At 36.6% G+C, this 144,179-nt stretch overlaps 1 long non-coding RNA gene across 1 annotated transcript; it reads right to left on the bottom strand.

The window, feature by feature from the left end:
• Window positions 1-7,178: 7,178 nt before the first annotated feature.
• LOC128861077 (uncharacterized) lies at window positions 7,179-89,206 on the bottom strand. Its single transcript, XR_008454333.1, has 2 exons — window positions 88,062-89,206; window positions 7,179-7,691 (listed from the first exon to the last, which is right to left on the bottom strand). It is a non-coding gene; the product is annotated as an uncharacterized LOC128861077 (long non-coding RNA).
• Between the last annotated feature and the right edge of the window lie 54,973 nt (window positions 89,207-144,179).

Genomic DNA, 144,179 nt, shown 5'->3' on the forward strand with positions numbered 1-144,179 from the left:
ACGTATATCTAACTACGCAAAGAATGTATCGGAAAGCTGCAAACGCGACAGACAGCCACTCGACTCGCACTGTTGCTCTCAGAGGGATCACTTAAACAAGTTAGCTAGTAAATTGGTTTTTATTGTATCACTGGACGACTTTTATTGGAGCACTGCGACCTGTGATTCGGTCTATAATTAGAGACTTGTAATGAGTTTGAGCATCGTCTTAGTTTTTTTTGCCTTATCCTCATAGCCGCATTTTATTCCATAGCCTCATGTAACTCTAAAGGCTGAGTGTATCCTCGTCTTCGAGAACTGCTCATTCGCACAGATTTGCGCTGGCTTTGCAATGCTTAGTTCGCAAAAACGATTGACGCTTGGTTCTATAAGTTTTATGAAATGTTAATGCTCGGGAATTTCCAAGCAGTCTCGCATTAATTACACTGAGATGAAGGCGTCCATAGAAAACCGTTTTGATGAAACAATTTAAAAAATATATTCTTTCAGTGGCACAAAGGCATTATAAGTGAGATTATATTCACCATTTCAGATTCCATTAACTTGAAAAGATTTCACTGAAAAATACAAAATGTAATAAATTCGTGCTTTCGATTGAGTATTTACTTTTGTTCTACCACCTATCAGCCACCTCTCGTAGCTTTCTCTAGTATCAGCAAGAGTTTCAGCAAATCACACTTTTTTATTTGAGGTATTTGAGGCAGCTCAACCAATGCAATTATTTTATTATGTAATATAAAATTTGAAATTCTATTTGTTTTTCATTTCCCGCTGTCATTGACCGTTAAAATTTGTACTAAATTTTGTCATGGCGCCAATTATTATTTGGCTCAACTCTGAATCATACATCCATCGCCATAGAAACACAAATACAAAGCAAACAAAAATGCAAATGCACAACTAATACAAATACAAAAATGACAAATAATTTTATAACGCCGCTCGTTGAGTTTTGTAATACATTTTGCTTTAAGCGCAGTACACCACTGTATGTGTGTGTATATGCACATATCCCACCACACACACCCAAATTAAAATCAATGTATTTATAGCCGCCATACACAAATCTGCACCCACTTTATGTTATTCGCACGCGCTTGCAAATTTGCCGATTTTTGTTTTGTGCTTTTCACTGCAGCAGCCGATTGAGGGCAGCAAAATACGCAGCAACTCAAACAAGGTGGCCTATGTGCATAGGCTGGCAGTACGCGTGTATTTGCTAGTTGCTTGTGCTTAGCCGGCTTCTATTTTCTTTGCAGTTTCTTGCTACTTGTTATTTATTTTATTGGCATTTCAGCCGGGTATAAAACCATTAACCAAATGCAAATTGGCTGCATTGCCAGTTGGCAGTAAATTCCCTGACTTATTACCGGTTGCTCTTCTGGCCGTAAATGAATGCACGAAACATGTGCTCGGATTGACATAAGCACATAAAAGTAAATATTGACTTAGACAAAATACGAATAGTAGAAAAAAAAAACAACAGATTATTAATAAAAGGGCAAATATTATTAAATACCCATACACATACACGCATGTATATGTGACAGTGAATGCCTGAATTGCCTGTTTCTGCTGCCCTTTGCAAACACTTTCTCGCATGCTGGCTGATTGTCTAGTATTTATTTTTAGTTACGTGTGTGCAGTTTTATTCATAAGGCGAAATAAATCGTTAAGTCATTTTAAATTCTGCGAAATTTTATGACCCAATAATTTTCCGAGATATTTACATAAACGATTACACTCGTGCATAAAAATATTCTCTTGCTCTAATGTCCGAATGGCGGAGAGTGTAGAAGCTGGCAATGACCGCATTGCATATTTTGTGTAAATCGAAATCATTTTTTTATTTATTACTGAGGTCATCAACAATTTTGAGTAGATTTATTGTACGATTCTCGAGAAAAGAAAAGCAAAGAGTCTTAATTGGATAATTTCTATTTTCAGCAATTATAAATAAGAGATAAGATAAATTGCTGCTTGTTATAAAAATTAATTGTTCGAAAAGAAACAGCTGTGCGAAATTTTTGGAACAGTGTGTCACAAAATTTTGTAACTTGTGTGAAGCGCTGAATTCAAGTGCGGTATTCACGTAAAACTTTGAAAAGAAAATTCAACATAAAGTCTCATTAATTTTCTTTCTTTCAATCATTTTTCATCAACATATTTTTAATAAGATTTTTTTAGAAAAATTTCGAGTATGCAGTTGTATAGCTCAAGGAGGTTAAAAGATAAGCTTTGAACAATAGTTGAAAAAATGAAAAACAAAGTTTCATCTCATAGTTTCATCGCCCATTGAGTTTAACGTATAAGCTTTGAACATCATTTCAAAAAAAAATAAAAACCATTTTTAACAAAATATTAAAATTTTACTCAGATATATTGAAATTAACTTCGAAGTTCCTGATTTATTGCTCTATTTTGGTATAATATTGTGCAAAATTAAAGTATCTCCAAGTTTGCCTTGATTTTTGATTATTTTTTTTCTCTTGTTTGATAGCGATTACCCGAAATTTTTTTATTTGGAGAAAATGCACTAGACCGGCAACAAAAAATATGGTCAAAAACCAACGAAATTTTTGAGCCACTTCCAACTTGCACAATATTGTTTCGAAATTAATTGAGTAGTATATAGCTTCTTTCGAAATTCTGATACAAATTTTTGGTATATTGACAAAATTTTTTAATATTTTAAAATGTTGCACAAAGCTTTAGACTTTAAGTTTTATGAGATTGGTTGTAGTATCGGTCAGTCCATAAGCTCGTGCGTATTTTACCCATAATTTCACTTTCGTACGACTTTTGCGGAATATAACGGAACCATTTATATTTTCTTTGATAATATTGTGCATTCAACAAGTCATTTTACTCGCGGATAGAAGCACGTGTTGTTAAAAAATAAAATGGAATATTCGAAATGGAATTGTATTTTTTTATAAAAGTGGTAAAAATGCAACAACTGCTGCTGCAGAAATAAACTGTTTACGGAGAGGATACCGTGAGTGTAAGAACTGCGCAAAAGTGGTTTTCAAAATTCCGAAGTGGTAACTGCGACATGGAGGATGCCCCGCGCGCTGGTCTTCCTGAAGTCTATAACTTCGGCGTATTGCTCGAACTCGTGGAAGGTGAGCCAAATTTCAAAGTCGATATGATAGCTTAGAGGTTAAATTCATCACATGGAATAGTTCACAGGCACCTGGTTCAGTTGGGAAAGGTTTCAAAGCTGGGAAAATGGGTTCCACATAGACTTTCCGTCGCAAACCTTCAGCTTGACCTGAATGTGTGTTCTCAGCTGCTGCAACGGCTTGAACATAAAAGCTTTTTGAACCGTATAGTTACTGGTGATAAAAAATGGGTTCTTTACAATAATCCTGTTCGCAAACGCTAATGGTTAGATAAATATAAATCACCAGAACCGACCCCTAAAGATAGCCCTCACCCCAAGAAGATTATCCTGTCTATTTGGTGGGATATGGATGGTTTTTTTATTATTATGAACTTCTGGAACCAAACCGGACGATAACTGTTGATTATTATTCCCATCAATTATCAAACCTGAATGAGGCACTTAACAAAAATCGACCGTCTTTAGTGAATAGACGCAAAGTTTTGTTTCACCACGACAACGCAAGACCTCATACCACAAGGCAAACATTAGGTAAGCTGAACGAGCTCGGATGGGAGCTAATGCTGCATCCACCATACTCTCCAGATATTACATTCTATGATTATCACCTTTTCCGTGGACTTCAATCCCATATGAGTAACAAGAACTACTCCTCAAAAGAAGCTGTAAAAAGAGATATCGAAGCGTATTTTGGCTCAAAGGACAGAACATTTTTTGAGCAGGGAATTAAAAATTTGTCTAAACATTGAGAAGACATTGTAAATAATGAAGGAAAATATATTATTGATTAATAAATACTTTAAACATCTTTTTTTATTAATTTTAAAACCACCTTTAAAAAACGCACGAACTTATGGACTGTCCTGATATTATGCATATTTTTACAAAACATCAAGTCAGGAATAAATAAATAGCCAAAATTTCCAAATTAGTGGATATATTTTGAATATTTGTAAAAGAAATTTGAGTAAAAGTATGGAAAATAATTTTTTTATAATATTATGTAAGTTATATAAGTATACACTCCGCGGCAAAACGATGGTACATCAACATTTTTACCATTTCTGACTATTTTTCTTTTTTTTAATGTGCATTATTTTTGTATTAAACTATAGCCCAATGTTTAAGGGAAAATTTTTTTGAAAAATAACAAAATGGCGGACTTTTGAAAAAATGGTATGTTTTTCGGGTGGAAATCAGACTGTAGTATGGAAAGTTAGGGCTGAAAAGAAACGAAAGTAGCACCTGCCTGAATGGCAAGCCTACAAAATAATAATTAGTTTAACTCTTTCGTTTCAGATGTCCTGAAGAGCCACGATACAAGAGGCAAGCCGCCTATCTTTTTTTTAAGACGCTTACTTTGGTGCCACACTATTACAAAAAAAATATGTCAAAAACAAAATTTTTGTTTTGTCCTATTTGATGTCAATAATAACATAGTATCGCATTTTATTTTCTTAAAAAAAAATCCTAAAAAATATCTGTAAAAAATGAGGATTTTACCTGACTACTACCTTAATTCAGACCATATAAATCCACTTTTTAAAACTTTATAGAAAAACTATATTAGAAAAGTTGCATAAATTTTCTAGACCAATTCCTCGTGTTTTAATCAGCGTTTCTAGAAAATATTTGGTATGCAGTTTTATAGCGTGTTAAATTTGTTATTAAAATTTTTGGGAAGATTTTATAAATGCAATTGTATAGCTTATTAAATTTTACTCTACCAAAGTGCAAGTTTGAAGCCGCTAAAAAATATTGTGGATTTTTTACAATTTTTCTGATGAAGATTTTATTTTATGTGGAGATTTTATGTTGTTTTATGCGCAACACTGTGCTTTGAGGGTTGTGCTAGGGCTATCTTTCTGAGCAGGGAAGATTGGAAAGAAGGGAAGAGACGGTACGGATATAGATACATCTGTTTTCGCTGACGGATCCAAAATGGAGTCTGGAGTGGGAGCGGGTGTTTACTCTAAATCAGTCAGCATTTCGGTCTAATTTAAACTGCCGGAAACAAGCCGAGTTTTTCAAGCAGAGGTCTTCGCGATCCTACAGGCATGCAGAATGCTTCGGGATCGCTGTTGGGTGGGAGACATTAATATATTTTCCGATAGTCAAGCTGAGATCAAGGCCCTGTCGTCGCCGTATTGCAACTCTCTTCTGGTGAACTCCTGTAAGGAGGAACTTAAACGTTTCGAACGTGCAGGAAGCATTTCCCTTATCTGGGTTCCTGGGCACAGGAATATAGAGGGAAATGAAATTTCCGATGAGCTTGCCAGAAAGAGGTCGGCAGAACCGGTTCCAGCTGTCCCCTTTTTAGATATCGGTGTCCCCTTGGTCGTCGTTAAGGGGAAACTACACAATTTCTTTCTAGAAAAAGTCTCAATACGATATAAACAGAACGCTTAAGGTGATGGGAATCCCCCGCCATTCAATTTCCAAACTTATTGGGGTGCACTGGTCACTGGGTGATCGGTACTCATGCGGAGAAGCTTGAAATTCCGTACAACCCCTATTGCAGAAGCTGTGGGGATCCTGCAGAGAAAGAGACTGTTGGATACTTTGTTCCGCAAATGTCCGACTCTGGCAGCTAGGCGCTTGAGATTCCTTAGCTTGCCCTTTGGGGATGACTTGAAGAAATTCTCCAGCCTAGATCCGTTTTCTCTCCTCCACTACATCAACAGCACTGGATAACTGTAGACGGTTTTTTCTCTTAGTCTTTTCACAAATGGTGGTCCACATTATGGTATCAAAACGGCGCGTAAGTGCTACTGGAAGTGTACCTGGGGTACTCTTGCCATCTTACCTACCTACCTACCATGCGCAACACCATCGGGGAAAAAATGATGAAAAGTTAATCTTAGCAACTTTAGATTTGCTTTTATTATACCAAAATATAAGATACTTTAAAACTGTATAACGAAAATCTGTCTAGAAATTTCATATAAAAAATTTATTGTAATAAAATTTAGAACTGCATGCCAAAAGTGTTCTACAAATTTTGACTAAATATCATGGAATTGGTATGAAAAATTTATGCAACTTTTCTAGCTTCTGCATTAAAATTAAAATACTATAAAACTGCATGCCAAAAATTTTCTCCCAATTCTGACTAAATCTCTTTGAATTGGTATGAAAAATGCATGGAGTTTTTCTGGCTTTTGTATTGAAATTAAAAGACTATAAAACTGCATATCAAAAATCTTACTAGAAATTCTAATTAAAAACCCTGAAGTTCCGACAAGATAATGAAGGATTTTTTATAGTTTTTCTATAGATTTTGATATGCGGCTTCTTATAATTTATTTAAAAAAGAATGAACTACAAAAATCACTAAAAATATTCAAAACTGATCAAAAGTTGAAATGCTATCATTTGGCGCTTATCACCCGCGTATTAAATTATTTAAAAATCAAAAGTAAATTTTTCACTCACCTATCGCTGCGTGAACAGACGACACGCTCACCAATGTCATCAACACTGTCAACAGCATGCCGACAATTGTGGTGGGTGTGGCATTTATGGCCATTCTCGCTGGTAGTCTTCGTCTTGCTAGCAACATGTTGCAGGCAAATGTTGCGTCAACTTATCGCTAAATTATGAATATAAATTCTGTTGAATTAAGCGATTGGTATAGTTTGATTGAAATATGTTAAAATTTGAAAGCTTTGAAAAGTTTCCGCTTTTGTAATTAGTATTGTTGTTGCTTTTAAAATGCTTTAAGCTATCATAGGTTTTTTTTGTTTTTTTATATATAAAATTTTGTTCACAATTCTGAAATATTTTTCAAATTGCCTGTATGGACGCTAACTTCCAATTTTTGTGGTTTTAGTATTTGTTCTTGTTTCGATGGCACGCGCTAGCATTGCTCGTTTCACGAAAGCATTTGCTTATTTATTTATGGTGCGGCTGCTACGCCCTCGTCGCCTTCGCTTTCGGCTTCGTCTTCGTCATTGACTTTGTCTCGTCGTTGTCGCTTATCTTGTAGGATCTCTTGCTCTTCCTTTTGCTCTTTCAGGATCGTATCCGCTACTCCGGTGCCAATTCCGTACGGCGTTTTGTAAGTGTGTATGTGTTTTTTTTTTGTGTATGTTATTTTTTGTTTATGAAATATTTGTGTTTTTGTCTGTCAATTCGTTTGTGGATGTGACCTTTTTTGATTGTGCTCCGTGAATCAAGCGATGATGTTTTATTTATTTTCGATTAGCTGCAAGTTTACATATACTAAAATGTATCTGCCTGCTTGTGTGTGTATGTATGTGTATGTGTGTTAAACGTGTGCCAGTTTCGATGAAGTTATTGAAATTTTATTCAACTTTTTATTTATTCTTTGGTATTGAAAATTGCCGTCGCATTGATAACAACTTTTTCTATGTATATTTTTTAACCTTCTTTTTACGCACTTTACATATCTACTTCTTATTTTTTTTTGTATTATTTTTAGTTTTTTATATATTTTTATTTAATATTTTTTTACTTTGCAAGAATGAGAAAAATATGTTGTAGTTTTTTATTATATTCTTTGGTAGGTGCACATTTTCATATCTCCAAGTGATGGATTATGCTGCAATGATAAAAAAATAAATAATAAATATATTTTAGTAAAATAAAGTAAATTCAATAGGTAAATATGTAAGTATGTGACGGTAAAAACAATACAAACTGACTAAGAATTTTTTTTGCAATCGACCAAAATTTGCAAACTTTGGAGGCATACATGATGCAAAGAATAATGAGATGGCGCCCATCGTGGTCCCGTTACTTTGCGCTCAGCGAATTTGACAACCAGTTACGTGATTTTAGCTCCAGTATGGCCAGATTACCATTTTCGTAACTTGATTTAGCATTTTTTTTTTTATTTTTATTATTTTTTGTCTCGGAGTTTTAGTTCATTCCACATGACATTTTTCTAGCCTATTCTAATATAATTAAAAGTAATGTTTATAATTTTGTAAAATATACATTTTTTAATAATTATTTAAATAATTCACTCAGTTTTATTTAGCTTTACTTTTTTTTAACATCTGGTGGCATTGCCCGTGATTGCCGGTATTGTTGGTGTTCTTCTGCTTTCAGCAGTATAATCTCTCTCTCGCTACTGCAGAGTTGCCTAGCTTTGGATATAAAAACGCACTAAATGCCCATTTAAAGAAAATAAAACACGAAATTTTTATTGTGTTACTTAAAGAACTTTGTATGCGTGACAAATTGTCTTTAGAATGTGCGTTTTTTTTAAATAAATGTGTTATGCTTATGTACAATTTAATTTATGAGTTTTTTTTGTTAAGCGAGACTCTTTTATTAAGGGAACGACTTTTTTGCTATATTCGAAGTTATGTAACTAGATAAGGTACTCTTTTTGTAAAAATGTCAGTATGGTTGCTTTAGTATTTTCTGGTATTTTGTTGCTTATTTTTACTATGAATACACCTCTTGAAGCTCTATGTCTCACTAAGGATTGATGACCGGAAGAAACGATTACACCTCTATGGTTTTAATTCGCATTCAATAAATTCAAAGGCTTTTTAAAATGTGTAAAAAGGTTTTCAATCTTAAGAAGAGTTGAGAGCGGGGCATTTAATATTTTTGCATAGCCTTAAATGGAGCCAAACATTAAATTTGCACTTTCAAATTATCAAATTTTATAGGAGTAAAAAAATTTTCATTAGCGCTAAAATCTTCTCAGAGTGGCCTTTTTTAAACTTCTTTTGTATAATAATACAGTTTTTTTTTAACCTAAAGTTTCGCTAGCCTTAAATTAAAAACAAAAAGAAACAAACACCAAACTTGAAAATTTTCGCATTTTCGGTGTAAAAAAGCACTAAATTTATTGCGAAGAGCAAATGGTTGGCAATACTGCACAACTCAGCAAACGTGACGTCACGTACGCTCTGATGGGCGCAATCTTGTTTCTATCATTCTTGGGAGGCATAAATCTTCATGTGTCTTGTGAAAATTGCTCTTGGCTTCCGGCAGAAATATTATTATTTGACAATTTTTCAAGAAGAGTACAAAAAGATACTATTTCGAAGGACTTTTTGTACTCTTCTTGAAAAATTGTGAAATAAAAATATTTCTGATGGAAGCCAAGAGCAATTTTCATAAGACATATGAAGATTTTTGTCACCAAAGTTTGGCAACATCGAACGATTTTACGAACCAAACTCCACTATCAAAATATTTTTTAGAAAATTTCAGTGAGAGCTGCCGAAGACACAAAAATCGCTATTGATATATAAAATTTGTGAAAGCTTGGAAAACTAATTGGACTTCCTCACAAAAGGTGGATTCCAGATCACTATTTGTGAATGTGATTTCATATTGGAAATTCGAAATAATGGCTCCGAAACGGTGGGTCAGAATTATTTACAGACTGTACATAAACATAGAAAATTTTCTTTGAAAATTACAAAAAAATCGCCACATTTCCATGTTTCCAAATATTTGCAAAATTCAAATATTATAATAACGCCGACTTTTATTATTTTTTTGGGTTTCTAAAACCTAATTTTTTCTATATTTTTATATTTCTTTATACAAGGTGAAGTCCAAAATAAACCAGACTGAGCTAAAATAGAAACGACAGGAGCTTCGTTCTGACAATTGCAAGTTTATTTATTCAAAGTAGTCTCCGTTGGCCGCGATACACTGTTTTGCGTGATCTAAACGCTTTTCAAAAGAGTGTTTCAAGTCATTGACTGAAATGTCCTTCAGGATGTGCGTATAAGCCTTTGAATGGCCTCTAGGCACGCAAAACGTTTTTCTTTCATGGCCAAATGCAATTTCGCGAAAGTCGCAGGGATGGCGAATACTGTGAGTGATTGGTGGTTAAAATGCGATCTCTGGTCAAAAAATCAGTTACAAGAGTAGATCGATGAAACGGCACATTATCATGCAATAAGCGCCAACTTGCAGCGGTATTCAGGGCGAATTCGACGAATGCGTTGCAACAATCGCTTCAAAATGCTCAGACGAAAATTGCATTGACGATTTGGCCCATTGGCACGAACTCTTTGTGGACAATTCCCCTGGAATCGTAAAAACAAATGAGCATCGACTTGATTTTTGACTTCTCCAAACGCGATTTTTTGAGTGATGGCTCGTCTGGGGCCTTCCATTCGGCACTTTGACGCTTAGTTTCAGGTTCATGTCGGAAACACCACGTTTAGTCACCAGTTACAATGTTGTAAACGAAGTTCTCGTCTTTTCTCGCCTCTTTAATGAGGTCTCTCGAATGTTGAATTCTGAGTAATTTTTAGTCCTTAGTTTACTTGTGCGAAATGAAACTTGCACAGATCTTTCGTGAGCCCAAGTGATCAGTTCAAATGCGATACATCGATGTTTTTGAGATATTCAACTCCGATTCCAGAAATTTGAACCTTGATTTCGGTTCAGTTTTGATAAATTTACGAGCAATTTCGATGGAGTTTTCGGTGATTACTGATTTTGGGCGGCCCGTACGTTCACTATTATTTATGTCCTCACAACCATCTCTGAAATGTGTATAACACTCATGAACTCTGCTCCGATATAGACAATCATCGCCATAAACTTATAAACTATTTTTATCAATTCAAATGTTTCGGTGAACCTTTTACAAACAAAATTATCTGGAGAGCAAAGTAACACGAACAGGCAGAATGTCCGCAGCCATTGTAAATCGAATAAATAAAGCCCTTGGCGCTTTTGCGCATTTATACAAAATTCAAAATCCTTATCAGTCAAGACCGGTCAGTCATCGAATCTTCAGTTTTACTGTAAATTTCGTGCTGCTATAGGGTTGCTAGTTCTGGGCTCTTACACCTGTGCTGTTTCGGAGGTTGCAAAATTTTGTCAACTTCTGCCTGCGGAAGAATGTGGTGGCCGCATATCATTTCTAATGCACAAATATTGGAACCGACCAATGAACTTCCCATTGAGCTAACCATCCAACGTAGACGGTTTGGTTGGATGGGCCATACACTGCGAAAAGATGCCGACAAAGACTGCACGACTGTTCTTTCTTGGAAGCCGCTAGGCGCAATAAGCAGTGATAGTCCAAAGGCCTCTTGGCGACATATGATAGATACTGGCCTAAAGAAATCCAATACTAACTGGAATAATCTCAAACAACTTGTTCAGAGCCGTGATAACTTCGTTAACTTTGTGTTTGCCCTACGCTCCACTCGGAGTCAAGGGATATTAAATAAGGTTCTTAGGTTGGGGGAAATATCCATTATTTTTGTGTTAATGAAAATCTTTGAAGAACTAGCATTTGTAAAAGAGACATATTTAGTTTAGCTGCCAGAGAGTCGATAGTTGATACGGAGACTAGGTAGGTTCTAACCTATCCAAGTTGGATTCAATAAATTTTTCGTTAATTATGGTAGGTAGAAAATTGCGCTCGTGGAAGAACAAGAAGTTGAAAATTTTAATAATTTTTGTGAATTTCGTAAAAGCTTCGATTTTTGTTTGAGGTATTCGTTATTAAAAATTACGCAAAATTAATCATCCAATGTTGTTTTTGAATAACCCTTTTACTCCATTGCTTGTCTGCTGCAGCCGTCTAGTTCGCAAGTATCAAATATGATTGACGCCATAAACAAAAATTATAAACCTTCCGCGAGGGTGATTATTTTTGCTCCACCTTATATACATGCAATATGCACATGCTCTTTATGAATCTACAATTTGACAACTTTCCAACGATTTCTGCAAGTATTATTATTGATAATCATATAGATTTTTTATTAATCGCGTAAAATATCAAATATATTGATTTCCATTTTTTGATTAAAAATTTAAAAAAAAATTCAGTGCTAGTGATTTGCTCTGAAATAATGAATATTATCATATTATATATAAGCTTTAATGTTCCACTTAGATGTCTTGACAATTTCTACGCTTCTTATGGGGAAGTCTTAAAGACTAAATTTGCGACTAATGATTCACTGCTCGCGCACTTCGGGACTATAATTCATTGTCCAATTCCAGCCTGCTTAATTCCGCTTTATCCTAGGCCTCGTTGAGTAAAAAATTTAAATTTAGTTGCTTAGGATGGTATTTATATTGGCCGCTAATATTTAAGTTGCCAAAATTGGCGTATTTTCTTTACATTTTTATCTAGTCTATGAGGTAATTTGTACTGTATGTAATTAAAATAAAATAATTAATATTATCAAATACAATAATTTTTATTTTATGAGATATTATTTTTTCATCAAAAATAATCTTTTTTCTTTAGTTTTATATTTACATCAGTTTATCAATATTTTTTGAGTTATGGTTTTTTGATTTAAAGTGTAACTTGTTTCTTGTGCGTTAAATTTTCTTTCAGAAACAAAAAATAAGTTAATGAATTTTATATTTTCATCACAAATATTGATGAGTCTCGAACGCTTGCGACTTTTTTCCAGTTTGTTATCCTAAGTTTCTTGATGTTGTCCTCTAGTTCGTCGGTCCATCTTGTTCTCGGCCTTCCTCTTGCTCTAGTGTTGAACGCCCTGGCTTCTAAGATTTTCTTCTGCGCCCTCGTACCGTCCATTCCTGTAATGAGACCCAGCCATCTTAAACGCTGCGCTTTGATTAAACGTATAACATTTTCGCTCTTTATCAGTTGATCTAGCTCGTCTTTCCATCTTATCCGCCACTCGCCGTGATCTTTGATTGCTCCGAAAATTCTTCTGAGTACTTTTCGTTCGAAGGCTTGCGGTTTTGTTTTATCTGCTTCAATTAATGTCTATCGGGAAAACGACTATAACGAGAGTGCCCCGAATAACGACTTTCTGCACTCGGATCTTTAAGTTTGTTCACAGCTCTGCTCCAACATAAGCCCATTTATAACTTTTTCTGTAACTATCACAGCTCCAATATAAACGCACTGTAATACAGTTAGCCGTTTCTTGACTGAAATGTTCGAGTATAGCTTTAGCCCGTAGAGTAGCCGTAGCCCATAGCCCTGGCAGCCGGTTGTGTAAATATTTTGATTTATAGTTTTAATTATAATTTATTAAATAAATAATAGGACTATGAATAAGTTCGTGCGGTTTTTTTTCGAAATTTGAAACTTTATTGACGTAAAATGGTTACAAATTTAATATTCAAAATATTGTCCATCGCTTACTACTACTTTTTCCCATCTTTCTGGCAATTCACGGATTCCCTTTGTGAAAAATTCGGTCGGTTTTGCCGCAATCCACGAATCGATCCATTTTTTGACTTCATCGTAATTACGGAAGTGCTGGTCAGCCAGGCCATGTTGCATCGATCGGAAGAGATAGTAATCGGATGGCGCAAGGTCTGGACTATACGGCGGGTGGGGTAGGACATCCCATTTGAGCGTTTCTAAGTATGTTTTGACCACTTGTGCAACATGTGGCCGAGCATTGTCATGTTGCAAAATAACTTTGTCGTGTCTATCGGCGTATTGCGGCCGTTTTTCTCGCAGTGTTCGGCTCAAACGCATCAATTGTCGTCGGTAGACATCCCCCGTAATCGTTTCATTCGGTTTCAGTAGCTCATAATACACAACACCCAGCTGGTCCCACCAGATACACAGCATAACCTTCAGGCCATGAATATTCTGCGCCGACGTCGATGTTGAAGCATGGCCAGGGTATCCATACGTTGCCCGACGTTTTGGATTGTCGTAATGGACCCACTTTTCATCGCCAGTCACAATTCGATGCAAAAAACCCTTTCTTTTGTGCCGTTGAAGCAGTTGTTCGCATGCCATAAAACGGCGTTCAACGTCTCTTGGCTTCAATTCATACGGCACCCAATGGCCTACCTTTCGGATCATTCCCATGGCTTTTAAACGTTTGGAAATGGTTGATTGATCAACTCCCAAAGTTTTTGCAACCTCTTCTTGCGTTTGAGCCGGATCTTGATCGAGCAATTCCTCCAATTCGGTATCCATGAACTTTGGCGGCGCACCCTCGCGTTCTTCGTCTTCCAAGCCAAAATCACCACTTTTAAAGCGTGCAAACCACTTCTGGCACGTTCGCTCAGATAGAGCATGCTCACCATAAACTTCCACCAAGATACGATGACTTTCGGCTGCTTTTTTCTTCATATTAAAATAATGAAGAAGAATTCCCCGCAAAAACACATTATTTGGCACGAAATTCGACATTTTCAAGTGTGGTAAAAATATTGTTGTTTACGCTTCAAATAAAAAACTTATACTGACGTTTGTGCCTTACGACAGTAGCTCTCCAATGAATGTTTGGAAATGTGGATCGATGGAATAATAATCAAGTTACGCCATCTGTTGTAAAACCGAAACGAACTTATTCATAGTCCTATTAATTATATAAATATTTCACTTTCTAAAGGCTCTCTCTCTCTTTAAAGAAGTAAAGCCATTCTCTGTTTTTAAATAATTGCGAAATATGTAGAACGTGAATGCTTGTGAAGTTGCTAGCAAATATCTGCTTTTTACTTCAGCTCTAACTCCAGTCATTAAACTGCCGGCCTTTCAGAAAACAAAAATTTGTATAAGCAACTACTACTCCTGTAAATAATACTTTCACTAAATACATACAAACATCATTCTTTACAATTTCCATCTACAATACAAATTAAGGCAGCTCTAATCAAGCACACAGTTCGTGCAGTTCCTGCAGATCCTCTTTCAGGCATTTTTGTATTTTTCAAATTTATCAGTTCGTTTCATTTGAATATTCCTCTTCCTTTTCCAAGTTCTACCAGCACTGCACTCTCAATAGTATGCAATACCTCTCACTTTGATTTTCATTTTCGCACAAATCGAATTTGGCCACTCGTAAACTCATCGAATCAATACAATTTTAAAAAAGCATTACCCACTACACAAAATTGCTGAAAAGAACTGAAAGATTTTGAACTGAAATATTTTATGTAATTGGTCACGAATTGGTGACGAAATGAACGGTAACTAAAAAACGCTAAAGTTGTAGGCTAGATTTCAAAGTAAGATTAAAAAATCGTCGATGGACGGGCGAGAATGGAGAGTAAAATTTCAAGGCCACGCAATGATTTGGGCACATTCGTTCCGCGAGAGAGAAAAAAGATACAACGTAGAGGAATAGATGAGAGAGAACTATACCTTAAATATATCTTAAATACATTTTAGGATTTTTTTCTGAGTTTTTCCTTGTGGTTGCTAATTTGTAGTGAGAAATAACACTGCCTACTTTTTGGCGCTTGTTTCCTGGTGCAAACTTGTAGGAAATATATTTTTGGTGCCTACTTTTTGGAGTTATATTTCCTTGGTGGCAACTCTTTGGAGCGTTTTTTATCCCACTTTTTTTTTGGTGCCTACTTTTTGGCCCTTATTTCCGTTTCCTGGCAAGTGCTTGTGCGTGCTATAAAGTGCTATCCATTCCGGCGTCAGATTTGTTGGTATTGCCTTGCGGTAATTTTTGCCGTTGCTGCGGTCCTAGAATCGCTGCGTTTGTGCGGGTGATAATCGCTCGGAGTAGTGCGCGTTGTTGCCACGTTTTTGTCCGGCGTTTACCTACACCGGCCGCCCTTCTCCGTTTTTTGTAAATTTTGTCTATTTGTATTCTCTGCAAAGGTTGTGCATTTATTTAGATATACATATATTATTTCTCTCTCTCTCTCATCTCTCTCTCTCTTTCTCTTTTACTCTCCCTCTTTCTTTGTCTGCCTTGAAAGTTATGTGTACTACGCTACACGCACTTTTTTCTAATAGCGGTCGCCCCTCAACAGGCAATGGTAAACCTCCGAGTGCCATGGAAAAGGTCCTCATAAAACACCAACTGCCGTTTGTAGGTGGCATAAAACTATGGGTCTCACGATTTTGTGGAATGTATCAAAACGAAATTTGCAAATCAAGCGAGGTGCTCAGCTAAACACCCAAAACGAGTGCAAGCACTAATAGAATAGAAGACAAGCAACTACTTAAACTTAACCTCACGTTTTTAGAGCCAAATAGAGTTTGAAAAATAAACATGGTTTTAGTTATGTTCTGTTTTCATTTTGAACAACTTTTTTTCACTTAAAACCAGAGCCATTTATAAAAAACCAAAACGCAATGGCGAAAATGTTAATACAATCCTTGCTGTGACACCCAACAGCTCACGCATTCGGATCTGAGCATCACAACATGAGCATATACTTGAACCACATTTTTTCTGGAATTTTCTGCAAACTGACTTTTGACACCATCAACCTTTCCGTTTTCCTACTGGTTATGTTTAGCAAAGTATATCTGAAAAAGATGCATGTATTTGTGTTTGTACCCAAGCAATCGCTGAAGCTGAAACTCTCAATTCAATCAAACAACGAACTGTTGTAAATTTATGCTGTCGTTGCCGCCTGCCGTTGCCACATCAATTTCAGTTTGATAGATTTGATTTGCGCACAAAAATATGCTACCAATTTTTGCGTATTTTTTGAAGAGCTGCCGATTGGCTGACTGATAACTTTTCTACACATACACTAGCACATAAATACATGTACGTATGTATGCGTGCATTGTTATGTTCACAAATAAATAAATCAACAGTCAAAGGAGCAGCAGCAGCAAAGAATTGATGTTCAACTCAGGCGAGCATAATCAAATATTTTCATATAAATAAGAATATTCATGTATATGTAGGCATTTGTGTAATCACGCATGGTTGAGTTGTAGGCACAAAAACCTACACGTACACAAACATACACATTTGTGTATGTGTATATGTGAATTTGAATGCGATGTGTAGCAATATCAAAATTCATATCTAACGTAAATAATGTATTAGCATACCGGCGTGAGTTGTATTTGTCCTTTTTTTAAATTATTCAGAAGCTATGCATTTTATTATTTGTCTACTGCTCATTCAATATTTTCAGGCACAATTGACTTGTGTGTTCACAAATTTGATAGACCTTCACATGAGCGCGCACATATTCGTTTAAACCAGGAGTAGCAAATAATACCTTTCCGGTGCAATCATAAATACCGTTGCCGTAACGGGGCAAAAAAACTGTGATATCGGCTCTGTAATCAACTTCAAATTGATTGAACGCATTTTCTGCTTCAGGTACAGAGAAATAATTTCATTTCGAACATAAATATAATGATTTGTGACGTCACATATACGTATAGTCACATATTAGTGACATAATCGTATAATTGAGTAATAAAGGGTGGACCAAGGAATGCCTCCTGCCCATTGCTTCAAAGAAACATTGTATTCAAAGAAACATTGTATTAAAATTACTTTGACTCGAATTGCTATTTCGCATTCTAAAAGGCACTTATCATCGTAACTATGAAATATGAAATCGATTACAAATTCTAAAGAGGTGTGGTGCGCATGATTTTGAATCGTATGACGCAAGTAAGTTGGTGCTACGCTTCACATACTGAGTTGTTCCATAAGTTTTGTGATTCGATAAGAAAAACAAAATGTTATGATTTGAAATACACCTTATTATTCAGTATAGTTTCCCTGAGCATCAAATCACTTGTTCCAAGGAGATGAGAATTTATAAATTCAATCCCTGAAGTGAGAATCCGGAAGGGCTGCAAAATACGCCTCCACAGCTGTTTTCAACTCATCATTTGATGAGCAACTCTTTCCACGCATGCATTTTTTTAGGGCTGTAGGCAGATGGAAGTCACTAGAGGCCAAATTTGGTGAACGGGATGAACGCTCCAACAATTCGAGCTTTAATTCATGCATTTTAGCCGTTGTCAAAATGCTCTTGTGAGACGGTGCATTGTACTGATGAAAAAGATTTTTTCCTTTGCAAACTGGGTAATTTTTCACGACTTTTATCCTTCAACTGGTCTAAAAGGTTACACTAATATTCCGAATTTATTGTTTTACCAGTTTGCAAGTAACCCACAAACAAAATTCCTTTCCCAAGAAACTGATGCTAACACCTTCTTGGCCCACTTCTGGACACGAACGCGTTTCAGATTCCAAGAACCAGGTTCACACCACTCTTTAGTTCCTTATTTTGATTTAGAATCATGGGGATAGACCCAAGTTTCATAGTTTATTTTCGAAAATGCTCCTTTATCTTTTTTTCTATTTTTGTCTTCCCTTTAAAATGACTTATACTTCGCTTTGTGAGTCGGTCAAGGCCATGGAAAATGTTAGAATATTACAAAAAAAGTTCCTAAAATTTGTTTTTGTTGCTTAGTAGTAAAATATATAACCATGTAGAAAAACATACCGGCCTTTGCAAATTGACTTTACTGCTAGAACAACTGCACCAACTGTGACCGGCAGATTATCCCTGCCGAGTGGAGTCAAATGTGGAAAGGATCAGCATTAAGCGCATGCTGAGTCGACCACCACAGAAGAAATACACACGCAATAAAATTTGCCTAGCAAACGCTCGGATAGCACCTTAAGCTACGTAATCCAACAACAACAAGAAACAACATGCAAAAGAATACACAGCAAAGTTAAGCAACTACTAAACTAAATGAAAACAATTGTCCTTCGAATGGCAAGCAAAAATACATTAAACAATTACAGCTCAATTTGTGACGAGGCAAAAATAAAATACAAAAAACAAGAGCCAAACAAGAAGACCATAAAGCCAAAAACCGAATTATTAACAAATCCAAAGAGTAAAAGAGGACCGCAGATCGCCTGCAGAAAGTCAGCATATAAAACAAGAAAAACAAAAAAATGCCAGAAGCAGAAAAGCAACAATGCAACAAAAAAATAAATAAAAGTTGGATGCGAATTCGACAACACGCACACATTTCGTATGATGCTCATACACATACATACATACACACTTCCATAGCACAAAAAAAGCAAACTTCCACAGCACATCTAGCATCCCGAGGGCATGAAAATGCCAGCGAGCGTTGGTTGATTGGAAATTCTTTTACGAGTATTTACTTATAAGGATTATGTTGCCAATAGCACAACTTGGGTCAGAAGGCTATATTAATATGGATTTTGTGGACAAAGTCGCTTAAAAGTGTGCGAAGTCGCATACTCACATGTAGGTGGCTGTGTGCGTGTAATACTGCAGCTAAGCTTCATATATTTGTGCAAAATACATGGCATGAGACATGATGTGATAATACCATAGGCAAGTATGTGCTAAGTAGGCAGAAAGGAAAATCGATAAGCAGAATTAGTGCATATTCGCATCTGCTCAAAGTCCTGCAAGCGTAAATTTGACCCGAAAACGAAAAAAGTCAATCTATAAATCACTGAAAGGTACTGCTTTCTCCTCTTAATGTGCCTACAATTCTCATATCTATGCTCCCAATATATTTAAGTGTAAAAGGGGTCATAAAATTGTACTTTCCCTGCAAAAAATGTGAATAGAGTTGAGTCTGGGATGAGTCTGCGATTAATTGCAAAAACATACGCGTCGCATACCATTTTTGGTCTCTTTACGTCAAATAAACTATTCGCCTTTTCACCATATTTCGAACGAACGAAAGTAATTCTATACTTTTATTCCCGAATGGCTGCAAAAAAGGACTAGTCGGTTTTCTTCCAAAATTTGCTGGTTGTCAGTAGGTTCACTATGTTCCACACTCCATAAAGGGGAATTACACACTCCAAATGGAATAAGCAGGAAAAGCTGAATTGTTATTGTATTGCTCGCTACTCGCTCGCGGGTATTTGCTGATGTATGCTGATGATACTGACATCATCGTCCTTAACAACCACGCTGTTAGTTCTGCCTTTCCCAAACTGGATAAAGAGGCATAGCAAATGGGTCAGGTGACGAACGAGGACAAAACGGAGTACCTCCCGTCATGGGTCGGACGGTTCCTGTAGCTACCGTCCTTTGACGGTGACACAGATTAACTTGCAGCATTCCAAAGCCACCACCGCACCACTAAGTAGAAGGCTTGCCCGGCTATATACAGTACCCCACATAACAACAGTGCAAGAGCTGGGTCTTTAGGAGCCGCCTATGTGGCTTTGGAACATTGAAAGAGGCAGGAATTCGAGTAGACCTAGGACCGGTCTTATAATATCATCCGATCTCACTGCAACGGGTCTTGAGCAATTCTGTTGCCAAGACCTGGTAGCGGCTGAGGTGTGTTATAGGGGTAGACACTGATGGTTTAGGTTTGTGATTGCATCTGCCTATTTTCCTTACGATTCTCGTGAGGTTCTGTGAGTGGCGCAATCTGGACCTTGTTCTCTGTTGCGATGCTAATGCCCAGCATACAATCTGGAGCAGCAACAAATGAAATGAACAGGGCTCTCGGCTGTTCGAGTTTATAGCTTGCTCCTTCCTAAATATACACAACAAGGGCACACAGTCTACGTTTGTTACTGCTAGAAGGCGGTAGGGGATTGATCTCACCATATCAAACTCAAAACTTGGGTGGTCAACGAAGAAATGGAGAGTCCTTGCGAAGATTAGTGCTCAGACCACAGGTATATTGAGTTTTAGTGCGGCGAGGAGGCACAAATGCCATTTCCTTCTAGAAACCCCAGAATAACAGAACCTTCAGGTGACACCACAAGGACTCCGGAAAGAACAGAGCATTGAGGTGGCTGTTGAGAAATTCAACACCTTAACCGAATGTTTTGAGTCAGACTATCCGAATCGACCACTCCTTGACCGGATTCCCGTTCATTGGGGTAATCGAGAGCTCCAATTGTTGAGACGTGATTCAAGTAAACTTCTACACCGAGCCGTCAAGACAAATTTTCTGAGGACTGGGAGCGATACCGCAATGTTCAGAAAAAAAAAGAACCTCCTGTCATCAAACAAACACTCAGCGCACTCGCGTCTCGGCATGATTTGATGTTGTAAGAGACTTCCTTTATTTAGAAACTGACATTAACACAGGTACTTTGGACTTGGCCAATATCTTATAAGGCGTCCTTTACAGTGTTTGACACAAAGATTTTTGCATCGCAACGGCGATTATCGCATAGGCGATTGTGCAATGAACTGGGAATAAAGATTCAGCGGCTATGCTGGATGGGTCAAGTCGTCCGAATAGATACAACCGCTCCGTCGTCTAGATTGCATGGTACCCACTTTTAAGCATGATAAGTTGTCTGCTCTCTCATCGGGTTAGTCCCATGGTGTATAGGGAAGCCTTTGCATCACACGAGTGACATTCCCAGTAGGGTTAGGTTCTAACACTCGTGTGCTGAAAGTTGGCATAGAATCAGTGTGCCACCCACGAACCGAACTATCTAGGGATTGGCCCCGAATGAAAACCTTCTGAAGGTAATGGACAACAATAGGATTTTTACTTTAGGTGGAACCCACACAAGTGACAATCCACCCACTTCGGCGGCAGGGGCAGGGAGTCTGGGGGCCCCAACCTGTACCAAAGTCTCTCACTTATGTACGTGGGAGAGAGCGCATCCTGGAGGAGATGGCTATCTCTATCGCATCCTGGCTATCTCAATTTACGTTGTAAATTTACTGCGGCGGTGGCACGACCTCCCAAGGAAGACGGAAAATCTAAGAATGGGACAAGGAGAGAAAAGAGAAAGCATTTGGTGAGTTTCATGCGGGATACATTTTCATGAGACTCTGCTGGACCTCCGGCGTCTGTGTCTTCCAACAGACCTCGCTCGGTGGAAGTGACACTTATGAAAGCCACCGAATCCTCGGTGGACAGAGGCGCTCCCAAACTCGAGCAAAGCGGAAAAATGCCTTAATTCTTGACTGGAGCGCCATAAGTGCAGCCGAACGTGCAGAGCTTGTACGCAGGATGTCCCAGCGGATTACTGCTGTTATCAAAGCAAAGCGTGGACTTACTAAATATTCATGTTTATATCACTAATTCCTTTCGTTTATACTGATTTGTTAATTAAAGATCACTACTTCACTTTTTAAAACGAAAAATTAAGTAATTAATGGGGTGATTTTCGATTATTTGAGTCAAACTCTTAAGCACAGCAGTTTGCAAATGATCGATGTGTTGTGGGGTTAAATATTAAATTCTCAACTGAAAATACTCGATTATGACCTTTAGAGCGATTATTCCTAGATGCCTTTCAACCTTTTTTGATCAACTAGTTAACAGAAAGACTAAATAACTTTACTTGTAAAATGTGTTAATCACACAGCGCTTGCAGAGCTGGCGCTAATCCTATCATCGACACTAATGCAGCGACATAATACATAAATCCCATACATTTTGTTGTCATGACAGACGATCCCACGAACGACCCGAACTTATATTTAGCGAACTTTAGCCGCTCCAGTAGCATTTCCCAAATATTCGTGATGAATCTTTATGCTGCCACAAGAACAACAACACACATTTTTTGACAATTTTTGGAAATTCTAAATTTCCCAGCTCCTTGTACCTCAATGAGGTGATTTCTCAAGCAACTGCCAGCTTAGATTAAGTTGGCCCAAGAGAAAAATCAGCAAAAGAGTAATCAGCGAAGCAAAAGTTTGATGATACTTTGCAAATTTATTGTTGCAAATTTTGATTAATTAAATTACGTAAGAAAAAAATTAAACAAATCTTAAATGCACAGCCTTTTTCAGCATTTTTTTAGTTATCTTGCATAAACATAAGCCGTTTATTCTTCCTAAAGCTGCTCATAAAAATACAAACATAAAAGCTTCATATTTAAGCATAAGAATATCAAATCACTTTAACGTAACAGTTTTTACCAAAAGAACAGAAAAATACATGGAAGAAATAAAGCTACTCAAAAAGATTTACGTGGGATTTACTTAGTTGGGTCTTCTTCGCTCGCAGTAAGCCAACAAAATACGTATAATTCTCAATCAATTTTCTCCTTTGATATGTTTTCAGTTAGTCATTCCCTTTTTTATTAAAAAAAAAATTACAAAAACTGGCAGTAATCCTTCATCATGTGCAGTGTTTTATTACAATTCTTGTCTGTCATCTTCTGCATTTACTACTCAATTTTTTTTTTGTCTTCTGACTACCTAAATGAATTCCCTTCATATTAACCAACATAACTACCCTTCAATTTTGCAGACATAAAATACTTTAAAATGCGCTTAAGCAACTACTTCAAATATAAAAAATGTATATTCATCCTAAAATGGAATAAGGACAACGCGGCGAGCCAAGTTGACTCGTTTGATTGAATGATATGTGAGGGAAAAAAGGCAAAGGCAAAGTAGTAAAACACATTCAACTCGGTAGGAAGCTGAATTGTGTGTGTGTGTGTGCGTGTGTAAGAAAATTCTTTTGTGTGACGGAACTCCTGCTAGCAGCTCTGAAGAATGTATAAAATAAAACTCCCAGCCAACCATAGCAGGAGGCCAAGGCAGCACATGTCCATGAGCAAATAAACACACGTCAATGTCGCTCATACGCCCCGGGGCCCGTACGAGGGTACTCACATACGTATAAGTATGCATAGACACATAAGTGTGAATGTATGCGCGCATGTAGATGAGGTGAGCGGGCGCATTTCTTCGTTAGTGCGAGTTGAATGTCGCCGCCTAGGAACACATGAAGAACCCATGAAAGTTACGCTACACACGTATGAGAAATATTATATTAGCGCAGTTGTGTGTGTGTGTATGTGTACTTTGAAGCACAGCTCAATCAAGCCAGTTGCAGAAAAAATTAAATGGAGGGCAACACAAATATACCATACAAAAGTTTAGCAGTCAGCCCTTATGTGTGTGTGTGTGTGCGTGTGTGTGTCTGGACAGACATCAAAAGGAATATGCTGCGAAAAAATCAAACTTTGTTGCCTGTGCGCATTTCCGTAAAAGAAACAGCAGTTCGAGGAGCAAAAAAACGTCAGCTGACCAGTCATTTGGTATAGTTAAGAACTTTACATGGTTCCATTTGCCCAATGTCCTAAGCACTATTTTTTTATTTTTTTTTGTCTTCCTTTTTTGTTTTTTTTTTTTGGTTTTGTTTTTCTTTTATTTGGTTTGACTACTTGCCATGTTAACTGCTGCTGCTGGTCAACGTGTTGCTGCCCTGGTCGCATGTGCGCCACAATAAAGCACATAAATTATTTACTTGTTTCATAGCAGTTTGCGCCTAATGAAGTCGACTTTTGAGCGCTTTAATTCTTACTATTCTACATGCACAATTTTTGCCCCATTTTACAAATGCCCAATCTTCCATAACTCACCACCCAATGCGGCTCTATTCCTACTCCTCGGTACATAAAAACTTACATATTTTCTGGGAGTGCTTAGTGTATGCCGGTGAACAGATTATTTATAATTCCTCTATTTGCTTTGGGTGGTGTAGGATATTTAGAGGGAATAAAGTATTTCAATGAAAGGTAGTTTAGTGAGTAAGAAAAATTTGTTGTTATGGGGGTGACTTTAATGCTGCTTAATCGGACATTAAGTGAGTTGAGGATTTGTTGAGCGGGCACACCTGTTTGTTGTGGGTGCAAGTAAAAAGGTATAGCAGCTTAGGAAGTGAAGTGCTCGTATAATATGAAGTGAAGTGCGAATACTACTTTGAGAGATCAAAGATTGTTGAACTTTTTCAAATGAACTCGCAAAATGTTTGATTAACACGTTGAGTGCCACCATACAACAAAAAAAATGGGGTTCGTCCGGCCACGATTTTTGTTTTACATAATACAATAGAATATTGTTCAACAAAATGTAGGCCATATGATGCCACATTGGTCTCATACCCATAGGCCAAGCAGCATAAACAATGGAATGGCTCTAGTATGGCGTGAATACACTACTACTAATAGCCTCTATGAAGCAGCTGCATCAGCACAAATCGAAATCTCACACATTATACCGTGAGACCAAGTGTCACCACGAGGCCTGAAAGTCTCTTCGCACTGTGAGACCAACCTGGACTCACATGGCACTCAACGTGTTAAATTCGAAATTTGAAAGTTGACGGTGAGTCTACATTTTCTTTTTAATTTGAGAATGAGCCGTAGCAGGAAGTGAAAAATGCTTTTTAAGGGGTTATATACCTTGTGGTCCGGTGAAATAAGCGAAAGTTGGGTTTTTTTTAAAGATATGTAGCAATAATTTTATTGTATAAAAGTTTTTATTATTGGATATTACAATGTTTAAAGAAAAAAAAAGGCTTTGTTTGTGTAAAAATATTTAAAAATGGCGGAGTTATGGCGTTTTCCCCCAAGACCCGTTTTTTGGAAGAGGCTTGCGGTGGACGCGATTCAAGTCCACCAAGTCAACTGAAATCAAAAAATCGAAAAGATTTCATTAGTATAGGGTTATATCTTCTTAGTGAACGATCAATATATTAAATATTTTGATTTTTGTGAAAATAGGAACATGTTTTTAAAAAACTCCACTTCTACAGTCCTAAAATTGGCATTAAAAAATTCATATCTGCAAAATAAAAATTTATACATAAAAAGTTGATCGTTCACTAAGAGGCGACATCAATTACGAACAATTTAAAAAAAAAATTATAAAAATCGGTTGAATACTTTTTTTGCAATCGCGTCCACCGCAAAAGCATTTTTGGAAAAACACGTTTTTGAGATAATCGCGTTTAAAGTTTCAAGCGCCGCATGAGGCCGTACGCTCAGGACGTGACGACGCACAATTTAAAACGCTGTAACTTTCGATCTATTGCTCAGATCTCTATGAAATTTTTGGAAAATGTTCTCAAGGGATTGTACTTTACGATGAAGAAATAAAATTTATTTTGATTTTTTTGAAAAACACAAGGTATATAACCCCTTAAGTTGACTTAATTCTGCTCAGGCAAATTTAATTTATTTACAATTCGGCTTATTGGAGCGAGAGGTTCTTGAGGTGCCTACTATATAACCTACTTCACGTTAAAAGGGATAAATGAGCTTAGCTATTACCAGAATATGAAAACTCAACGAATTGGAGCAAGGCGAGATTCTTGGAAAATATTTCCGTGTGCCTTTCTAACGAATATCATCGCATCATTTTTTAAGTTAAATGTAACGAAGAAAACTACTTGAATTTCTTTGAATCAGCTTAAAAATTATAAGCGCAGCAGAAATAGGTGATTTTAATACTCTTTAAGTTCTTCCAAGAATGAAGCACCCACCGGCAAGCATGAATTTGTGCTATATTTCCCCAAAACTCTTGTGCCAATACATTTCGCTGAGCAAGAAATGCAATTGGATGATTAAATTTTGGTGCTAAAAAATGTGTAGGTATTCAATTTTATTCTTAAGAAGCCGCTGCAAATTACACTTCCATGCAGTTGCTGCAACCATCCCAGAAATTCTGGGACTCAAATGGCAATGAAAATTAATAAACTTATTTTCACAAGAAGGTGTAACAATGAAAAAATAGTAGGCGTATTGATTTTGGTGCAACCTGCGGCACGTGTTTCAAAGATAAAAGAATAATATTTTTTCTAAAAGAAAACATTTAAAGTACTAAAATGTGTTAAAATCAAAGGAACTTAGAATTCCATAAAACAAATTTTATCAGCGACTAGGCTTTGCCACATTTTTTTTTGAAGGTTGAGGCAAAATTTTCTTTTTAGTGGTTAACCAACTTTTCCCAGACGCGGTTATGTATTTGCTTCAGGAAGTTGATTGTATTTACTTTTTAATTTCTGTGGAAATAATTTTTGTTAATGCTTGCAAAAATGCAGAGTCTAATAAAGGAATATAATACATTCAACCAACAGCTATTTTTTGTTCAAAAATAAATGTTATAATATTTTGAGTTCTCTAAAAGCATTTTTGTTTTATATTTCCACCGTTCATATTCATCTGACTTTTATTGCACTTTTCCTCTTCTTTTTGGGAATTTTTCAATTTCTCTTTACTTCTGTGTACTGTTCATATATTTGTCGTATCATTATTTGCACTTTCTTTTGATTGATTTATTTTTTATTTATTATTTTTTTTATTTATTTTTTTATTGAACAAAACGTTGGTGTCTGAGCATTGAAGAAATTGTCTGAAGGTCAGTACATATACTACATACGTACAGTTGCTGCTTTAATTTAATTTGAAGGAATTTCTTTTGTTTATTCAGTTGCCTTCGCATAGGTGCTTTGTTTATATCCACAACAGTTGGTCATTGCATGGAAGAGTTTGCTGCTTTTGCCTCCATGAGTCTTTGATAAATTTGTCTTGGGTTTTCCTATATTTTTCCCACTTGTTTAAATTTTTTTTCTTTTCTTACTCTTCGCTGCTGGTCATGACCATTCAGTTGAGAATTCAGTCATCTGTAAAGTGAAATAAGAAGAAATGCAGCGAATTAGATATTGATCAAGCAGAAAATAGTTAGAGTATAAATGCAGAGAGAATATACACTAGCGCTCATACAATTGAGTCACCTTATCAAGATAAGATTTGTAATATTTTTCGTGCTAATTTTTTTTCGTTACTTTTTAATAAAAAAATAATGCATTGCATAACAAAAACTTGTAAACCAAAGTCTCGGACTTTGTACGAATATTACAAAAATTCAACATTTCCAACTTTTAAGGACGGAGCCTGCTTTAGAGGCTTCAAAAAATCGATTTTTTTTTTGTTTTGCATAAATGTCTTCCAAAACTATCCAAGAATGTGTCCTCAAAATTTCAGAAGCAAATTCAAAATAGTTTCGGAGTTACAGAAGAAATTGTGAGCAAGCGTCGAGCAGGTATACGAGCGGGTTTTTTATACGGGAAAGATAGGGAAAAAGTTAAACGTCCTATCGAAACGAGATAACATTGATTGTATTCGGAATTAAATTCTCTTCTAGTTGAACCAAAAAGACCTTAAGAAAGTTATGATTAACTCACTTTTTAAACAATCTAAAGTGAATTTGTTTTTCCAAAAAAATTATTTTTTTTTAATTAGCGGAAAATTTTTTGTTTAATTTTCTTGGTTTAACTAGAAGCTATACTATACTAAAATAAACAAATTTTTTGATTTTTGGTTTCAGATGTAAATTGCGACCTGCATCTTTTCCGCCGCACGACACATGAACACTCGAGGCGCCTCGGCAAAATGCTTGTACCAGGCATAACAAGACATATATTTTAATGAAAAAATTTGAGAAGACTACTGAAATGTTTAGCAATAAAACCTGAAAGTTTCGTTTCAATCGAATATTTCTTTCCTTCCCAAAAAAATCCACGAAGAAATCGATTTTTGAAGCCTCTAAAGCAGGCGACCCCTTAAATCAGAATCTTTAGCAAACTTTTGGGTATGTATTTGTCAAGACTATTTAATTTTTGTAGCAGCATACAAAAGTTTGAGGTCGCTCAAAAATTGCGTTGATATTTTAGATTTTTTCTGCACCGGATGCGGTGAATTATCTTCCATATAAAACACTTATTTGGTAGACTTTTAGCAACCAATATATTCATTTTTTCTTTTTTCTTTAATATTTATTTATCCATGCATTCGATATCAAAATTAAAAACAAATAAATATTTTTATGTTCTTATGAAAAATTAAATAAATTAAAAAAAACTCAGTAATACATTTTTTTTTATTTTATGTATATTTTTTTAATATACAGAATATAAGAAACAAAATATATTTTTTTTAATAAAGCAGAGGGTGCGCTTTTTGGACAGTTGTGAAGAGAAATTATAAGAGAAAATAATAATCATCACCATCATTCATAGCATCACAGCTCGTATTGAGCCTCAGCTTCCTCCACAATTCTTCTGCATGCATCTCAGTCCGTAGTCAGTACGATAGTTGGTCACTCCTATGCTTCTGAGGTCGGTAAAAATAATAATATCGACCCCTAAACATTTTATACCCCATTTATCAAAAACAGGGTATTTTTTCCTACGCAGTTCCAATGGAAATGTTTAAGACGTAGGCTGAACGTAAGGAAAACTAAAGCTATAGGTAGCTACAAGGTGACGCATGGTGGGATGAGAGTATGCCAAGCATGCAAGGTCCTGTCGAGCGTATGCCAATATGCCAGTTTTGACACCCAACAATTCGAAGTTGTGAAGGACTTTGACTACCTTGGGACCGCATCAACAACAAAAGTGACATCAGCCAGAGGATGAATTGGAGAAGAACGCTTGCCAACAGGTGTTACTTTGACCTCAGTAAGCAATTGAGAAATAGAACTCTCTCTCTCGAAGAAACAAAGTGGCACGCTACAAAACGCTCATCATACCCGTCCTGCTTTACGGCGCAGAGGCATAGGTGCTGTCAACAGCAGATGATAAAGCTTTAGGAGCCTTCAAGAGAAGAATTAGCCATAAAATCTTTGGTCCCCTCTACGTTGGTGCGGAGTATCGTGTATGGCGGTGCAGCGAGCTGCATGACCTATAAAGACATGAACATAGATAAGAGTATAAAAATATAGCGGCTGCGCTGGCTTGGGCAAGGCATCCGCATAAAAAAGTCGAAGTCAACCATATGAATGAAGATACTCCAGTAAGGCGAATTTACGGCATGGTTCTCCAAAAAGGAAGACGAGGACGACCACATCAGCGTTGGAGATACTACGTCCAGCAGGATTTGTCTTTGTGTCGAGATTTCTAACTGGCACCAGCGAGGGCAGGACAGAAACCGCTGGTGCGCTATTTCCGAATCGGCCAAAACCGACTCACAATTGTAGCGCCAAATAAGTAAGTGAGTAAAAGGTGGCGCAAAATTAATCATCCAATGCTGTTTTCGAATAATTTTTTACTAAAATAAAAAAATGTTTTGCGTGATGGGAGTATTTATTTTGATTGAAAATTAGACTAGGTTTAGTTCAACTTATCAAATTTGGGAGGCGCGAAATATACGCTTACTAAAATCATTGAGCCTTACGAGGTCCATTGCTTGTGTGTTTGTATAAAGCAGCTACCTAATTCACAAGAATCCTAAAACAGTCAGTTCTACTTTATTGGAACGAGCCGAATTTATATTCGGCCAAGGAGAGTCACTCCAGTAGCCTTACCCCTACATGCATCGGGAAAGTTTATACTGCTAGAACAACAAAAACAACAACAAGTGTTAAATATCCTTGCTGTACGACGCCCTTTGCAAAAGTTATAAAACTTCCGATAGGATGATTAATTTTGCGCCACCTTCTAATTTTTTTTGTTATTTTTTATTTTTTTTGTTTCATTTTAACATGTACCTATATCCACATACTTATATCCACGGAGAAATATAGTAAAGTATAAATATTTAATATATATAAAAGAGTATGACTCAGCTCAATTAAAATGATTTTCATTTCTATATTAATAAAGAGCCTTTCAAAATTTCATTTTACTCCAAAATGCACTTCAAGCCAAATCCAGTATCTTCCAAGCTAATAATACTTACTTATATAGAATCAGTGATTGCCCGGGCATTTCAAGGTAACGTAGTTTAATAAATTCTAAATGAAATTTGCTTTCCTTGTTTTATTATGTTTTATCACTATGCTTTGCCTTCTATTCCTGCCTGCTTTTATTGGCCAAAATATGCGCCAATTTCTCGTTCACTTAATCCTCCTTCTTCATCTTTTGCCAATTTTCGACAATGTATTTATTCTCACACGCTTTTCAAGCAGAAAATTGCTTTTATATTCATGTGTGGCTGGCCAAGTCATTCGACCGTCACCTTCCTTTTGATATTCCCAGTTGTAGCAAAATGAATGTAAGCAGTGGAGGATACCCGGCAGGGAAAACTTGAGCTAGAGAATAGAGGCGCATTTTGCGATTACGTTAATTTTGGAGAATTTTCTTAGTTTGAAGACGGAAGAATTTAAGCATGTGAAAGCAGAGTAGCACCTATACATGAACAGTTAGGCGCCTTATCACAGACGATGACCGAGTTATAGAAAGGGGAATTGAAAGCACCCTCCCATACAAGAGATGCAGAGAGTACTAACGGGTAAGAGGACTAGATCTTATTTATTGAGTTTAGTACTTATTCGGAAGAGAGTGCTCGATGTGCTGACTTTTTCACTACTTTCCAACTAACAAAAAACAGAGTGCGAAGCATAAACTAGGTCTCACCTGTCGAATCTAGTGCTCCACCCAACCTATAAAAAACAGAATATAGCGAGGAACATTTGACACTCACAGTTGCATCACCAACGAAATTGAAAACCTTATTGGTGGTGAAAATGTAATAGGTTTTATTAAACCGCAGTGGATTAGATAGATTGGCCGCATTATAAGAATGCCCAACGAAAGAATCCAAAAAAGGGGGCTCACTTTGCGTCGAATTGGAGGAAGAAAGAGATTCCGAGCAAGAAAGAGATATGATGTCTAAGCAGATTTTAAATGCGATGAACATTCGGAATTGGAGAAATGAGGCAAGAGAGAGATTGAATTGGAGGAGCATTATAGATGAAACTATGGGTCACCACAAGCTAAGAGAGAGAGAGAGAGAGAGAGAGTGGCATCACCAAGGAAAATTCACGAAAAAAAGAAAAGATTGACATTGAAAGATTTCCCGGCAGGGTCGGTGTACATATGCACGAGTGTGTATATATGTGTGAATGCGCAAGCATATGAAAATCTTGCATGTGTGACTGTGCATATTATTTGCTTGGGAAATTAGGCAGATACATATTTAAGACGATTTGTTTCATAAGATCTTTATATATGGGATTTTATTTTTTTATTACTTGCCAATTTCTCGTTTAGGCATAATAAAAATGCGGCTAACTAAATTGGCTGCAGGGCGAATGTGGGGGATTATAAGGTTATAAAAATACAGATGGATGTATTGTAGTAAAAGGCCGAGAATATTTACTACAGCAAAAACTCCTTGAACTATACTGGAACTTTGCCGGAGTAGCTATTTTGGGTGTTTTGTTTGAAATATATCGGTGTGCCAAAAATATGTATACTGAGTTAACTAGCAAACCATTTCACAAATAAAAAGCAATTTTGCGATTGAAATGCATGTAGTATTGCTAGAACTCAATATGAAAAGATAAGTTTTATTATAGCATTCATTATTTTTCGTTTTTTACTCAAAAAATTAGATAGTGAGTAAAATTTTTGATGTATAGTGAGTGATTTAATTACAGGAAAAATTAAAAAAATATGACATTTTAGTAAATCAAAAATGCACATTAGCAATTAACAAAGAAACAAAATTTAATTAATTTAAAATATTTTTAATAAATTACTTTTAATTTTTTGTACTTCGTACTACTGAAAAAGAGAAGCAGAACTATTATTTTTAATTTTTTTACTATTTAATAAATTACTATTTGCTGAAATCGACAATAGTCATTGTTTCTCCATGTCACTGAGAACAAATGCATTTTCCTATAATTTTTTTTGACTATGGAGAGTCAAAAGTTAAAGACCAGATAAATTTCACAGTTCTACAAAATTTATTCTTTTAGTTTTTGATGCAAGGCTGGTGCACTAAAATACCCACTATGAAATGATTTGTCTAAGGTGGGGTTAATAACCTCATACTCTTCCCTTTTGCGCTTACCGTCTTTGATTTGAGTTTTGGAAAACTGGCATCGGATTTGTAATCAGCGATCCCTTAAATCCCTGGAGTAGTAATTTTTATTAGCTTAGCTCAATTTAATCTAATAATTTGCAGTGCGGTCATAAGCGCTAGGCGTTAAAGGGTTAGTCCCATTTTATTCAATATTGCTTCTTTTTTTGTAGATGACGCATGTGATTATTATAGTGGCAATTTAAATGCATGAATCTGAGATTGTAGTTTCTAGAACATCGGCTGTAGATTTTACTGGTGGGCTAACGAAATAATTTGGGTACTTAAACCGCTGTGCACAATTCAAAAAGAACCAGAGGAGCACATGTTGAGAAAGGCAGATGGCTTAGCCAATTGCGAAGTTGCTAGAATCATGTGTAAACGGCCACATGATGGCAGGTATACCGAATCGGTTATATCATTCGATAAAAAGAACTATAGAACTTTAGTGGGTATACTAATAGGGCACTGCCTTCTTGCTACATCTAACTCTTAATGATACTTGCAAGAAATGTAATGAGGGGGTACAAAGAAACCTTGGAGCATCTCCTATGCGACTGTCCGGCACTCTCGAATACTAGACTATGCTACCTGAATGTTCTCAGTTTTGAAAGATTAGAATATTTCCCTGAACTGTTGATTGAGCCAATCTTAAATTTCGCGCACATTACGCGAATCTTGAATGATGCGTATTTTCACTAAAGTAGGACTCTGATCTGGTATCGCTATGAACCAAAATGGTTTTTGCATGGCTTTGGCCAAGATAACCTAACTAACGGGAAGAAAAAAACGTCGAGGGTTAATGTAAAGGTCACTTTTTTCCGCCACTTTGGGTAAATATTAATACTCATAATGAGGTATGCGTTTTTCAAGAGTTCAAAAATCAAAGAAACAAAACAAATTAGCAAGAGTTCCATTAAAAATACTATTAAGCAATTTTGTTTTTCTTTTGATTTTCCTTATTTGTACATGGAACTAATATAGAAAAAATAATATCAGAATGAAAATAATATTACCTATATTTGAAGTTTACGAAGTGTTATTCAGTACTTGTTTTCACACCAAGTGTCAGAGATATATTTACACAGGAAGAGTTACAAGGAACGAATGCAAATCATTTCTTTTCTTATACAGAGAAAATGTCAAATATGTCATGGGAAAAAATCATCAAAAATCAACGAAAATTGTGAACGACTTCAAACTTCCGTTTTCTTATACTAAAATTTAATGAGCTATAAAACTGCGTAATTTTTAATTCCGATAAAAATTTTAGAAATTTTTAAAATTTGTCGAATTTTTATAAATGTAGCACAAAGTTTGAAACAGGTTGAGCTATATTTTTTATAAAAATAATTTAAAAAAAAAAGTGATCAAAACTTCTCAAAAGATAGAGCATTTTACGAAATTAATTAATCACCCTATCGGAAGACTTCTACTTCTTGCAAATGGCGTCATACGCCAATCATATTTGACGCTTGGGAACAGCTGCAGTATGCAAATATACTAGTAATGGAGTGCTTAAATATCAAATCAAAGATTTCCATCCTTTAATGTATTTTTGTATTTTTTAATTTAGTAAAAGAATTTGACAAAACCAAAATTGGATGATTAATTTTGCGCCACCTTGTGAGGTGTAGTATAACCCTTATATGTAGTTTAGCTAGAAAGTAAACGAATTGAGTGAGATCATTTAAAACAATGGCACATTGGCGACCAATTTACAACAAATTTAGCAACAAAGTTAGCGGCACCGTTATCTGCAATAACAGCAACAAGGCATGGGTAGCAATGCCTGTAATAGATATGAACGAATGTACGCAAATTTGTGAACAACCAACAGGCTATTGTTGAAATGCCACAAAGCTAGCGCTTGAGTGCTTGACTTTCTGGAAAGAATGGCTTAAGAGGGGTAAGTCGTGGGGTAGGCGACGTGATGTGAATCGCATTTTATTAAGCGGTAAAAAGTTGAGTTAACGAAATGCCTCAAAAAAAAAAAAACAATACTGGCTTGGTTTTACGCTAAAGCCTGTTTTGCATACCCATACACACACTCTACGTACAACATTGGAGTGAAAGCTGATAAACATATAAATATAAAATATAGGAAAATGGCTATGATAGCAGGGGAAATGTTTTGTTGTACGCCTGATTGAGCTGGGAATTGGCAGTCGCGTAGATTCTGTCAAAAAAGTAAAGGGAATTGATCAATTGCAAAGTTCATTGGAAAATTTGGACAAAGAATATGGAATAGCAAAGATCAGATATTAAATAAAAAATTTTAAAATTGTCGAAAAAGAGCATATTAGTTGAAAAAAGGCGCACGGAAATTTTTTAGCACGCACTATCATACAAGGCTATCATAGGGAATGAATTTGTGGAAAAGAAATCAGCAAATGTCAACGAAAAACTGCCGTATTCACCTGGTAGGAGGTCGGGCTGATTTTTTCACTGTTCACTTCTCAAAGCTCCAACTGTTTAGCTCATCGAATCATCCAATTTTCAGTTCAGGCAAGAAAGAGAATTCGCATTAAAACTGAATACGATACCGGCGAATGTATTTCAAAAATTATTTGATGCTCGTATTTTTTCTTGGCATACTCAATTTTGTTACTCCAAATCTAGCCTACTTTGAAGGCAATGCAAAAAATTTGCATGAGTAATAAATATTTCGTATTTTATTCACAATTTCCTAGCATTTTTTAAACAGAATGTATTTCGGTGGTCGCTAAATATCTGGATATAAAAACCATAACGAAAATCTGACTACCACAAATGCTTGCCGCCCATAAACAATCACACTCACGCGTAGAAAAATCTACTAACCAAAAACCGAAATTAAAAAAAAGGTACAAACGTGTAAGCGCATATTACAATACAGACACACCTTCTCGCATGCAAAAATAAAAGCTTGGGAGAGAAAACAAACTCGCATACGCACATAGATGCTACACTGCTGATAATATATTTGTATGTGTGTGTGTGCGTGTTAAGCGAATGAAGTGTTTATCGCTGTTATTTGATTTAATTTATTGGCTTAGCGCCATTGTGGCTGATGCGCACATTTACACTTCGGTCTCAACCCTCAGCATGGAAGAGAAAATCCGATTATATTTTGGCGTTCGCGAAAGAGGAAAGGGTGCGTGGTTGCAACGAACTCGTTGAGAGTGAAATTTTTAAACATGAAACGCAAAGAGCCAAATAATGCTTTGCATACTTTACAAGTATTTTTAATGCAGATATTTACGAAAGATGTAGAGATATGCATAGGGGCATTTCCATCATGTCGCACGTGACCTTAGTGCATTTTCACACTGAGAACAAGTATCAACTGAAATGTTCTTTTTTTTAATTTTGGCAATAGGCTGGACTTAAAGCACTTAATTAGTCTTTTAAAGGGCGCTCGATTTTTGACTATTTTTGGTTTTCAAGTTAATTGCAAAACAAAGAAAGGCATTCGCACGGGACAAAAACTCCAATATCAGTGAATCTGAGGCTTTATATCAGTGTGACTAATTTTAGAATGCTGCGCATTGATGTGTCTTAAACATGGTTTCGATTTAATACTGAAATTATTTATGCCTTTTTAAACTAAGTTTTAATCGCTGTCGCGCGAGACATGTTGCACGAGACTCCTTTTTCTATCATGAAACATTATATATTTTGTTTCTGTTGTCCTTTTTTAGGAATTATGTATAAACAAGCTTAGTAAACATTTTTTTGAATCATCAAAAGCATTCAATGTGTTTATTTGCACACAACAACAACAAGCTTGAAAAAATATTATGGATTAGTAAGGCATTGCGTTGTTCCATATATAATAAAAATAAATAAATTTAAATCAAATAGTATTAGGATTTGTATTATTATTTTCTTTCTACGGACTGTTCGTTATTTTACAAAACTACAAATGCCTTTAATTTTTTTCCCAGTCTTTTGGCAAAACCTTCACAGCGTTGCCAACGTTTGCTTCCATTTGTAAGTCTGGTTTCTTTTTTACCTTAAATTTGATTGCATAAGCCAATTTTATTAATTTTTATTTTTTGTCTGTGGTGGACCTTCTAGTGGAAATGCCGGCTAAATAATCTAGTAGGCCGGATTTGAGCTGTATAATCGAGTGTTGAAAGTAAATCGAAAATTTTTATAATAATTTAAGTACGGAAAATACACCATTAAAAACTAATTTTTTATATAAAAACTTATTAAAAACTATTTTTTTTTTTATAAAAAAAATGTTTTTTTAAATCAATCAATCAGTCAAAATAATTTTGTTTTATAAAAAATAATTTTTTTTAAAACATAAAGGAATTATTTTTTTTTTTATAAAAATTTTTTTATAAAAAATTATTTTTTTTTTTGGTTTTCTAAAAATAATATAATTATATATAAAAATAGATCTTTAGTGGTGTATTTTTTATAGTTAAATTTCTGTGAAATTTTTCGATTTGGTTTTAATACCGGCCTGCGAGATTATTCAGCATTCATACCCAAATTTCCAAAGGTGAAAATAAGAAAAAAATATTTTTCGATAGCAATAATTAACTTCTTTCGTCTTCTTAATTGGCGCGATAACCGCTTACGCGATTTTGGCTGAGGTTAACAAAATGCGCCAGTCGTTTCTTTCTCGTACTAACCGGCGCCAGTTGGACACACCAAGTTAAGCCAAGTCCTTCTCCACCTGATCTTTCCAACGCAGAGGAGGCCTTCCACCAGCTGGTACCGCATCGAATACTTTGTATTCATTCGGACAACATGACCCAGCCAACGAAGCAGCTGGATCTTTATTCGCTGCGCTATGTCTATGTCGTCGTAAAGCTCATACAGCTCATCGTTCCATCGTCTGCGATATTCGCTGTTGCCAACGTGCAAAGGTCCAAAAATCTTACGCAGAATCTTTCTCTCAAACACTCCAAGCGTCGCTTCATCGGATGTTGTCATCGTCCAAGCTTCTGAGCCATGCGTTAGGACGGGCATGATGAGAGTCTTGTAGAGTGTTAGTTTTGTTCGTCGGGAGAGGACGTTACTGTTCAGTTGCCTACTTAGTCCAAAGTAGCACTTGTTGGCAAGAGAGATTCTACGTTGGATTTCAGGGCTGACACGGTTATCGGTGTTAGTGCTGGTTCCTAAATACACGAAGTCTTGTACAACCTTAAAATTATAACTGTCAACAGTTAACTTAAATTACATTTATATGTTCCTATTACCTATTATAATATTCTGAATATAATATAATATATCTGAATCATCTGACCTAAAAGCGCTTTGTACCCATTCCAAAGAAGCTTTACGATTATTCGGACTTAAGCTACACGAGTCAGCGGTTGTCAGTAACGATTTAGAGTGCGAGTTTTACGGCATTGGATCAGGGAACTCGTTGTTTAGCGAGTATTTTGGTGAAGCTACAGCTCTAAAATTTGGCGGGAGTGCTTATTTGACCCTTATTACAGAGTTCACAATTTGTCGTTTAATCCATGAACTTGAGCCAGCCGAATAGACAGCCGATAAAGCAGTGTGTACTCGTATATGTCAGAAAACGCAAGCTCGTTAGAGAGTATTGTTGCCGTTCGGTGCAATATACGAGGAAAACTAAGTTTCTCCATCTGACGCTATGCACAAAAGCTTAGTCTTTCTTGAACTTTAAATTGGCGGTTTATATGTACATCGACAGCTAAGCTTGCATCAAAACAAAATTCAATGAACCCACAGATAGCTCCGAGTAGTCTCTAATAGGACGCTAGAGCAATAGGTGGCTGGCTGTGACTTCGGGACGAAAATCATCTTCACCAAGCAAAATTATTAGTTTCAGACCAACGAAGATCCACTAGAGAGTCATCAGATGTCTCTATATTGAAAAAAAATCATTGTGTGGGATAAATTTTGGCCCGTCGGTGATCTCAGTTCTTTCACAATAAACAAAGAGCTGAGCTCATTGTCAGTGGTTACCGATATATTGGACCATTGAACAAACCTCCGAGTGTAGGTCTCTGCATTTGTGAAAAACGCAAACGACAAATTAGAGGAGGAGCTTGGCCAAGCACTTAACATATGTAAGTGTAGGAGCCACTTATTTTTTTGTTTTTTATTTTAACAAATTCTTTATGGCCATGATGAAATCTGCGCTATGCATATAAATTAAACACGCTTGCCTATATGAAGGCCAACAATTCAGTTTTTACTTTGCCATGGTGCACTACCACCTAAGATGTGGTCTATTGCGCTTGTCCGCGATCCTATTACTGAAAACTTCTACTGAATTTTACTACTTCCCAAGCAGTGTGCTCCGCATCACCAATAAACTTAGAGTCACGTCATCTATATGTGTGACTCTTCATCTTGAGAAAGCTGCACATTCGCAAATAATCCCTGGCTCGAAAAAACGGCATACGGCTTGTTTCTTCTAGCTGTAGTTTTCTGAAATGATAGCAAAGACTATAATATCTACTATAGTAGCACGTGAGAGTCCTCTTTACCTAAGTTTAGGAGTATATTTGATAAACTGTTTAGTTCGCTTCTGTCCTGGATTTTCTATCCAGTGGGTTTGAATTCCGTGTCTTTCCTGACATTGACAACTGGATTTGGATGCGTTTTGGTAAGCGCACGGAATTTGATGCAGTGCCTGAATTCGCAGGCAGCATTCCTCTGATCCGAGCTCCAGGCCATAGCAGCATAGAAGCAAATGAAATTGCTGATGAGCTTACCAGGAAGGCGTTGAATGAATTGATCTCAGAGACGTCTTACCCAGTCATCGGTACCCTTACTGTTGTTAAAGGGCAATTGCACAACTTGTTTCTTAGGAAAATGCAGAAGTTATAGAGTTCCATTTCTTCGTGTGCAATTTCAAAAACCCTTTGGCCTCAGTACAATAGGCGGAGGAGGACTCAGAAAGTCCTGTATACTCCACGCCACTCGATTTTCAAACTCGTAGCTGTGTTTACCGGTCATTGGACGATTAGAAAAGCCAGACTGCCCATTTAGCTCCCATTGCAGAGACTGTGGGGACCTTTCAGAGAAGGAGACTATTGAGCACTTTCTCTGTAAATGTCTCAGCTTGGCAGCTAGACGATTAAGGTCGCTGGGTGCTCCTTTCTTCGGCAGCCCGGGGCAGTGCGCTAATCCAAATTGTGTCAATATTCCCATTACATCAACAGCTCTTGCTGGCTGTAGATATCTGCCTGTTGGAAGGCGCATAATGGTTTTAAAATAGCACTTTAGTGCTACTTAGGGAGTGTCTGACTGGTACTTCACCCATTTCTCCTACCTACCCACCAGCCGTAAGTAAATTTTTTTTAAATCAGACAAGAGCTCGCAGCGCATTTTTGATATTAGTTTCGTTTGCATTTCTATATCAGTTTCATTTCCCCAGCAGTTTTCGATTAATGATTTTAAGATGCATACGCAAATTCACGAATTTTAATTAAAAACTGTTTAAAAAACATAACCATTTCAAGCAATCTTCTCTTTAAAATCATTCTTATCTGCACACGAGAGAAAACTATTAACGTGAATAATAAATCTACGCCCATAGAAAAGTTCGCCATGAAAATATAAACAGCAGCGAGTTATTAAAGTAATTCGTACTAAAACATATACGAAATGCAAAAAACAACAAGAAAAAACGAAACTAAGTCGGCGGTGACAATGCAAACCCAACAGATCTGATGATTAATGTGACACTTTTATGGTTTTGCCTCGACATCCAACACATTTCGGAGCTGCACACTCACAACTTTCTAGCGTTTATGATGCTTGTAATAAATTTAGTTGCTGTCTTACTAGAACAATTATACGAGTACATACGAGTGTCTACCCATAATAGCCATCCCTTGCAGATATAGAAGCGTGTGACTGAAATGACGTGGTGAAGGACCAGATGTTGCTGGATTAGGCTATGAGATCACTGTATTCATAACCACGCCGAATGAGCGAAATAAAAGTGTCGGATATATGCACGAAAATTGTCCAAAAATGTCACATCGCGCAAAGTGAGATACTCGACCACGAACGAAGTATAATTTAAACTCTTCATTTGTGTGCAACAACAACTCTCAACTTCACTGAAGTGCTAAGCGCAGGTGATTAACACAAGTTGTGGCATCATAAACTGTATTAATGCCGAGAAAAATGTGTTATAATTAGTAGTGCAGAGAGACAAAAGTACTGGAAGTACTGGCATGCGAATACAAAATACACACACACACATATATACATACATATGTGCTTGTATATGTTTCCATGTACGCGTACACCCGTAAACCGCCATTAGCGCTTGTTTTATAGTTGTTGTGTTTCCTACGCTTTTCCTTTTTATTGTGACTAAAATATGTTTGCCATTTTCTGTTGTATATACAATGAAAACATAAATTAAAGCATATTTATAGGCACTTATGCTGCATACTCGAGATTTGTGACTAATTTTTCATGGCAATGGAATGCAAACAAGCGTGGCTAATTACTTTTGATGGGCTTGTGCATGTGTGTTAATATATTTAAAAAGAGTGTAGGTGAGTTTGTGACTATCCTCACTTTGTCTGCTCTTCGTCATCGTTTTAACTCTACCTTAATTGAACAGTTGTCAGCACGTATACTTGCCTTTGTTTGTTGTTTTTTTTTAAACTTCGTTATATTCATTAAAAATTATCTATAGCCACAATGTATTAATAAATAACCATTTTGTACACATTTCTCTGCGGTCACCAGCGCAAGTGCGACTGCCAGTTGGACAGCCTTGTCCGGTTGTTGGTTCCACATAAACAATTTGAGCGCTGCTATTGCTGGTGATTTTTTCCGCTTCTTTTTTTGTTATTGCCGTCATTGCAAGAGCATTGTTGCGGTGTTAAAATGTTGCGGTTGACTCTTAAATTGTTGCAGCAATTAAAATCCCACTATTTCCCATGTCAGTTGCAACAACTCCCTGCGACGACGACAACAACCACAGCGGCAATAACATTAAAGTAACAGCTGTTGCAACTGCATTTATTGTGCGACGTGTTTATGCATTTATTAGGGATGTCAATGCCGGAATGTCGTTTTCGGTATCCCGAAAAATTTGTGACATTCAATTGAGAGAAGTAAAAACTTGTGTATTGGAAAATTTTTTTGCAATAAGTTTCGGGTGAAGACTAGAAGCGTCAACTTCAAAAGCTTTGTAGTTTTTATGTAGACATTTTAAGGGAAATAGTAATAAAAAAAAATTCAGTATGGCATTGTGTTGCTCAGAGCACGCTTTATTTAAGAAGAAAAAAATATAAAAAAACGGAAGTGCGGATATTGTATGTTGAAGTATGCAAGAAAAAATTAAATGTTGAATTAATCTAAATGAAGGATGGTGCAAGGACTCGCATACGAAATTCCTGCATACTGTTGAATTTTCCAACACATTGTTGTTTCATGTTTGTTTCATTGAAGAGGATAAAACTGCATATTGCTATGGTTTTGGAATATTTTATTAATTTTTTTTAATTAAACTTTTTTTTTTTTTAATTTTCCTTCTTATATTAAATCTTTTTTTAAATTGTTTTCCCTTTTTTAATTTTATTTAAGTTTTCTTTTCTTAATTTATTATTTTTTAAATTAATTAATTACTCTCAACATTTTTTATGTACGAAGCTATTAATTTTGCATATGTATTTTTATTACTTTTTAAAAATGCTTTTTATTTTTTTTTAATTTTCCTTCCCTGTATTACTTAATGTGTTAAACGTTTTAATCAATTTAAAATTTCCTTTTCTATATTAATTCATTTTTTTAATTTTTCTCTGTCTCTTTTTTTAAACAACATTTGTTTATATTAATTCATTTTTTTAATTTTTTAATTTTTTTTAGATTTTACATTAATTATTACCTTAATTAATCTATTCATTTTTCATACTTTTTTGAATTTAAAATTTTTTTTTTAATTTCCTTTTCTATATTAATTACTTTTTTATATTTTTGTTTTTCTCTTTTTTTAATTTTATTTTTATATATTAATTCAATTGTTAAATGTTTTAATTTTTCTTAATTTTTGACATTAATTATTCCTTTAAAAAGTACATATCTATATACCTATTAATTTTGCTTTTGAGAGCTTTTCAAATTTCTGTTTAATTTTTCCTTTTCTATATTAATTAATTTTTAAATTTTTTTCCGTTTTTAAGTTTGTTTAATTTTTCTTTTCTTAAATTATTATTGTTTTTAATTAACTCATTACTTTAAAATTTTTAAATGTCTGGAGCTATTAATTTTGCAGTTTTTGTTAATTTTTTTAAATTTTTTTATAATTTCCTTTTTGGTAATAATGAATTTTTTAAATTTGATTATGAGTTTTTTTTGTTCTAATTTTTTTTTTACTTTTTTAAATTGTCCTTTTCTTTATTAATTAATTTCTAACTTTTTTTTTAATTTTTATAATTTTTTATATTTTTCTTTTTTGTGAATTTTTAAGTTTTTTTTAATTTCCCTTTTATATTAATTATTTAATTTTTTTTTACTTTTTTAACTTAAAAAAAATTGCTTTTTTAATTTTTCTTTTCTAATTAATTAGTACTATAAAATGTATATATGAATAGGGCAATTGATTTTGCATATGTTTGATAAATTTTTAAACTTTTTAAATTTTTTTAGTTTTTTCTTTTATATGTTAATTATTATTAGAAATAAAATTCGATTTTATTATTTATTATATTATTTTATTTTTTAATTTTGTTTCTTTACTAGTTGTCAGTTTAAAATGTTTATATGTGGGGAGGCATTAATTTTGCGTATTTTTTAAAATAAAAAACAAAGAAATGTAATTAAAATTTTTTTTAATTTTGTTAAATCTTGTTTTTTCGGAGATATTATTTGGAAATATATGTATATGTGTATAGAAGTATTAATTTTTTTCATTTTTTTCGATTTTTTTAATTTTCCTTTTTTATATTAATTAAAAAATTAAGAAGTTCCTTGCATTTGCATTCTGATTTGTGATGTGTGCCTTCCCAAATCAAATGTTTTTTATCTACAATTTAAGGACGTAGTCTGGTCAAATAATAATAAACTAAAATCATACTATAAAATCAAAACTATCGCATTTTATTTTCTTGGAAAAAAAATCCCAAAAAATAGCTTAAATATATTTTTATTAAATACTCCAAGATTTTTCGGTTTTATTAAATATTGATGTGCTTTTGAAAATTCGTTGATCTTAAATTTTAAATACGATCGTTTACTGAATTTGATTTTTACTCATATTTAAAATAAATATGCATTTCAAGGGATTTGTTTCGGGATCCCGTAATTTCGGAATATTTCTAAAATATGTATATGGTATTTATTTATTTATTCATTTTAGTAAGTCAAGAAATACAAAGTTTCTTACAGACTACATAGAACTAAGAGTACTTATATAGAAGTAATTAACAAAATTAAAGCTTAGGAAACTAAATTAACAAAATATACTAGGTAATTATTTAGATTTCTTACAAAGGAAGACATTTTTTAATTAGGTATTAAATACATGTTTTGCCCTGGAGAAGTCTAGATCCAAAAGGGAGGCGAGATAGTTAATGTCAGACAGCGTTCTAACAAGAGGCGCATTGGCACTATATAATGTCCTCCTAACGCCAACATGAAAAATTTTGACACGGCGAAAATTCCTGCAAGGAACATTAAAATGTATTCTTTGTAGAAGAAACGGGCAGTCAATTAGTCCATTAACGAGATCGAAAATAATAGAAACTGCCTGAAACGTACCTCTGTCACTTAATGGACAGACTCGATTTATATGGACTGCATGATAAGGTCTCCAAATAAAAGAGGCATAATCTAATTTGGACCGCACAAACGCAGAGTATAAAATCTTAAAAGTATAAGGATCAGTGAAGTGCGATGAGTGACGTCTAACAAAAGCGAGCATAGCAAGTGAATTGGAAATGGCATAATTTAGGTGCGCGATAAAATTAAGTTTAAGTTTGTATATGTAAATGGTATATTAAAGGGATGTAAATAAAAGTGCCAAGTTTTAATCCCGAAATTTCGGGATCCCGAGAACAAAATATTCCGCTAATATTACCATCCATAGTATAGCGCATTCACATATAGTACATATATATGTATATTCCTTTATATGAATATATAAATATGTACATACGCATATTCAGGGGTGAAAGCATTTAAACGAAAGTGTGTCCAATAGCCTACACCAGCTTTACTGTGCGGTGAACGAGTGCTTTCAATAGAGCAGTGCAGGATGTGGAAGAGTTGCCGCCATGTGAGCGGTAATGGCACGCCCATTGATGGTTAATATCATTGTCATTTTCTTGTCAACATTTTAACAGCAACCACTGCTGTTGTTAATGTTATTATTACGACTTTCCTTGTTGCAGCTTCTGTTTATGAGTGCAGGTCCGTATGTAAAAGTGTGTGGCAATTTGTTATTGTTAATTTAACAGGTGACACAAAAACTATGATGGAGGTATTAAAAAAGCGATCACAATTTAAAACGTTGTAAAGGCGAAAGTTTGTGTCTTATTAGCGTTTATGGAAAGCTCTTACTATATTAAATTATTCCTAGTTTGTAGCTGGCAGGGAATATCTGCGATAGCAACGTATTGATATGTATCTGAATTGAAATATTTTTAAAATCTTCAAAGTTTAGTAAAAAAAATTCCAAGCTTTATGTTAGGCATTTTTTCGATTTGAAATGCTTCAATAATATTTCAGAATACGTGGTAATTATTAACCCTCATATGAGAAAAGAAGAAAACTACGTTGCTGCCTGTGCTAAAATAGTTCTACCCCTTTTTTCTTTTTTTTCGCTTTTGGACATTTTTGGTGCTTCGGTCTTTGTAAAAGTAGTTCCAGCTTAAAAATTGTATTTTTATCTTTGAAGCATTTTGAATGGTGCTTAATATTTTTTTGTACAAATGATCGTCCATTTTACTATATTCATCATTTCTCTCTGTTACTTTGATAGATAAAGTATTAAGCGGACACCTAAGCGACTGAAAAATTTGTCCACTTATAAGAAAAGTGTAAAAAAAATCAATGATATGTTATGGGAAGGTTGTGCGCTCAAGAAAAAGTGTCCGCTTATGGGGAGTGTCCGGTTAAGAGAGGTGTCCATTAGGAGTGAGAGTACACTGTATATGGAGACATATACGTCAAGTGTACCCGCTTAAATTTTGGTGCAAACACTCTAGTATACTTTACAATGTCGTGCCTTAAAGTCGTAGAAATATTAAGTGGTTGCTTGACAGCTGAGAATGGCAAACTGGGTTAACATTTCTGTTAAGTCAGTAATGCCAGCGCAATGCATCTATATTGTGAACATTTTCCTACCAAAAAAAAACATATCAGTTCGCAAAGTTCATAGAGCACTGGCGGCATCAATGCTCCTTATTTCTTGCGAAGTTGGGAAGGAGCTGCCGTTAAGTTGAATCGCGAGCGTTATTGATCCATGATGGCTGAATTTTTGTTTCCAAAAGTTAATTCGCGACATCGACGACATTTGGTCTCAACAAGATGGTGCCACTTGCGACACAGCGCACTTAGCAATCAATTTATTGAAAGATTCAAGCCACTATTGATGCCATACGGTCAGATTTATTAGAAAATGTAGTCAAAAAATTGACTGATGGAATCTAATCAGAAAATAAATGCCATGCAATCATCCACCAGACTTTTGGTCCTTATCCTCAAATTCAAAGCTTCTTTTTCCTTATCCCCTTTGTTTGGTTACTTTCCCTGTTTTTCCTCTGGATGTCATCAGCATGGACGAATTTAGATTCCTTGTCCAAGTGAGCCCCTCACATGGGCAGCCATTTATTCTAACTTGTCTAGAAGATTATAATAAAAAAAAATTCATGCCAACAGTATTTCTGGTTTTTATTAATATATATTACCATTTTAAGTTCTTAAAAAAACACCCGATATAACTTTGAGTTGAGCTTAGGTTTTTTTGGCTAAGTGTTTTGTTTTTGTCTTTGAATTGCAAATCAAATAATAGTGAGCCCAAGAGAAATGGAAAAAAATATTTTCTTCAGGGTTCTTTCATACTTTTCCATAAAAATTAAAAGCAAAAAATTTTTATAAAAAATATTTGTACATAAAAAATTCATAACAAATTAAAAATTTTAATTAAAAAAAAATTTTAATTTTAAATTTACAAATTTTAATTTCATTAATATCATTTTAATTTTTTAAAATTTTAACTTAACATAATTTTTTTTTTTTTTAATTTTTTTCTGGAATATTTTATTTTTATCATACATTTGTTATTGAGTGCTAGACTAACTGAATTATAGTCACACAAAAACTCATCCATCTACGATTGCTGTCATTCAAGAACTTTGTTTGCGAGAGTCAGAATCACCAAAATTTAAGTTTCTCGTCACGTCCCTACTTTCAAAATTTTAGAAACAAGCAATAAAAAATTCCGGTCACTGTCGTGACAAAAGAATCCAAAATTATATCGCCTAATATTTATTTATTTATTTGAAGTCGGTGACAATATCTACAATGATTTAATTCACGACTTAACCAGAGGTGGCAGCATTTTGCCTGTATTTACCCCGGGAATTCGGTCCAATGACATCGAGACTGCTTTTACTACATATTTATGTAGTAGTTCCTCAGAGAGATTATGTTCCATGAATGGCCAATGTAGCTCAAATTTCATTAGGAATTCCGCCTGTTCGCTCCCGTCATATCCTCCATAACTTGACATCGGGTCAAGTGAAAACCACATCGTAACTTCCATCAGAATGTGCAGACATTTTTCAGAGCCCTACTATGTGCAACTTAGTATGTGAGACTGAGAAGCTAGCAGTCTAGTTTTCTAACCTAATGGACTTATAAATAAACGTCTGCTAAAGTATTCGCTGACACAGATTTCGTTGATAGGAATTTCGGCAAGGAAAATGTATATATTGATAGGTTTCGAATATTTATTAATTATTTTTTAATTTCTTTTATTTTAGAAAAATATATTCATACTGCAACAAAAATCATATGAAGCAAACTTTCGAACTTTTTACAAAAATTTGTGATAATTCGGCAAATTTCCGTGAACGTTCCAATCTGATTACGCACAATTAAAAAAAAATCGGGTATGCAGTTTTATAGATCATTGGATTTGGTAAAATAAAGTGCAAGTTTGAAGTAGTTTAAAAATGACGCTGATTTTTGAGAATTTTTTTTGATCGTGGTCTTGTGCATTTTCTCTATTTAAAACGCAATCCGTTTTTTATGTGGAAGAAAACAACCAACACCGTCAGTTGAGAAATCTATGTTCTTAAAAGTTTAAGTTCTTCCTCGTTATATACTTATATATATAATTACTATACAGTTTTCGGCTCTAGTTTCATATGGGAAGAGTTACTTACTTTTGTACATATTTCCCAGCAAAAAAAAAATAATTTTTTTATAATTTTTTCTTAACTTTAAGATGTTGATATGAAAGAAACTGCAGAGTAATCCAAATTAAATGCTTTGGAGTGGTTTTTTTTCAGTTTTATTAAAAATTAAAAAAAAATTAAATTTTAGAATTTTAATGCACAATTTGGGGATTTGGTAATTTTATGAGCCCCTAATTTTTGTTTGTTTGTTCTTTTTTTCTTGTTCACTCCACTCGGGAGCATAGGGCCTCAACAAGACTCAGTCTTGCTTTGGTTTTGTTAATATATTTTTGCTTTCTGGCAGGGTAGGTGATTAGCCTGCCGCTGCCAGTCCTAAGTACTGGGAGTGCCGTCTGTCGTTGCTTAGAAACAACTCCTTCTCATTCCTTGGAGCGCCATCTGCGTTTCACATTTTTCTGGCAGAAAGATCGCAGAGATGGTTGAGGACTACGCTAAATTTGGTGTGCCTGCGCTATTACCGCGGTTGACCGCTTCCTACTGCTGCCGCCACTAATGCAATGTGTAACTGTGTCTTTTTTTTTGTATTTTGCTTGTTTTCGCAGCCGCGATGCGCTGACTTTTATGCGGGAGTAAGGATTGGAAGGATATGGTTTTTGGCTAAGTTAAGTAAGTTTGGAAAAGTGCGAGATTCTTGCTTTACGTGGGATTTGAACCCACAACCTCTGGGATGGCAGGCTAGTGCACTGGCGCTAGACCACCGAGGCCGCTCTTTTGATTATTTTGTTAGAACTATACCCCTTTGGGTCAAATAAGCACCGCCTTATCCGATAACTCTTGTTCATTTGCAAAGCAGTTTTTTTATGCCACTTCTAGAAGTTTTTACGAATCTGGCCGAGCACCTCTTCTTATTTGTGGTGCGTGAGTTGACATTTTTCTTACAATGAGAGGGCGTACAATTTTATGCCACCTCAAAGAATTTTTATGAGAAGCTTTTTGATGGCAGAAATACCCTCGGAAATTTGCCATTGCCTGTCAAAGGGCGACCGCAATTAGAAAAAAACTTTTTCTTTCATTTGGTGTTCCATGTCCGGATTTTCGAGAGTCTGCTCAATCGAATGATAGTCACGCAACAACGCATTCGGCTACGGCGCCCATAATTTGGCTTTTTCTTGAGGCCAGTCTTATCGAAAGACTTTCAACTGGACTTACTTTACCCATACTTTTTAAAGAGAAAATTTTAAAATGTTGCAAATCTGTACATTTGCCCGTGTGCCTCACATTGCTAGAATCTCCTGCTTAGCCTAAGTGCTAAAATGGCACCACTTGCGTATTTATCGGACGCTTGTGCATTTGTGTCGGCAGTGTCAAGTGTCAAACTCAAAAACAACAGTCGATATGATTTGCTTTTTCCACGCTACTTCGCTCACCCGCACAGTGGCTGTTTGTTGCTTTGTGCGTTTTCGGGTGTGGATGTTTATCCTATCAGTAGGCGCCGTGTGTGTGTGTAAAAGTCCATAATTCACACTTGATGCTGGCAAATGTCACGCACTTCAGCCAAGCCATTTGACATACCCCACATACACACGCACGTACGTACGTGTGCACGCATACTACAGAAGCAAGTTTGTTGAGAAATTAACATGTGACACAACTCAAATCTCGTACCGAAAAGTTGACTTTAGTTTGCCTTTATTAACTTTGTAAATACTATTCCACCACACACGCAGTTTGTAGACGTACACAAGACATACAAGTGCGTGTATGTGGGAGGGGCAGGTGTGGGAGCACTTCAATTCCTTAATGGCATTAGCGGCGGCGCTATTGACTTTTTGAAAAGTTATCGCAGATGTCATTGGTATGTAGGTATTATACAAAGGTATATTCACCCACGTAAGTATATGCGCTTATGCGTATACATATGGATGTGTAAGTACGCATTTATGTTTGCGCGTTAATGCTTTGCACAGCTAACTTACTTAATTTCATGTGTAGTAGAAAAAGTCATAAACGTAAAATCACTTTATCGCTGAGGCGAAATTTCATTGCAACTAGGGATTTTAATGTAATTTGCGAATCAAACACCCACACACACACACGCGCACTCAGAGTGTGACGTGCGTAGACAATTTGCGCGTGTGCTAGCATATCTTTAGGCGCATTAGCAGTTCATATATTATTACCTTGTCGAAGACTCACGCATTCTTTGTGGTTACTCAGCAACTTTTATGACTTTCATGGCGCTTTGTGGTGCCAAGGCGTGAGTGTGATGAGCAGAGGGGAAAAGAGTGAGCTGATAAAGCTTTTAGGCGCCTAAACTTGGCTTCTCTGCCGTCGACGATGAAGTAAAAAAGTCATTTAGCCGCACAAACCATCAGTCACATTTCAACTTCAAATTTATACACTGCTAACAACTAATTTGATGGCAAGCAAATTTAGAAAGGTGCTTTTAGGCGCTCTAATTTTTTAATAGTCTTGCATAACAAAATTTCCGTTCACATAAGTGAATTGGTTTTAGCTGAGTTTTTGAATATGAGCTGGCATAGGTACAGTGCATCATTGAGGGAGTTGAATATACAGAGTCAACAGGGTAAGTCCAAAAAACATTCTTGGAGACCTGAAACACTGGTGCTAAGGACACAAATAATACTCGGGATTATTTGCTGATAGAGAGTGGAGTAGAGTAGAGAGTGGATGCTAGTTCAATGATGAGTCGAGAGCACGGCAGAAGATCTTCCAAAAAACTGAGATATACTTCTGTGAATAGTTGTGAAACCGCGATGGACCTCATGGCCGCTGGTAGAGAATATACCTGTAGATGTAATATGTTTTGAGGCCGAAGAAGAAGAGGCCCCAGAAAGAGATGACTCGAAGACGTGAAGGTTGATCTTGAAAAGCTAAACGTGCGGCTGTGGAAGGAGGTAGATAGGTTAGATAGAGACAGATGGCGCAAGGTTGTGAATGAAGCAATGGTTCCCAAGGGCTGTGATGCTAAGAAAAGAGAGAGAGAAAGAAAGCTATGTGCTTGGATAAAATTAAAGTAGACCAGAAGCAGTCTCATTAAGACTATTGCTTACTGATTGACAGTCGAGCGCGAAAGTAGGCGGGTGAGCGATGCGTCGAGAATAGGACAGAATAGCAACAATACTAAAAAGCGCTCAATGGAGTAATTTAGCAACACAGCTTACGGCACTGCGAACACTGCTCGAGACACCCACTGCAAGAAAGATTTGTCTTTGTGATCGGGAGAGTCACGGCAAGAAATCAGATTGAAAAAGAAATACGAGGTGAGTTCAAAAAGTATCGCGAATTTTGTGTTTTTTCAAAAAATATTTATTTATTCATTAATATCTATTTTGTCCGCCTCAAAGTAATCCCCATGAGATATTATGCACTTGTGCCAACGTTTTTTGCAATCTTCGAAGCACTTCAAAAAATTATTTTTTTGTTTTCTTATCTGGTTCAGCTCCTCCTTCGATGCCATCTTTATCTCGTCAATCGTAGCGTAGTGTCATCCTTTCATGGGCCTCTTCAGTTTCGGCAGCAAGAAAAGGTCACAGGGGGCCAGGTCTGGGGAATACGGTGGCTGTGGCATCATAAGTGTGTTGTTTTTGGCCAAAAAGTCGCGTACAAGCAACAATGTGTGAGCAGGGGTGTTATCGTGATGCAAGAGCCAATTTTTGTTCTTCCATAAAACCGGGCGTTTCTGGCGGATTGCTTGCAGGTAATATTCCTTATTAACCGTTTTACCCTATGGCAAGACCTCATGACGCACAACGCCCCTGCAGTCGGAGAAAACGCAAGGTAAAGCTTTTACATTCGACCGAACTTGGCGCGCTTTTTTCGGTCTTGGTTCGTGCGGCAGCTTCCATTGAGATGATTGAGCTTTGGTTTCCACGTCTCAACCCCCAAAAATTCACGATTCGCCAACAGTTATCACCTTTGGAGCAAATTTGGGTCGTCGCGAACAGAGTCCAACATCTCATTCGCAATGTTCATGCGATGCTGCTTTTGGTCGAAATTGAGAAGTTTTGGTACGAATTTTGCGGCGACCGGTCTCATACCCAAATCATTGGAAAAAAAATCGAATGACACGAGACAATCGATATGTCTAGGTCCCCAGCAACTTCTCTAACGATGATTCGACGATTGGCCAATACCATTTTCTTCACTTCATCAATTTTTTCGTCTGTTGCTGAAGTGCTCGGGCGTCCGGCACGCTTTTCGTCATTTACATCTTCTCGGCCTTCTGAGAACATTTTGTACCACCGGTAAACGTTGCTTTGGTCCAAAGTAGCTTCTCCGTATGACACAGTCAACATTCGGAATGCATTCGCGCACTTAATTTCGTTTTTCACACAAATTTGATACAGGTTCTTTGTCCATCTTTTTGAATAGGTAAAAATCGAAGACGAGCCGAAATACGTGCAAGCAAAGCAGCGAAATTCGATTATACGTAACCTGCGAAAATTCAAAATTCGCGATACTTTTTTAACCCACCTCGTACTCACTTCGCCTTGAAATTGGAGGAAAATTTGATGAGAGCCCCAGATACAGCGTGACAAAGCTTTTGGAACATATATTAAGACCAAGATGGATCTCGTGACCGCTGCTAGGAATATACACGAAAAATATTTCAGCAAAACTCCACACCGGCTCTGAAATTTTCCCACGACTGTCGGTTCTTCTGTAAGGCATGGCTGCACATCATTTGCAATCTTCGCAATCGCTAGACACCAGAGGTAGTATGGAATTATTTTTGAATGCACCTCCTTTAGTTTTTCATCTTCAACATTCCGCATTTACCTCGACGACCCTGTATATGCGAGTACTTTAGAATCTTATTAGCGCGTAACTGAAATGTTAAAAAAGTTGTTGTATATTTCATTGCGCTCCGCTTATGCAGCTTCATCTTTTTCCTCACTGCTAAATGATTTATCCAGCGTTGAAATCCGGAGTTGCACAATCAACGATTTGGATTTCGTTTTTCGTCCCAACTAATTCGCCAGAATTTGCATACGCAAAGCGCTTTGCATACGTTTTAGAGATTACGGAATTTCCGACATTCTAAATCCAATGTTTTACTTCACGCAGCTTAAATATTTCGAACTGGAATGCGAAATTGTGAAGCGGGTTAAATGGGGAATTGGTGAAATAGTGAAATATTCACGTGCGCCTATTCGAGTTGGCGATAGTTGCTATGGGCAGGATGAGGATGACATCCCCAAAATTTTTCTACGTAGCATCCATTACATCAAACGTTTATCTGCGATGTGCAACTGCACTGGGTGGTGCGGTGGAGTTTTTGTATTTTATTTTATGTGTTTTTGTAAGTTATCCAATTTTCTATTGAAAAAGTATGTAACCACCACATTTTGCATACATTGACAGGCATATGCGCACACGGGGGATGTATTGAGAAAACACAAACACAAAAAATTTAAAATTGAAAAAAAAGAAAATATGCATACGAATTCATTTATCACAAAAAAAACTACCTTAAAAGCCTATGCGCAATTATAGTCCTGTTTTTAAAATTCCGCTGGCCGCGTTATGTTATGTCCTATTGGACACAGTGAAAAATATTAAATATATAAAAACAATAAAATATTTGAAAAAAATTTACGAATAGAAATAGCCATACCCGGAATTGCTTGGAAAAAGAAAAACAAAAAAAATGTACAAAAAAAAGTCAGAAACAAAAAATATTTTTGTTATTTAGCCCATTCATTTTATTCTATTCCTAGCAAACATATTTTTATGGGTACGCATTATCAAAAGCTCACTTCTGCGTATGTAGCGAATGCGACTCTTTGTGCCCAAACGCATGCTCGCACAACACCAGCAAACGGAAACACTTGGTTATTTGTAGACATTTGCGAATACCCAGCGAGAAAAGAACGTGAAGAAAAAGTATTTTCAGAAAGCAATAAAAATACTTGAAGCTGAATAAAATGTACACAATTGCGGTCAAAATTATAGCACCTCAAGTTGATAAAGCCGCGTGCCGTCGTCTATTTAATAGGGCTAAAATAATTAAGTCTCCTTCGGTACGGTAGCTGTATAAAGTAGGGCTAGGAATCTACAGGAATCTACCGACGAAGTGCCAATCAAATGGCGAAAGAATTGAGAATATCTGACCGTAGAATCCTCTGCATACTGAAAAATTATCTCAAGGTCAAGCCTTACAAGATCCAAAAGGCGCATGATCTCACACCAAAGCAGTAACTTGAGAGCAAAGGAGTTGCTTCGGTGATCGAAACGATAGGCTTTATTTGACCGACCGCTCATACGAGAATTTGAGTCATCGAATGACCACCAGGAGGCGGCAATTGCCATGGTTTGGGCCGCTGTGTCTGCAGATGAGTGCTCTCTAATGGCTTCATCGAGCCTGGCGTCAAGGTGAATGCGAAATATTATCGGGAAGTATTGTAAATATTGCTTTGAAGCCGTGGGCATACAAACATTCCGGTGGCAGACCATGGACGCTTCAACAGAAATCGGCACCATCTCACAAAGCTCGAGTGAACCAAGAATGGCTAAAAATCAAGGTTCCGAACTTCAGAACGTCCACACAATGGCTTTCAAATTCACCAGAGGCCAGTTTGATGAATTATTCTCTTTGGGCCATTTTAGAGAGCAACGTCCAAACTAAAAGAATCACCAGTCTCGAGGTTTTGAAAAATGCCATTTTCCGCGTGTGGGCGGAAATACCTGAAAGTCGCATTCGGGCAGCCTGCGATTCATTTCTGGACCGTCTTAAGGCCAAAGTCAAGGCAAAAGGTAAGGTGCTCGAGTAAAAGTAAGGTGCTTAATTTTGTATTACCTTCACACATTTTTTTCTTCGAATTGAATAAAAGTAATTTGCCTAACTAAATTTAGGTTGGAAATGGTTACATTTGAGTGCCGGACCCTCTATAAGTCCTAAATTAAGAAGGCTAAGAGAGACACTTGGAGAAGCTTTTGTGGAAGCGTGGAGGACTGCCATGAGTCCTTCAGGTTTAAACAAGTACTCACGAGGAGTTCCACTCCTTGTGGGTACCTGAGGCATGAATCGGGATGTTGGGTGATGAGCGGCGAGGAATCAGTAAGGTTACTTATCAACGTCCATTTTCCGACGAACCCAGCATCTCGTAGAATTGGCCTGGGAAGCATTTTTTTTGTCGGGAGAGGCTAGCAAGTGCAGCACGCAAACTCAAACAAGCCCATTGCTTTGCCAATAGAAAGTGGCTCTGGGAATCATACCAATTTGTATTCAGAGCTGTGGTGGGTTGCTGAATAAGCGCCGCCTGGCCTGGGCCATTGAATCCTTTAGGCCCTTCAGGGGCTATCTACCAAGATCATGGATCATTTTCATTTGGTAAAAGAAAAATAGTAGTTATAAAATTTCATTATTTTAATTTTATTATTTTATATTTATTTTTATCTCTTATCGTATCTCATAGAGGTTACATTATTTTGACCGCAGCTGTATGCACGGTAAAGGCGATGTAAGCGGGGTGTACCAGAAAGTACCGTATGTTTTTTAACGACACAATATGCCAAAAGCAGGGAAAACAGGCGAAACAGGAACAACCTACTTCTGCTACACCATCACCACCACCACCACCACCACCGCCACTCAACTCCCCACTCAACTCCCACTCGATTCACACCAACCGCACACGAGTGCATATGATTCATGCAAATTGAATGCGGCCAAGTAGCGAGCGTGTTCACACATCAGACCATGAAAAGACAAATACAAATAAAAGCACACATTTCCCCATATTCATGCATTCACATACATATGTAGGTGTGCATGTATGTATGGCGAATGGCTACGTTGATTGGAAGTGGGCGAAGCAGACGAGTTAGTTGGACACAGATGCCCGCCACGTCAAAGAGTAAACAGTCAGTGAGCAAACAATATGTGGCATTTTCATTTCATCAACACTACTGGTCACTTTTGCACACCAGTCGCCAGCACTCACAAAAAAGCCGACATACAGAGGCGGCTATGAAAAGCCCCTAAAAGTCGACCACAACTTTGCAGATAACAAATCGCTTTTATTACTTTTATTGCTTTTATTTTTATTCCAAAGGAATACACTGTTGTTGCGGTCGCCGACAAGTTTTTCGTTGCGTTAGTATTAGTGATAGTGCTAGTGTTGGTGCTAGACTATCAAAGCGCTGCAACACATACATCCAAATACATAAAATTCCTTAATACTTTTACATAGTTTCGGTCACTTTTTAGTTGTTTCACTTCCTGCATATAAATCATGTTTATGTGTTGTGTAGCTGTTTCTGTTGTTTCGTTGTTTTTTATTTTGCCTGCGTATTCTATGGTAAAAGCCATGAAGTTATTACAGTTATGTGCAATGTAATTTCTGAGGTATTCATGCATGTATGTACGCAAATAAATAAATTACAACACAAACATAGAAATTCTATTTAAGTTCTTTTTATGTGAATTTTGTGTAGTTGATTGGACTTTTGTTGTAAATTATTTATTCCACAATAAACAAAAAGCAAATTTGGCATATGCGGCTTGGCACCGAAGAATGAAAGATTTGCATTGCCTGCCATTAACGTCGCCAAACATTGACTTAAAGAGCTTTCGTTTAATTTGCCAGCACGTACGCCTTCAATTATGCACTTTATTTGTTAACACTTAAGAACAATACGCACGAATGTGCGTACTAACCAAAGGGGTGGCTGGCTCATAAATAATTGCCTGTTTGCGGGTGTATGCCAATTTATGAATGTGTGTATGTGTGTATGTATGTATATAAGCATATATGTGTAAATGTGTGTATGTATTATTTGCGCTCATTATATTCTTAAGTTTTTTAAGGACTATGAATAAGTTCGTGCGGTTTTTTTTCGAAATTTGAAACTTTATTGACGTAAAATGGTTACAAATTTAATATTCAAAATATTGTCCATCGCTTACTACTACTTTTTCCCATCTTTCTGGCAATTCACGGATTCCCTTTGTGAAAAATTCGGTCGGTTTTGCCGCAATCCACGAATCGATCCATTTTTTGACTTCATCGTAATTACGGAAGTGCTGGTCAGCCAGGCCATGTTGCATCGATCGGAAGAGATAGTAATCGGATGGCGCAAGGTCTGGACTATACGGCGGGTGGGGTAGGACATCCCATTTGAGCGTTTCTAAGTATGTTTTGACCACTTGTGCAACATGTGGCCGAGCATTGTCATGTTGCAAAATAACTTTGTCGTGTCTATCGGCGTATTGCGGCCGTTTTTCTCGCAGTGCTCGGCTCAAACGCATCAATTGTCGTCGGTAGACATCCCCCGTAATCGTTTCATTCGATTTCAGTAGCTCATAATACACAACACCCAGCTGGTCCCACCAGATACACAGCATAACCTTCAGGCCATGAATATTCTGCGCCGACGTCGATGTTGAAGCATGGCCAGGGTATCCATACGTTGCCCGACGTTTTGGATTGTCGTAATGGACCCACTTTTCATCGCCAGTCACAATTCGATGCAAAAAACCCTTTCTTTTGTGCCGTTGAAGCAGTTGTTCGCATGCCATAAAACGGCGTTCAACGTCTCTTGGCTTCAATTCATACGGCACCCAATGGCCTACCTTTCGGATCATTCCCATGGCTTTTAAACGTTTGGAAATGGTTGATTGATCAACTCCCAAAGTTTTTGCAACCTCTTCTTGCGTTTGAGCCGGATCTTGATCGAGCAATTCCTCCAATTCGGTATCCATGAACTTTGGCGGCGCACCCTCGCGTTCTTCGTCTTCCAAGCCAAAATCACCACTTTTAAAGCGTGCAAACCACTTCTGGCACGTTCGCTCAGATAGAGCATGCTCACCATAAACTTCCACCAAGATACGATGACTTTCGGCTGCTTTTTTCTTCATATTAAAATAATGAAGAAGAATTCCCCGCAAAAACACATTATTTGGCACGAAATTCGACATTTTCAAGTGTGGTAAAAATATTGTTGTTTACGCTTCAAATAAAAAACTTATACTGACGTTTGTGCCTTACGACAGTAGCTCTCCAATGAATGTTTGGAAATGTGGATCGATGGAATAATAATCAAGTTACGCCATCTGTTGTAAAACCGCACGAACTTATAAATAGACCATTATATAACAGACTTTACTTTAGTTAGTCATATAGAAGTGAGTAGTAATGCGCAGTGGATGGAAAAATGATTACACTCAACGCATTATTATTGGTTTTTTCTATTATATGGATGGACTAACTGTAGTCAATAGAGAGCGACTGAACTTCGACTTCAGCTGCAGCCATATTCGGTCATAAAATTTAGTTCTTTTTCGGTTCGTTGGAAGAGCATTTCTCAATTTTTATATTTTCAAACCAAATTCAAAACTGCCGTTGAGTTTTGCGATAGTGATGGTGCGTAGGTGATGGTGCCACTCATCATCATCGTCATCATCAAGCTTCGTTCATAGTCCTGTTCTAATCTGCACGGTTCATTGCAATAAACTTCCAGCTCCCAACTCTTAGCTTTTTCTGGTCGGCTATGACTGCGTCAACCCGGGTTAACTTGGGACGTTCTCGGGCCTGGGTCTTCAGAGAGTTTATTCTTAAAAAGGGGTTTTGAGAGCCACTGTCCTCCATGCGCACTGTACGTCCAAACCATCGAAACCTTTGGGATTTAATGTGTTTAACGGCATCTTCTCCCTCAAAAGTAAATGTCCCGATTTCGATGTTTTCAGGATTGCGTCTCTCTTCGCTACGCGAGATCTTCAGATGTTTAGTTTTGCCTTCATTTATTCTAATATTGCAAAAGGTTTCAAATATATATCTTTTGTTCCTTGCCACTATTGCACTATCGTCCTAATATGGGATTTCTTTTCATGAGCGACTAAGAAGGTTTTCAAACTTGACTTCATTTCTTATCCCATACAGAAGAAGGAGATTAAAGTCCGATATAGAAATTGAGTCGCCTTGTTTTATGTCACAGGAAGTTTCAAAATGTTTGTTGTACAACTACTTTTCCAGAAGTTTTAGTCCGAGTTGCCGTGACCAACTGAATGAGTTCTCCGCTGACACCTAAGTCGGCAACGATGTCGTGATGGTGCCAGTAGTAGTGTAAAAATTGAGAGGAGATTCCCTTGAGAATCCGTATTCTGGTCCTTGTAAGATAGAGCTCGCGTCAACTCGAGGGAACTTCTGAGGCTAACTAAGCCACAGCTCTCAAATTTGGGAGGCCTTCTTACCGAGCATTGCCTGTTAGGTGTTCATGCTGTGAGTCTTGAGATTACCTGAGATTGTCTTTTCTATAGTAGCTCGAGGCAAGATTGTGATATCTGAGCTCTTACTTATTTGTTACATCTGCGATTTAGCAGGTGAAATGGTTACAGTAATTAGTTACCCAGGGTCATCATCCTCACTCGTTCCTCTTTCTCCCTTTTCGGTCTTTGCTTTACTTTTCCCGTACTATATGGCATCACAATAAAGGAATTAGCTTCTTTGTCTAAGTGGGCTCTCGTTTGGGCAGTCATTTATCCTAGCCTAACCTAAGCTACGGAGTCTACGGTTCTTTGGTCCTTTGCACGTTCGTGACGGCGAGTATTCAATGGTTTCGTTGACTGGGCCTAGTCGTCCGAATAGATACAAAGGTTCCAGTTTTAAAAGTATTCGATATCAGCGCGGGGTAGCAACGGTAGAGGAAGACATCCTCTGCGTTGGAAATATCGAGTAGAGAAAGACTCTGCGGCGGCGGCTGCACTGCGGGCTCCATACAATTGCAGTTCTGGTGGCATCATTAGTAGGCCGGCATAGTTTGTGGCCAAGCCAGTTCCATTTCCGTTCGGTAATTTCCTTCAAAATGGGTTCCTGTTTTGTGTCTTGCCAAAGCAAAATGTTTTGAAAGATATTCGGCCAGAATAGGCTCTTGATTTTCCGCGGTTAACAAAACCTTGAAGTGCTTGCGCATCTTTTTGCGACAGATTTCACGTTTCACAATCGAAAACCGACTTTACTTTGTACTGAAATATTTGCAGTTTCGTATTTCTAGATATCTATCGCGAGCGCCATATGGAGCTATGCTTGCTGAATGCTGTTTGTGCTTTCTGTATTCATTCTTTAATATCTGCATTGGATCTTCAATTCGCCACGATAAAGTTCCAAAGGTATGTAAAGGAGTTTACTTTCTCGATCGGAGATCCATTGATGGTGAATTTGGCAGTCTTATGTACCATAACTTTCATAGCCTTAATTTATGTGATACTTATTTTCAAACCCGCTGGCATATTATTGAATTGCATTCAAATTCTCTTGCATATCAGTACGATTAAGCGCTAGTAAACAGATATCGTCTGCATAGTATAAATCTTCTAGACGATCTGTTAGACCCCAGCGAATACTTCTCTTCAGGATGAGCGCCGGTGTCAGGATCACATCAAGAACAATGTTAAATAGAATAGAACTGAGGGGGAGGGAAGTACGTACGTCTTTTTCAGGTTGGATTCTTTCGCTGACCATCTGCTCGTAAATGACTTTGAAGCTAACGCCTTCGAATAGTGGCTTTACCAAACTTATTAGTCCTGATGGCACGCCTCGCTTCCTATCGCTTGCCATATTACGTTGCTTTCTACGCGATCAAATCCTGTTTCAAAATCAATAAATATAAGGTACAGTGGGGATCGCCATTCTTGATTGCTGATACCACAAATAAAAAAGCGAGATACATTTTTTTTTTGTTATTGATTTTCAGTATTTTTTCTTTATTTTGTTTGGTTTTCAGGGCCACTATAAAACATATACAGTGGCTGACAGCTTACTTCATGCAGTTTCAATATATGAATTTAAATTATTGCAGATAGAAAAATTTTCGCAATTTTAAAAAGAATTTAATGTTAGTATTTAGTTAAATCATTTGCTAACATAATGAGTAGAACAGAATTCGGGGAAATATAGTCCCACTCACACTACGCGATGAAATGCAACCACAATGCGATGTCTTTGCCCACAGCTTATTTCATGCAAGCACTTGTTTATGTTGTGGCGGCGGCTAGTCCCTTGGTTAACTGTATTTTGGATTTTTAGTTTATGTAATAGCGCACAGTTATTGTTCTATGCAATTTGTAGTATGTTTGTATGTATGTATATAAAAAATGGACCGAGTAACTACGATTGAACAGCGAGAACTGGTGATCAGGCATTTTCAAAGCGGAAAGGCGCAGCGAAAAATTGCGGAAATAGTTTGTTTAAGTAGTTCATGAAAATCGGGGGCAAATCATTTTGTGTCGAAACAGCGCGACGGCTACTACGTGATGGTCGAGTAGCACGAAAGAAGCCATTCATAAATAAATAAAAATCAATTGAGCCGAGATGCCTTCGCCAGAGAGCTCGAAATTTAATGATTTTGATTTGCAAAACGGTAATATGCAGATGGAATGTCTTACGTCTGGCGGAAACCTAATACAGAGCTCCACAAAAGCAACATAAAACCGACTATGAAACATGGTGGTGGCAGTATGGCATGTATGTCAGAAGACGGAGTTGGAAATTAAGTGTTTATCGAGGGTATTATGAACAAAACAATGCACCTAAATATTTTAAAAGATAATCTACACCAAAGTGCTGCGAAACTTGGAATACCTCAAGATTTCTGTTTCTAGCAGGACAATGACCATAAACATAAGGCGCCAATCGTGCAGACACGGCTCATATGGAACTGTTCACATATAATGCAACCACCTGACATGAACGTCATGGAGAATTTATGATCATTACTGGTCCGCACACATCACATACGCAATAGAGATCAGATAAAAACCGTAATTTTGGAGGAGTGGAACCAAATCGGACCGGAAGTAACGACAAAGGTAGTGGAGCCAATGCCAGAAAGGTTTAAAGCTGTTAATAAAGCCGAAGGATACCACACAAAGTAGTGAATTATTTTTAAATCATTAGTTTAACTTAAATTTAAGAAACAATGAATACTGCATGGAATAAGCTGTGACATAAAATTTTGAACTGTTCGGTGTTTTTTGTTTTTTATATTTTTTATTTTAAGCTTAAATAAATATATGAAGTACCTTTTTTATACTGCAATTGCATATAAATTATTTGAGATTTAAATTTTTCCAAAAAAAGTTTTAGCTTTCAAATACAGCTTTCGAAGTTTTAGTAGTTTGCCTTCATGAAATAAGCTGTGAGCCACTGTATATATATACATTTTTAATAAAGCAATTAAGAGAGGTTCTCGGGTTGTCAAGCTGTATATATTTTCTACCAAATTAACGGAAATGCGCATTTTTTCCATGAGAATTCAATGGAACTTTTCAAAGTCTTTGCGGTCCGGGTAAATATTAAAAAAAATACAAAAATAGGTGACAGATTTTTTAGCCAAAGAAATAAAAAAAAGGTTTTTGGCAAAATGGTCCAACCATTCTATTGCACCTATATATTTTATTTTTATACATTTTTTTTCTGTAACTACAATACATTTTTTTTTTAATTTTATATTGTTTTTCAAAACCGGTAAATATTAAATAAAAAAATACAAACATGGGTGACATAGTTTTTTAGCCGTATAATACAATTTTTTCTTGGTTAGAATACATTTATTTCTTGTTTGTATCATTCTATTGCACCGTCACCAACTTTTTTTTTTAATTTTTATTTATTTTTAATTTTCATTTATTTTTAATTTTTATTTATTTTTAATTTTTATTTATTTATTTATTTATTTACTATAGTTTTTTAATTAATTTATTTTTTTATTAACGATTCTTATTAGTTTTTGAGCAGCTTTCTACAATTCCACCTCCATGCGCTCTGAACCTAAACTAACCTCATCTTACCTTAGTTGGAGTACGCAGATTTCCTCTCCATACACATCTCTCCTAAAAAATAAAAAAAAAAATAAAAAAAAACACTTGAGAAGTCCCTTAACTGCACTCAACAAAATATTGCTGTTTTTTGCCCCTTAAACTATGCAATTAAATATTTACAAAATACTCATTTAAGTATTTAGAAAACATTTTTAATACTTTCCATATAACTTCCAGTATTTCCAACATTTTCTGTGTATGTGCGAGTGCGCGTCTGCTAGACAAACTTTAAAAAATAAACTTTGAATGTGCTAAAAGAACTTTTTAAATTGGAGAATAGTTTAGCTGCGAGCCAGAAATAAAATTGCAAAAACACAAAAAAAAAAACGCAAAAACAAAAAAAAAAAACAAATAGAATAAGCCAAGCCAAAGCGCAATTAATTGAAATTTCGCTAACGTTTGCATGCTTCAATCATTCCACTCTTTGCTTAGCAGCCCTACGATTTGCTTGCATATCACTCACACAGTATGAGTTGCCCGTCGGTGGAATAAAAGTCAAGCGAAAGCGTGAAGTGATGCAGTTTCATGGGTTTAAACACTTTTCAGCGAGCGACAGCAAGAGATTGCAGAATGGTTAGATGAGATAAAAGTATACAAGTAAAGTATATCCACTGGCTAACTTCAGAGTAATTTAACTTTTTCTCAACATAGTTTGTTTGTATTGCGTTTGTTGTTTTTTCTCTTTTCCTGTGTCCTTTGTTAGCTTTGGTAAATGAATTTTCCATTTAGCGAATTGTCTTTTTTTTTTTGTTTTTGGTGTTTTTGTGCTTTTGAGCCCATGAATTCACTTTGAATGATTTTCAATTGTATTGGATAGTTGCTAAAATGTTTTACATTTGATTGTAGAAACGATTGAAATGGAGTAAAGAAAATCGTTTGCGAAGAAAGAAAAAAAACAATAAAAAATTCAAAATACTTATGGCCTAGCAATCGAATTACAATCGAATTGGACGAAATGAAAAAAATATGCGCTGAAAAGGTATGCTTTTCAAATTGATTGGAGTTAGCAGATTACGTAGTGTTACGAACACCTATAAAGGCAGCATTGCGCTGTTATCAGTATGCATTCATAGCCCTCAGTGTCAGCTCCTCAATAAGCATTACTCTTCCACTAACTTGCAGTACTCAAAAGAGGTCAGTACTATATGAGCATTAAAGCAAGATGAAAATAATCTGCTACCTCATTTTGGAGTCACTAGTGGTCACTTGATTAATTTTTCAATTGATTTGTCTACAAATTGAAGACCTTGGAGTCATTCAAAATCAGTTATTCTTAAACATTAAATATTTTTAGATTGAAAATGAAATGCCAGTGTTCAGTACTCGATTGCCAAAAGCATTCCTTCGGTTTGGTTAGGATAAATAGCTGCTCAAAAGAGTGCCTACTTGGACAAAAAATTAATTCCAGATATCTGTATCTGCCTGTAGCCCGACGAGAGCAGAGCAGCTCAAAAGAAAGTGCTGAGATGATTTACCTCGTCCATCAAACAGCTTGTGCAGAAAGGACTTGACGTAATCGCAAATCTCACCGCAAGCACGCCTAACGAACAACGCCCGGTAAGGACACGCACAAAATTTGACAGCTGCGGCTTTGTTAGCCTCAGAAGTTCTCTCAAGCGCGCCTGATCTACACGCGGCCAGAAGGATCTCGTGACTTTGCACGTCGGCGCCCTAACCCCTAGCTCGCTGAGTTGACGCAAGGCCCATATTTCGAGGAGCAGACCACAGGTTCTCAAGAGAAGCCCAATCCTCTCATTTGGCGGTGAGTCCCCTATCTGGCCAGCTCATCAGTCCAACAATCTCCCGCTGTGCCACTGTGATTGGCGACTCTAATGAGCCTAATTGTTCAGGTGTATTCAGGTGCAGTCCCGACTTCGAAATTTCGAAACTTCTCAAGAACTGAAAGCCTTGCATGCCGAGTGGCTGTTGGAGCAGACATTCATCTTCCTTACAGCGATTGAAAGGTAAACAGCCAATCCACTGCTTCTTTAATTGCGGCTACCTCCGTTTGGGAAACACTACAGTGGTCCAGTAGTCTAGATTTAAGGGTGATGGGGAGCTCCATGCAGAGTACTCTACCACGAATCCTTCCGTCAAACTTCGATTCATCCGGAAACATGCTTGCTAGGCACTATTTCCAAATATTGCACGCCGCCAACTCCTTCCTTGAGCGAATATAAATTGAAAAAGTACCACTCGTGCTCAGCGAGGATGTACATTGATCACGCACATGTTGAAGAGCTCTCAGTCTTTAAGAACACTTGGGTGACCGGAGCTTCAGTCTAGCTTGTGGGCCGAACACCTCAATCTGATTACAGCGCGTCAAACGCCAATATTCCTTGCGACGTCCACGGGTGCCACATTCAGTATAGCGTGAAACGCTAGAGAAGGTGTGGTCCGAAGTGGCCCACTGATTCGAATAAGAACAAACCTTTGGACCCTCTACAACACCTTAGCTGATGCCGTCCTTTCCAACCGGACAAAGACTCCATACAGCAAAATTGACTTTATAATTGTGTTCTAACACTGAACTCGAAGACGTGGATTCCTTCTTTTCTTGTATTCGGGGGACTATTATCTGAAAAAGATGGCTTCAACGAAGACATTGAAATCCATTTAAAAAAAGCGAAGCAAGCTTTCGGTGCTCAAAATGCTCTATGTAACTCCACTATTTTCACACGGCGCAGTAAATTAAGAAAATTTAACTCCAACGTGAAGTCTGCTCTTATGTCTGGTTGCGACACCGGAAACCTTGCAGCTATTGACCTTCAATCGCTGCAGGATTTCATCAATCGTTGTGGAGTCGTTGTAACCATACACTAATGCGCCTACAAATCCTGAAAAGGAAATGCAACTTGCTCGGACAAGTGTTAAGAGGAGACCAAATCGACAGCACGCGCAGCGCAACCAACTGCAACCCTCAAGGCAGCCAAAGTGGAGGCAGAACAGCACTGACTTGGAGGAGGAATTTTTTGTTCGGATGCGCTTCATTTCTTTCCTTCGTGCAGCGAAATATTTATTTGTACGTAAATTTACAGTTTACAGCTTCACGTTAGCACTGACTGTTAAATATGCGGTCGAATTTCCTTAGAAAAACTAAGAATATGTTCAAGTATAGCGTCTTCGAAGAAATTCTATGCTCATGAAGGCCTTTTTAAATAATTTGGAAAATTAAGCGACCTTTTCGTGACCCACTGAACCATTGAAGAACAATTTTTTTAATTGTTAAATCGCATAAATCTCATAAAATTCCTAAAATTTATTAACCGGCTACCAAAATCAACCCAAAACCAACTAATCACTCCCAAGGGGAGAAAAAAAAAGTTCCATAGTATAATTGCTCACGAAAAGAAGCAAACAATCAAGCACTTGCATGTGTGCTTGGTGGCAAGTAGATTAAAATCAAGAACAAAAACAGAATGAAATAACGGAAAAATTGAACAGGTGTCGAAATAATAATAGTTTAAGTTGAGTAACAGAAGTTGAGCTACTCATACAACAAAACAAAAAAAAAAACAACAACATAACTAAGTTAGAAATTTGAGAGAAATCTTAAAATGTTTCGCGCTGCTATTTTTCCCCCAATTCACGATAAACGATTTATTTAATGTGTGTGCAAAAAACCAACTCCATTTCAAAGAAATAGCAAACACCGCTTCGTTGCCCTTTCCTCGCCACAATCTATTCCCCAAAGCGTGCCATTGTCAAAGCGCCAGCTTCAAAATATTCAGTTCACAGCGCGGTCAGTGCCACCGGTGATGGTCATTGGTCGCAGCCTGGGAATAATTTTAGTTGTTACAGCTATTGTATTTTTTTCTCTCTACTTTATTTTTGTGTTATTTTTACTTTATTTTTTTTTACTTTATTTTTGCCTTATTTTTACTTTATTCATTACTGTTTTACTGTTTGTTTTTAATACAGTTATTGTTTTTTTTTGCGTTTCTTAATTTTTCTATTGTTCCACGCTAAACGCCACGTTTGCTGATTTTCCTTCTTTATTTCTTGTCTCTGTATTATTATTTTCCTTGGCTTTTGTGGCCGGGCATTCGGCGTTCACTAGCAGAAATATTTTTCGTTTTTTCTTCTTTTTCCTTAGAATTTCTTCATTGCTGGCCATTCGAAACAAAAGAAAATGCACCAAAAATACAATAAATTGAAGCTCACAATCATTGTTGACAATTGTCTACAGCCCCAATGGAGTTGTTGCCAACAGCAGTGTAATCAGCAAAGGAAGAGCTGAAGAGCTTCACAACAATTCCACTAAATGATTTTCTTGATTCTCCCTAATTTGATATTTCGTGTATCCGTTTTACTTTTACGTTTAGGCAAACTGTGAAAAGTTCCGCTAAAAGTAAATACTATTCAATTCCGTTAAATATTTAAAAATCAATTCCATGCGCATACTTTAAGGCGTTTGGAATAGTAATTGTGTTTTAAGCGATTTAAAAAAATGGCGCCCATTGTATAACGAAAAACAGTGAAATTGCTTTCGAAGCGCAAAGGAGTCCGCCTTCAAATTTAATATTCTTATGCACACACACACATTTCCTCAGTGAGCGTAGAAAGAAAGTTTACGCCCCATTGTTATGCGTTTTGACCATTTTATTTACTTATTTTGCAATTTCAATTACTTTTTATTATAAAAATATAGTTCATGCTACAATAAAAGCCATTGTGAAGAACCACATCTAAATATCAAATTTTTTTCTACATCTTATTTAACATTTTTCAATTTTAAACTAATTCAATTTGAACTATAATCGAGCAAAGCGTTAAAGTTATTCATGCTTATTATGAAAACGGGCGTTCAAATCAAAATGCATATCGCGCACTTCGTGATTTTTTGGGTCAATTTAATCGTCCAAATGTGTGTACAATCGGAAAAATTGGGCAAAAGTTTGAGCAAATCGGGTCTGTAGGAGATATGAAAACACCAGTGCATGCTCGTATAACTCGTACTGCAGAAAATATTGCTGCTGTTCGCGATAGTGTGGTGGAAGAGCCGTCCACCTCAACTCGTCGTCGTGCCCAACAATTGCCCCTCTCACGCTCGTCGTTGATGACCATTATGCATAAAGACTTGCATTTACACGCTTACAAGTTGCAATTGGCTCAAGAACTAAAGCCTCTTGACCATTTCAAGCGACATCAATGGTCAGAATGGTGGCAGGAAATGGCAACCAATTTTCGAAGAAAATTATCTTCAGGGATGGGGCACATTTTCACCTCAGTGGATTCGTTTGGGCGAATGATAATCTAAGAGTGATTGCCGAAAAACCAATGCACCCACAAAGAGTGACTGTTTGGTGCGGTTTATGGGCCGGCGGCATCATTGGGCCGTGTTTTTTCCAAAATGAGACCGGTCAGACAGTTACTACGAATAGTGGTCGCTATCGTGAGATGATAACGAACTTTTTATGGCCCGAATTGGAAGATATGGATGTGAACGATATGTGGTTTCAACATGACGGTGTCACTTGTCACACAGCTAACGAAACAATGGCTCTTTTGCGCGAAAAATTTGATGGCCGAATATTCTCACGGCGCGGCGATGTCAATTGGCCGCCAAAATCATATGATTTGACACCATTGGACTTCTTTCTTTGGAGTTATTTGGAAGAAAAGGTGAACGTCGATAAGCCAGCAACAATTCAAGAGCTAAAGGATGAGATATTTCGGCACATTAATGGCATAGAACCTCAATTATGCCTCAGCGTCATCGAAAATTTGGACCATCGGATGGAGGAGTGCCGCCGAGGCCGCGGCGGCTCTTTGGCCAATATTTTGTTTCATAAGTAATTGAGCTATACAAATATTATAATAATAAGGAGAAATGATAATAGTTTCGTAAAAAAATTTTATTTTATTCAAAATCAACACCGCCCCTTAAAACTTAACCACCCTTTATATCATTGCATTTTGGTCCATGAGTTATAATAAAGTACAAGTTTTAAGTGGTTTAAAAACTGCGTTAATTCTTGATAACAATTTCCGTACAAAAGAAGTGGAGTGGGCGTTAAATGCAGCAAATGCACTAGGCCGCGGCCAAAAAAAAAATTCTCAAAATTACGGGTGACTTTAAGCCACTTGAATCTTGCGCTTTTTCATCAACCTTTGAATTTTCGACTCATTCGGCCGATTATTTCTACAAAAAAAATTACGAATTTTGCGTTAGGTTGTTCTGAAATATCGACCATTTTCTTAATAAATTGCAATGATTTAATAAACGCCTTATCTTCTATCGTGTAAAATTGTGCATCTGTCTACTTGACAAATTTCAGAGATGACATGAAAAAGGAGTTGCGGTCTATGAATTATTCACTACTGTCATGTAGGCGTCACTTTTTATATAATAATATTTTAAAATTTATACGAAAGAATGTATCGTCCCCTTAGTATTAAAATAGCCTATAAATTTTTTGATGTTTTGATAAAATGAATTTCAAACTTTTTGTCGAAAGTAGCTCTCACTCAAATCTCGTTATGTCTGTAAATATTTATAATTTTTGACTGACGTTTTGACACACTTTGTGGAACTAGAATTTGACCTTTGACCACATATAAAATCGACGATGGAGAATCCAAAAATTCAATAAAAAAATAATAGCCTATGAGCACATAGGCTATTGTTATACTAAGGGGACGATATATAACATACATAGGTATACCCTTACAAACATGTAAGCTACGCATCCTTCAAGAAATCGTAAGGAAATCAAACTAAGAACGTAATGAAACCATCCCACAGAAGCAACATCGCTCGTCAACTGTGGCCGACTCTCAATGCTAAAGGCACAAAATCTCTGCTTAGCCAAAATAAACACAGTTTTAGCACACTGATTCCGGTCATAACGGGGCACTGCCTAATAGGTAGGCACGCCCAAAAGATGGGTGTGCAAGCACATTACTTCTGTAGAAGTTGTCTTGATAAGGAAGAGAAAGAGGAAGAGGCAATCTTGCACCTTCTGTGCCATTGTCCTGCTCTATCGAGACGGAGATTTGCTATTCTAGGCAGAGAACTTTTTATAGAGTTGGAAGATCTCAGTTCGGCGCAAATAGGAGATATTCTAAAAAATTTTAAAAGCACACACTGGTTTTAGGAGAAATAGGGAAGCTCCCAACGCGGTATCAATGAGCTATGAGCCTGAGTGTGATCCACAGGACAACCGCTTCAACATAACCTAACCTAAGCACAGATCAACCGTAAGTTGCTTGGCAAGAATTGGCTCGACAATTTAATTATGAAATATTTTATCTGCAACGTTAGTTACCTTAAAAAAGAAAAATTCTTAGCTTTCATTTAAGCATAATTAAAAAGTATCAAAATTTTGGCAATTTAGAAAAAATTGAAAACAATTTTTTTTAACAGATATTTTTAACAAATTTTTTTTAACAAAAATTTTTTCCACCCAATATAGCTTTCACCTGAATTATGCCATGCAATTTATGCCAATGTCGGTCAAGTCATCATCAGGAAATTCCATCAAAAGTTTTTGTCAGTTTACAAGGTGGCGCAAAATTAATCATCCTATCGGAAAATTTACAAGTTTTGCAACTGCCGTCCTGCGTTAGCCATATTTGATACTTGTGGCGTTTCGAGTGCCTCCTTCTCTATATCCATACAAAATATCTATCAAACAAATAAAATTAAAATTTTCTTTTGAAAATTGCAACCATTACATCAGTACTTTCTTATGACGTTGTCACGTTAAACTATCGTCACTAAACCGACTTTTTATTTTTAAAGTTTCATTCTTTTTCATTAACAATAGATATTAACTAGAATTTTTCGGCAAACTGCATTTGTTGCGCTTCATTCCTGAAAGGAAATCCAGATGTTAATCTCGATTAACGCCACCGTCTGTGTAGAATATTAAAGACATATTTTAAAACTGTATACTATTAAAAAAAAATTTAACAACCAAAAAAAAGACTATTCAAATTAAAAATTTTTAGTCATTGAATTCGTCCGATCTTAACTGGATTTATCCCTTTTTCAATTTTTAAGAAAATAAATCAACGCCACCGTCTGCTCAGGCTATTCAAGCCATATTCAAAAACTTAATAGTATAAAAAACAAAAATCAAAACAAAAAAATATACTAAAAAATTATTGTATATTTATTTATTTTAACTGAATTCGTTTTTTTTTAATTTTTCAAATTTTGAAGTTTACTTAATTTAAAAAAAAATAAACTAGCACCACAATCTGCATCGGATGTTACAGCCATTTTTAGAAACTCAATATTATAAAGAAAAATTATCAAAAAAAAAAAACATTATGCTAAAAATTTGTTTTAACTGAATTCGTTTGAGTTCATCACTTTTTAGATTTTCAAGTTTATTAAATGTTTAAGAAAATAAATTAGCGCCACCATCTGCCTAGGCTGTTATAGCCAGTTTTAAAAACTTTATGATTTAAAAAAATAAAAAATAATTAAATATTAAATAAAAAAAATATATATAATATATTAAATTAAAAGTTTTGATTAACTGAATTCGTTTGATCACATTTTACATTTCACATTCTCAAGTTTATTAAATGTTTAAGAAAATAATAACACTCACCAATTTATTAAGTGGAAATCCAAGAATGTTGATCACATATAATTTACACAAAGGCATTCAGTCCATAGTAGCCGTAGTACATATCCCATAAATCCCTTCAAATTTTGCTCGCTTTTGCCTTTTCGCAGCAGGTGTTAGTCCATACGCATTTGTATGTAGATTTGTGTTTAAGGCAAAATTTCGAGAAAAAAAAACACTTGTTAAAACCGACAGCGCAACAGTCTATAGAATTATTTTTGCTTCTTGTTTATTTACTTTCACATATTAATTTATTTTCTTCATCCGTTTTTCGGATTTTTTTTCTTTTTGCTTTCAAGTACAAAAATGCTCTTATTCCGTTTTTATGTGTAGACTTTTGTGATTGTATTATTTTTCCAAATCACTAAATGATTTTGTAATGTTTCTAAATTTAGGCACCTATCATGTAGTTCAGAGCAATGAAAGAAAAAAAAGACAAATAAAATTCGAATATTTGGTTGGATTCAGTGCCAAATAGACGTAGATAAAAATTTCTGAAGATATTTCAATGTCACGCATGTATTGGTGAATGATGCGTGTAATGAACAGGTCGTTTCAACATATTTATACACAAATATTATTGTATATATGTATGTGTGTGAGTATGTGAGTATGTGTAAGCAAATTAGTGCGCTGGTTGTTTTCCTTTGATATGTTTCCAAACAGACAAAAAACTATATACATACATACACACATGTATGCATGTAGATATGAAAGTATGAAGAACGCATAGAAATGGAAATTTGAAGGTTTTCGAGGCAACGGATTAATGCAGCCATGACAGAACTATAGGAAATTTTAAAATATTGCATCGCTATAATTCATTGGGTAAATATTTAAATATTAATTAATTTATTTTTTTTTTATTGAAAAATTTTAAGTCGCCGAAATGTGGAAAAATAAGCAATAAATAAATATTTAATATTTCTTAAATATTTCCTAAATATTTCTTCGTATTTTTTAAAATCATTCAAAGAGAATGTAGCTCCTCACTCCAATAACTATTATACCAAGTACTTGCATGCCCACTTTTCTTTCGCTTTACTCACTTGATTAGTGATTCAGTTACTTGGCGGCTGGAGGTTGATGACTTTACGTACCAAACACTCACTCGTCATCTGCCATTTAGACTTTTCTCAACTGTCAGCGGTAATTTATGCACAACAATTTTAGTCATCCCCAACTGCCTCGACAGGCGTAATTATTGCTTATTTTCATCCCCCGTAATCTTTAATTGTAAATTTGAATTCTTAAATTTTAGATTTGGAATTGAAAATTGTAAATTTGTCTATCACTTCTTTGGCAGAGCGGAAGGCCGCACAGTGCGAAAAAGGTGGAATGTACTATTAAAGAAAGATCAGCATCAAATTATTCTTAATTAACATTCAATATATAACATTTAATAATTTATCGATTATCGACTCCTTTTAATTACATAATAAACAAAATTTGGAGCAAAAGAAATCCATTCTTTTTTGTTTGTCAAGGTGACATTTCACACTAAGAAAATTCTTGTGCTGTTCCTTGTTTGTTCCATTCAGTTATGAGTTGCAGGGTGTCAGCAGAGAGGAAATTGCTGTACTTTTTACAATTTTTTTATAATTTTGATGTTTTAGGGACGGAGATTCGAACGGTTGCACTTTCGAATGGTAGTGACGCACAAACCCATTCGGTTACGGCGGGCGGCTTACTATTAATATTCTTATTTTTATGATTGTTTTATTGAAGTGAAGCTTCTTAGGTGTCGATGGATGAGCGAGAATGGAGAAAAAAAATTTCAAGGCCATGCAACGTTTTGGGCATTTTCGTTCCGCGAGAGAGAAAAAGATATAACGTAGAGGAAAAGGAGAGAGAGAGAGCTATACCTTATATATATCTTAGATACACTTTAGGCGATTCTTTGAGTGTTTCCTTGTGGTCGCTGATTTCCAGTGAGAAATAACACTGCCTACTTTTTGGCGCTTGTTTGCTGGTGCAAGCTTGTAGGAAATATATTTTTGGTGCCTACTTTTTGGAGTTATATTTCCTTGGTGGCAACTCTTTGGAGCGTTTTTTGTACCACTTTTTTTCTGGGGCCTACTTTTTGGCCCTTATTTCCGTTTCCTGGCAAGTGCGTGTGCGTACTATAAAGTGCTATCCATTCCGGCGTCGGATTTATTGAAAGTTTCACTTCTGTTATGTATACTACGCTACACGCACTTTTTTTATTAATTTCTTTTTGCATTTCAAAAATTTTTTTGGCTAATTGTTACTGTATTTTTAATAAATACCATATTTTATGAATATGTAGAGTCCATCTCTTGTAGAAAATAAATTTAATAAAACTTCTATGTGAAACTCCTTTTTTGAATATTCCATGTACATTTTTTTTTTCAAATACCTTATATTGAGTTGGACGATTTTCAAATATTTTCACATAATAAAGTAATTTTTTTCCTTAGTTTGAATTAAGGCACATTGGGCAGGTGGTATCAGTAGAGCCACTGATTTGATTTGATTCCATTTATTTGGTAACAATTTTTTTTTAATTACGCTAAAGTATCAATCTTGGCTATAGATTTTGGTATTTTACGGAGCAAAAGCAAAAACAAAATAAATTGCTTCTGTTGTTTTTGCTCTACTACTACTTCCTGCTTATATTAATTAATTATTTATCATTATTATTATTTTATTTAGTTCTTTGTAATTCTTATTTATTTTTTATTATTTTATTTTATTCTTTATTATTCTTCTAGTATTTTTTTATTGTTGTTATTTTTTATCATTTTATTTTAATTTTTATTATTATTTTTTATTGTTTATTGTATTTTTTATTTTATTTAGTTTATATTTTATTGTATTATTTTATTTAACTCTTTTGTATCACTATTATCCATTTTTATTACAATTTTTTATTATTTCATTTAGTTCTTTATTGTTCCTAATCATTTTTTATCATTATTGTTTATTGTCATTATTTTTTTTAATTTTTTATTTAATTCTTTATTATTTTTCCTCATTTCTTGTTTTTTTAATATTTTCTATTATTTTATTTAATTCTTCATTTTCTCAGTCATTTTTTATTATATTAATTAATTCATTATGACTTTATATAATTCTTTATTATTCTTATTTATTTATATTAATTTTTGCTTTCCAGCGCGCGTTGCTACGCCAACAAGTAAAATAAATTTAAAAAAAATAACTTTAAAGAAAAATCAGTACACAAATATTCAATTCATTCTAAACCATTTTATTGATTTTTTTTATTTCGAAGAAATCGGTTGAACGGGGCAGAAGTTGCTACTCTGCAGCGCCACCTGGTGGCGAGTGGCAGCAATCAGCATATTCTACAAACCTTCTCCGTGGAAAAATACATATATATACCAATTTTTATAATAATCGGTCTAGAAGTTTTTGAGTTCATCGAGAATATACAGACAAACATTCATTTTTATATATGAAGATTTGACTTTAAGGCACTTTAATCTATTTTACAAATTCAAATTGGAAATTAGCTTTTAAAATGTTTGCAGACTCACTCGAACTTTCGGTCGACACTTTTAAATTTTTTAATTTTTTTTTTTAAGTTTTCAAAATCCTTATTTAAGTTCGTAGGAAGCAACCTCGAAACCTCTAAAGTATACATTTTCGACAATAAATAACGAATTAAAAATAAATAATCGCCAAATCAGGTTCAACATATCCATATGTATGCCCCAACGCCGTTCAAGGGCTAAACTTCGCCATTAAACTGTTGTGCCTATAAACAGACGTACTTGTAACAACGGAGCATTGAATACCCTAAGCTTAATTTCATCAGATTTTCATTAGTAATCTGAAAAATGCGCTTCCGAATGCTGAGTTTGAAGAGATTGGAGTAGAACCAGATATTTACCACAATCCAGTAAGACTAGACTGGCGCTATAATATTAATATCCACACATACACACTTACACATATCCATTTATACGTTCCAACTGCGCAACAATGTGTGTGTTGCTGTTGGCAACGAGCAATGAAACATTGCCGAGGCTGAATAGTGCAGCTCATACACACACAAACATATTGTTCATCATGCTCCACGCTCACTTCCTAAGTATTATTGATGCCGACAGGCAACAGCAACATCAAATAACAAACATTAAGGCAGCAAAAGTAATACCAGCAAAGCAGTTGTAGTCATAACAGTAGTTCTAAAAGCAGAAGACGAATTCCGGCAGCCAAATATGTACTTGTATGTATTTATGTGTATTTATGTGCATAGCTATGTATGTAGTCAGTTAAAAGTCGGCTGCTCAAAATGGCCCATAGAATAATAAAATGCAACGTTGCGTTGCAAATTTACGAGACGTGCTCGCTCGGTTCAACCAGACGCATGTATATGTGCACTTGCTTACATACATACATATGTACAAGTATGCATTATACATAGTATATGTATGTACATGCCTTTGTGTGCACGCATATCCCTATAACAGCAAATACCACTTGACTTGAGCACCACAAAAACCGCACTGAATCTCCCCCATTACGATTACAACCGGTCTCGCCTACTCGCGTGCTCTCTCTCTCTTCCGCTCTATATCTGATAACTGATAGCGTAAAACTTTTTTTTATGTAGTGGTGGCAGCAGCGCTAAAAAAGCCTTAACTTCTGAGCGTGAGTGGAACATTTTGGCCGTTACGTGCTTTACAGCTCTACAACCATTTCAAATTCTTGTTTTTTTATTTGTTTTTTGTTGATTTTCCTTCTCCCTACCCCTCCAACACTGCAGCTGGAGTGGTAGGAAGCAATACTTGTTAAATTTTTTCATTGCTGTTATTGTATTGTTTGGTCATTAAAGGAATTTCCGGTGGTCAGCGAAGCGTAAATTAAAAGTTCCCTCAAACCAAAAGGCACAGCGCAGTCAAGCTAACTGGCAAGAGTTTAGGAAATCAAGCAACGAAGTGAATTTACAATAAATTGGATGAAGAATGCTACGTTTATTTACCCAGTAAGCAGTTGACAGCTGTGGCATTAAAGGCCGATGAATTGCGGCGACACTCACACAAATACGTACTTGTAAGCACTTGCTGGGAAGTTCAATATGGGGATTTGTTACGTTTAAGTGAAATTTATGCACGTTACGCTTCGGCAGTGATGAGAAAGTAAAAATTTGTGAAACAAAAGGATATTAAACATTCATAAAGGAAGTTTAAATTAGAATTTGTTTAATTCGTTTAGCTAATGGCGCAATAACTTCATGTAATATCTTTTAAGTAGTTTTCATTTCAGCGATTTCGTGACTTGATTAAAATAACCTTTAGCCAGGGATTTATCACTTACTCTATGAGAATTTAGGTGTATGTTGAAAAATCCATACAGCGCGATATGATTGCAATGACTGGCAGATAACTTTCGGTGTTTAATAATGGAGTAAAGTTGTTTAGGATATTCCAGAGAAAACCACACAGAAGTCTGGTTATGCAGAGAGAAATACAGGCCGATAGACTCTACTAGTTGCTTTGATTTTGTGACATGATTATTTATAACTACATTTTAGGTAATTAAATAAATAAACAAATAAAATAAATAATAAAATAAATAAAAAAATAAATAATGAAATAAATAAAAAATACAAATAAAATACCCAACTAACAGAACAGCTGAAATATCGTTCCGGTATTATTCAATTATCTCAAAAAAATGATCAAGAAATATCTCAATAGCGAATTTTATTAAATAAATAGTGTATTGGTTTTCATTATAATGATTGACAATATAAGGGCTCAGTCATATAAAGGCCTTCTCATCGATTGACACTACAAAGGTCTACTCAATTTTTGATAATTTTATTAGGCGCTGCAATGACTCTTCTTTTCTAGTGTAAGCTGCTCCAGAACCAGGAGCATTAATGAAGCAAAAAAATTATCCGCCATATATTTTTAACTACGGAAAAAATACCTTTTTTCTCTTTTCTTTTGTTTTTGTAATACATATATATGTATATATATATATATATAGTATATTATCATATTTTTTTCTGTTTTTTTTCTTTTCTTTCATCTGCTGCAATCGTATTACATTTATGTCATATATGCTCAGAGCTCCGTGAATGTTCTCGTAGAACTCATATACTTGAATATCGAAAGCTCATCATTCTCCCACCAGCAGCACTAGCTATAACTAACTGACTAACATTTAAAAATTGTTCTCCCTCTCAAATAGATTATGTGACAACTGAGTCATAACCGTAATGGCAAGCTATGGCGGTGTATTTGTTCATGGAGAGCGCGCTTTGCAGTACAGTTTTAGAAAAGTAACATACTTTTCAGAGTACCATTAACTTCCTATCCATATTAGCAGTGAGAAGGGGATCCAGCGGTAAATGCACTGATTACTCATTTAATGTCTGAAGTTATTTCATTGCATTCTCCGTATTTGTGGAATGAAATATAAAGAATAAAAAATATGAATAAGAGATATTATAAAAAGGAAGCGAGGCTAAGAACTGCAGCTGGTGACCATAAGAAAATTTTAGAGCAGTCCCAATATTGCACTCTTTGCAACTGGTTCTCATTTTTTGCGTTAAAGGCTCTCATGGGCCTATTCGAATATAACACAACTACTATAGTTAAAAGATAATGACATGTAGCCATAGTTCAACTCAAAGCCCGACTTTATTTTTAATATTGTCAGCCAATGCTGTACATGGATTATTAATTTGACCTTTTTGATATAATGAAGATACTCTGAAGTGGCAACGCTCCAAAAATAGCGATTTCAGTGTGAAAGAAAAATATGCCACTTCAATATTTTAACAAAGAATTAATGAAATATTTTTTAAGAAATGCAAACTTTCTTTCGTTTTGAAGGCTTTGGTGTCTGAGAAATGTTTTCGTACAACAGTTTTGCTCTCCCTTGTGGGAGCCTGAAACTCGAGCGCATCCCCAGGCGGCAAATAGGGGAATGCCCTTCGTCTACGTATGAAGAATATTTTGTTTGAAGGACACAAATTGACCCGTAAAAAAGGCAGATAAATGGTCGAAAGGTTCCACAAAAATTATACTCATCATATTCTATTACAGAAAATTGGCAAACAAATTTTTGACAGACATCTACTTACAACACCTTTTTTAAATTATTATATAGTAATATAAAATTTCTATTAGCCAACTTAGAAAAATTGAACTCGCCGTAAAAAAACCAACTTAAACATCGTGTACGACAACTTTTTCCTACAAAACAGGTCCACTCGTGATATACTTTCAAGTCAGTCAGGGCTGGTAATATTTCTATATTCTGGCTGGCGCAATAAACTTTTTGCCTCGATTGCGCTATCACAAAAAAAAAAAAAAACAATTAAATAAAACCAAAATGTCAAAAACTATTAATGAACACGTAAAAGTGTTAAAATTTTCATTAAATTTATTCAACTAAACACAGAAATATGTAAATTGGATTGTAAAACTGTAGGAAATGAAAACAGTTTTTATGTGTCCGCGCATTTATAGGTGAACAAAAAAATTAAAAAATTTAGCAGAGGCAAAAATTCATGAACCCTGTTAACTCATAAAAATTGAATAATTTCCTAAATCTGAGATTAGGCAAACTGCTGTGATCGATTTCACAAATTCTGACTCAATAACTAAATTTTAGAAATTTTATTTTTATTTTTTTAAAAGCCTAAGCAATCGAAATGGAAATTCCGTGTAAATTCCAACGCACAAAATCACTTAATGAAAGGCGCACATGAATGTGTGGACGCTTTGATAAAAAATGGTTGCAGTAGTGTGCGTGAAAATGTAGGCATGACACATTTTTGAAAATAAAATCCAATAGAAAATTTAATGCATGTACATATCCACAGAAATATATGTACATATGTGTACGTGTTTTACTGCTGCTAAGAAAAGCGCCGCAAAAATAAAAATAATAATAAAAAAACAACTGTGTAAATACGCAAAGTTGTTCGCTTTATACGAAATTTGTTATTTTTAGCAAAAATTTTCGTCGTCGACTTTTATTCCCGATTGCTTCGGTCTTTTCCGCTTGTATTTTTTTTTTGCTGTTTCTATTAAATTGGCTATTTCGGCATGAGGTCACTTGAGTTAGGTTGTGTGTAGGTGTTGTTGTTTAGTTAAGATATTTTTGTGTTTTTATTAAATTGAGTTTTTTCTGTATTTTATTCGGCTTTGCTTTTATTTTTTGGTTCAATTTCTTTAAGAAGTTGGTTGGGTCTTTACACAATTTAAATAAATAAATAAGTAAAAATTAAAAAAAAAATTAAGAAGTTGGTTGGGTCATTACAAAATTTAAATAAAAAAATAAGGAAAAACTAAAAAATTACTGGAAGAAGTTTTAAATATTGGCTAAGACCCTTTTCTCTATGTCTTTCCCTATCTCTATTTCTATCTCTATCCCTTTCTCTATCTCTATCTCTATCTCTCTCTATCTCTATCTCTCTCTATCTCTATCCCTTTCTCTATCTCTAACGCTATCTCTATCTCTATCTCTATCCCTTTCTCTATCTCTATCTCTATCTATATCCCTATCCCTATCCCTATCTCTATCTCTGTCTGTATCCGTATCTGTACCTCTATCTCCATCTCTATCTCTATCTCTACTGCCTCTCACCATTCATAGCAAATAATTATATTTTTAATTTTCACGCAACTGCTCCTAGTCCTATTCTTAACTTTCTAAAAACTTAAACGCGTTTTCCTCGAAAATACTCCTTGAAGACGGTTGATTTGAAATTTTAAAGTTATATGCCGCCCAGAAGTGTAGATAGATTTTAGGGTCTACTGAATTTTTTTATACATTTTTTTAGTAATTTGGTGCCTACCGCCTACTGTCTACCGATGGAACGCCTTTTTCTTGCAACTCCACTTCGGCTACCAAACGATTTTAAAATTCAAAATTAATTATCAAAAGCAGGGAGCGAAATTTGTTTAATTTTTCGTAGTAAAAAAATATTTATACAAAGTTTTTAGAGTAAAAAAATAATTTTTCTATAAAGTCATTTATAACTCCAAGCAAATTATTTTCTATTCCTTTACTGATATTTTTTGCAAACGTTTTCACTTAAATTCTTTTAACCACATAACTCAAACGACTGCTCAGGAGAGCAAAGAAAACTGCATTGGAATTATTTTTGCGCTACAGATTTAGTTTTGCATACATGGCTTAGGTTTAATTTAGCAAAAATGCAGTGGATTTTTGTTTTCATTTCATCAACTGCATACAGGAAGCTGGAAAATCCAATTTAACACTAAATAAATGAAAGCCTGAACAAGAAGTTATACCAAATTGCGAAGCCAAAAGGAATATTTCTTCTTAATTTTCTTGATAAGTTGAATAACGTAAAATATTTAGCAAAGCAATTGAATTAGTCACACAAACACACATTTTATATTTTTACTTGTTGATGAAAAGAAATTGAAGAAGCGATACGCACACAGGCATCTGAATGTGTAAAAACTTATGCACGCACATCGCAATAATAAGACTCGTGGTATACCCAGAGGAATACCAAAAAGCAAAAATAAGTAAATTCATCTTTGCCAGATTTTGTTTTTATAAATATCCCCAGAAAGAAGTTAATTAAATTGTAGCAACGAAATTGCGAAAGAAATTTTAACAATGCATTTTAGTTTAATAAAAAAAATCAAATTCAAATAAGCCTAAAAAAATTACGACCAAAAAGATGGCTGATAGCGTACAAGTAGATCCCTAAAGGGGAAAAAATGTGAAATTTTAAAGTTTCAAATCAATTTCAATTCCAAAACGTATGATTTTTACTTAAAAGGGCGCCTTAGTATTTCAAAAGTTGCACTCTCAAAATAAGTGGTTTTAATATGGGCGCAAAATACTCCCCAAAGAATCACTCACGCTTCACAAAAGAGCGCAACGTGACTAGTCTAGGCTAAGTATCTGACTCCTTATTTGGGTTCAGCTGCAAATTTCTCTTTAGAGGAGGCAGGCAAATGTCAAAATCATATTTAGGATGCTCAGAAAGTTCTATGTTAACTGGGGTGTTAATTTTGGTCACTTTTTAAATTTAATACTTTTCACCAGATGTTAATTGCGTTTTTTATTGTTTTTTGTTTTTGTTGTTTGTTTAGTTAGATTACTCATGAGAGCTACAATTAATGGTAGATTGGAAAGCGTGCACATGATTGCAGGAATATGAGTAACGGGTGCGCACAACTCCAGCAGTGGCAATAGAGAGACTTCTCGACTGGAATCCAAAAAAAGAAAGTTAGACACCCAAAGTAGTAAGAAATTCAGCCAAATGGTCTGCATCAATACTGAGGAAGGCTGGACAATTCTCATAAAGGCTTTTTGGTCACAGTAACATAACGCAAAGGAAAGCTTGGCAAGAGCCCCGGATTTGTAATACTATAAAATAGCTGGTAGAAGGGCTTAGAATCCGATCACCACGCATACAGCTTCTTTACAGAATAGTCCAAAATGGAATAGTGTTTTTCAGGCAGAGGATATCGGGATAAGAGAAGCTTGTAGGATAATCAGAAATCATCCACAACAACTATGAAAAGGACGTTTTTCTTTCAGATAGTCAGGCAGTCGGACTGCAGATCGCACAGACTGGTTATAATCATGCCGTAAATAACTGGTAACAAAGTTGGTAACGGGAATGTGGCAACAAAATGGTGCGGAAGCGCTAGTTGGATTCTGGATAAATCACCGCTCTAATCAACCAGGCCGCCATCTCAGCTGTAAAGTCACCAACAACCAATTCACAAATCATCAGACAATGCAAAGAAGCATTAAATGTTTTAGCACGCACGACAGACATCACTCTTATCTGCGTTCCTGACCATAGGAACAGAAAAGGAAAGAAAGCTGATAAACTAGCAAGACAGAGGGCATCCAAAAGAAGATATTCTCGCTATTTTAGAGAAAGGCCGTTGATAGAAGGACTAACACGAATACCAGCAAAATAATTAAAAAAACGGCGCCAAATTTGATCAAATCCACGAGCAGACATATTCAGAATTACATCAACAATAAGCGGCCACTGGCCTTTGGAAGGTCATGCCAGGCAGATGGTGGGGCCGTACAACGATAGATGTTGAAGCTGCAATCAAGAAGATTCTAGGGAGGCAGTTTTTCACTATCTGTACGAGTGACCAAGTCTGAGTACTCTACGACATAGAATGCTGGGGGAACTCTCAATGAACAACTTGGCAGGAATTACAGAAAGGAAATAAATGGCATAGGCATATTTATAGTCAAATCCAGATGGTTTGAATAAATACCGGCAGTGGTTTCACTAGTGGTGTGCCAAATTTCCATCTTTTGTACTAATTGGATCTGGAATTTGTCTTTCATACAGCATATATGCCAACCAACCAACCAATCAGCAAATCCAAATTCACAGAAAGAGTAGGAGCAGCTTTTGTTTTTCTGTCCTCAATTTGATATCTAAAGGTCAGATATGTGCTCTGCAACCAAAGCAGCTGAATTTGGATTGGAATTTACTCCCCTCGCACCCGCACACACATCTTCATCGATAGTCAAGTTGCTATTCAAGCAAAAATGGCTGTAATGACTAGCTCCGGAATGTGTGCATTATTGTAGATCCGAGCTCCGCGAACACAGGTCACAATTTACTGGGTAGCAGAGCACAAGGGAATTGAGGGAAATAAGAGAGTGGACGAGTTTGCTAAATCAGGCACCCGTTTGCTTGGGATGAATACCTGTTGTTTTATTTAAACCGGTTTTGCTATTATTCTTATCTGATCACCTTATACAGATGGCGCAAAATTAATCACCCTAGTGGAAGATTTATAATTTTTTCAAATGACGGCGCACGTCAATCATATTTGACACTTGTTGTTGTTGTTTGTTGTTTTTGTTGCTGTTGTAGCAGGTTAAACATTCCCAATGCATGTACGGGTTATGCTGCTGGAGTGACTGTTCTTGGTCGGATATAAATTCGGGTCGTTCCGATAACTTAGCTACTTGTGAACTGCACCGCTGCAGTATGCAAAGAGACAAGCAATGGAGCGCAAGTTATGTATAAGCCTCTGTTAATAACAGAGCTAATGTTATTAACATGACAATAACAGAATTTTAACATTTGTAAACAATATAAACGATGTTAAATGATAAGAAGTTAAATGTTCAGAACTGTTAATGGGAAAACAATGTTGCAGTACGAGTAACAACAAATAAACAAATAATAAAAATAAATACTGGATGGAGAAATATCATTGAGCTTTTATTTTAGAACGTACAGATGAGTTTTAAGTTGACGTTGAAGTAAAGTCATGTTTTCTGCAAACTACTCACTGTCTCATTTTAAATATATAATTCGCATAAAGGTCGAAATAAAGATATCCGACTCTCAATATAAATTTATTTTATTCATTAAAAATGTTATTCAAAAACAAAACTGGATTAATTTTGCACCACATCAGAACATTATTTGTGCCGGCACTTTAGCGGGGCAACTTACAGCAGCTGTAAGCACGACTCGCATAGAAAAATTATTTCACTTAATTTATTTATATTTATTTCACTCTTTAATTTTATTTTTCAGACATCACGCACTGGTCTCAATTTTCTTGAACAATTTTCAGTTTTTTAGAGGGTTAGCGACAATATATTTATTTATTGTCTCGAGGAGCTGCTGGCAGCCTGAGGACCAGAATTGGTTGCAGTAGGCTAATCCCCTTTTAACTTAAAGGGGTCCCGGTGGTCTAGAACTGGCTAAAAAATCGATTTTTTTGCTTTTCAATATCCCGAAAGTATAGTCTTTTAAGAATGAACTGTGAAATTTTCATGCGGAAATTCACAATATTATCCATTAACTAGGTTCGCGCGCTCCTGTACCTCAAACTTTAAACTCATTTATCTCGAAACGACGTTTTTCGGCCTGGTGTTGTCAAAACAAAAACTGTTCAACCCAATCGACTGAAATTTTAATATGTTATTTACAACATCTATGGTTATCGCTCGTACTAGAATCATATTATTATTTGAATTATTTAGTTTTTTTTTCTTTAGAAAACAAAAAAACACCGATTTTTAGAGTGCCAAACTCGAAACCGTGCCATTTTGTTAAACTTTTTTGTTTTTGTTTTTTTTTCTTTATTCTAGTACAGGGCATAGCTTCTGATTAGTATTTTTTTTTTTTGGTTTTTATGTTTCAGATAAATAGAAGAGCCAAAATGGACAACACCGCCCAAGTCCAATTTTTCAGGAGGGTCAACTTCAAAGAAAAATATTTTTTAACTTTTGTATGTAAAATAAGTTAAGTAAAAAGCCTAAAAAATTTAAATATCGTTTTTCATGTTTTTATTCTAAACAAAATTCCTGAAAGTACCCTACATTTTCCAGCACCACCGGGGCCCCTCGAGTTCTTTAGATGTGCTTTCAATAGTACAGTGGCCCATGCTGCCTTAAAAAGCAAACAAATTTAAAAATTAATGCCAAAATGTCTGACCTTCTGTGCTTTGCTAAGTTGACAGAATTTACTTTAAGTGATTTCCAAATTTAAATATTTCTTCTTCTTATATTTTTATAATTTTTATTACAGAACGGAGCAAATATAAAGGTCAATAAAATAACTGAAATACTAAAATTTATTGGTGAATTTGGGCTGAGAAAAATACTCTGAGTCCATGAAGGGGGCACAATGGATATTTCAGGTCAACTTTTTTTTTTATTACATAATTGTACACAATTTTGTGCTTTTAAAGTTTCACGTTTCCTTAACAATTATTAAAAAACCAAAAAAATGTGAACTTCATTTTTAATTTCTTACTGCAAAATTGATTTGCATCTCAGGTAAGAGGTTGATTTTTTACGCAAAAGTTTATTGGAAATTTCTCAGTTTATTAGGCCTTTTTTATGACCTTTTATTGATACAACAAAAATGTTTATATTTAAATTTAAACAAAGTTTTCTTACGACTCAGTTTCTTGTAAAGTGAGGCCTGTGTTTTTTCCAAAGCTAATCCTATTTTGTGAGCCAAAATGACAGGAATGCAAAAAAATATATTTGCGGCACGAATACCATGTAATGAGCCTATGTCACGCTTGAGTTCCCTATTGCCTATGCGCTTATTGCAAAGACGTTTTTGGTCAGAATAAGGCACCCTCACCGCAAGCTGCATGAAATTCAACATTGGGCAACATTCACAGTTCCCTTAGTCGAGAATTCAGCTGCTGAAGTTGAGAGTCTGTAACCATTTGCAACTTAATCAAGTCAAGTAACTGAGTTCACTAACTCGCCGCAGACTTTCATAATGCAACTTGTGATACTCCAGCGTCAGGAGAATTTTACATAAAGTCAAATAGCCACCGCTGCTTGTTTGATCACTTGCAACAGTTTCAATTGGGCGTCGACTTCCGCCAAAAAGTAATATTTTCAGAGAACTAATATTTTCAGCTCGCCGGCTTTGTAAGCAAATAAAATTGCCGCATCTGGTGTTTGGAAAACCTGCATAGGATACTCAGAAAGCTCATACGCAAAAAGCGACAGTTCTACGCTAATTTTGGAAAGGTGACATAATTTTCTTGCATTCTTGCTTCATTTTGAAAATTTTCCTCAAAACGCCTTTTCGATTCGGAAAGAATTATTACCAACTTTTTGTTCGCCGAAATTGATAATAAAAAACTGCTGAGGTCTCCGGTTTTCGTAGGAAACACAGCTCATAAAATAATGGATCTTTTTTCGTATTTTTTCGTTAATCATTCGTCTAGGCAGGCGTTGTCATTTGATCTAACCAGAGCAGCGATTAGAGTCCCTTAATTTTATTGTATGTTGATGAGAAAAATTGATAAAATACGCATAAGGACCTTAAGCTGAATAGTCAAAGTCATTCATGCGATAGCACCAGAAACTGCCAACTAACGAAGGCGTTTGAAAATTTGGTGCAAAGTATGAACCGCGGCAATCATGCGTATTGGGTTATATTTCGCAGACTAATTGAAATATTTGATATTTCCATTAAAGTAGGAATCATTGAAAAATACTTTACGATGGCGTTTTTTTTTTTTTAATATTCTTAATCAATTTATTGCTAGCATGGTTTCAAAATAAAGGTGAGATATTCCAATGAACCCTGCAACTTTCTCACATTAACATATTCTTTCTGCATTAAGCTGATATTAGTTCATTTTACCATGAGCGATCATAAGCCCTACTGTTTTTTTTTCAAGATTTCATAGGCAAACAAATTTTGAGAATAGCTTTTCCTGATATTCAGAGCAGCCGCAGAAAATAGTTTTCATTCAAATGCGGTTTGAGAAAAAAAAATTTGGCGTTGGTCCACCCTTTTTTATTACAGACACCAAACATTTTAGCTCGGCTATTTTTGCTTTTAATTGCGGTTTAAATTATGAAAGGTGTTAAAAACCGAAATATGTATTTATTGCATTATCAATATTTAGGAACTTAACGAATTCGCATTCAAATTAAGTAAATATCCTAAAAGTAACTTTTACATCTACTAATTTTCCGATTTCATTGGAAGATACTAAAGTAGTTACTAGGTACGAAATCGGCTACGGACTGTGCCCTCCAGGCCCGGAGCCCGTTCTGCCACTCCCTTCTGCAGCCATCAAAGCCACGGTTAGCAAACGAGTTACTCTAACCTACAAGCGAGCTTGGCAGGCTGTGAGAGGCTGCAGATGGACAAAACTGATGTTACCTGTCATGTCCGATGTCCGACCGACTGTCGCAGTTCCTCCTAACTAAGCAGAGGGCACTGTAGGGGGCTGGTTGGACTGATGACGGACCACTTTCTATTGGCAAAGCGCATGGAAAAAGTGGGTATCTCAGACAGTGGCCACCTCGTGAAGAGGAGGATGAGACGGCGTACCGCTTTCTGTGCGTCTGCTCAGCCTTCACTCGAATCAGAGTTGAGGTCTTTGACACGAATGTATTAAGAAGCGACCTGCTTGGCTCCTTGGCACCACAAGATCTACTCAGATTTTTCGGAGGACGAGTAGATTTAAAGAAAATTAAAAACGGAATCCGACAAAAAAAAAATGCCCACCAGGTGCTACCGCCTGCTTTCAAGGTAAGTAAATATCTCGAAAATCACTATTTCAGCAACAATCAGCGTATGAATTAATTTTCTGATTTCATTCGAAGATTTACATACTTATTAAATCGGAGACGTACCGTGCCCACAAATGCTCAACGACTACTTCTTGAAATTGTCACTATTTCTTTCAATACTCTGCAAGCCTTTTAGTCACATTTTATTGACTAGCAACGAATGCATTGGCTGTGAAGAGGGGGCTTGCAGCTGTACATAAATTCCTTAGGCTGTCAATACCTTTTTTATTCGTTTTGCATTTATAGGTAAACTTTGTACTAATTTTAATATTTTTTGAATTTTTAGATTTTTTTTTTTTGTATTTAGTATTTATTATTTATTTTTAATTTTTTTGTTCTTCTATTCTAAAACTACCTATATAAATAATTTTTTTATTTATTTTTTTATTATTCTAATTGAGTCATTGAAGACTTCTAATCAGCTTCTGATATTCCGCTTGCTTTTTCACAAATAAGATTTTTAATAGAACGATTTATTTCACAATGTCATCATAATTTTTACTTGTTGTTGCTTATGCATATGAATTATGTCATTTCTAGTTTCTTTTCTTTTCACCCAATTCAAATTTTCTTAAATTAACTTTGCCCTCAATATTTGCTTTCGCGCGTATTTCGCACAATTTCTTTTTTTTTCACAAAAGAAAAACTGGCCACATTTTCATAACATTTTTGCGTACATAAAAACATACATACGCCTTCTTCAAAACGAATTCAAACGCATGAGTGAGTGGGTTAAGCAATAGAATTTAGAATTCACGCATTACTTTGACCACTTTTTGTCGCATAAAAATCAGAAATTCGTAAAAATCAAAAGTTTATTTTTGTAGCAGCTATTTTTTTTTTTACTTTTTATTTTTTGCTTGTAATATAATTTACTTTTTATTGCTGCTACTCGCTTCCTTTTAGACCGCAACGTTTTCCGGCTGTTGTACACGGGCGCACAAATTCATTGTTGTCATCAAAACTTTTTTCAAATATTTATGAGAGTGTGTATGTGTATGTAGGTTTATATGAATTGAAAACGGACGCGTTTAAAATGAAATTCAACTCGAAGAAGCGGAAGAGACGCGCCGCGACACACTTCAACACCGCACGACGTTTGAAATGAAACTGAAATGAAATCCACTTGACGAGATGGTTGGCTGGTTGGTTGGTTGGCTGACTGGCTGCCTGTTGTTGGCTGGCGGCTGCCACAAACGCTATCAGAGCACAATCGACGAACGGAAGCACAACACGGCAAGGAGCGCACAACAGTTGGCCAAAACGAAACGAAACAGCTCAGCGTAATTCTATTCAACTTGGCTGCCGCATGCCAGCTAGACAGTCGCACAGATGGACGTATAGATGGATGGCTGGATGAATGGACGGACGGACGGTCGGTCGGAGCGGATGTGGCGTTGGACGTACATGCGAGCCAGCGCTCAGACAGTTGACCGAATTGGTGGCAAGTGGCTGCCGACACTCTAGCTGCTGTTGCTGAGTTTCCTATAGTTTTTGATGTTTTTCTTGCACAAGTCACTGACTGTTGGCAACAACATGAATGAGTGTAGCAAAGAAGACGGCACATCAACGGACGGTTAAAAAAATCGTTTAATATAATAAAAGAACAAGCAGAAGAGACACAGTCAAAAGCAAAGGCAAAGGCAAAGGCAATGGCAAAAGCAAACAGTCACCAACCCCTAAAAAAGTCGCATACACTTGCACATTTCCCTACTTGTATTTGCACAAACATGCATACATGCATTGGTGGTGTTTGCGCTCTCAGAGTATAACAGCACATGACAAAGAGAGTTTGTTTGCGCTACTCACAAAACATTCGCTGCCGCTGCCGCTTCAGCGCTGCTACTGTGGCTGTTTATGTGGTTGATGCTGCTACAACCAAATGTCATGCAAAACTCAGGAGCGCAACAACAATAATAACGGCTGCTAGAGCGCAACTGTCACAAACAGAAATTGGGCGTCAAGCCAAAAGCAATGTGTACGCAATGGTGCGACAAGTGGCCAACAGTAGCAAAAATATAAACAAATACAGTATTTGGGGAGAGCAGAGAGCTAAACGAATTGGAAAGAACAACTTTTGAGAGCAAACTATTTAAATATTGTATAATATTTGTTATTAGGAGTTTTCTGTTTCAGTACACACACACATATACATATACATATTATATATATGCATACATTGTGCGTGGAATTCACATGCACGAATGTATGGATGGTGAACATGAATGTTTTGTATTTCACTTCGCGGACACTTAATTTCCACGCTTTTTCCTATAAATTGATTTTGGCATTTTGCTATAAGAGCTTTGAAGTCGTGTGTGAATTGTCAAGGCGCCTATTTGTGTATTTCTTTTAGAATTAGGAAAATTTCGATATCAATAAGACGAAAATAGATTATTGTCAAAGGAACAAAGGAAATTTGGTTTTTTTTTAAGATGTTGCATGGATATTTCGTCATGTAAAAATATCCTGAGCGTTTTTTCGCTTATTTCTGCTATGAAAATGAGACAGTTGGTGTCATCCAATTGAGCTGATATACCGCGAAAAAATGGTAATGGGTGACAAATTTTTACATTTTGTTTGTTTGGTTATTTGTTTAGAGTTCATTATTTTCATTTATTATAAACTTTTTTCCTTATATTATTTTGATTTTTTAAAATTCTTTTCCTTAAGTTTTTTTCCATATAACGAATGCACGAAATTTTTTGTATGGTGTAAATCGTAAGAAAATCAAACCAAAATCGAATGAAAATCATATAAAAAATCAACGGAATTTTCAAGCACTTCAAACATACATTTTTGTGTACTAAAATTTATTTCGCTATAAAACTGTTTACTAAAAATCTTTCTAGAAAGCCTAATCAAAAAAATGGAAATGGAATGAAAGTTTATTGTATTTTTCTAATATTTGCATAAAATTGGGAAATTGGTTTTTGAACTAAAATTACACATAAAAATAATGAATACCATATTCAAAAAATAAAAATTAATAAAATAAGCTAAAATTGGTTAACAAATATAAAAAAATGAAATTGGTCAAAATGTTGATGTGCTACCATTTTGTACGAAGTGTAGAAGTTTGTGTCAATTTAACATAATTCCGAAATTGCAGAAGCCTTTATCTCGAAGCGTAAAACGCTGGGCAACTCATTTTCTCAAGCCTCTATTGAAGCCAATTTTATCACATAAAAAAAATTATCAAATATAAAATTCTAATGTTAGCTGCTGCTTTGCTGCTTTGTTTATAGCGTAGATCTTAGCTTGGAAGACGTTACACCGCACAGTGATCCGGCGGCCGGACAAAATTATATTTTTCAACATTTTTGAAATAAAAATTTGATAATGCAGATGTTTTCTTAAATACTCAAGGCAGATTTCCTGAAAATATTACTTAATTTTAAAAAATTTTCATTGTAGTTTTTTGACTTTAAACATGTAATTTTATGCAAATCGTACTTCATACAAGAGTTTCATTTTCATGTCTGCAAATAAATATTACCATTTGATTGTTAACCAAATATTGAAAAAAAAGAAGATAATTGAATATATTAACGGAAACAGTAATAATTCTATTAAGTTGTGGTACAAAATCCAATTTTTTTTTTTGAAATTTCAAAATTTTTCGAAAATTTTTTTTTAAGATCATTTTTTCGAGTGGTCCACTTGAAATCAACATGAGTGATGTAGCCACATATTTCAGCTATGATCTCAAACTGAAACCTGTTGCGCAAAGTTGCGCAAATTAAAAATAATGTAGCTTTTGTGCATTTACCCACAGGCAAAACGTTACATATGGCTTATGCAATTTTGTGTAAAAGACAGAAAAAGACATCACAGACCCCATCAGCATTAAGAGACAACTAAAAAAAAAAAATTTATTATAAAAACAAATTTTTTTTTTAATATTATTACAATATTAATATGATATACATATGTATATACATATAACACTATATACAATAAAATTATATATAATAATATAACATTTTTATCTGTCACTGACAGATTTATTAAATGCTTTGCTTTGCTCATCAGATGTAGTTATAATATTGTATCAAAAACTAAGGTTCCGAAAAACAAGCCAAAACCATTTTCAAAAAAGGTTCTTGCGCTTTTAAATTTGAAAAATGATCCAGCCTTAGAAAACAGCTCATCAGAAACCGAGGATTCTGAATTATAAAAAAAAAATAAAAATGAAAAACAAAAAAACAACTAAATATCCGAAAAAAATTTAAAAACTAAAACAAAAAAAAATTTAAAAATTAAAAATAAAAAAAAAAATTTTAAATTAAAAACAAAAATTAAAAAAAAAAGTAAAAAATAAAAAAATTTTAAAACAAAAAAAAAATGAGGAGAGAATAACCTTACCGGAAACCTCCACGTGGTACTCTCTGCGGTCGTGAAAAATGTAAAAATAAACTCACCAGCTAATTACGGAAGTAAAAATGTATTTATAGTATTTAATGAATTTAAAATTTGCTAAAACTAAGGTCAGATTCGTCATCACTGATCCTTAAAACCCCTAAATATATATTTTTAGCTTAATTAAATCAGTTTTTGAATTTTGTCCGCCAACGCCTTCTGGTCGGACCACTGTGCACCGGTTTGGGAGTCTACAGAAGGAATTATCATTAAACTTTCACACTTTTTAATAAATTTTATAAAAAGAAAATTGGGCACACAGTTTCGTAGCCCATTAAATTTTAGAAAATTCCGATGGATTTTTTTTTTTTTAATTTTTTCCTTGACGGTGTTGCGTATTTTCTCAATACCAAATTCGCCCCGAATTGTTTTTTATAGAGCGAAAATACGCGACCCCGTCTAATAAATTTATGAAAAATTATAAAAAATCTATAAGATTTTCTGAAATTTAATGGGCTAAAAAACATTATTTTTTAATTCTGATTAAAAAGCGTGAAAATTTTAGGCAAAATTTTGAATTTTTTTTAGATTCTGAATAAAAAAATTATAAAAAATCTATAGGATTTTCTGAAATTTAATGGGCTAAAAAACATTATTTTTTAGTTCTAATTAGAAAACGTGAAAATTTTAAGCAAAATTTTGAATTTTTTCTAGTTTTTGAAAAAAGTTTGAAATTGCGATTTGTATACGCATTCTGAGCCAATTCAAATTTCTTCCTTTTTTTACTAAAATTTAATTGGCTTTAAAACTGCTTACAGAAGTATTTTTATCAAATTCTGATTAAAAATTGTGAAATTTATTGATTGCTGAACATTTACCAATTTTACAATAATAAGTCAAAACTTGTCAACCTATTGAGGTTATTTTTTTCGCGGTTTTTATTATAGAAAGAAATATATTTTTGTAAAATTGAGACATTATTTAGTCAATTTCCTTTAAGTTTTGCTATTGGTATTTATTATAGCAAAAAATACAGTTTTATAAAAACAAAAATTTAATTAAAAAATAAATAAATAGTCAGAGCTTAACAAACTATTGAGTAGATATTGATTTTTTTTGTTTTTTTTTTTTGCGGTCTACGATCACTTCAACATTTCATTTGTGTTATTATGCATACTTTTCTTCCTTGGTAACACTCGTACGCATTGCATATTCCTTTGCGCATTATTTTTCCCAATATAATGAACCAAAATAAGTTACTTCGTTTTCAAAGCAAATATTTCCAGCTCACCAAAAAGTTCAAGTTCATACCAAAAGCGCAGTACTAAAATTAAAAACACGCCCATAATACAACTACACTTATTGTCAAGTCCCATTTCCATGAGTCTACTTTAAAAATAGCATATGGAAATTGGCAACAACTGCGCACACACACGCATAGCTACACATAGCAGCAGCTACTTAGTCGCATGCAATGTGCACTGGAATTGCCAGAAAATTTCTCTCAAAGGAGAAAAACCGTATACATAGAAACTGCAGCGCTAAGAACAATGAGCAATTACATACATATACATGTGTGTGTATGTATTAGTGAGCCCATGGAAAAAAATTTATGAGGTTTTTTAAAAATAATTTAGAGGTCACGACGACATTAGAAACATTATTTAGCATAAAAAGGAAAAAGAATAGGAGGGGGGTTTTGAAATTACTTGGCATGGAATAGCATAGCTTAGCACAAATACATATGTATATAAGCATATGCGCATATAAAAGTTTTCAGATTTAAATAGTTTTCAGATTTTACAATAATGAACATTTAAAAGAAAAATCATCAGTTAATGCTACACAAAATATTGTATTTGGAAGTCTTTATAAGAGGTATAGGATTGTTTAAGAGCTATAAGAAAGTTTTTCAAAAAAACACACGTAAAATTCAGAAAAATGCATAAAATTTTTATTTAAATCGATAGTAAAGTCCATATAATTTAATGTTTGAAGATTATTTCATGCAAATGTTGACCGCGACTGCGCTTCAAATAGTCCATCCGCTTAGTCCAATTTTGGCATACTCTTTCCAATGTTTCGGCCGGTATCTCACATATAAATGCTTTAATGTTGTCTTCCTATGTGTTAATTGAAGCAGGCTTGTCTGAATAGACACGAACTTTGACATAGCCTCACAAAAAATAATCTAAAGGCGTTATATCGCATGACCTGGGTGGCCAATTGACAGGTCCCGAACGGGAAATAAAATTTTCACCGAACTCGCCTCTCAACAAGTCCATTGTTACGCGCGCTGTGTGGCGTCTGGTACCGTCTTGCTGAAATCACATGTCATGCAAGTCAAGCTCACCATTCACAGTTACGTTACGATTCGCAGCATCTTTGAAGAAGTACGGTCCAATGATACCTCCAGCCCATAAACCGCACCAAAAGTGTGACCTTTTCTGGATACATTGGTAGCTCTTGCAATTCTTCTGGCTGATCTTCACTCCAAAATCGACAATTCTGCTTATTTACGTACCCATGGATCAAAAAATGAGCTTCGTCGCAGAACACAATTTTTCGATAAAAAAGTGGATCTTCGGCCAACTTTCCAAGAGCCCATTCACCAAAAATTCTGCGTTGCGGTAGGTCGTTCGGCTTCAATTCTTGCACCAGCTGCATTTTGAAAGGCTTCACACCTACATTATTTCGCAAAATTTTCCACGTTGTTGACTAACAGAGGCCCAATTGCTGTGAACGGCGACGAATCGATAATTGATGGTTATAATTAACACTGGCCGATATTTGTATAGCTTAATTTACCATAGGTCTTGTAAACTTCTGGCACTCCACCTATTTATCACGTCACATAATGTTTAGACCAATTGAAGTTAGGTGGTCAATGAATTAAATATAGTTTTGGTTTTTCTCTAATAACAAACGCTCGTTAAAGTGGGTTTCGCACCTTTCGGGCATATAAAAATCATCATTAGCTACGGTTGGTTAAAAAAAGTAATATTGCTTTTCGGTTTCTGCTTTAACTATCAAAAATGTGATGGTTCCATAAGTGTAAATATTCTAATTTCTCAAATTTTTGGGTTGAACTCTGAATTATTCGAAATTTCGAAGGAAATTAAAAATTGAAAATTTAAACATATATTTGCCAAATTGCGTTAAATAATCGAACTATAAACGCGGAAAATTCTTTACGAAATGTATCTAATGGACTGATTAGACTAAGGCCTTTAAGAACTGCTACCAGATTGATCTATTGTGCGCCCCGAAGTACTTAATTGTAGTTATTAATATTGCGAGAAACCGAACCAGCCCCTTAGGAGGGAACATTTGTAAGTTTTCATCCTCTACTAGGGGTTTGGATCTCCTATGACCTATGGCCTCCTTCATAATCGGTGATTAAGTGTTTCATGTACTACTCTTTATCACAGCACAGTCTGCATAAACTAGTGCTAGATTGTGTTGAGGTTTCCATTGGCAAATTTCGTGCTGAGGTTCGGTCGATGTGACCTTAGCGTGATAGAGATTTGCTTGGATTCACTTCATTCACTGGCTCTCAGGATAGGGTTGGACCCCTATCCAACTCCACAGCCAGCTGTCCGCTGATACGTCTGCATTGACTGATGCAGTCTTAAGCTTGAGGATCACTTGACAGAATCTGAAGTTTACCCTTTCCTCGTACTCAATCTTGTTGGCTGCTCCTTTTTGGTAAACTGCTCGGCGCTTACACCCTTTTTGGTTATTTGGTCGAGCTCCTATTTGAGGTGTGCGTCTTGATGTTGTTCCGCAAATGGAGGGACCTACAGTTTCAAGCCGACTCCGAACGGCAGATATTTTTATGAGGAGCTTTTCCATGGCAGAAATACACTCGGAGGTTTGGCATTGACTGCCGAGGGGTGACCGCTATTAGAAAAACAACTTTTTCTTCATTTTTTCACGGAGATCCGAACCTACGTTCTCTCCGAATTCTGAATGGCAGTCACGCTCCAACCCATTCGGCTACGGCGGCCGTCACTTTTTAGTATCTACATAGATACCTTTATAGCCAGTATCTTTTTAGTTTTCTATCAGCTGGCACCACGACTTGTTTCCACCTACCTACTGATTCAGTGAAGTACTGAAGTGAAGTTTTGAACTGAAAAAGATTCTATAATATAATTTATTGGGTCAAGCACTGGCCGAGGTCTTCATTTGCGATTTAGATACAAAAATCTAGTTTGAAGCACGCAAAACACATAATTTGATTCTCGTTCTGGTTTATATCCTGAGATACTGAGATGATTCCATCATCCTCATCCTCTATACAACTGACGTAAAAAGAACTCAAAGTAATTCCAAGTCTCACGGCATGCATACCTTGCGGATAGTAACCCGTAAGGACACCCACGAAACTCGGTAGATGAGATTTTGTCAACCCTATAAGATCCTGCAAACGCCTCCGATCCACACGTGGCCAGAAGAATTTCGTGATCCTGCTAGCTTATGTACCTGCCCAACGCTCGCTGACTTGACGGGAAGTACATTTTTCTAGGAGTAAAAAGCAGATGGTGAAGAGGATCCCAACCCTCTCCGTTCGCGTGGAAACTACCTCACAGGTGGTTGCTTGAGTTATTCTTTTTTTTGGTTTTTTTGATTCGAGAATTCAAGTAACAACAAAATTTACGCCATGCTTAGTTTTGCTCAAGTGCTGCTGCCTTATAGATATGCCTGGAACTGTGCGAGGAGAAGTTGCTTATTACTTTTTGCTCTGCATGTAAATATGTTGAGATATCAACTAGGTTTTATTAGGCATAAGTGGCTAAAGACCAGCTTGACAAAAGAAGATCATGAAAGTTGTCAAGGTTTTTTCATACCAGGCCCCATAGTAATATTTTAAACAATCTTGACATGGTCAAAGGGCTAAAATAGCGATCTTTATGCAGTTAAACGCAAAATTAGTGCCTTCCTTTCATCAAATCTTCGTCCTTCCTTCTTCTTATAAACTTCATAAAAACTTTTGCCGTTCGTTATTCGTTTAGTAGACACTGTAAACGTTAAAATATTGGCACACACAAAAATTGAATTTGTTTTCAGAAAAAAATCTTAAATTTAGCCTTTTGATAAGTTATCCTTGCTCAGAGTAAATTTATTCCCAATATTTTATTTTTAGTTGAATTATATTTTCTAGTAATTCGATTAAAATGAATTTTTAAACAATTATTTTAATATTTGAGGGTTCTACGGCTACTGTGGGCCTGCTACTTCTTGAATTAGGTTAATTGAAAAGTTCAAAATTCCAAATTTCTTTTAATTTTTAATTTCCTCTAATTTTTTAGAAATCATTTCAATTTACCGCGGCCGCCGTAGCCGAAAGGGTTGGTGCGTGATTACCATTCGGAATTCACAGAGAGGTCGTTGGTTCGAATCTCGGTGAAAGCAAAATTTATAAAAAACATTTTTCTAATAGCGGTCGCCCCTCGGCAGGCAATGGCAAACCTCCGAGTGTATTTCTGCGATAAAAAAGCTCCTCATAAAATATCTGCCGTTCGGAGTCAGCTCGAAACTGTAGGCCCCTCCATTTGTGAAACAACATCAAGACGCACACCACAAATTGGAGGAGGAGCTCGGCCAAACACCTAACAGAAGTGTACGTGCCAATTATTTATTTTTTATTTTATTTCAATTTACAATACCCATATGCGTATACAAATGCTAAACCATTTGGCGAGTTCGTTTCAAAAACTAAATGAATTAAAAAGAGAAAATACGAATATTCACCGAAACATTCAAATGAATAGAAATGCAATAAGTGGCCAGACGTGTGAGTTAAATTTTAAAATTTCGCGAGCGATCTCATTCTTATTTTTAGCATTAGTGAAAAAATAAATGAATAAATAAATAGCAACCATCAACGTGGAGAACGTTAAAACTAAAAGCATTGCCCAAGGAGACAACTGCGGCGACATTCGCCACTCTCATGGAAAGCTGACTAGATGGCTGGCTGGCTGGCTGCCTTGCCGAATGTCTCGCCTGGTTAGATAGATGACTGTTGGTTCGGACGGCTGGCGAATTTGGTTTGGTGGTTGTTTTTTTGACGGACAACCTCAATATTTTGCCGTTTCGCTGGCCATTTGGCCAAAAGCCAAAACAAACGCGCGTCCATCGGGCAAGTGAAAAAGAAAAATAGAAATGACAAAAATAAATGGTGACGCCAAAAGCAGAAGGCCGATGGCGAATTGAAATATGTAGCCAAGAAGAAAATTACCAAAATTATTCGCCCAAAGTAAAGTCTCCAAAGGCACAAGAAAATTATAGCAAACTCTGCGCTGGCTGTTGCAACTTGCTATTCAAATGAGCGAATTCATATCACTGAGAGTGAGAGTTCAGCCAGCAGAGCAGCCAACCTGTCAGCTGAGAGACGACGTTGGCTGTGTTGGTTGGGCAAAACTGTTATGTTACAGCTGCTGGCAACACCCCGAAAATAGCGCAGCAACTAAGTGCAGGGCAAGAAGGCGAATCAGCTGAGCAAAACAAAGATAATAATAATGTTAACGACATTTACCCGCAGAAAGGTACTGATGTGTACGCTTTTTTAGTTTGGAGGTTTACAGAATTTTCTATTATGTTTTATGTTATGAAATATATTAACATATTTTATTTTTATTTTTTATATTTTACATATTTCTTATATATTTTATTTTGTACGTGTAAGAAATTATATTTTATTACAGCAGCAGCTCGGCTTGCGCTGCAAATTCATGTTCAAAATCGAATGCAGAAAAGTTGCAGTTATAAAAAAATTAATAAATTATACTAAATTTATTTATACATTTTTATAAATGGTTTAACCAACTTTTTTAGCAAAATGGGTAACAAATTTTTCTTCAACGATGTGGAAAATCATTAATTTAAAATTTCATCAAGCAGCCATTTTTAACTGTTACATACATATTAGCTCATAAAACTGCACAAAAAACATAGAAAAAATGGAACCCCTGAATAACATAAAAAAAGTGAGCGCACAAAGAAAAAATAAATATTTTTTTTTTATCTTTAAAACCGACTGTCTCGAAAATGATTAAGATTTGGGCATCATGCCATATAAATAAATTAATCAGAAATGAAATAAAGGCTGATCAGATTGGAGATACCTTTTCCAATAGGGTTTTCTCAACATATTACGCGTGACTAATGTCAAACTAAATACATAATTTTTTTCAATATTCATTAACACTTCATCATGGAATGACTTACACCTCAACAATGAATACAAATCGTTGCATTGTATACTACAAAAATCGGCGCTCTGCGAAAAGTGTTGATCGCGCGCTCAGGCCAACTTATGGTGTACACAACCGTCCTACCGAATGCACTATTCGCCACACCATCGGCAAAATTGAGAATTATTTTAGATTACTGGATGACAGTCGACCGATTAGACCACTTACAGCCCAAAGTGAAGAGAATATTGCGGCTGTTTACCAAGCTTTTGACGATTCGGCGCCGATCTCACAACTACTGGAGCGATTTACGCATAAATCTTGGTTTGAGAGCGTGTAAAATACAGCTAGTCCATACTTTCAGTCGTCGGCCCTTGAAAAAGTTGCCGAAGATCCCCATTTTGGGAACCGAATTTTGTTTAGCGAAGAGGCTCATTTTTGGCTTAACGGTTAAATCAATAAACAAAGTTGTGATATTTGGGCTGAAGAGCAATCCGAAGCCACTGAAGAACAGCCATTACATCCATTGAAAACAACAGTTTGGTGTGGCCTATGGGATGGAGGAATCATCGGCCCATATTTATTCAAAGACAAGGCTGGCGCCAATGTAGCAGTTAATGGTGAACGCTATCGCGTCATGATAAACGACCACAATAGAAGCCTGTGAACTCCTGAAAATTTGATTCCAACAAGACGGCGCTACTTGCCACAAATCACCCATTGAAACAATGGCTTTACTACGTCGTCGTTTTGGTGAGCGATTTATCTCTCGTCTCGGACTAGTGGATATCACACCTTTGGACTATTATTAGTAGAGGTATGTTCTAATCTAAATGGTTTGTAAATAAACCAGCTTCAAGTGTGACATGAGCTACTGACCGAAGTTTTCCAGTGAGTCATTCAAAATTGGTGTTTACAGATGACCGAATTACGGCGCAGCTGTGGCCAAGATTTGAAAGAGATTAGTTTTACAAAATAAATGCCATGAATGGTTCTACACAAAAATAATAAATATTGCCCAATCAATTTGAGTTTTCGTTGATTTATTTCAATTTAAATTCCGATACCGCTAAATTGATTTCCCTTTATTAGTATTAATGCCCTTAAGCGACGGCTTATAGAACCAGTTTCCCGGTAATCCTTCATATGCATAATAGAATTAACATTTCATGCTGTTTTCCAGCAAGGTTTTGTAAACTTAAATACCATAGAAAGTGCAGTTACCTTTTACTAGAATTTCATAGTGTCATAAAAAATATCAGATGGGAATTTTCCTACTGGGCCTATTTTAAAGCGAGTAAAGCCAAGTGCTCATGAATTCAGTTAAAAGTTAACATAGCCACGCGTCAGATTAACACATCTACATGTACATAAATATATATTGCATACATCTTTACTACACCTGCGGCACAGCAAGTGGCAAAGAGCAGGGTTTTATGCTGCTAACCTCTAAAACGCAGCGGTTGCTGGCGCGCTATTTCACCGATCATCCCTCGGTTAATTCATCAACTGAATTTCATTGTGGAACTGCTGGGCAGGTGAATCCCACATTACTTTTCCTATTGTCATCTCAGTCATATCACATCGACACACTGACCTTTGTCTATTTCGTACATACACACATACATGTACACATTTATACGCAATTGTACCCCCGGTTGCTTGTAAATGGCAAGGGAGTGCCGCTGAGATGAACTAAAGAGCAAAGCAGCTGGGCAACTGACCTGACAGGTGAGTATTCGATCTAAACACAAACGAGTGTCTGTCTGGTGAGTACGTCTTTTGCGGGCTCTACGATTTATAGTATTCTGCTTAGAGTGCGCAATAGGAAGCGATGGTAAATGTGTAGCAGAATAGCCGCTGTTTACCATTTGAGCACTGCTTACATTGCTATTGTTGTTATTGTATCACTGCTACTCGAATATTTGCACAGCCATCGCCTTTGCGTTAACGATTTTGCCATTGTTTTTGCTTTATCTTATTATTGCTTACACATTCGAGTTGTTATGGATTTTGTATGGTTTCACCGACATAAATTGCAATTACCTGTGTTATGCTTTTTTTTTTGTTTTTTCTCTTGTCGCTGCAGCAATTCGCTAACATTACGCGCTCATATTTACTCGTATTTACAGCACTGCTGCGTTCTCACTCCCCTCTTTTCATACATGCGAGTACTTATGTGTGTATGTATGTACAAGCATATATCCCTTGCTGTTGTGGTTCTTGTAGTGGGTATTCTTGCCATTCTGTCAGTGGAATGACGCTCTGCGTAGATGGGTGGGTGGTAATACTTCGAGTCGTATATTGTTTTTGTTGTGGCAGCTATGAAAGGATAATGAAAATTTCTGATTACTCAATTTACTGTTTCGGAGCCATTCAGAAGGATATTATTACAATATTTTACGGTAACGAGTACAGTAGCCGCTGGGTTATATGAACATTCACTTAAATCGGCATGCGAAGTGGTGAAAAATGGATTTCACGCTTATGGAATTCCAAGAGAGAGTGAAGACGACTAAAGTCGATTATGTTTTTCAATGATTTTGATTATTAATATATTATTGTTGTTATTATTAATATTATTATTATTATTTTTGAAAAATATAGAAAAATTTTTTTTCTAACAGCGGTCGCCCTCGGCAGGCAATGGCAAACCTTCGAGTGTCTTTCTGCCATAAAAAAACTGCTCATAAAAACCATTTGCTATTCGGAGGCGGCATAAAAAAGGGGTCCTTCCATTTATTAAACATCATCAAGATGCACTCCAGTGAGGGAGGTAAGCGCCAATTATAAATAAATAAAATTATTTCGACACCTTGATTTTTGCATTTCTCTCGCTTTGTTCATGACTGACATTAAAGGGCTCAATGTGTCTACAAAAGCCTCCAAATTACCAAATTATAAAATATGTTCAGGGCTTCAAGTATTTTTCAAAACTTAATAACATCTTTGAACCATTTTTTGTTAAAAACTTTAGACGCTTTCTTCTTATTCTTCTCTCTATTTTAATTTTTATTTGTTTTTAAAACTCAGAAAAGTTTGCGAGTAAAAGATTCCAAGAATTCCGATATTTCCATACACATACGGTCATTAAAAGAGGTGGCCTAAGGTGGAGCTGGGTTTTTACGGTTTCTTGTTTTTTATAGTAATGTCGCCTTGAAAAATCAGCAGCCTATCTGAAGAAGAGATTTTGGCGATGATGAATGAAATCCCAACCGATGACGAAAATACAGCAAGCGAAGAAGAATGCGATTCTGATGATGACGATGAAGACTCAGAAATTGCTCAATTTTTGATAAGGACATCAACGAATATTTCAACGTGACAGATGCATTAATTATTGCAATAAAATTGAGTATCCTGGATGATTTTCAAGCAGATGAAACTACAACTGCAAATCTTTCATTAGAGAAAACGGCTGCAGCCGCCTCTGATTTAATTGGTCCTACTCCATCCGGTGCTTCTGTTGCCCTTCGGTCTCAATGAAGCAAAGACCGACGTGAACCCACCCCCCTGAGCTTGGATTTGAGGATGGCGGATCTGCTGCTCCAACAAGTGGTGTTTTTGTTGATAACTCAAATGAACGAACAAGTAATTCACCCACTCTCAAATCAATTACTTGGAGAAGAAGCATTTGCGTCTAGAACGAGATCATGTTCCAAGGCCACAAGCAAATGCCAGTAGAATTGAAAGTATTGAAGATGCCTTTTGATTGCTCCAAATATTTCTTGACAGATGACTTCCTAAATGTAGTAATCCCTCATTTGCTTGAAAATTTCATAAATGTTTTTCGTGTTTAGCTCTTGGCCGAGCAAATGAATTTATATGCTGGTCAAAAAATTTGTCGAAACGCGGTTCGTAACAGATGGAGCTGAACTTGAAACATTTATTCGTCTCAAGTCTTTCTGCACCTTACCTTTCCAATGCAGAGAAGGCCTTCCTCTTCCTCTGCTCATCGTTCCAACGGCTGCGACATTCACCGTTGCCAACGTGCAAAGGTCCAAAAATCTTCCACAGAATCTTTCTTCCAAACACTTCAAGCGACGCTTCATCGGATGTTGCCATCGTCCACGCTTCTGCGCTATACGTTAGGACGGGCATAAGGAGAGCCTTGACGAGTGTTAGTTTTGTTCGTCGAGAGAGGACTCTTCTACTCATTTGGCTACTTGGTCCAAAGTGTCACTGATGTCAAAATCATCGGCATACGCCAACAATTGTACGCTCTTATAAAATATAGTGCATGAGCGATTAAGTGCTGGGGCTCGTACAATCCTTTTCAACATCAGGTTAAAGAAGTCACACGAGAGCGAGTCACCCAGTCTGAAACTTCGTTTGGTATCAAACGGCTTGGAGAGCTCCTTCCCAATTCGGATGGCGCTGCTGGTGTTGAGCAACGTCATCTTTCATAGCCGTATTATACCAAATTCAGACATCGCGGCCTATAGGCAACTCTTTTGCAATGTCGCATGCAGCTTTGAGTCGACGAAAGGATTGTTGTGTGTCGATTCTCACTTCATGGGTCTTTACCAAGATTTGGCGTATTGTGAATATTTGGTCGATGGTAGACATTCTAGGTCTAAAGCCACACTGATAAGATCCAATCAGTTGATGGTTGATGGTGGGCTTCAGCCCCTCACAAAATACGCTCGCTAGAACCCTATAGACGATATTTACAAGACCAATCCTTAGATAATTGGCAATTTCTTGGGGATCGGACAGAACACACATAAATTGCAATCGGCAAGCATGCTTTCATCCGACCCTATTTTGCATAGAAGCTGATGCATGTACCTTAGCAGCTCCTGGCTGCCGTGTTTGAATAGCTCAGTTAGCCGTCCATCGGCTCCCGCTGCGTGTTCTTCAGATGCGTTATCGCTATTCTCACCTTGTTATGGTCGGGTAGCGGAACGATATTTATTACAATCGTCGTCAACGATATTTGGTATAATCTATCATATAAATATAAGTCGGGTTTTCCTTCCTGACGCTATAACTCCAGAACGCACTAACCGATTTCCACGGGTTTGCATTCGTTGGAAAGGTCTCGGGCTCCGTGCATATAGCATGTACTCTGATAATTTAATTTCATGTGACATTTATTATGCGTACGTTCTTTCAAACGCTAACTTAAAACCGGTATTGTGTTCACTGTGAAATTGCGGTTAAAGTTATTCGTTTCCTAACAGTTCAATTGGAAACCATCATATCAATTTTTATTGAACTTCAACAGCAGGCATTTGTCCTTAAGGTGTTAAGTTGAACTACTTAAATTATGTGGATCGTGCATTTGAGGTTAAATTCACCAGTCTGTCCATAGTCCAAAATGCCGAGAGGACGACTTGCAAAAATCGGCCGCCGCATAAGATATACAAGCCACCAACAAGTGTAGAAAGACAAAATATTGGGTTGGGGAAAAAGAAATGTCGTATTTGTGATCGAAATTTGACGCTTTATTTAACGTACTTAGAATTGTCCGATTGAAGTCAAATATGCCCCGTTTTGTTCGCAAACTTGTTGCCATTTAGAAGGCAACTTCATTATCCCCCCTTTATAAAACCCCCCTCTCCTTATTTGCAAAAAACTCAGACAACCAGTTTTCGCAAGTCTCTTTTGAGGCCAACTTGGTATCACCAAGGGCGTTTTGCATGGACCTAAAGATATGATAGTCACTTTGTGCCAGGTTCGGACTATATGGTGGGTGTGATAGGACATCCCATCCGAGCTCCCTTAGCTTCTGGCGGGTCATCAAAGGTGTGTGAGGACGAGCATTACCCTGGTGGAACACAACACCGTTCCTATTGACAAATTCTGGCCGCTTCTGGTCAATGACCTGCTTCAAACGGTCAAGTTGCTCACAGTAGAGGACCGAGTTAAGGGTCTGGCCATAGTTGAGCAGCTCATAGTGGATAATTCAATTCCAATCCAACCAAACACACAGCAAAACCTTCCGGGCGGTCGATCCGGGCTTGGCGATGGTTTGAGCCGGCTCGCCGCTTCTCGACCACGATCTTTTTCGCTTGGCGTTGTCGTACGTGATCCACTTTTCATCGCCAGTCACCATCCGCTTCAAAAATGGGTCAAGTTCGTTCCGTTTTAGCAGAGAATCGCAAGCGTTGATTCGGTCCAAGAGATTTTTTTGCGTCAATGTGAACTACAGTGATGATAACAGTTTAGATATTGGACCAATGGTGCCGATATTGCAATGCGTTAAAGTTCGAAAGAGAAACTGAATTGTGCTGTGGAAAAGTCAAACTGGATCCATTACTTACACCACCACAGCCACTGAAACCATTGTTCGATGGAACTGATCCCGACTACAACCATTTTCTTCAACGCATCCTTGAATACAATAACCTCTTTCGCATGACTTCCTTTGGAGCTAATATCATCCGAGGGGCCCGCTTCATGCCGACTTGCAAGGTAAAAAATACAACACACACAACCAATCACTCACACCAACACAATGAATTGCAACACATAACAACTACACTTGCACCACACACTGCACCATCACACGATCAGAAGTCACACGGTATTCTTCAAAAATAAATCAATTAATTATTCTATCTTAATTGTTTGCCATCACAGATGCAAGGACAAATATATCATTTGCATGGTTCAATGGTGCCAACACCAGATGAACCGCATCAATTTCTGCAAATATATTTCATTTCGTCGATGGTGGATCAGCTGAATGTGCGGTGCAATATACAGGGAGCACGACAGTTAATCTCTAGTTATTGAACAGTTTTTTTCACTCTAATAACGCTGTGGTTAATATATTCAAAACAGTATTCGAACAAATGCCAAGGGATACGAACAAATTTGTCATAAGAGCGGATCGTACCCCAACAGGTGAACATGTGCGAAGATTCAATGCACCCATCGTTAATGATGTTGCTGCAATTATTGTTGGCGATCCAACTACATCACCAAAGAACAAATTCAGTATTTACTTTGGATTCACTTTCATTTTTTTACTTAGAGAAGTTCAACTAAATTACACTTCATTTTTGTAATCGAAATGAATTCAATTTTGTTCTGAAATGAAATAAAATTTTTCCTTTTCAAATATAAAACAAAAAATGATTTTTCTTCATCTTTCAAACGAAATGTTACAAAAAAGAAGCCATCTGGTGGCGAAACGGAGTTCGCCGGGTTTGCTAGTAATCTATAAAATAAAAACCAAAGAGAATTGAATATCTGTTATTATTGGTTTAAAAAACGTACATTTTCCATATGAGTGAGTGGAGGGTACCTATTTTAATGACCTAATGTGTGTGTGTAGAGCTACTTTCCTCTGCTAGACTTTCTCACATCGCAAAGAAATTTGATTGATATGACTTTAATAAATAAATAAATTCTTTAAATTGTGGTAAATATACCATTGAAAGAATAGAGCTACGCAAACAAATCACTTCGAAACATGATTCTTTCATATCTGCTTAAAATCTCTCAGAATTGCTTAATATCCCTCGTTTGCTTTTACATATACACACACATACATACACATGCATATGTGTGTTCAGCACGAAATAAATTCAAATAAAAATTCAGACTCCATTCAGAGCAAAAGTGCGTTCGATGCTCCCGCTTGAAAATCTTATCAGCAGTTTCGATATATCAACTAAATTCAATTGAGCTCCATTTGTAGGATTGCCGTAGATTCCCGTAGATTGCTTGGTTTGCCAAGCACAGCAAAATGCAAATAAAATATGAACAGAACGGCAGCGCATGAATTTAAGATGAAGGGGCACGCGAAGTAAGAGGAAGATAATTCAACGACGAAACATCTGCAATTACATTTGGCTTGAGTTGGTCATTAAATATTGTATTAACCGAGCAGGTACAGGCATTCCTTCGCACAGGTAACAAGGAGCCAAACTTGCCGGCTCGCTGGCTGCCTTCAACTTGCTGCTCGCATCACATATCCACCCAGAGAATTTTATCTTGTTTTATTTCACCAAAGACACACACACATACATTGGTAGCTTGTAACGCGGGTGCCGTTATGGCGGAAATGACTGGAAAAGGTGCAAAAACAGAAGAGTGCTGAGCAGTGATGAGATGTGAACTGGGTGAACGGGCAGAGTGCTGAGTGCCAATTTACAGGTGAACTGGCAAGCTGTATGTCTCGATTCGGAAGAGCGTGACGTCGTTTTAAATTCCAACGGAACATTTACGTTTTGTTGTAATTACTGCATTTGCTCACAATTTCGTTGAATGTTATTAGCACCATTGCCATCATCGACAATACCAAAAACTTCGGTGTTATCAGCGCAGCAAACTCCATTATTATGATCGCCTAAGCGTTCGTTCGTCTTGTAAACTGTCTAGTCTTCAGATTGGCTTGTTGCCCCCACTCCACTTTTCCCCTTCCCAAATATTTTTATTGCCAATACTCGAGTGGGTGGATTTGTAAAATTGTAAATGGCATATGCCAGAGGGTTACAAGGATGCTCCCGCTAGCACGAAAATTTCAAGGAGAAATGAAATATGCGAAAGGCAACGAAGAATTCACCAAATATGAGAGCGGTAAAATTTAAGGTAGCAGAAAAGCAAGATACCAAAAAAGTCAGAGGAATTAAGTCTAACGAAGCGCGAACATTTTGCTGGCATGTCAGGCAACAACATCGACACTCACCACCTTAAATCTTACAAACAAAAACAAACAAAAAAAAAACAAATTTGCCTTAAATAAAAAAGGAAAAGAAGAGAATTAAATTTATATCGATTTTATGCACAAGTAAGGGGTGTTATTTTAAGAGCTTGTGTACTTCAAATGATAATACAAACCAGAAATATTTTTTTTGGGAAAAAATTTCAGTTTTTTAATATTTAGTTCTTATATTAAGTGCGCAACTAAGTCCTCGCTGTTTTCTTGATGAAAATACAACTTTGTTTTCAGATTACATTCAGATTATAAGTGAATCTTTGAAAGTATTGCCCATCGCTGGCTACTACTTTTTCCCATCTTTCTGGTACCATCTCGTGTACCGCTGCGGCAAAACTATTCATCTTTTGAGGCTATCCCCGGATCAAGCCATTTTTTGATGTCTTCACATGAATGGAACTGCTGGTCAGCTAGACTATGTGCCATCGATCGGAATAGGTGATTATCGGACGGCGCACGGGAGAATATGGCGGATAGGGGAGGATTTCCCATTTCAGTGTTTCCAGGTAGGTTTTAACGGGTTTGACAACGTGAGGTCATGCGTTGTCATGCTGTAGAATAACTTTTTCATGCCTCTCCGCGTATTGCGGCCGCTTCTCACGCAGTGCTCGGCTCAATCGCATCAATTGAAGACTATACCGATCCCCAGTCATGGTTTCGCTTGGTTTTAACAGTTCATAATAAATAACATCAACTTGGTCCCACCAAATACATAGTATAACCTTTGCAGCGTGAATATTCGACCGAGACGACGACATAGAAGTATGACCGGGCAGTTCCCATGACTTTCTTTTCTTTGGATTGCTGTAATGAATCCATTTTTCTTCCACCGTCCCGATGCGATGAAGAAACCTCTTCCTTTTTTGCGGCTGGAGCAGTTGTTCACAGGCGAAAAAACGACGTTCAACATCCCTTGGTTTTAACTCATAAGGAACCCAAGCCGCCTGTTTCTGAATCATTCCTTAAGCACGCAATCGCTTGGAAATGGATTGGTGGTAACTCCTTATACTGAAGCAAGCTGTTCTTGCGTTTGACACGGGTCCTCATTGAGCAATGCTTCCAATTCAGCTTCTTCGAAGGTTTTTGGCCTTCCTTCACGCGGACAGTCTTCAACATTAAAATCACCGTGTTTGAAGCGACGGAACTAACCTCGGCACGTTGTTTCACTTAAAGCAGTATCTCCATAAACTTTTTGTCGCTCTCAATGCGCTTCAGCCGCCGTTTTTTCGAATGAAAGAGGAAAATCAACACTTCTAGTCTCGAGCAGCTAATAGATTTAAGAGGGTTTTAAAAAAATGGATTTAAAAAAATTCCGTCGAGCTTTTGATGGATCCGATTGAAGGGAGAGAAAATAATTATCATCTGATAAGCTGTGGAGCAGAAATTTCTTAAGGTTTCTCCAACGATTGAATTAATGAATGAATTAAAAGGAAGTTTTCGATTCGATCTTAAGATCTTTTGTAACTCGCCTCATCACATTAACTTATCCAAACTCAGTGCCATTAGTACATCTAGGATGAGGCTGGGCTAGGCTGCGCGTATATATCGTTTTTCTAGAGGACCTTACTAAGCTGAGATGTATACTCCTTCTTCTCGCTAAGGCATCACATTCGAGAAGCAGGTGTATTGGAGATTCCGGAGATTGGTCCTAGAAACAACAGGAATCGGAGGACCATATCCTAGCCTGTGCAATCTGCGGGCATCATCAATTTTCCCCCAGAAAGTGCTATAAGCTGTTTTGACGCTCACATAGTTCTGTGTCTGCTTACATCTAGTAACTTTAGCTCTTCGCTTCTAAGCTTTTTTTTTGATATTACGTTTTTCCAAGGTAAGGAAGGGCTGAGGTCCTATTAGTAACGAGGGGGCAACCTCTCAAGCCAATGCATCTGATAGGTGTTTCACTGTTTCCAGGGACTCATTTGAGCTGGATGCGATTTTGAACTCGTAGTGGGTTTAATTTCCCTATGCAATCAAAGGCTTAACCTCATGAGGACTTAATTTCAAAACAAGGCACGGTCTTGAGTGCAGCCTGATTATCGCCCAGAATGGAAAATCGGTCATCCTGGAGGCTTCTTCCTAACTTGAACACTACAAATAGACATATGATTCTTCTGTATTCAAGTTAAATAAAATCAAAGAAATTTTCGAATGGCCGGCTTATCTACATATTTTCAAGCAGCACTGTTTAAATAATCTCTCATACTACAGTCGGGAGGCCTCCAAGTAAAAGAGAAACTGAATTCGTTTTTCCACTTGATTGGCGCGATAAGGAGAAGGAGGATGGTTGTGTAGACATCCACGCAAGTGGAGAAAGTACCTAATTGCCATTAATTTAGGAGTGGCCAAGACGATTCTTCGGCATACGGTCCAAGCAGTCCACAACTTCGGGGCTCCGCCCACCACGTACAAATTCTTCCCCAATGAAGAAAGCTGAGCTCGTTGGGATGGGTTGAAAGACTGATATCGACCGAGACTTGACCTACTTTTAGTTCAGCCGAATGAAGGAGTCATTGATTTCAGATAAAATTAAAGACTGCAAAAGAAGAAGAAGTTTCCAAATTTTTATGTTGCTTAATTTTGCCAATTAGTCGGGGTTCTCGCGGCGAACAGGAAACATTAAATGATAGGAACAAAATACAATATGTTTTCTAATAGATGTCGTTTCTCCTTACGCAACGTAAGAAGTTAATTTCTGCCAACAAAAACTATCTGATAAAAACTGTCTATCCTTTGGAGGCGGGGAAAAGTTTCAAGACCCTTTTTTTTATTTGTAAGGTTCATTAGTTACGGAATATCAAATTGATCGAATAACCACCGCGGTTTCACACAGTGTTACTCAATGCGATTTGGCATTTCCTTGTTCTTAGTTGATACTACAAACCGCTATAGCCGAATAGGTTGATGCTTGCTTACCGTTCGGGAGTTCGTAGGTTCGAATCTCCGTGCATAAAACAGCAAGTTACTCGTATTGAAAAAGTTGTTTCTAAAGCGGTCGCCCCTCGACAGGCAATGACAAACTTCTGAGTGTATTTCTGCCATAAAAAAGCTCATCATAAAAACGATTTCCCGTTCGGAGTCGGCTTAAAACTGTAGGTAGCTCCATTTGTGGAACACCATCAAAACGCCCGCCACAAATAGAAGGAGGGGTTCGGCCAAACACCTAACAGAAGAGTACGCGCCAATTATTTATTTTTGTTTTATTTTCTAAGTTGATACTGCAGCAAACACATAAGCTTGCACCAAGGCTAAAAAACTTCTCCAACCCTATATGTCCTTTGCGTATTTCAGCTCAGTTACTCGTATCAAGTTCTTACAGTTTTTTCTTGCACGTCCTTGCTTTTGTTGTACGCCCACGGGTCACGAATCTTTTCACTGGATCTTCAACGACCATACATCTTATAAACTTTGTGAAAGATAAGCTGAGCGTACGCGCTAGCTTTCTTGCTGATCTTCTTCTACTCGGGATATAATCTAATGACCCATCGATTCTGAGTTCTGTCCTTAGAAATAAAAGAGGAAGAAGTAAACATATTGGCCTGGTATTATCGAAGGAGTGGCCCAGACTCTCAGCTCAGCACAGTACCATTTTATGTTTATTGACAAAAAAATCGTCTGGATGTGGTGTTGTAAAGAGTAGAGGGCACAAATGATTTTAAGTTCGGAGTGCACGAAAGTGAGACGTCCTTTTTAAAACCTCATTCGGTTTGGAATCGACTCGGAGTGGTTCTTCTCAATTTGAGTGACTGGTGACGATTGGTGACTCGACATCAGTGTCTGAATAACAAACAAATAATTTGTCTGATGCTACCAACACCGCCGAAAACTCACCTGTTCACTTGTCAATTTATTTCTTGAGCCTGTTCATATCCAGTATCCTTAGCTATAGGTGCTTAAAGAAGTGCCTTTCGGGTAACACATAAAGGTTTTCCACTATACCACCTAGGATTAGGGAGACTCTACCGGAGGAAAATCGCTAATTAGCATTAATAGCTGTTTGATTCTGGGCGTCGAAAATCAACAGTAAATGCAATCAGAATCCCATTTGTGTACAATTTCAAATGCGTGAAGCACGACCGTCCCTTCTTTCCTCCCCATAAATTTTCTATGGAAAACAGATACTACTGCACGTTTGTATTCCTGGACATGATAAATATTACCTAAACCTAATCAGAAGCAAAGCACACAGTTAAATTAATAACAAAAGAAAGTCAACAAGAATTTGTAGTGCAAACAAATAAATCTATCAGTTAAATGAGATTCTTTATGCTTAACACAATTTAAGCAAACAAACAACTAAGTTGCAGATGGCATGAAGGAAAAAAGTGAAGCGGGGAGCAGCATCAACTGCGAAAGCATACAAGAGCCAACCTGCATTCACTTGGCGAAATCTCAATTTGAAATCAATTTACTGGCTAAAGGAATAAAATGAAGAATACAAAAGTAGAAAAATAGAAATAAATAAAAAAACGTTCGAAGCCCTGTGAAATTTCGTTAAATAATATTTGAGGAGCTTCACGCTGTTCCCTTTCATCATAAAAATGCATTCTTGTCTGAACAAATATTTGCCAGTGCATATTATGAATCGCGAGCTGCTAAGAAATCTCAATGTAAATCTACTACAACGGGGAAAATGGTGAAAAGCGAGATAACGAAAGATGAGCCAGTTTCGCAGTAAGACAGGCGGGGACTGAATTGCTCCCTGTGTTCACCCAGCACCCAGAAAAAATGGACATGAGCAGAGTCCGAATATGGAAGAGGCAAAAGCTACAAAAGGCGATGGAAGAACTTTTTCGCTGTGATATATTGTCGCAAGGAATCTTTGAAGCATTGCAGTGAAGCAGATTGCGTGCAGTGCGCGCAGATATTAGCATACACCATTTTTCGTTTTAATAAATGTTCAAATGTTGCATATTTGTTTGATGCTACAAAATTTTAAAGTTACGGTATGAAAAGGATTGATTTGGGAAACTAGAGCATTCTAAAAAACTACAATATGAAAATAGGCGTATAGTGTAGCCCTGTCGCTTTTATGGTATAGCATTTCTTCAGGCTTTGAAAATGCAAAAAAAAAAAATACTCAAATTTGAAAATTTCATTTCATATTATTATGGGTATCAAATGAAGAGAGAACATCGAGAAAAATGGGGAAATACTTTATTTTATAATTTTGCATGCGAGTAAAGGATTGAAAAGTCACAACGAACAATTTGGCCTAACGTAACCTTGAAGAAAATAATTTATAAATTTATAATTTTCTGACTCAAAAATTTGTCGTACTCAAAACAACTAAAAGTGTATGCAGGATATTCTTGAATAAATATTTTTTTTTTTTTTTTGAAAACTCATTCCATATTGGTACTAAGTCAAGGAGAGATAAGTCAAAGAAAATGGATAAATATTTTACTTTATAATTTTCTAGTAGAACAAAGGACTCAAAAGTCACATAAAAATTGTTTAAGTTATTTCTGGCAGCACTAGGCGTGCCATCTGTTATTACTCATCATCTGTTTCTTATTCTTATTCTTCTTGTAAATTTCTAAATAAAGTTAATCAAATATATCAACTGTAATCTCAATAGGTTATGGGCCGAGTTACCCAAAATAACCCTGTTGACATAATTTCGATTGCGCGTACTGATTAAAACAGACGAAAAGGCGATTAAAAAAGAAGATTCAGAAATTATCCAACAGACATGTGGATCGACTCTTGATAGTGCATCTGAGATGGCTGTGAATTCACTGTCTAGCTCATCCAGAATTGAGCTTTTGTCCAAGGAGAACTTTGACACTTGGAGTATGCAGGTAGAGGCGTTGCTTATTAAAAATGACTTGTGGGATTATGTCAATGGTACGTGTGCTATGCCAACAGATGGAGATGTTGCTGCTAAAGCCTTATGGTTGAAAAATGATAAAAAGGCTAAGGCAGATTTAGTTCTTTCAATTCAACCACCAGAATTGAAGCAAGTTCGTGGCTGCGACACTTCGCGGTACGTGTGGCTCAAATTAGAGTCAATTTATTTATCAAAAGGACCGGCGCGCAAAGCAACTCTTTTGAAACAGCTAATGCTACAAAAATTAGATGAGCGCGGTAACGTTGAAGAGCATATTGCCACGTTCTTCGGTGCAGTTGATAAGTTGGAAAGCATGAGTGTACCAATAAATGGTGATTTATTGTCAATTATGCTACTGTATAGTTTGCCATAAACAACAAGATCAAGGAGTAAACGAATCGTATGCAGCTTGTTATACTGCTGCTGGGCACACTTGGAGAAGTGAGCATAGTTTCAGGTCGAAACATGATTGGGTTCTTGACAGTGGATTTACAGCGCATTTATGTGGCGATATTTCAAATTTTTCGTCTATTGACAAATCAACAAAATTAAAACTGAATGTCGCTAGTCAAGCTTGTGCAGAAGTCAAAGGCAAGGGTAAAGTTAAGTTGGCAGTTGCTGGTTATGGTGGCGAACAACTTGATATCTATTGCAAAGATCACCAACAATGGACACACAGTATGTTAGTGATGAGAATGGCAAAACAATTTTAGTCGCTGATCGTAAAGGTGATTTGTTCTTTTGTTGAAGGTTGTTGTTCGTGAAGGCAACGAATGCGCGATTGCTGAAGTCAGATTCTCTGAGTTATTTAAATGGCATTATCGTCTAGGTCATCTTAACTCCAAATACTTAGTAAGATTAGTTAATCAGGGGCACTTCCTAAAATGGATGTTAGCGAGAGAAAATGACGGCTTCATCGTTTGATAAAAGCCGTGAGCATTGCAAAGAATTTCTAAAGATAGTGCACTCCGACGTCGTTGACCCTTTCAGGGAAGAATCGTTTGGCCGTGCCAGGTCCTTCATCACGTTTATAGATGACAGTTCACGATGGTGTGAAGTTTATTTCTTACGGCAAAAATCAGACGTTTTCACCGCTTTCAAACTTTATCAAACTTGTATCGAGAGGCAGACAGGACAGAAAATAAAGTGTTTACAATCAGACAATGGTCGTGAGTACTGTAATAACATGTTTGATCAGTATCTTTCAGATAACGGTATTTTGAGGAGATTAAGTATTCCTAATACTCCTGAGCAGAATGGGCTCGCCGAAAGGATGAATCGGGCATTATTGAACATGTCTAGGTGTCTTTTATCACAATCTGGCTTAGGGAAGTCATTTTGGGCGGAAGCTGTCGCAAACTCCGCATATATTCGCAACAGGTGCCCATCGAGTAGTATAAATTGGAAAACACCCTACGAAAAATTAAATGGCGACCAACCCCATCTCAATCACATGAAAGTATGTATTTGGATCAAAAGTAATGGTGCTCGATAAGGATCCAGGTAAAAATAAACTTGCTCCTAGAGCCATAGAAGGTATATTTGTAGGATACCCACGAGACAGAAAGGGCTATCGATATGGGTCCCCAATACTCATCAAATAGTCTATGCTCGAGATGTTAAATTTTTAGATATGAATCTACCACGGTCACCACATACGGTGGTTGTTGATGAGTTGTTCTTGTCTGACAAAGAAGAAAACATTAACGACGATGAGCGAGGGGTCGTTGAATTTTCTCCTCTGAAGTTGCAGGGAGATAATTCAGCAAATACTGAAGGTGATTCTGTGAAGGATTTTGCCCCTGTGAATGATATTAAACCGGTTGGAAATAGGGCACCTAGAAGACCACGACTCCTCCGCGGGCATAGAGGGCGTCCGCGAAAGTTATTCCATTCTCGAAATTTAGAAGAAACCTCTCAAGATTCCGATCCTCCAGATGTTCAGGCTGACGAACTTAGTGATGACTGGAATAGCCGAAATTGAAACTCGAAGTGCTTTCAAAGGTCCCGATCGTGATGAATGGAAATATGCTATTGAAAGTAAAGTTATTAGTATTCTTAAAAATGACACCTTTAAGATCGTGAAGACCGGCGATAACAAAAACATGATTGGCTGTCGATTTGTGCTTACGAACAAGTATGAAAACGAAGGAAAAATTGAGCGGCGTAAAGCACGACTTGTAGCTAAGGGTTATAGTCAAAAATACCGTGTGAATTACAATGAGACGTTTGCTCCTGTTGCGAGGTTGGAGACAGTCCGACTGATGTTGGCATTGGCCATTCATTTCAGCTTTAAAATTTGGCAATTTGATGTCGTTTATCGCTTATCTCAACGGGACTTGAAATAAGTCAACCTGTAGATTATATTGCTTTGCGACAAACAGGTTATGATGAATTTGTTGAAGCAATATGGTATGGAAGATTGCAATCCTGTAATCACGCCATCCGAAGTGAGTGTTAAGTTTCCAGACTCGAAAAAGCTGTCTGAAGTAAATCATTATAGAGAATTAATTGGAAGTTTGATGTATTTGTCAGTGGCAACGAGACCTGACATAGCTAATACTGTATCGCGTTTAGCACCCATCTATGTGCCATTGGTTGGATGCGAAGATAGTTCTGAGATGTCTTGCTGGCTCGGCACATAGGGGATTAGTGTTTCGTAAGACGAATGACCCACTGATTGGCTACGCGGATGCTGATTGGGGAGGTTGTGCCGTAGATCATCGTTCATATACCGGCTACGTATTTTTGATTAGCGGCGCTGCGATTACCTAGAAGTCGCAAAAGCAGCGCATGGTCGCACTATCATCAACGGAAGTGGAGTATGTTAGCTTGGCAGAAGCAACGAAAGAAGCAATCTATTTACGAAGTTTGTTAACTGAGTTAGGTCTACGAGAGTTTATCGACATAACAATTTTTGTTGATAATAAAGCAGCTCAATGTTTGGCTGGTGATCCTGTTTTTCATGCTCGCACGAAGCACATCGACATTAAACATCATTTCATTCGTGAAACAGTCGCCGCTGGCCATTTGAAGCTACAACACATATCAACCCAAAATATGGTTGCAGATGTTATGACGAAATCACTCTCAAAAGTTAATCACGAAAGATGTCGTACTGGACTTGGTTTAACTACTTAGATGATCCGCATATTGAGAGGGCATGTTCAAGTTATTTCTGGCAGCACTATGCGTGCCATCTGTTATTACTCATCATCTGTTTCTTATTCTTATTCTTCTTGTTTCTATGACCGCATTAATATCGCCTTGTAAATTTCTAAATAAAGTTAATCAAATATATCAACTGCAATCTCAATAAAAATCATGTGATGTGAGTAAGTTTAGGAAAATAGAGAAATAGAACAAAGTGCTCAAGAGTCATCTCGTGCCATGTATCCTTACGTATCCTTGAAGAAAGTAAAAAAACAATTTTTTAAACATTTTATGATGGGGGATAATGAAGAAGTACATTAAACTATTTTAAGTGAACAAAAGAACCAAGAGTCACATCGAAAAATGAGTCCTTACATATCGTTAAAGATATTTTTTTTTTAAAGCATATGATATGAGCATGACTCGAAACAAGTACATCGCAGAAAAAGAGAAAATACCTTACTTAATAATTTTTCAGGGGAACAAAGGACTCAAAAGTTACATCTAGAAATAGATCCAAGATGTACTTGAAGATATAATATTTTTTTCGCGAAACCATTTGATGTGGGTACGATTTAGAAAATAGGGAAATACTTTAATTTATAATTTCTCAGGCGAACAAAGTCCTCCAGAGTCATATCGTGGCATGAATCCTTACATAACCTTCAAAAAATAAATTGTTTTTTTTCTGAATGGATACGTCATAAAAAATCATGTAGTAGCTTCCTTTAAAGTATTAAGTATTAAAGAAAACAAACTTCCCGAAATTCACCTTTAAATATTAAACTTTACGTAGTCTTGAAGTCACATCGAGTCAGGAATTTTTCTTTCCCTTGAAGAAACTAAATTTTGTTCCTGAAAAATCATATGGCACGCATAAGAAAGAAAAAAACACGTCATAGGAAATTACGAAATATACTTTACAGCTTTTCTGGTGAACAAAGGACACAAAAGTCACAACTAGAAATGGATACAAGATATCCTTGATTTTTTTGGAAACTAAATTTTTTTTCTGAAAAATTAAATGATCTAATTTTAGGGAAACAAATTCTTAAAAAATACCTTGAAACATGCGGCCTTACGTACCCTTGAAGAGTTGAAATTTGTATATCGGAAAACCAAACAAGTACATTGTAGAAAAAGAGAATCTATTTTACTTTAAAATATTTCAAAAGAACAAAGAACGCAAAAGCCACAACGAAAAGTGGACCTTTACGTATCCTTGAAAATTCAGGATTCATTTCAGGACAATTAATTTTTTCTGAAAATTGTGTTTCTTCACTCAAATAGACAAATTTCCACTTTCTTCAAGTATTAATAGCTGATAATTAAGTTTTTTTTTCTAAAAGCCTGCAAAGCATTTTCGCAGACAGCACTGGGCGACATTTGTGTATGCCATGAATTGGATTGTGTGAAGTGCTCACCTAAATTTTTTCTTATCTAACATTGATTAAAGGGAAAAAAAACTTTCCACATTTTATAAATGCTGGACAGCTATAAGTATTTTTCTATTAAAAACACGTAACAGCTGTTTTTTTATCGCATCAAATCCGCTATTCTACACCTTGGAAAGGTGCTTTATAAAGCAATTGAGTCTCACCAGAAGTCTTATCCGCCATTATTTACTGCTCATTCGATACTTGCTTAGAAAGTTAACAATAGGAATCTTGTACATACGTATGTCTGTGCCTGTGAATGTCTTGTGTTCAGTGAATGCGTACCACTCCAGATGCCGCTGACGACACGGCAGCACAGGCCATGCGGTGCAAGTGTAGCTGTGGCGCTCGTTTTGCTGTCACTTTGTTTGCATCTCATTACAACTTTTGTAACTTTTTGTTCTACGTACATATGACGCTTACTTACTCCAACTCATTAGCAGTTGTTTGTTTGACTTGTTTTGATAAACGCTTTGTTTGTATTTATTTAATTTGCACAAACGTGTGCCTTCACCGCCATTATGACATGCGGACAGTTGCGCGCATATAATTAAGTTAGTGACGAATTAAATTTCAAGCACTGAATTGCACAGTGGCCATTGACTTCTGTAGCTATATTTGAAATACATAAAACTTGGGAGCATTACCCATTTAGATCTAATGGTAACGGCATTCTCCCTAATGCCTCATAGTTGGTTATTAAGTGTTCCATAGACTCCTCTTCATTACAGCAGAACCCGCATGATCTTGTTACTAGATAACCCTATTATGTTTAAGTGATTACTACAGGCAAAGTGACCTGTACTTGCTTCACAGATTAATCTGAGGCCTTTTTATCTAGGGTTAGGGCAGATTTTGCTCTGTTGGCATTGAAGTTAAAAAACTTTTTGGAGTGATTACGGCCGCTTGCGCCATTCCAGTGCTCCCTGATTTTAGTTTGGATCCATTTTTTGGTTTTTGGTACCATTGTACCCAAATCAGTGAGATCTGATTATGAGTGGCCAGTTTGTTGAGTGGAGTGTTATACTCTATTAGGACTTTTAACTTGAATATGAAGCTATTCAAAGCTTTGAGAACCGATTGGCTCCCGAACCCCCTTTTGGATATGGTTTCCACTGTTTCCATTATGGTGAAGAGCTCCGCATGGAAAATTATGTTATCTGTACTTAGTGTTAGGGATTTGTGTGCTCTAGGCCCCACTACTCCTGTTCCTACTCCTTGAAGCGTTGTGAAACCATCTGTTTACTATAACGGTGGTAAATTTCAAAGCGCTTCCATGCCAGCAGTTGGGGTAGTTCTCATGACCTCTGTTATGCTTAGGCATGTCAGCCTTTGTAGTTTACACAGTTTTGATATAGCTGTAGTTTGATTTGTTTTAACCCACCATACCAAAGGCCCTTATTGTACAATAGGTCTTACCATTTGGGTGTAGATCCAGTAGGTCCCTTTAGTGTTCAGACCCCAGGATTTACCCAAGAGTTGTTTCGTTTTCCAAAGGTTTTTCGTTGCCTTTTTTATTACTGAGTTAAGATAGGCCTGCCAAGTGAGCTTTTATCCAAGATAATTCCTAGATATTTAGCATTTTCCATTTAGATCTAAGTTTACGAGTCACCCTTTTTTCTCGCCGCTCAATGTGTCTGTATGAATGTATTTCTAAAAGTAACTTCCTAGCACTAACAACAACTCAGCTTACAAAATTCCAATTATAGGCAAAGAATTGATGACAAAATCAACTATCTGTCCAGAGAAATAAGAGAAGTGGATGAAAAGGAATTTTTTTTGGCCATTTTTTTTTTGAAGATTTGAAAGTCTTTATTAAAAATTAATTTAAAAAAATTTTTTGTGGCGAAAAAATTTTGAAAAATAACGGACAGTCGCAATGGCACGAAATCAACCGGAAATAAAAATCCACCTAAATCTAAAAACCCAAATTATGTTAACTTCATCACCAAAGTAAGTCGAAAATACTCAGGAAATTCTAATATACTTCACCAAACTTAAACCCACGCTTCAACAAGTTAGGTAGGTAGGTAGGTAGGTAGGGTGGTTGTCGCAAGACACACTTAGACCTTCGGCAGGTCCATTGTGATACCACTGGAGCTTATCCTTACTCTACGTGTTCCTTTTCAAACCATCCGGTTGCTTTAATAAACGAGCAGAGCTTCGTTAGTTTTAAATGGGCTATATCCGCTACATCGGTTAGAAATGCTGTATCGAGGGTGCGCAGCCTTCTCCTAGCTAGGATTTCACACTCACATAAAAGGTGTCTGACAGGTGTTTAGACAGCTTCTACAGAAATCGAAGTAAGGGAGTCCTAACCTTCTAGCGTGGCTGCCTATTAAGCAATGACCAGTTAAAACACCTATCATTTTTCTTATAGATTCTCTGTTGAATCGTAGCAAGATCTTCGATCGACCGCTGTTCCAGTTCGGCCATGTCTGTCTGCTTAGTTCGCATGTTGTGAGGTTTTGCCAGATTGTATTTACCTTTTTGATGGTTTCCCTGTCTATAAGTAATTTACAAGTGGCTATGGGCATGGGTATCAGCGCCTTATCCGGTTCGAGACCGAGCGTTGTACCGGTTCTTGCAAGTTATTTGTTGTCTAACTTCTTTTGCAAGTGAAGCATAAAGAAATTAAGATAATTCTTCTTCTTAATTGGCGCGATAACCGCTTACGCGATTTTGGCCGAGCTTAACAAAGCGCGCCAGTCGTTTCTTTCTCGTGCTAACCGGCGCCAGTTGGACACACCAAGTGAAGCCAAGTCCTTCTCCACCTGATCTTTTCAACGCAGAGGAGGCCTTCCTCTTCCTTTGCTACCACCAGCTGGTACCGCATCGAATACTTTCAAAGCCGGAGCGTTTGTATCCATTCGGACGACATGACCCAGCCAACGAAGCCGCTGGATCTTTATTCGCTGCGCTATGTCTATGTCGCCGTAAAGCTCACACAGCTCATCGTTCCATCGCCTGCGATATTCGCCGTTGCCAACGTGCAAAGGTCCAAAAATCTTACGCAGAATCTTTCTCTCGAACACTCCAAGCGTCGCTTCATCGGATGTTGTCATCGTCCAAGCTTCTGCGCCATACGTTAGGACGGGCATGATGAGAGTCTTGTAGAGTGTTAGTTTTGTTCGTCGAGAGAGGACTTTACTGCTCAGTTGCCTACTTAGTCCAAAGTAGCACTTGTTGGCAAGAGAGATTCTACGTTGGATTTCAAGGCTGACATTGTTATCGGTGTTAATGCTGGTTCCTAAATAAACGAAGTCTTTTACAACCTCGAAATTATAACTGTCTACAGTGACGTGAGTGCCGATACGCGAGTGCGCCGACTGTTTGTTTGAAGACAGGAGGTACTTCGTTTTGTCCTCGTTCACCACCAAACCCATTCGCTTTGCCTCTTTATCCAGTTTGGAGAAGGCAGAACTAACAGCGCGGTTGTTAAGGCCGATGATATCAATATCATCGGCATACGCCAGCAATTGTACGCTCTTATAAAATATTGTGCCTGAGCGATTAAGTTCTGCGGCTCGTACGATGCTCTCCAACATCAGGTTAAAGAAGTCACACGACAGTGAGTCACCCTGTCTGAAACCTCGTTTGGTATCAAACGGCTCGGAGAGGTCCTTCCCAATTCTGACGGCGCTGCTGGTGTTCAGCAACGTCATCTTACATAGCCGTATTAGTTTTGCGGGGATACCAAATTCAGACATAGCGGCATACAGGTAACTCCTTTCCGTACTGTCGAATGCAGCTTTGAAGTCGACGAAAAGATGGTGTGTGTCGATTCTCCTTTCATGGGTATTTTCCAAGATTTGGCGTATTGTGAATATTTGGTCAATGGTAGACTTTCCAGGTCTGAAGCCACACTGATAAGGTCCAATCAGTTGGTTGACGGTGGGCTTCAGTCTTTCACACAATACGCTCGCTAGAACCTTGTAGGCGATATTTAGAAGACTAATCCCGCGGTAATTGGCACAAATTGCAGGATCGCCCTTCTTATGGATTGGGCAGAGCACACTTAAATTCCAATCGGCAGGCATGCCTTCATCCGACCATATTTTGCATAGGAGCTGATGCATGCACCTTACCAGCTCCTCGCCGCCATGTTTGAATAGCTCAGCCGGCAGTCCGTCGGCGCCCGCGGCTTTGTTGTTCTTTAGCCGCGTTATCGCTATTCTCACCTCGTCATGATCGGGTAGCGGAACGACAATTCCGTCGTCAACGATTGGGGTATCGGGATCTTCACTTTCTCTATGACATGTGCAGCTGTCACTGTTTAATAGGTTCGAGAAGTGTTCCCTCCATAATTTAAGATTGCTCTGTACGTCAGTCACCAGATCACCGTCTTTGTTCTTACAGGAAAACGCCCCGGTCTTAAAACCTTCTGTAAGCCGCCGAACTTTCTGGTAGAATTTTCGGGCGTTGTTCCTATTGGCCAGCATCTCAAGCTCCTCGCACTCACGTATTTGGGGCTCTCGTTTCTTCTGTCGGATAATACGTCCCTCTTCCTTTTTCAGCTCTCTGTAGCGATCCCACATGGCTCGCGTTGCGCCCGATCGCAGCGTGGCTCTATAGGCGGCATCCTTTCTTTCTGCGGCAGCATGACATTCCTCGTCGTACCAATTGTTTTTTCGGGCTCGCCGGAATCCGATTTCTTCTTCGGCGGCGGTACGTAGGGAACGAGAAATGTTGCTCCATTGCTCGTGCATGCCGGTGTGTTGGGCAGTGCTCTCCGAGAGCAGGAGTGAGAGTCGAGTGGCGAATCTTCTGGCTGTCTGTTGTGATTGCAGCTTTTCGATGTCGAACATTCTTTGCGTTGGTAGATGTATGTTTTTTGCTGCACAGAGGCGTGTACGCAATTTGGCTGCAACAAGGTAATGATCCGAGTCGATGTTGGCTCCTCGGATCGTACGTACATCTAATACACTAGAAGCGTGTCTTCCATCTATCACAACATGATCGATCTGGTTTCGCGTTTTTCGATCAGGGGACAGCCAGGTAGCTTGGTGTATCTTTTTATGCTGGAATCTGGTGCTGCAGACTACCATGTTTCGGGCCCCCGGCGAAGTCGATCAGCCTCTGTCCGTTGCCGGATGTTTCGTTGTGCAGGCTGAATTTTCCGACTGTGGGACCAAAAATTCCCTCCTTGCCCACCCTGGCGTTGAAGTCGCCAAGCACGATTTTTATGTCGTGGCGGGGGCAGCGCTCATAGGAACGTTCCAAGCGCTCATAGAAAGAATCCTTGGTCGCATCGTCCTTCTCTTCCGTCGGGGCGTGGGCGCAAATTAGCGAAATGTTAAAAAATCGCGCTTTGATGCGGATTATTGCGAGACGCTCGTCCACCGGAGTGAACGACAGTACTTGGCGACGAAGTCTCTCTCCCACAACAAATCCGACACCGAATTTGCTCTCCTTTACATGGCAGCTGTAGTAGACGTCGCAAGGTCCTAGGTTTTTCTTACCTTGCCCCGTCCATCGCATCTCTTGGATGGCAGTGATGTCAGCCTTTACTCTCACGAGGACATCAACCAGCCGGGCAGAGGCACCTTCCCCATTAAGGGAGCGGACATTCCAGGTGCATGCCCTCAAATCGTATTCCTTATTTCGTTTGCAGGGGTCGTCATCAGTGTTGGAAGTTCTCATCCGAGGCTTTGTTGCTGTTTTCATTGGGGGGGCTTTTTAAGTGGCGGGTCCCAAACCCAGCGCACAACCAGCTATGCTGGGATGCTTCGCCTTCTCACGTTAGCTCACTCCCGAACGGGTGTTCGGAAGCTAACCAGAGGATACGTGGGCTAATCCCGGCCGTTGTGAGCTGCTTGAACCATATGTAGAAGAATCGTCCTGGCCACTCCCAAGTGAATGGCGATCAGTAACTTTCCCCACTTGCGTGGACTTCTACACATGGAACCATCCTCCACACATGGAACCATCCTCCATCCTTCAGATAATTACGTGCCACAAATTGGCACAATCCAATTTCACCTTTGGGCATAAAATAACCAAAAATATCCCAAATGAATTGAATGTAGCAGGAAAATAGAAATGTATTTTTTTATTATTTATTTGTGCAAAATTCCTGATTACTCGCTTCAAATTGCAAAATTTGTGTAATTTCGTTATTGCACGTCATTTATCATATACGAATATATTTCCTAGTGGTAAATTTGCTACGAACAAATGTTTCACTTGCTGTCGCACGTATTCACAGGCATATGTGATAAGCAACCACGCATCGCTTCTTCCCTTGCACTTCATCAGCTTTTTGCAATTTTTTGCTCTTTTTCACGTTCTTCAATGGGGTCGAATCTCATTCATTTTCATTAAGTTCTTCTCCGTCACCTGCCTTATTTCACTGCAATATGTCTTTTCCTGCTTTCTTGCCACAATGCTTCTATTTTTAATACGAATGCCTGATTTCCGCCTCGTTCTACGCAAAGTATCTTCCCTGACCCTATTGCCATTTTGTACATTTCTTGTTGTGCATTCTTATTAGTCGCAGCCGACGCAAAGTTGCTGCCTAGTGACTGTACTGAGACGGCAGTCAATTTGTTTATCATACGCACAGTGGCACCATAATGAGAAATTGAAATCATCTTTATATTTAATTTCTTCTACTGCCTTATTTTTGCAACATTTTTCTTGGAAAATCCCTTGGCGCCCACCTTTCCACCCTCCAGCAAAGGAAATACTGCATGAGCAGTTAGCTGGGCGTAATTTGTTATGACTTTTGTACGAATCATAATTTAATGATTTCCTGCATGGATAATCTCTCCGGCATGGGTATTAAGCTAAATATTTTATGCACATACATGCATATGTATGTATATATTTACAATCCTAAATCGACTTTGATACACACAAATGCAAATTGTCTTTGCCAAGACTCAACGCAGTATAAATCTGCTGGGGCGAAGGTTGCTGGTTAGTGGAAGGAATCCAACTGGGAAACAATTGGGAAACAACTTAAATCAACTGAACCTCAAATATAATATTTATTTGATTTGAAATCATAATCAACGAACAAGCAGGGAGGTTAACCAACATTACAATTGCGAAAATAATAGCACAGCGAACCGCAGGGAAAGCTGACAAATTATGGTTGGTGGTAGGAGCTTTTTCAGATTAGACGGAAATTACCTTGAAATACGCAGTCAAGCCTACTATTTCTGAATTTCCTTACTACCATTTCGCCTTGCAGCTGAAGTAACTCGGGTTTTGTCTTTTTCCAACGCCAGCAACTGATATTTTTAACATTGGGGCGCCTACGAAATGTCAATTCTCGCACTCTAAATTGGCATTAAACCATTTAAGGAATTAGTAAGTAAAGGTAACACTTTTGTACTATTTACCTAATTTATAATAGACAAACAAAATTTATTTCCAATTTGAGTGAAAGTCAACAGTTTCGGTCGAGTTGAAAAAGTAAAAAAATTATGGATAAGTGAAAGTTTAAAAAATTATTTTATTACGAATAAAAATATTAATAGGACTATGAATAAGTTCGTTACGGTTTTACAACAGATGGCGTAACTTGATTATTATTCCATCGATCCACATTTCCAAACATTCATTGGAGAGCTACTGTCGTAAGGCACAAACGTCAGTATAAGTTTTTTATTTGAAGCGTAAACAACAATATTTTTACCACACTTGAAAATGTCGAATTTCGTGCCAAATAATGTGTTTTTGCGGGGAATTCTTCTTCATTATTTTAATATGAAGAAAAAAGCAGCCGAAAGTCATCGTATCTTGGTGGAAGTTTATGGTGAGCATGCTCTATCTGAGCGAACGTGCCAGAAGTGGTTTGCACGCTTTAAAAGTGGTGATTTTGGCTTGGAAGACGAAGAACGCGAGGGTGCGCCGCCAAAGTTCATGGATACCGAATTGGAGGAATTGCTCGATCAAGATCCGGCTCAAACGCAAGAAGAGGTTGCAAAAACTTTGGGAGTTGATCAATCAACCATTTCCAAACGTTTAAAAGCCATGGGAATGATCCGAAAGGTAGGCCATTGGGTGCCGTATGAATTGAAGCCAAGAGACGTTGAACGCCGTTTTATGGCATGCGAACAACTGCTTCAACGGCACAAAAGAAAGGGTTTTTTGCATCGAATTGTGACTGGCGATGAAAAGTGGGTCCATTACGACAATCCAAAACGTCGGGCAACGTATGGATACCCTGGCCATGCTTCAACATCGACGTCGGCGCAGAATATTCATGGCCTGAAGGTTATGCTGTGTATCTGGTGGGACCAGCTGGGTGTTGTGTATTATGAGCTACTGAAACCGAATGAAACGATTACGGGGGATGTCTACCGACGACAATTGATGCGTTTGAGCCGAGCACTGCGAGAAAAACGGCCGCAATACGCCGATAGACACGACAAAGTTATTTTGCAACATGACAATGCTCGGCCACATGTTGCACAAGTGGTCAAAACATACTTAGAAACGCTCAAATGGGATGTCCTACCCCACCCGCCGTATAGTCCAGACCTTGCGCCATCCGATTACTATCTCTTCCGATCGATGCAACATGGCCTGGCTGACCAGCACTTCCGTAATTACGATGAAGTCAAAAAATGGATCGATTCGTGGATTGCGGCAAAACCGACCGAATTTTTCACAAAGGGAATCCGTGAATTGCCAGAAAGATGGGAAAAAGTAGTAGTAAGCGATGGACAATATTTTGAATATTAAATTTGTAACCATTTTACGTCAATAAAGTTTCAAATTTCGAAAAAAAACCGCACGAACTTATTCATAGTCCTATTACACAAAATGATTCTTATTTTAATTTTTTTATGTTGTTAGACTGAATATAATTTTATTTTTAAACGCTACTAAGTATACTAATGCATATTCAAAACTAATAAAAATTATTAAATATTTTTTTTTATTTTTTCTTTAATATTCTTCTAAAAATAACAATAATAAAAACAAAAACAAAAAAAAACATAATACAAGGATATTTCTTGGGCACACAGCTCAAATTGGTTATTTTGCAACTGGTCCAATTCTAGTCGCTTTTGAACTGGTATGACCAAAAACTTAAAAATTCGTGAATTCGATATGAATATTTCTTCGAACACAGCTGAAGTTGGTCATTTTCCAACTGGTCCAATACTAGTCGCTTTTGAACTGGTATGGCCAAGAGCATATATATATAATATATATGTATAATTGGCGCGTACATCCTTTTCGGGTGTTTGGCCGAGCTCCTACTCCTATTTGTGGTGTGCGTCTTGATGTTGTTCCACAAATGCAGTTTCAAGCTGACTCCGAGCGGCAGATATTTTTATGAGGTGGTTTTTCATGGCAGAAATACACTCGGAGGTTTGCCATTGCCTGCCGAGGAGCGACCGCTGTTAGAAAAAACTTTTTCTTAATTTTGATGATTCACCGAGATTCGAACCTACGTTCTTTCTGTGAATTCCGAATGGTAGTCACGCACCAACCCATTCGGCTACGGTGGCCGCCATGGCCAAAAACATAAAAACTCGTGAATTCGATTGTCTGCTGAGTAGTTTGGCTTTTTATTTCAGGGTACATAGGTATATGAGAATAGGCACATAAATATAATACAGTTAAACAACACCTTGAACAAAAAGTTCCTAGAACAACAACCAGTTGACGCTCTAAGTCAACTAATTTGAATTCAGGTTTTTCTTCCTTTTCTTCTTAGATTGCCACATCTGTGGTTAACATTCCTACCAAAATTTTATCGCCATTCATTGACATTTCTGAAAGTTACGCCATCTTGAGTAAAACTACCTCTGCACGCGTTTTCGATTTTTTACAACCTTGAAAATGCGTTTGAACTTGCAACAACAGATTTGTATCAAATTTTGAATAAAATTTGAGATATTGGGAAATCTTTTCGGTAATGATACTCTAAAGAAAACAGCCCTTTAAGAGTGGCATAAACGCTTCAGAAGAAAGCGTGAGTACATCGAGGATGTCGAACATAGGGGCAGGTCGTCGACATCGAAATGTGATGAAAACATCAATAAAATGAAAGAAAAGTTGATCAGTAATCAGAGATCGGGCAGCGGATTTGAAAATTGCGAATGAAACCTGTCAGGGCATTGTAGTTAATGATTTGAGTTTGAACTCTGTTGCCGCAAAGTTGGTTCTATGGGACTTGAATTTCATGCAAAAACGGCGCTGACATCGCCAAAGACATGCTATCCCAGGCTGAGTCACATTAAAGTATTTTCTGTCGAATACTCCATCGCATTAGCGACCAAGTCTATGCACTAAATATTAGAACACGACACAATGAGTAAATTATAAAGATGGGTTCTGTTAGTGGAGAGAGTAAGAAAATCCTAAAAACACTACTTAGAAGCATTTAAAGCAGAAGTTAATATCCACTAAATTATATGCTTGAAAATATTAAATAGTGCAACAGCCATTTAAAGAACAAAATCAAGGCAAATAGGACAAATAGGAGGAGGAGCTCGGCCAAAGACCTAAAAACGGTGTAAGCGCCAAAGGGTTGGCAGCGCATATTTGCAACTCAGGGAATATAGTAAAATCTCGTAAGCCTGATATCTGAACCAATTAGCTCCTTAAGGCCGGCGGGCCAATTAAAAGGTCAAAAAAATCGATTTTTTTTTTTCCTGAAATCAATAGCTTAGATATTCAAGAACATGAGACACAAATTTTCAGAGTTAAATTCCAAGTATTTGCAGAGCTACAGAGCCGAGCGTAGTGCGGCGTCGAGCAACCGTGCGCTTATCGAAAACTTTGAAGCGCGTTTTCTCGGCTTTTCATTTTCACGATTTTACCTAATTTATGTACACGATTGCAAAAAAACTAAACGAGCTATCCATTTCATTCAAAATGCGTTATCTTCAGTATTGTTTTCTATTCTATGTGAACTAAAAAAAATATCCAAAAACTTTTTTTAAGCGACTTTTTTACCCAGTTGAAGAGTTTTTTTCCTTGAAAAACCACTTTTTTTTTCTACCTTCCCCAAAAATTCGAATTTTACGTGTTTCTAACAATTTTCTTAGTTCACATCGAAGATAATTACATCAAAATTAATAATCTTTTTTTTTTTGTTTTCAGATGAAAATTGCAAGTTGTATCTTGTACAGAAGTTGGATACTTCAGTGGCAAGGCGCTCTGGGAATCTATTGATAACTCGGCTTACAATATATTGTTGGAGATTGTACAAATTTTTTTTTTTTTAGTTCAAATATATATTAAACTATCCCCAAAACTTCATTTGGCTAATTGTTTTTTTTCTCATCCTACAACGCTTCGCGAAAACTACTGAATTTAGGACATCTAATTGGCCCGCCGGCCTTAAATATTAGGTTTTTTACTCTTTTTTCGAGTAATGTGAAAATCAATGCATTTGTAACGTCGATACAGAGTAAGAATGTTCTAGAAAATTATTCCTCGGAAAATTTTACTAGGAGTCTTCTTAGACCAAATCTGCATTAAAAGAATGTAAAAGTCTGCACAGATTAAAATAGCAAAGGAAAGCACCGAATAGTTGGAGCTCCATTTCTTTATGTGCTATTTCGAAAACCCTTTGGTACCAGTACAATAAACGGAGGACTAAGAAAGTTCTGGGACTCAATGCCATTCAGTCTCTAAACTCTGTGTTTATCGGTCATTCGACGATTGGCATACAAGCGGAAAAGCTAGGTTTACCATTTAAGTCCCATTGCAGAAGCTATGGGAACCGTTCCTAGAAGGAGACTGTTAAGCACTTTCCCTTTAAATGTCCGGGTTTGGCAGCTAGACGATTAAGATGACGTTAAGTCAACAGCCGGTTACAGTGCGCCAACGTAAGCCCCATCAATCCTCTACATTACATCAACAGCTCTGATTGGATATCTGCCTGTTGCAGATCTCATAATGGTGTCAAAACGATGCTTTAGTCCTACTTGGGGAGTGCCAGAGTGTTATTTCAACTAATTTACCAACCTTAGGTATGCAAGACTTTTAATGCTTGCGTTCATAGGTAATTATAGACGTCGCGAGTGCGTAATACTAATTATATGCTTAAGTATAATCCGCTCATTGCATATACGAATGACGTGAAGTCATACGTATATGCAGATAACAAACATACTGGTGTCAACACTCAAGTATGCAAAACATACTTGAGTGAAATAAGAGGACACAGTAAAACAATTGCTGCAAGTCTAAACAAAAAGTAGACTATTTGGATGGTGCTGAGTAACATCACAAACACACATATTTACAATCTAAATATGTATATACTAAGGCTATATTTAAGACCTACATAGTCCTATTACTAATTTTAAGAATCATTGAAATTAGTCAGGGAAGCAGTTTGACAGAGTCTTCAGGGTTTCCTTGGTTCTATTCAAGATTTGTGCCAAACACGCCAACATACAACTAAAAAATGTATGTCTTCGGTAAAGGATTATAGATAAATTTCAGCCAAAAATCATTCAAACATTCAGCGAATTCACCTGATTAAGCACACCAAAGCTGCATTCGACAATCAAAGGAAAACATTTCCGCGATTTACTAGATTCGAAGTCATTCGATTCGCTGTGCCGACCGTCCTTAACAAGACCAATAACAACATCAGTGTTAGCTCTTTGGTAACTTGGAAAAGCATACAGAAGGCGATGAAATTGTCAAGAAAAGATGTGTCGCAAGGTAAACACTTTATTTTTTTATTTTTGTTTTCTTTGATGAGGAGCAAATATGCGTATATACGTGCAAGTAGAGCTTAAGACATTACGCACGAATTTAATTAAAGATTTGTAAGAATAAGCGCAAGATTTTGCGTTCCAAAAAATCACGAAAATATTACCTTTGGTGACAGATTTGCTAATTCTTCAGAATTCTGTAGTCTTTGAACAAAAATTGCCTACAAAATGTCAGTAAAGTCTGCTATTATGGCCTTAAATCAAATTAATCAAGCATTTGATACTGCTAACATTTATCATCACAGCATCGCAGTGATATTTTGTACAAAAGCCAAAACCAAAAATGCTTCAAAAATGCAAATCCACAATGCAGAGCAAAGCTGCCTGCAAAGCGTAATTACACGCAAAATTTTCTCGCATAATCCGATTATAATTGAATTCTCCGCTTCGACGCAAGAACCCACTTTTGCCCATTTAACCAAAAATTATTGAAGGCCGTAACATTTTTCACTCCAGCCTAAATTGTTTAGGCAGCAAATCAGCTGCGCCACCGCCGAACCGAACAAATCAGACAAATAAGTCGCAATTTATGTATTTATTTGTTTGCCATTATACATGTATTTGTATATATGAATATTTGTTGTGCACTGCTGTCATTCTCGTCAATCTACATTCGAGTATTTTAGATGAAGAACGCGGCGCCCAAGGGGTGGTGCGCGGTTGCATGCGAGATGAATGCAAATGAAATTCATAAACGTTCGTACGAGGAAAAAAAACAACACGCACAACCTAAAGTAGCAACAACTTAAAATTAAAGCGAAAGCAAAAACAACGGCAACAACAACAACCTCTAAGCCACTGCAACAAAAATACGCACGAAGTGTAGAAGTGAAAAATGTTGTATCGCTTGTAAGCGATGGCGAAAAACGCCAGTTTGAGGTTTGACGAGCGAAGCGAATGCGTGTAAATCGCTCATCCTGTGCTTTGGACGTTAAACAAAAACAACAAAATTACAATTTCAAATCCTTTTATGCGCGTAAAAAGGATTAAGTTGGGTAAAATCGAGTAAAAGCGATGCCAACAAGGTTGGGCGTGTGTGTTCATGTATCGGCTCATCAGCGCATAGATGCTTGTTGCCCAACAGTGTAAAGACAAACATCTTAGCAAATGTTCTACTTCATGAACTGGTATTTTGTAGAAAAATTGATACTAGTGTGCTAGTACGGACAGTCAAGCAGCAATAAAAGCGCTGGAATCAATAACGCACTCGTCAAAAACAGTTCTAGAATGTTTTAAACTACTAGATGACGTATCTAAGTGCTACAAGGTGCACCTTATCTGGGTACCAGGCCACAGGAACATTCCAGGAAATTGTAAGGCGGATGAACTTGCAAGAGCCGGTACAACGCTCGATCTCGAACCGGATAAGGCGCTGATACCCATGCCTATAGCCACTTGTAAATTACTTATAGACAGGGAAACCATCAAAAAGGTAAATACAATCTGGCAAAACCTCACAACATGCGATCTAAGCAGACAGACATGGCCGAACTGGAACAGTGGTCGATCGAAGATCTTGCTAAGATTCAACAGAGAATCTATAAGGAAAATGATAGGTGTATTAACAGGCCATTGTTTAATAGGTAGCCACGCTAGAAGGTTAGGACTACCTTACTTCGATTTCTGTAGAAGCTGTCTAAACACCTGTCAGACACCTTTTATGTGAGTGTGAAAGCCTAGCTAGGAGAAGGCTCCGCACCCTCGATACAGCATTTCTAACCGATGTAGCGGATATAGCCCATCTAAAACTAACGAAGCTCTGCTCGTTTATTAAAGCAACCGGATGGTTTGAAAGGGAACACGTAGAGTAAGGATAAGCTCCAGTGGTATCACAATGGACCTGCCGAAGGTCTAAGTGTGTCTTACGACAACCACCCTACCTACCTACCTACCTAAGTGTGCTAGTAACAGAGTGACTAAAATGGTACTAGTTACAGAGTGCATACAATTATACCGACGGCAAAGTGGCCTATACGATGAGTTAAAAAAAATATTTCTTGAATATATCTACTTTTTCGCAGGTTTGAATGTGGCTTGTGTAGGCTTGGCATATATGTATCGCGCGTTTTTTAAAATATTCTGTATGGCACTCAAAATAGCGTATCTAGCTGCTTACAATGCCATATAAAGTGTTCGCATATTTTAAGGAATGCCAGAGCAAGCAGATAAAATATAAGAAACAAATTTGATCTTTATAAATTTTTCCATTTTGAATAGCATTTTAAGTGATTATTTTGTACACAAATGTATTTTTAAGATTACATAAGAATAAACTACCTTCAATTCTGCATCAATATGTTCTGGCAAAAATGGTTTCGTTTTCTCACTCACCTCAGCTCCAGTTCGAAGCCAACAGGTTTGCCTGCTGGGTGTATGCTCGTTTTAGGAAAATATACGCGTATTTCGCAAGTTTTTTCAGTTTTGCAAACGCATGTGTGAGTGAGTGTGGCACACCAACCGCCAGACAGACAAACAAGCAAGAGGATGAAAAGAGTCGGTGAGATAAATAGACACAGAAATGCCGGCAAATAAATGCGCGATCTGCAATGAAAATACGCATTTGTTGTGTTCAGCGAAGTGCAAATGTAAGCTCGCATATGCTAATGCACACCCACATACACACATCTACGCGCTGGCGTACATATATATGTGTACATTATTGTTGCTTTTTTCATATGTACATTCGCTTTCAAGCGTGTAAAAGATGTGTGCTGCTGCGGCTATGATTTACATATTCTAATTTCTCCTCCCGCGCTTTGCAGTGCCCGCACTCCGTTTGCTATTAATTCTTCTACTATTCCTTTAACTTGATTTTTCTACTACCATCTCACATGCACATACACACACATACATTCGTACATACGTACACGTGTACTTGCTGACACTTCTGGCACGTTGCATATCCATTCCGCATCCATTTATCCCGATGTCAACTCGTTCTGAATTGGATTTAATGTACTGATGCGGAAAGTTGAATTTGAATTGAAGTCTCGGGTAAACTGCATTTTCTGCGCAGTTGAATGTTGTGGTTTGAGTACTTTTTCACGGCGAAATGAGTTTTTTAATCTAATTACAAGCTTAAGCGGCCGAGAACCTCATTTGCTATATTTTAATTGTTTTAACGTTGTGTTCGTTGTTTGTTTTTATTTTTGTTGCCCCTGTTGTAAACATGTGTAATACTAAACATAAACTTACACATTTAGCTCTTCTTCTGCTTGCAGTATTATTCTTTATTTGTTGAATACGCGTAGGTACATACATATGTGGCATATGCATGAGGGTGGTCCAAAAATACGTAAAAAAATGGTTAAAAGCACTCGAAAAAAGACCTTAAAACACTGATATTTAGCGGCACCTCAAAACCCTTTAAGTTTTCAATGCATTTTATACTTCATTTTAGAAAAAAGTTTGTTTAGTTACTGAAGTTTCGCACAGAATTCTGAAGAAAAATATATTTTATCCTGACTGTCCTTTTTCTCTTCATAAATTAAATAAACTAAATGTTTAGCCTGAAATACACACATTCAGATATTGGATTCATATACACATACAAAGATTCACACTGATAGTTACAAGGATAGCAGTGATGATGTAAATTTACAGGTTAAAAAGAGACGCAGTTTTTTAACTTCTTTCCTATTTTCATTTTTTTTTTCATAATTTTTCTTTCGCCAGTTTTTTAGCATTTAGACCGTATTTTTCTTTTGTTAATAAATAAAAAACTTAACTTTCAATTTTAAAAAATATATTTTTTATAATTACAAAAATAATCTTTTCTATAAATAATAGAAATAAAAAAATGTTTCCCTATAAAAAATGCCTTCTTCACATACTATGTATGTACTTAAAAAATTTAATGAATAAAAAAATCAATTTTCAATGGCACAATTTTAGTATTTATTTTTTATTAATACAAAATAATTTTTTTTATAAATATTTCTATTTTTTCTATAAAAAATTATTTTTCCTATGAAAACATCATTTTTATTATCAATTTTTAATTTAAAAATTTTAATATATTGTATATTTTTTATTACAAAAATAATTTTTTCTATAGAAATATAATTTTTTTTAGCATCAACTTAAAAAAATTAATATATAAAGAAAACTAATTTTCAATTTAAGAATTTTAATATATGTGTTTTATTATTATATTATAAAAATAATTTGTCCTATAAAAATATTATTTCCTTTTAACATTTTGCTTAAAAAATTTAATGATTAAAAAAAATTAATTTTCAATTCCAAAATTTGGTACTATAATTTTTAACAGAATCCCATATAAATTTTTTTTGTTTTTAAGATTTTATTTAAAAAATTTAATAAATCAAAAAAAAATAATTTTTATTTTAAAATTTTAATATACATTTTTTATTAACTACAAAAATAATTTTACCTATAGAAATATTATTTTTATTTTAACATCAAGTTAAAAAAATTAAAAAAAAAACAAATTAGTTTTCAATTTCAAAATTTTAATACATATTTTTTATCATTACAAAAATAATTTTCCCTTTAAAAATATGTATGGTTTTTGACATTTTACTTAAAAAATTTAATAAATGAAAATAAATTAATTTTCAGTTTAAGAATTTTAGTATTCTATATTAATTTTTATTAACATCCCATATACATTTTTTTTTTCTTCTTAAGATTTTACTTATAAAATTAAATGAATAAAAAAATAATTTTCAGTTTCAAAATATTAATAATTTAATTTTTATTATTATCAAAAATAATTTTCGCTTTAAAAATACTTTTTTTTTAAGCATTTTACATAAAAATGAGTGCTAATGATAATGCTATTTCTTCTAGCAAAAGTAATGGAATGATTTTTGCAACGCCCTTTAACAGAAAACCTACAATGAACCAGAATCATCAAAAATGAATTTTCCACTCTTAGGATTACAAATACAAATTTTCCAATGAAAAATCACAAAAAGTGGCTTCTATCACAACCACCCTAGCATAAGTTTTAGGTAAAAAAACATCAAAAATGAACACCTTTCCAGCCCTTCTCAGCCGAGCGTTGAGGCTTTGTTAACCTTAGAAGCGCTTTCGACAGCCTGCAATGCACGCATGGCCAGTAGGATTTCACGAGCCCACACCTAACCCACCTTTCGAGGAGCAACCCATAGGTAGTCAAGGGTATGCCATTCATGTCTTTGCGTAAGAAAATCACATCTACCCCAGTTCATCTAACAGGCAGTTACGTGCAATGTGATCAGGAACTCGTAAATGCCAGATATATAAAAGTATTCGAATGCGAATAAGAGAGAAATCAGGCATTCACCGACTAGTTTCGTGTGAGCCCTATGGAGCCTGATTATTGCTTAGCTATCAAAATCGATGCTTTGATGGATTCATAGCTTCTTTGAGATTCATGGTTTGTTGGTTAGAGTGGCGGTTCATCCGGAAAGCAACAAGCGCTTCCGCACCATTTTGTTGTCACATTTACGCTTGGAAAATACTACAATGTCAGCTTAGAAAAGAATGCATCCCAAACAAAATCACTGGGCCCTGTCTCCAAATGCTTCACTCAAACTATGCCTTCCTCGAGTGAAGTTTTCCATACACTTCCACTTGGGCCCAGTGTACTGGTCAGTCATTGCGGCGTTGAACGGATGTTTCTAAGAATCCTTGAGTGCCGGTAGCTTCTCTCTCCCCTTGGCCGGACTTACAGGCATGGACTGACACTACATTTAGACCTTCTCTTTAGTCCTCTAGCTGCTTAACAAACATCGTTTTCTTCAGACGAGAGTTCCATACAACATATTTGCTTTTATAATAGCGTCATAGAGCCCATATATTACCTTAGGCGAGCGAACTACCAGAAACAACTTTTTCCATCATTTTGCTGTTTCATGCACTAAGACTTGAATCTTCGCATTCCCCAACCATAGTCACGCGCCAAACCATTCGGCTACGGCGGCTACCATAGACATTGAATAAGTTAATGTTGTGTTAAAACTCGTAAAGTTTCATTAAATTTTCTTTAAAATAAGAGCAATTAGTTTTACTCTCAAGTTAAATATCTTACGCACCCTGTGAAATCTGACCTTCTTTTCCTACGCAAATCACATCGCGTTTTTTTTCAAGCTTTGCAGATTTCGCACGAACAATTTTGCAAATATCCCGCAAGTTAACATAATAACAACAACGCTAACACCACTCAATGAAGAAATAGCATATTTTCATGCATTTGTAAAAGTAGGTACTCGTATTTGTGTGTGTGTCTGCGTGTGTGCGTGTAAAAGTATTTGCTATTAAGTCAAGTAGCCCAATTACGAAAAATTCCTAGCGTTTTTTCCTACCCTCGTATGCTATTGAAATGTCAAATTAATTGACAGCTCACAAATATGCACATCGTATTTTAAATTTAGAACGGTTGAAGAAAATAAGTAACACAAGCGAAAGGAAATATGTGTGTTTGTGTGTGTATTTGTAAGCATTGCTCTACATATGTATATGCTGGAATACAAAGGGCTCCGAGCCAACACACGACTAAGAAGAGTGCAGGGGGCGTGCACTGACAAGCGCATACGATTAGGGGAGCGCATTGCATAGGACAATCGGGCTGCACCAGACGTCCGCACAAGAGAGCGCTTAATTATAGAAAAGGATATATTGGACAGTAAAAGGATGCATCTATGTATGCGGATGTGTTTGCAAGTGTGCAAATATTTAGAAATGAACTTGCACACATGTGACTCTATTGTTGGATCCTGTCTGCCATGTTAGACTCGCTGTCTGCTTGTCTTCATCCCTCGTCAAATCAATTATTTTTTCTACTCATTTAACGGTAAAACAAATGAACGTATTGTTACATATTAACAAAAAAACGACCGAATGCAAAATGGCAGCCAGACAGACAGACAACCATAAAGAACTCAACTAATTGAAATGGAAGAGCGCAAAAAAAAATTGTTTTCGCAAAAAGCAACAATTCCATTGGAAATAAAACAATGCTGCATTCAACAGCCAATGTGAAATACTCGTGCAGCGTTGACAGGCGATCGGGAGAATGGAAATAAAGCTGCCGGAACAGTAATCACGAGGAGGTTAATGTGGATTTCAAACGAGAATAAAGCACAGCAATTGAATGCGGCATTTGAATGCGCTTCAACGGTTCATCGATTCAACAGTAGGTACTTATACATACACACATATATATATATATACACATACACACATACATCATCCGTTCTTCATCGCCATCAACGCCATCACCGGCATCGTTATCTGTCGTCACAGCAAAATCGCGCAGCGACATAACGACCATCAGCCACTGACTGTAAACACTTGGCGAGCGAATGAGCAGCGGAATGTCAAAACAATTTAAAACAACTCAATTCCTTTTTAATGCAATTCCATTGAAATCGTATTCTCGCATACGGATTTGAGTTTACTTTAGCTTCCACTGCCATTCAGTGTCATTTTCAATTAAGTCGCGTTCAGTTAAGTTCAAATGAGTTGGATTCAATTTGTTTATATTCATTTGGAATACAAAATAATGCTTGTGAGTACGAATTGTAGAGCAATAAAAAATGCGCTCAAACTAAGAAGGATCAAATTTGTTTAACTTTAAAGCTAGTGAAGTGAAGAGATCCCTAAATGTTACAAAATAACATCACAAACTGCGTTTGTTAGCTAATAACTTTGCACCGAACGCCTCGATTTGCGCAGATTTTTTTGTATTTCAAAGCGAATCACTGCCGTCAGGCTTTCTTATATATACAAATTGCAAAAAATTACAAAAGGCGCGCGTCTGTAAGCCTGAACTGGTTAAAAAATTATAAATTTAATATTAAAACTGCAACAAATATGCAAAATGAGCTTGCTTTACACCAACAACAATAGAATACAAAATTATACAGATTTAAGGTACTTGACCACCTTATAAGTTTCAAAAAATTAAATTTTTTTTTTTTACATTTTTTCAATCCTTATACTTTTAAAAATCATCACCTGAAACTGTTTTTTTAAATTCGAATTCTAACAAAGTGAAATCAGTGAAAATGTGCAGGCGCATCCTGCACTCATTACTTGCTGACTCAGCGGAAAGAAAATAGCAAGTTTTAACTTTAAACGCGTTTTTCCAGAAATTACTTTTTTTCGAATGGCGGCCACTTTATCTCCGAAACTGCTTAGCCGATTTTAATGATTTTGGTCTTGTTTTATTTGTTAAGATGTTTTGTATGCCAATTTACCACATTTTGCAAAAAAAAAGTTAATAAAGTATTGCTTTTTAAGCATAACATTGTGAAAAACAGGGGTGTTTTCTTAACTTTTTTTCAAACATCCGCCATTTTTTTATTATTTTTTTTTTTTGTCAGTTTGTGGTAAATTCTCACGCAAGGAACCTTCCTTTTGAAAATTTTGTTTCTCTCTTTTGTTTTAGAATTACCATTTCTAAGATTAACTGTCCGCCGCAAGACATGATTTTCTTCAGGCCTCGACTTTGGCGCCTCCTGGATATATGTTAAAAAAAGAAATTTTAATAAATCAATTTTTTTTTGTATTATATAAGCTCTAAATAAAAATTTAAAAAAAAATTTATTTTAATATATTATACAGAACATGAAAAAAAAATTATTGAATATGTTGTACTTTTTAGCTTTCCAAGGTGGTCAAGTACCTTAAGTAGACAAGTGAGCGCGTAATTTTGCCGTGACGTTATTCTTGTTATATTTCGGGATTAGAGAACAAAAAAAAAATTTATCATCGAAAATTCCTTTATTGTTTTTCCAAATATTCTCCATGAAGGTCTATACACTTTTGCATGCGTTTGAACCAATTGTCGAAGCACTTTTGCCACTCTGAATGAGGTACCTCCAAAACATGCATTCTAAATGCCGCAACCGCTTGTTCAGGTGTCGAAAAACGTTGACCTCTCAGTTTGTTTTTTACGTACGGGAATAAAAAGAAGTCATTCGGTGCCAAGTCAGGACTATACGGCGGATGACCCATTAATTCGATGTTTTGGGTGCTCAAAAATGCAGTTGTTTGAGCCGATGTGTGAGAGCTCGCATTGTCCTGGTGAAGAGTGATCCGTCTTTGGCGATTGGTTTTCCTAATTTCTTGGAAGACAACTGGCAAACAAATGGTTGTGTACCACTCAGAATTTACTGTTCTGCGTTGTTCTAGTGGTACGGTTGCGACATGTCTAGTTTTTCCGAAAAAACAGGTGACCATTTGCTTGGAAATGCTTCGTGCGCGAACAACTTTTGTTGGATTTGGCTCATCTTGAAACACCCATACAGTCGACTGCTGTTTACTTTCGGGTTCATACACGTAAATCCATGATTCCTCACCTGTCACGATGTCATAGACGTATTTCGAAGCCCCGCGATCGTATTTTTTGAGCATTTCCTTCGACCAATCGACACGAGCCTTTTTTTGAGCGATTGACAAATTGTGTAATTGTGTGGGATCCAACGCGAACAAATTTTTTTGACAGTCAAATGTTTATGCAATATTGAATGTATGCTGGTCCCACTAATACCTAAGATTGTCTCAATCTCACGATAGGTCACATGACGATCTTGCAATATCAGTTCGCGCACAGCATCAATGGTTTTCGGAACAACAACTGATTTTGGACGACCTTCACGAAATTCGTCTTGGAGTGAACTACGACCGCGATTGAATTCACCATACCATCGATAAACATTGGTCCTTGATAGAAACTTGTTGTTTCGGCAGGTTGTGCCCAGAAGGAGTGGGGTGGTAGCTCAGTGGGTTTGGTGTGGCCTCGTGTAAAGCTGATCGGTGTCGTGCAGGGTGCCTTCACATCCTGGGCATATGTTTGGTATGTCGCGGTCAATTCTAGATAAGTAGGAGTTTAACCTGCTACAATAAACAGAACATAATTGTGTCAAGGTCACGCTGGTCTCTCGGATTAGCTGGAGCTCTTCATCTGCTGTAGGTGGTGGTTGGGCTCCGATTACGGCATTCGGTGGTCGGGAGCTTAAGAAGGTTGTAAAAATCTCCCGATGAATGTCAGTCTGCCTAAACACTGTCCGGCCCAATAGCACTGTGGGACAAATTCAGGTTAGCAAAAATTAGGTCCATTCTGAGAGTGGTGGGTGAAAATAGAGGCGAAATTAGAAGACCCGTATCGCGCCGTTTGTTTATGTTAGTTCGAATTTTTTTTTAATCGGCCTTCGAAGTTTGCAGTCAAATGCCGATTTTCAGTATATTGTTTAAATGGGTTTTCGGCTATAACTCGTCGACTAATTGATATTTTTTCAAATTGTAAAAGCCAAATTATTGCTAGAGACCTGTGCACCAATTACAATTTTTGAAAAAATTGATTTCGAAAATTTTTGTGGTACTTATGAAGCAAAATGTTGGAAAAACTATTTTTTTTTTATCTTTTTTGAAAATATTTTCAACAAAACTAAGTCTTTTTTGCATTTTCCGGGAATTTCCAGGAACAATCAATAGCTATTAAAATAATATTTGTAAACATTTGTGTTGAAATCTCAATGATTAAAACAACAGTTTAATTAAGTGTAATATTTATTGATTAAATAACGGTTGTAATGTATTAGAAAAGAAGCACGCAGTGCTCTTAGCAAAAGTCGGCAGACAACTGAAAAAAACAAAATTCCATTTCCCATACTATGACCCACACAATATTTATACCGACAGGAGAGGGGGTCCAAATAGTCCGGTACAGGTATTTCGGCGAATTGTTTACTACTTGCCCTTGCCATGATCATAATCTACTGGCATAGCGACATTTAAGCACGTTTTGCGACTTGTAGACCTTATTATTTACAACTTGTTATTTCAAGAGTGGAAACTTTCAAATTACAACAGCATGAGAACTAAAAAATTTAACAATCTGCATGCGAACTAATTTCAAAAATAAAGATTCAGTTAAGACTCGAAACTCAGCCGAATCTGATGTCTTTTAATTTTCGCTCGGTCGTGATAAAATTTGCTATTCATTCTTTTGGAACCTATTTCATTTTGTGAGTGATTTAAGTTAAGTGTATCAGTTTCATAAAAATAACAAAAAAAAACATTCTATAATATATATTGTATTAAAAATGTCGGAACCAACATGTAAAATGAACCATTTTTGTAATATTTGTGGACGTTTCATAGTAAGCGATGAAAAATGCGGCAATGTGACTGATTCTTTTTTGGAAATCTATAGACAATATTTCTCGCAAGAGTTTATCAATGACGTAAACTATGCCCCTAAAAAAGTTTGCTTTAATTGCTATTCAAGTCTTATGCAATGGAAAAGTGAAAAGAAGAAGGCTATACCTTTTGGGGTACCAATGATGTGGTCAGATAATAGCCCAAATCAAGAAGAAAATTGCTATGGATGTACCAACTACAATAAAACTTTGAATAGAAGGAAAACAAAGAATAAAACTTATGTAGCAGTGTCAGGTGTCCAATTACCATTACCGCACTCAGAATTCGTTCCAGTACCAACATACCGAAGTACTGATCTTCAAACAGGTATCAGTACTACAACCACCGCTGCTACACCCATGGATTTCTCCTCAGAATTCAACCCTGGTGAAGTTACATCCTATAAAACATCAAAGGACCCAATCCTAATAACACAAAACCAATTGGATGGAATTGTTGCAAATTTGTGTTTGACTCAGAAAAAATCAGAACGACTGGCTTCATTTTTGAAAGGAAATAATTTGCTGACGAAAGGTACAAAAGTAACAGCATATCGAAAACGCCAAAAAGAGTTACAAAAGTTCTTCAATGTCAATGATGTAAAAAATTTCGCTTATTGCAACGATATTGAAAAGTTAATGGAGGCGATAGGGTTAACCTATAAAAAAGATGATTGGCGTCTCTTTATCGATAGTTCACTAATCAGCTTAAAAGTTGTGCTTTTGCACAATACAAATAGAATGCCTTCTGTTCCGATTGCGTATAGCACTGACACTAGTGAAACTTTCGATAAATTGAAAGACATTCTGGAAGTAGTCAAATATAACGAACACCAATGGCGCATTTGCTGCGACCTCAAAGTAGTTTCCTTGATTACAGGCTTAACAGCATCTGGCCGTCCAAAATATCCGTGTTTTTTGTGCGATTGGGATTCACGATACGGAGAAGGTATTAAAGGAAGAAACCAGTACAAACAACATAACTGGAGTAGTCGAATTGGGCGAAAATGGCCTAATGACAATAGGCTACATGAAAGTCTTGTTCCTGAAATGAAAATTTTGTTGACATACGGAAACTAATGAGTCGTCAAGATTTTGAGCAAGTTCTGACAGACCGAGAATTAAATGCATGGCTCGCATTGAAAGCAGTCATCAAAGGACTTTTGGGTAAAGAACGCGAAGAAAACTACAGGCAATCTGTTGAAAACATGTTGGCAGCTTTCGCTGAAATTGGGGTTAATATGTCATACAAAATTCATCTCTTGTATCAGCATCTTGAAAAACTCGCTCAACAGTTGCCAACTGAATCTGATGAGCAAGGCGCCTGCATGAGCTTGCTAAACGGCAGCTGGCCAAATTATTAATTTAATTTATTTTATTTTTCTACTTAAAACTTTTCATTATTAACATTTCAAAATTATATTTTTTTCCATATTTTTATATTTTCTTTTTCTATGTTTCTTCAAAACCAACACTGAACAAAATTGGTAAATAAAAAATGAGAAATAAATTAATATTAAGCTCAAAAAACGCAAGTTTTGTATTATGACTGTATGCCTAAAGCGCAAATTATCGACTAAGACAATTTTTTTTCAAACGAAATTCAATAAAGAAACTGAGAAGCATATTATAGACCACAAAAAAAGTAAAAAACACTTAGTTTTGTGGAAAATATTTTCAAAAAACATGAAAAAAAAAATAATTTTTCCAACATTTTGCTTCATAAGTACCATAAAAATTTTCGAAATCAATTTTTTCAAAAATTGTAATTGTTGCACAGGTCTCTAGCAATAATTTGGCTTTTACAGATTGAAAAAATATCAATTAGTCGACGAGTTATAGCCGAAAACCCATATAAACAATATACTGAAAATCGGCATTTGACTGCAAACTTCGAAGGCCGATTAAAAAAAAATTCGAACTAACATAAACAAACGGCGCGATACGGGTCTTCTAATTTCGCCTCTATTTTCACCCGCCACTCTCAGAATGGACCTAATTTTTGCTAACCTGAATTTGTTCCACAGTGTAGTTGTATGTTCGTTTTGTCCCGGATCTCGTCGGCGTAATTGAAGAGGTGCCTCCTGGTGTGCCTGGGAGATGGCTCTGGCTGAAGCAGGTGTCTTCATGGGTGAAACCAACTGTAGTACCCTAGCAGAATTTGTTTGCTCAGCAGTTTGTTGTGCTCCGTTACTGGTACCATCTTGCGGTTGTGTGCGCAGGGAAGGAGGGCAAACTGTCGAAGGTTGCACCCAAATTTTCGTGATTGTTAACAGTCGGAAAAGGTGTGTCTTCGACTTTGACCTTGAGTTGCAGTTCGACCTCCTTTGTCCAGGTGCTTTTTTTACAGTTTGACCTCCTTTGTGCAGGTGCATTTTGTGGGGAAAGTTGTACAATCCTCGCAGTGAAAAAGCGAGAACGTATTTGTTGGTGGTTGGCTAAGGAGGTAATTCATTCAGAATCCAACTAACGCTTTCGAC

Source organism: Anastrepha ludens, chromosome 4 (assembly GCF_028408465.1).
Source record: "Anastrepha ludens isolate Willacy chromosome 4, idAnaLude1.1, whole genome shotgun sequence".
Classification (NCBI taxonomy): domain Eukaryota; kingdom Metazoa; phylum Arthropoda; class Insecta; order Diptera; family Tephritidae; genus Anastrepha; species Anastrepha ludens.